We start from the raw sequence: 144179 nt of genomic DNA on the forward strand, positions 1-144179 counted from the left end.
ATCCATGTGTATAGCAGTTTTGTCCAATGAAAAATAACAATTGGAATTTTTTTAAATATAATTAGGGGAGTGGTAACGATGGCAAAAGAACAGACTGGGAGAAAGAGGCATCAAAGGATAGAGAGGCAGAGATACGAGGATGGCACGGTTGATTTGGGAAGGTGGGGTGGAATTGAACATTTCTTAGTAAGCGAATCAGTGAGGAGACAGAATTGGGAGGGTGCAAGGAGTGGGCACTGGGGGCCTCAGAGTGAGGTTTATAGTTGGTGCTTTTTCTGAGCCATACATCTAAGGAGTCCTATCATTTCCTGGAGAAAACTAAAGTGTGTGTGATTTCGGAAACAGAACTTATTAGCGCTTCCATAGAATTAGTGCCAGTTCCACCAGGAATTGGGAGAAATATTTGGAGAGATTTTCCACTCAGATAGGATCGCTTTTATGCCCAGAACCAACACGAGGTCGATAAGAGTGAGGCCAGCTTGGAGTGGGAGTGCTGCAAAGATGCGTAGGGCAATTAGGAGGTCAATTGTGAGATGGATTTTGAAGACCCTGTGAATGAAGTCATGTATTTGTTTGCATACAGAGGAAATGTGCTTGCAATTTTTATAATATGAAGTAACAGGGAAACTCTCATCTCTTCTATTTTGTTGCTTGTGTACATTTGCATAAATGTATATTTACTTTTAAAAAAAGTCTACAATGGACTGTATTCCTCAGTGATTGACTCTTCCAATGTTTCCGAAAAACGATATGTTTTTCCTTGGTCGCACTATATCTACTATACTGTACTGCAAAAAACTCTCACAATTGTGAACCGTTATAATAATGCATGCCAAAATCAATTTAAACAGAATGTAGAATTGATAAGTTAGTCAAACCCTTCACACGCCTGTTTCCTCAAGCGTCTTGAGAGGATGTGAGCATTTGCTCTGCCTTGGCAATCCACTTGAGGGCAAACTTCCCCTAATTTGCAAAATCCAGGAGAAATATAATAAATTATATATGTGGCTTACTTCCCTTTGAAAATAAGAGGAAGGACCTTGAAATGAATCCAGTTCACGCTGCAAAGAAATATCACCTTGGAAGCTGAAAAATAGATACATACACATTAATCACAGAATCATTCATATCGAGTATTAATACATGCAATTCCATAGCAAGTTAAAGCTTAAATCAAACACAGCGGCTGCTACATTATTTTAGCATTATAAAAAATGCATTCCATGCTGAGCAGATGCCTCATGACTTAATTAGATATATCACAGTCTATTGCTGATTTACTGAGAGTAAAACTTTAAATTCAAAACTTAATGTGTCAGCTGTTGACCCTGACTCATCAACTTTTGAAGTAAGAACATATATCCTTGATTGCACCAGCTGTACAGCGTTCCGAGAAATGCAGGACCATTGTCTCAGTTAAGGCTATGTTAAGAAAATATTTAATTGAGACTTCAAAGCAAAATATGTTTAACACATAGACATGTTACTGAATTTCACTTTTTGCAGGTTATATTTATTTTCCTGATGATATACATACATAGGATAAACAACAACGTCTTGAACAGTTGGATTAGCAAACCAATTTAGTACACAGTTTACTTGAAAATGCCTAAGAAGACTGATTTGCATATGGCTGGGTTCAAACTGGAATGGCATGGGGAGCAAAAAAAGATGGATTTAGGCCCAGATCTCTGTACTGGGGTGAATGTATGACATTGTTCTGCATTCTGTCCATCACCTGTTGTTTTTGCAAATGCCTAAAAAGGTACACGTGCTCCCCAACGATCTGAATTATGTGATTTGCTTATAAACACAACCAAGCATTCAATTCAAGAATTGCATTTGGTGGGCAGATGGGAAACGTTAGGAAACGTACCTCAAACGCAAAAACATTTAATGATGCACCGTGCAATTTCAGATCTATATATCACGCTTTCACCTTTATCAATATGGGAAGTTGAAGGGGCCATCCGGGGAACGATGTCACAATAGATCTCACAAAGCCATGTAGAAATAATTAAACAAACTTATGGAATGTATATTGCTGTTGATTTTTAGTGATTAAGACTAGATAGCTAGAACGTTTAGTTTCACTGGATGGCCCACCTGAAAGACAATCAAAGAAGAAGAGTTAAGAGTTATTTTGGAAAGAGGCCTGTCCATTGTTCTTATTTTCAAAAGGTGTATCATGCAAAAGAGATGCCATGACACTAATGTACCCTTATTTTAAACCAAAGTTTAATAACGCATGGTGAAGCAAGCAAGTAAGCCAACATCTTCCTAGAAAAAGTAACTTATGCACCCTTCTATATAATCATCTTCACAACTGTTTATACTTTTTTCCATTCATCCTTTCACATTTCCGTCCTTCCATCTTTTCATGCTTCCACCCATCCTTTCACCCCACCATTCAGTCTTTTTGCAATTCTATCCACATATCCATCCATATATCTATCCATCTTGTTACTCAACCATCTACCTTTCCATCATTCCATCTTTCGCTCATATCATATGTCCTTTATCCATTCCATCCAATCATTGAGCATTCCATTCACTCATTGATCTTCCCTTTCACCCATTCAGCCATCCACCAGCTCAACCATCCTTTCACTCTACCATTGATGCATCCTTTCTTCTTTCCTACCATCCTTTGACCAATTGGTCCATCTGGTTGCCATTAATCAATCCATCCTTATGATTGAACATGGTTTGTTAAATCTCAATCTCCTAGAGAAGTCATCAAAAAGGTTTTTCCACTGGTCATATGGACCTTTGTTTGTCAACTTCTAGTGTAATAACGGCGTTATCATTAGCAATACATTTCAATTACAGATAAACCAATATGGCTCTACAAGAGCTATAACGAAGATCATGTTATACCTTAAAGGGTTTATTAACGAATTTGATTCACATTAGGAGTTAAATCAGTCAGAAAAATTGATAGAAAATATTGTACCAGCATACATGTTTCAATGTTCATGCAGTCTGGATTTGTATATGATCGGAAAGAATATGCCAAATAGAATTACTTACAGCAAACAAAATATCACCCAAGCAGGTTCTATAAAGGAAATTCCCTATTTAAATTAAAGTATCGAAACGGTAAGGGAAATTCTATCAGGAAGGTGTCAGCATAAGTTAACCAGATTTTAGGTTCAATTGAAAAAGTCTGAGTATTCAAGCAGGAAGCTTAAAACTCTGGGTAGGGGAATAAGTAGAGATTAGAAGAAGTCTTTCATCAAAAGTTCCGAATGGGTCTGATCAGCTAATCTAAAGAATACACAATTAAAGCATTAAAGAGGTTTTTAAAAGTCTGCCCCTTATTGTTTTCCCCCAAACAAATCAATCTGTAGACTCTCTAGTTTCACAGCTTCCAACAAAGAAGCAATCATCTGGACAACCTTGGATGTAACATTAGCTCTGTCTGTCTGGTACCGGATGGTTTCTCCCACTGTCTCAGTCTCCATATCCATGGCCAAAATTAAATTAAATGATCAGTCCTCTCTAATCTAACAAACTGAACTACAAGGCTATTATAGTCCTCCCGAATGTAACAAACTGAACAATAAGGCTATTGTAAATTAACAAACACTTGGGTAGTGCACCTACATGGAAGAGAAAATAAGACACTTGCACTAGGTCATATTTACAGGTTACTCAACATTACATTAAACAGTTTCTAAATGAATGTGGTTAGCATCAAGGACTATATCAAGTCCAAATTTAAAAAAGATACATCATCTCTCACAGTGAATATATCTAAAATATTACAAATAAATGTGGCTCTAATAAGAATGCACAATGTACAAAGATTGCAGTTAATATGTCGCTTATAAAGTGTTGGACATAAAATCCCACTGCCATCCATCCATCCTTTTACCAATTGTATCCTTCTAGGTTCATTTGATAGAATATCCCCCCCCAAATAGATCCATACACAAATATCAAGTTATAAATATAAATATCAAAAATATCTACATCCTATATTTATAATGGTGAGTACAACAATTTTGAGAAAAAAATATTGGTGTAAAAAATATCGATTTTAATGTAATGTAATGCAATGATGATACTTGTGAAGAGCACTGTTACCCCATCTCGGGGTGTCCTGGCGCTGAAGACCGCTGGGGAACCCGTCCTGGCTTTCCCAGTGAGATGGTCCCTTCTGGGTATCTCCAAGGTGAAGCCAGGCATCCCCGGCGTCTGTGGGGGGCCGTTGTAGAGATGAGGCAAGCTTAAATGCCCAGAGTTGCCGAGTGTGATCCCTGGTTAGAGTAGGCACCGAGGCAAGAATTATCGAGTCCGTTGACCCTGGTCAACGACCCTGCCGTGTCAGGAATTGAACCCTGGTCCCGGGCTGTTCTCTGCTTCCGGGCCTGCCGCCTCTAACCAGTGAGCCACACCACTCCACAATTAATACATGTATAAACAATATTAAATATATTAAATAATACAATTGACTTGAAAAATTAAATTAGATTTAATATACATTTTAACAAATATAACAAATACATGTAATTTGCTAAATTTAAATATACTTATATAAAATGTACTATACATATATATATGAACACCTTTAATTGCAGACTTCAGCATACAGAGTGACAGTCTCCCACCAAATTTCATCAGTAGCCCAACGCGTTTCAAACACTCCTGTGCTTTTGTTCACGGGCGAAATGGAGAAGGGAAGCAGCAGTCCTTCGATAGGGAACACATGATAACTTCACCAAGTCCCGCCCCAGTGGGCGTGTGCATGCAAAGCATGCTGGTACTTGAAGTTCCCCTTGAGTTTAACCCTCGTGGGTGTCGCCGTCTCTCTCGTGATAATCCAAATTAAAAACCCCAGTAGGTTCAGAGGGAGCTGAAACACCCCGCCATGCTGACTCGTAAATTGTCTCACAACACGGCTGTCCCTGGTTCCAACGTGTTTGAGTGTGCAATCACAGGCTCTGCTCCTCGCAGCAGGGCGTCTTCGCGACCGAGCTAGCCACCACAAAATCCATACAAACAAGTTGCCCTTGTGAAGACGCCACAGACCAGGGAGTATGAACACCTTTAAAGGCTTCTGAACTTTTGTGGTGAAGACTCGGTTGCAGCGCTTTGTACCCCTCTCCTAAATAAACACGTATGGAACCAACCTGCTGGGCTTCTCTGTATTAGGGCAACTTTTGGATGGATATTAACGGCCTGCCCAGGTCGTAGAGAAGCCCGACCATGACTCCGTGGACCCAGGCTGCATTCCTTGAACCAGCTGTGAAAGGGCAGGCGGCCCGTGTGGAGAGGTATCACAATGCAGAGTAGTTTGAACTGAATTCTTCCCAACCCACTGGGGATATGTAAATAATTTTCTAAACCATTTCGCTGAAGAAAAACGAACTCACTGAAGCTGCCATTGAAAAAAACTACAGCGACCAGAATGCTCGGGGGTGGCCCACGCCCTCGTGTACGAGGTGGCTGTTATTAAAGAGACTGTGATCAGCTGCAATGACATTTCAAGCCTCTGAGGAAGTGCGCTTGTCGCACGAAACGCGTCAGGCTTCTGAACTTTTGTGGTGAAGACTCGGTTGCAGCGCTTTGTACCCCTCTCCTAAATAAACACGTATGGAACCAACCTGCTGGGCTTCTCTGTATTAGGGCAACTTTTGGATGGATATATATATATATATATATATATGTATATACTTTAAAACAATTAATAAACGAATAATTGTAATTTATTTTGTAATTGTATATATGAAAATTTACAAATATATACATACACAAATAACATACAATCTAATAAAAGAAGCTTATATTTTAATTGAACATTTTCCACTTCAGTGAGTGCAACAGTAGGTAAAGTGTTGGATAGTGGAGGGGTAAAAAATAATATTCCCACTCTAGTGAGTGCAACAGTAGGGTAAGTGTTGGATAGCGGAGGAGTAAAAAAATGTGTTCCCACTCCAGTGAGTGCAACAGTAGGGAAAGTGTTGGATAGCGGAGGGGTACAAATTACTATTTCCACTCCAAATAGTGCAACAGTTGGAAAAGTGCTGGATAGCGGAGGGGTAAAAATTACTATTCCAACTCCAGTGAGTGAAACAGTAGGGTAAGTGCTGGAAAGTGGAGAAAAAAAAATATTCACACTCAAACACTTTGAAAAAAAAACTATATATATTAAAACATTTAAATAAATGAATAAACATAATTAAAAAATGTAAATATTAAACATCTAAAAAGAACACATATTATAATAATTTTTTTTTACATTGAAAAGAAAACACGGATGACACAGAGAAAAAAGAAAACAGCAAAATGATTTAGACAATAAGCTACTGATAAATTATCGTTCATAGCAAGTATAGACAAGTATAAAATGCAATGTGTTATATTTTTCCCAGATATATTGTTCTTAATAGAGTCAATAATAACAGCTCCTTACCAGTTACAGTACGATTTCAGTGCAATTTGCCATTTAACATCCAAACATAAGAAATCAAAATTGATCTTTGTAGAAAATTTGCCCAAAGTGCAAGTGTAATACAATGCTAACAAACATATATAAGGTGCAAAATGCTGGTTTTCACGGATCCTACAAATTGGGACTAGTGCTTTATAGGTAAATTTCCGGCTAAAGTGCAAACTGCTGGTTGCCATTAAAATGCGATATTAAAAAGTGTCTTCTTCCGAGCGTATCTCCCTTTAAAATGCAATATAATAATTTGCCCTCTCAGCAAACTCTTACAAGAAGAATTCATCTACATCTTCCAAACATTCCTCGAGGTAACGTCAAACACAGTATTTTCCAAGATCGAATTTTACGAAAAGTGCAGTGCTTAAAGTGAAAAAGTGTTAAAGTGCAATAAGAGACAAAAACTATTTTTCTCTTGTTTTTTCTTTTGTTTACTTCCTTTCCTCCCTTTTCCCCTTTTCTCCTTTCTCTCCCCAACTTTTGTTTTAATACGACCCTACATCTCGGAAAAGATCCCCAGCCTCTCCATAAATCGCCATATGGTACTGAATCTTTTATTGGCACCTATTATCTTAGCGTATGCTTCTTCAAATCTCTTAGTACAAATTAGTTTATTGAACCATTCTGAAAAAGTGGGTATTTTTTGGGACCTCCAATTCTGCAACATCAGTGAACTTACCATGAGGGAAGCATTTGCCACAAATGTCTCCTCCCTTCTCGAATTCCGAGATTTCGTCTCTGGCTCGCCCAACCAAAAAGCGCAATCTTAGCGTCAGGATCCAACTTTTCTGGACTCCCCAGCTGAAAGCCAGGAGCAACTTTTCCCAGAAATGTCCTAGCTTCAGGCAGGTAAAAAAGGTATGGAGCCAGCCTCCCTTACCTGGAATCTGGCAACTAAAACAATTGTGCTCTAATTCAGGATATATCTTATGGAGAGCATTGGGGTATAGTATGCCATTCTGCGGGACAGAAACGCCATTCTTTTAAAATTAGAGGCTCGTAAGGCCTTACTGCTTAGCTGTGAGATTGCTTGCCAGCCCCAACACATATTATTATACTAATTATATATAACAAAAACCTACAAATATTATATAAATTAAAATAATAAATACATTTACAAAAAAAAGAATTCTTTTAGCCTTGAAAATATTTACAAAAAAAATCATTAAAACATCAATGTATTTATTTTATTTACTACCCTATAACACCATACCAATAACTAAACACTTTATTAAATGTAGCTATATAATTAACATAATTAATAATGAATTAAAACAAATATATATTATTAATTAAAACAACTATATTATCCACAAAAAAACAAATAAATTAAGCTATAACATAATAAAACACAATTAAAATGTATTTTTTAATTAAAAACTATTACTATTACAAACTAATAATTAAATAATTAAAATGCATTTAATACCCACCCTTTACCCCTTTAAAAGTAAAAAAACACACAAATAAATAAACAATTACCCAAAATAAATATGAAATATTTAACATTAATTAACAACTATATATAATTCATTAAGCACAAATTAATTCCCACCTTTTACTCTTATAAAAATCACAACGCACCCCTAAGATTGATTACACAATCACTATAATTAATTACCAATTAATTTATTAAAATTAATGAATAACCAATTATTATTAAAACAATCACAAATACATTAATTCCCACCTTTTACACCTATAAACACCATAAAACACACCTAAATAATTACACAATTACCATAATTATTTACACAATTACCATAATTAGTTACCAATTATTTAACTACAATAAATTAATAACCATGTATTCATTAATTAATAATAAATTATGTTACACATTTAACACTATAACATAACAATTAAAAATATTAATAAATACAAATGAATCAATACATTTAATATAATTCAATTACTTCCCACCCTATTCCCCTCTAAACCCACAACCCACTACGGGACTAAAAGCACAAAATGAAAATAAAATAATATTTATAACACATATATTAGAAATACAAACAGTTCTTATAAAAAATAACATACATCACAAACATATCAAATATATACTAACGTACATAACAATAGTATAAAAACGATATTTTTAACAACTATATTTTTGTAAACGATATCAAACATTTCAATATTTTTAAAATCAATATTACTTACTTGATTGGGAAGGTTGTGACTGCATCTCTATAATCTTTCATTTTTTGGCTAAACAATTGTAGCACATTTCTCTAGTTCACAAGGAACCACAGTAATGTTGAATTACGCTGCTTGGGCTTAGAAATCAAATGGATGTCAACAGGATTTATACCATCACTTTATGAAAACTCATGGAACCTAACTCATTATCATCCTTGGACAGTCACCACTCAAGGGTCCAGAGAAATAATGTACTATTTAGAAGATTTTTGATATTACCTTGTGCCTGTATATTCAAAACTGATTGATTCAATAAATCGAAATACCTATTATCAGCACATGATTTGACAAGTCTATCAACACAGACTATTGAGAAAGGCACATAAACACTCATGTTTTCAAGTCCAAGAGGAGCAACGCAACCCACAAATCACTCACATTTAGTGGGTGTCACCGCTTTGAATCCTCTGAGCAGCAAAACTAAAATAAAAACATCTTTTATCGTTGGCATAGTCATTCAGTCACTTAAGTACTTTTGAGAACCCACTTTTTTGCTTCCAATCCAAAAACATTATGGTTAAAGCATACTTTTCAGATCCTGAGATGAATTGATCAATTACAGATATTAGGTGACTACCACCAATTATTGGCCATTTTCAATGTGAGGCTGTTTCTTTACTTTTTATTTTTTAAATTTCAGCGTATCTTTAGTGACTGCTTGAATTTTAATATCAAGAAAGACATCTATGTCCCAACAATCTTATCTATGTGGGACATACCACACAAAAAAAACAACACTAGGTTAAAGCAACACAAGATGTAATCAGTGGACAATTTAAGAATGATTCCTTATTTAATCATTAGTTGATGAAGAAATATCTAGCAGAAGATAATTATTGGACAATCATTGAGCGAGTATTGCCAACTATAAGAGGAGGATATATTTTCAAACTCCTGATGTCCAAAGTACGCCATTCACATTTACAGACTCAATACATTAAAGAAAGGACCTAATAACACTTTTAAACAGCAATAATTTACAGTTTGAAATCAGTGAAAAAATTCTCAAGATCTATCCTCCCATTAACATCTATTCTATTGTGATATTATCCCCTAGATAACAAGTCAACATATGGTATCTATTTATATAAAAAAATATATCAGAGGTTTTCACACAATGCACATTGGGATCTATATAACTTCATATAATGTATCATTTAATACACATATTGTGTACGTTTATGGTTGTTTTGGAGTAGACAAACTGAGACTGTAGTTTACTGTACAGTATCGTTATGACTGCGAGTCTCCGCACATGTGATGGAGACACCGCATGAGGGGTGGAAGACTCTGTACTTTCATTTTTTTAACAACTAATACAATTGTTACTGACAAAGAATGTCACCACTATGAAATGCCACCTGTTCTACATTTTGATGTGCACAGTTTAGTTAGCCCACTGCAGAGTGAGTCCACATGTATGGCAGCTTAATAATAGTGAAAGAGTGAGTGCTGCGCATGATGTGGTTTAAAAAAATTCAAAGCAGTGTACTAAATGTGAGTTCAATAGGAAAAAATACTGGATGATTTTGGGAGGTGTTTCCAGGGGTCTTGAGAGGGACCTCAAACAACCACAAAACAGTAACATGGTTGTAATTTGGTCACTACACCTATATTCCCTGATTCACAACGTAATGTTAAAAATCTATTTTTCTGGTTGGCAGAATATACACCGTGTCCAAGCAGGAGCCATAATCCTAGTCAAGGTAAGTCAGATACACAACCTAAATGAACCTGTGCTCACCCTGTGGTAGCTTGGCACAGAGCAGTAAGGCTTAATTTAAGAGGCAATGTTTGAAGTATCTTTGCACACTTTAATTGCAGTAACACAGTGAAAACACCACAAAAAGACTTCACACCAGTTTAAGAAAAAAGATAATATTTATCTGGGTCAAACAAGATCAAAATGATAAAAATCCAATACATTGTACTTTAGAAATTAATTGTAAAAGTGAACTCAGTGCTTAGAAGTTACTACCATTCAAAAGGTTACTTGAGGCCACGTGGGACCGGTACCAATCCAAAGTTCATGGCAACCATGCTAGAGGGCAGGTCGGCTTCAGAACCCACACAGGGCTCAATAAGAAAGTTCCTTGTATGGAGCAAAGAGTTGACATCGAGAACACAACGCATCCGTATTGTCCCAGCAGTCTGATCATTGCATCAGAACCGAGCCTTGTAAATGGCATTGATTCAGCACTGTGTCATCATTGAGCTTCACAGACAGAGTTGACGAACAGGTGTTGTGTCATCGTCAATTCTGGCAATCAGGGCCTGCATCATCATCGATTCTGCACTGCATCTGCATTGGAGAGTGATGCATCGGATTTTCTTATGCAGTCAGGTCAATGATGCCGAGGCCTGGAGGATGCACCTCAGGCAGATGTAGAACTCACAGATGGCAGAGTCCAGCAGATCCAGCAGAGTTGCAAGAAGTCTTTTGTGTTCCTGAGACTTCAGAAAACAGGAGTCAAACAAGCAAGCTCTTGGAGAATCTTCAGTTCAAGGATGTTTTGAGCAGGTCCAGTCCTGTTTACAAATATGCAGCAGGCCAACACAGCAGAGCAAGTTGCAGTGTGGCAGTCCCTACTGTAGCACAGCAATCATCAGACAGCAGGCCAAAGCTGCAATGCAGGTAGAAAGTGGCAGCCCATGCGACTGCACAGTGGCTCTTCTTCCAGGCCGATTGTACAAGGGTCCAGGAAATTTCTCCTTTGGTTGTGTCGGGGGTCCAGTACATATACCCAAATCTGCCTTTGAAGATCACAAGGTCCTTACCTTTCCTGCCCTGACTCCAGACACCCTACGGGGATCATATGCAGCACTCTGTGTGTAGACAGGGACAGCCTATTCAGGTAAAAGTGTCAGCTCCTCCCTCCCAATCTACCTCAGGAAGGCTCTTAAGCCTGGTGATGGTCCATCAGGATGCTAATGTCACACCTCTTCTACCTTTGTGTGACTGTCTAGCTGGCAAGCACAAAGCCCAGTTGTTTCCCAACCTAGACATGTATTCATAGATAGGCAAAGAATGGTTAAAGTAAGAAAATGCCAAACTCCAATTTTCAAACTGCTCTCAATTGGAAATTATGCTTAAAATGTGTTTAAGGCAATCCCAATGTTAACCTATCGGCGAGAAATGCCTTGCAGTAGTGAAAAGCGAATTCACGGGTACTTCACTATCAAGACATATGAAACCTAAAAGTACATGTCCTACATTTTAATTGCACTGCACACTGCCCATGGGGATACCTGGGGCCTACCTTAGGGGTGATGTGCATGAAATAAAAAGGAAGTTCTCAGCCCGGCAAGTGGGTTAATTTGCCAGGTTGAAATGGCACTTTAAAACTCCACACTTAGGCTCTGCAAAGGCAGGCCTGAGCCATATTTGAATGGGCTACTTAGTGGGTGGCACTGTCATTGCTACAGGGCCACTAGTAGTGTTCAATTTACAAGCTCTGGTTACATATCATGAACTTTACTTGGGACTTATAAGTAAATTAAATATACCAATTGTGGATAAGCCGGTCTTATCATGTTTAAGTACAGAGCATATACAACTTTGCACTGGTTAGCAGTGCTAAAGTGCCTAGAATCAAAAAGCCAGCAGAAAGTAAGTCAGCAATACAGGTCAGAAGGCAAAATGTCGGGGGAACCACAACAAGGATGGCAGGTCTAGTAGGTAATTTTACACCTTTGAGTAAGTTAACTATTTTGCTTTTGTATTCACAAATAGGAGTTACTGCTAAGTTCACTAGTTGAGTGACGCAACAGTCGTAAACTTGCTAAAAACTTGTGGTCTGTGACAATTCACCTTTGTCAATGAGGCCCTAATACTGCGTACTACTCAATATTTAAACATGTATTAAGTGAAGTCCCTTTCATCATGGTATAGCTGCAGTGCAGCAACTATGTGTTGATAAATATTATAGATTTTTTTGGAAGGTATTGCACATACAACGCGAATAATAAACGTTGTGATTTGGTAACAATATTTAAACACATAAAATATCAAAAGTATTAGCGTGTTTTGTTTTGTACTTGTTTACAATGAGTTCAAATGTGTAAATTCTAACTTGAAGCCACAACTGTAACTCAATATATGCAACTTTGTTTATATCACATCCCACACACCTGGTGTATAAATTACACATTTTTTAAACCACTCACCGATCTCCATCTGAATCTCATTCTACCAATAACCAGTCACAGCCTGGCTCAATTAAAAAAAAAGGAGCAAAACAGAAAAGCACCTCTTTCTGTGGTTTCAGTATGTCACTGAATGTTTTTTCTATGTTTGCCCATTTTTTGACAGAGTAAGGATTTGAGAAGGAGTAGAAAGGAGAGAATTTTCAGGCACAGGGTTAATCTTTGGGATATACAGCCAAGATGTAGTTTCCAGATTCTGCTTTCTATCTGATGACATCTTGGACATGATTTCTGAGTGGGAGCAGTATCATGATTCAGATACCTGCCGTCCCCAGGATATCCCAACCTATGTAAGGATATTAATTGCTCAAAACATTCTTGACACTGGATCTTTCAAGAGGATGTCCTGTGCCATTAAAGGCATCTCATAGGCTATCAAGTCTCTATGTTTGCAGCAGGTCCTGAGATGAAGGACTCCCTCGCCATGAAGCATAATCAATTGCACTATTATTGAGATGTCACACAGTCCAGTGGATATCTCCTACATTGTTAGCAGCAACCGTCATGATGGTACATCCTAATGCATTGGTAGATTGAGAGAACATGATGGAAGTAGTGTGAAGTAGTGTGGCTCACCGGTTAGAGGCGGCAGACCCGAGAGCAGAGGACAGCCCGGGACCAGGGTTCGATTCCCGACGCGGCAGGTTTCTGGACCAGGGTCAGCGGACTCGATAATTCTCTCGCCTCGGTGCCCACTCTGATCGGCAATCACACTCGGCAACTCTGGGCATTAGCTTGCCTCATCTTCACTAACGGCCCCACCAGACCGCCGGGGATGCCTGGTCTCACCCTGGAGATACCCATTAAGGGACCATCTCTCAGGGAAGCCAGGAAGGGTTTCGCAGCGGTCGAAGCGCAGAGATACTCCTCCGGGAGTCGATCCTAGCGCTATATAAACCTGCAATTAATGGAGTGGTAGAGCTTTGATAGTAATGATTTTTTATTAACTAAAAATGATGAAAGTATTGTTTTTATGTAAATAAAATATAAGTGATACATTCATCATGGCATATTGTGGTTATGTTGTGTTCCTAATGTTCCAGTTTTCATGGACCCTTTCCCTCACATTTTACATGGGGGTGACACACGCTCAAAATTTCTCATTTGTGTACCAACTGTAATTTAGGGGTGACCAACAATGCTGCAAGCTCCGGTAATAGTGATCAATTCAGCCACTTGTGTTAGTACACTCCTTTTATCTACGATGCTTCCACCACAACGACCACAGTACAAATCACATTTGCAGGTCGCAAGATACCTCCAGAATCTTTCAAGCATGATCCATCCACAAACATTACATGGTCTGAATAAGGTAACAGTGAATCTTGTATGTCAGGACTTAGTTTGGGACACATCTAAGTTACATCAAGGCACTCATGATCAACTTCTTCCATCACAACGTTGTGTCCAGGTAATGACATCAAGGTAGCTGGATTCAAACTCGTACATCTAGTCATATTTACATTCTCTGCACCCAAGATCACCTGTTCATATTTTGTTAACCGATTAATCATGAGATGCTGTTAGAACTGAGGGTCTCTAGTTGGCTGGGGTAGCCCTGGCACACATAGTGCACGTTACTAGGGACTTTTACTAGTAAGGCTAACACACCAATCATGGACAACTAATTACAATTACACTTGCACATTGACACTGATCAGCAGTGACAGAGTGCCCAAAGCATCTAAGTTGGCAACACCATGTCAGAAAAAAGGTCTAGGGGGAAGGCAAACAGTTAAGGAAACTTTAGTCAAAAAGGGCCAATTCCAACAAAACAGTAGGTGGACATATCTTAAAGGATCTTCCTATAATTTTTGAAGATGCTGACATCTTACCTCACAGAAATTCTGACTTAGAAAGTAAGACTTTAAACCTGTATGTTGTGTTAGTGCCATATCAACACAGAGTACCAGTGACCAGCATTTGTTATATGCTTTAATACTTTTACATATTCCAAATCGCAAAATTCCATGAAGTCTGCTAATACAACCTTTCTTTTACAGCTTTTTTCAAACTAATAACAAAGGTCTAGCTTCAATGTAGCACACATGGAAGGCATCAGATTTTGGCACTTTCTCAGGATTAAGTAAATCTGGGGCAGCGTCAAAAACCATAGATGTTGCAGGGGAAAACCCACCGCAATGCTCAGTCAATGCCTCACTGGCTCAGAGTAAGGCAAGAAAACACTAAGGGCTAGATGTAGGTGGCTAAATACCGGTCGGTAATGCCGAAATTCGGTCAATTTCACTGTTACCGACCGGTATTTAGCCATCTACGATGTAGGTATTACCGATCGGCATCGGTAATAAGGAATCGGTAAAAATAAGGGAAAACAGTTACCGATTCCTCAATTACCGATTCAGAATCAAAAAATACTGAATCGGTAAATAAGGAATCGGTAAAAATTCGGTAATGCGATGTACCAAAAATCGGTAATACCGAATTTGCTAAAAATTGGTATTTAAGAATTGGTATTTAACACTAACTGAAAGCACGTGGTAATCAGGTGCACTGTATTAAAACATCCCCAAAATGCAACAGTGTGAACACAATGGCGAGCCTGTACATGATAGCAAGCTGGCTACGATTCCGCGCAGCAGGACTGATGATCTGGAGACAGGAGGAGCGCGTGTACAGAGTGCATATAACACTGCTCCAATTGACTGAGGCTGAAATCCATGAGCGGTACAGGCTGCACCCAAACATCATCCTGGACCTCATACGGGACCTGCACCCACGCCTGGAGCACCAGACACCAAGGGTTCACGCAATACTCACTCATGTACAGGTACTCTGTTGCCCGCACCTCCTGGCATCTGATAGTTACCAAGGGGTTAATAGCTGTGGCAGGTGGAGTCTTATAAAGTTTCCTGTCACGTTTTTTCTGCAAATTCCTGGATGCCATGTTGCAAAGGATGGCACACTACATCAAATTCCCCAGCACACAGGCAGAACTGCTGAAGACCGAGTTGGACTTTTATCAGAAGGCCCACTTCCCACACGTCATTGGTTGCATTGACGGGACACACATACCAATCTGCCCCCCTGTTAGACTGAGTACATCTAACACAATCGCAAGTCCACACATTCCATCAATATACAGGTCATATTTTTATTTATTTATTTATTTATTTTCGGAGTTTTACATAGCGCTAGCTGGACCCCAGGGTATCTAAGCGCTTTACAACATGTACAGTCAGATGCAATTATGCGGTACAGATATTATGATAGTCCATGGAGGATTGAGCCGCGTATAGTTCAGATAGGAGCGCCGGCAGGCGAGGGGCTGGTAGGGTGACGATCCTTCTGGCCGAGCGTCTAATTCGATTCTATACATAGCCAGGTCAGAGGGCCCGAGAGGTTTTCAGGGCCCAGGAGTTCACCGTCAGAAGAATATGGAGAGCTGGAGAGCCGTGACAGTTGCAACCTTGCAGCTTATCATTTCGCTCGGGAGAGGTCTAGGAAGAGGGCTTTGAGCAGGTTCTTGATTTTAGGGAATGAGGGGATCGTTCTCATGTGGGGGGGATGGAGTTCCAGATTTTAGGGGCGTTACCAGTGAAGGATTTGGCTGCGGTATACTGCTTGCGAGTTTTCAGGGGGATGAGCATTAGAGTGTTGGAACTCCTGAGGTTCCTGGACTGGGCGGCTCCTTTAAGTTTAGCGGCTAAGTATTCCGGTTTGCCTGTGTGTCGGGCTTTATGCGTGAGGCAAGCTGTTCTAAAGCTGGCTCGAAGATCCTATGGGAGCCATTTAAGTTCCTTGAGTGCAGGAGAAATGTGGTCAAATTTCTTAGTTCCTGTGACCATTCTTTCTGCAGCATTGAAGGTTGTTTTTAGGGGTGCTAGGTGAGATTTTGCTGTTCCGGTCAGAGCTGCGATGCAATATTCAATTCTGGAGAGCACCAGTGCTTGTGTGGCTTGTTGGACATCTTTAGGAGAAAGGAAGGGTTTTATTTGATATAGAAGTTTCAGGTTGAGAAAGGCATTTTTGGCAGATCTCGAAATGTGTTTTTTCAAGTTCAGTTTCGGGTCTAGGGTAAAACCTAGAGATGTTACCGAATCCGCAGGGGAGAGGGTACCATTCAGGACATCGATGGCTTTCAGCCATTCTTCAATTTGGGGGTTTTCATATGTTATGTTATGTTATGTTATGTTATGTTATCTGTTTTGTAAAGCGCAAACAGCTGCCCCAGCAACGGGGCGTCCCGGCGCTAGAACCATAACACAACCAACTGAGACGAGAGACGAGATCTACAGGGAGGGAAAGAGATGGGTTTTGGTCGCTCTGCGGAAAGCTAGCATATTGTCGATGCATCGGATGTGGAGGGGCAGGGAGTTCCATAACTTGGCCCCCAATAGTTTGAAGGAACGCCCTCCGAAGCAGCAGAACTTTGTGTGGGGTATCATGGCTAAATGTTGCCCCTTGGACCGGAGATTCCTTTTGGGATAATAGGGGGTCAACAGCGAACGGAGGAGCTCTGGACCTTCGTTCTTCAGTATTTTAAAGGCGAATATGAGGGCCTTGAATTGGATGCAGGCTTCGATGGGTAGCCAATGTAGTCTGTGAATGGTCGCTCTCGCCGAGCACCTTCTAGGGAGACCTACTATAGCCCTTGCAGCCGAATTCTGGATCCGTTGGAATCTCTTTATTTCAGATTTGTTTGCTCCTAACAGCAGGACACTCGCGTAGTCCAGCCTGGACAAGATGGTAGATTGTACGATGAGTTGTCGCGTTTTGGAGTCAAAGTAGCCTAAGATGGGGTTGAGGCTTCTCAGTAAACCAATGCAAGTTGCGGCAACTTTTTTGGTGTGCGCCTGGAAGCTAAGAGTAGAGTCCAGCCAAACTCCTAGATTTTTTGCTAGTGTTTTCGGGGGGGGTGCTGGGCCCAGTGATTGGGGCCACCAGAGGTCACTCCAGTTGTCACTGTTTTTCCCCATTATCAGCACCTCGGTTTTGCCACCGTTGAGTTGGAGGCAGTTTGCTGTCATCCATTTTGCGACGGCCGTCAGTCCATCCCTGAATCTAGTGGCCTCGGGAGAGGGGGCCTCATTAAGGCTGATAACCAACTGAGTGTCGTCGGCGTACGACACCATTGTGAGGCCCCATGTCTTTGCAACCTCCGCCAAGGGATGCATATATAGGTTAAACAAGGAGGGACTAAGGGCAGAGCCCTGTGGGACTCCTTGTCCTATGTCTTGGGGTTGGGAGATGAACGGAGGGGCAGATACCCTGAATGATCTGTTGGTTATAAATGAACGGAACCATTGAAGCGCTGAGTCTACAATTCCGATGTTTTCAAGGCGTTTTAGTAGGATGGCATGGGAGACCATGTCAAAGGCTGCGCTGAGATCGAGCAGTATCAGCGCGGCACTTTTACCGGTGTCCATGATTTCCCGTAAGTTTTCCGTGGAGGTGAGGAGCGCGGATTCCGTGCTATGGCCTGGCCTGAACCCATGTTGGGAGGGGTCCAGGATGTTGTTTTTTGCCAAATGATCACTTAGGATTTTGTTCGCGTGGGCTTCTGCTAGTTTCGCTACCCATGGGAGCAGTGAAACGGGCCGGTAGTTCTCCGGTTTAGAGGGGTCTAGGGAGGGTTTCTAGGGGTCTAGGGATATCTGTTGGTGATGAGGATTACTTCAGTTTTCTCTTGGTTGAGTTTCAGGTGGTAGATTGTGAGCCTGTGTTGGACCTCCCTGAGCGTGGTGTTTAATCCTCGGATGTCGTCGATGGAGGTGGTTTCCAGATAAAGTTGAGTATCATCTGCGTATAGGTGGAAAGGTATGTTGGAATTCCTGAGCAGTGTGGTGAGTGGTTCCATGTAGATATTGAAAAGCTGGGGGCAGAGCACTTACCCTTGGGGAACACCTCTCCTAACTGGTTGGAGGTCGGACTCGAAGTTTTTAATTTTTATTCTTTGTGAGCGGTTGTGAAGAAAAGAGGAGAACCAATGAAGGACTGTCTCTTCAAGACCGGCTCTTTCTTGGAGGACCTTAAGGAGCAGAGAGTGATTGACTGTATTGAACGCGGCCGATAAGTCTAGGAGGATGAGAAGGCAGCAATGATCTGAATCAAGTGACTTGTGGAGATTGTCTAGGACATTGAGGATTTCCGTTTCTGTGCTGCAGACTTTTCTGAAGCCAGATTGATGGGGATCTAGGAGATTGATGTTGTCCAGGTGAAGAGTCAGCTAAGGGAGTACACACCTTTCCAGGATTTTGGACACAAGGGGTGAGTTCCATACAGGTCTAAAGTTGTTCATATCTTCTGTGTCCAGTCCCATTTTTTTCAGTGGTGGCGTGACTTGGCCTACTTTGAGACAGTCTGGGACAGATCCAGAGCTCAGAGAACTGTTAATGATCTTGCACCATATCGGGGATAAGGTGTGCTTCAGGTCCTTGGCCATATGTGTGGGTAGCTAGTCTTGAGCATGGGAGGATGGTTTAGCCATGGAGATTAGATTGACTATTTCCGCTTCCTGAATAGGGATGAAGGAGGATCATTGTTTTGGAGAGTTCACGGCGGTGGCAACCTAAGTTTCGCATGCCTTGCTCTCGATAGCAGGGGGGAGATTCGTGCCTAGTGAGAGGTCGATCATGTCAAATTTGTCATCGAAGAAGACGGCGAAGTTATCGCATTGTTCTTTGGATGCAAGTATTGGGGAAGTCGGAGGCTTGGATGTTTGATTCCTGATGATATTGAAGAGTTCTTTGAGACGTTTTTTTGTGGTGTTTAGCGCGGAACAGAAGAAAGCTGACTTTTTGATCTTAATGTGCTTTTTGTTGTTCCTACAGGCTTCATTAAGTTGGTCACGAAGGAGGGTAGAGGGATTGTTCCTCCAGGATCTTTCTGAGGCTCTGAGCTGCCTTCTTTCTTCATTAATGTCAGTGGAGAACAATGATCTAGAAGGGGTGATCTTGTATTTTTTTTGTTTCAGGGGATGCGGAGAACAATATCACCGACATAGGTGCAAAGTTTCCAGGGAGCACCCATGATTCAAACATATTCAGGAACAGTGGGATATATACCCGTCGCCTTCCAGGTGAATTTGGTGAAGGCTACCTGCTAAGTAAGTACATGTAACACCCCCTGAATTTTGCGACTGTTGCTGCAATAGTACACTGGGTAATACTTACTTACTTCTCACACACAGGTGACAGTGCCTATGCAGTGCACTCTTTCATCCTGACTCCGTACTTGCACCCATCCACCCCAAGTGAAAGGAGATACAATGTTGCACATAGATTGACACGCAGTGTGATTGAGCGAACATTTGGACTCCTCAAAAGCCAGTTCCGCTGCCTGCACAAAAGTGGAGGTGCACAGCAGTACCAGCCCCTGGTGTGTTGCAAAATCATAGCTATATGTGCCATGCTACATAACCTTGCCACTAAGAAGGGTACATCTGTGAAAATGTGTGATTCTGAAGAGGAGGATGAGGATGAGGAAGGTACACAGCCACAGCCCAGTTCAGCAGCCGGTGCAGCTGCAGCAGGTGGTAGACGGAGATGGTCATAGATCACACATATTTATTTCTGAGTAAGTAATGAGACAAAGCCAGGTAATGCATTAATGTCAGGGTGTTTAATGTACCTTACATCAGGCAATTATCCAGCACACCATAACACCAGCTATGTGTTCAAAAGGGTTACTTCACCCACTACAGATTGCCATTGTGGGGCCGTGCCTATCTCCTGCGCCCCTGCACACCAGTGCTGTGTCCTGCATGCAGACCTTCCTCAGAAGCACTGTGTCCTGCAGCATGGCCTGTGTCTTGCAGCATGGCCATGCCTAACACTGCGCCTCCTGCTCTCTGGCAAGGGGGGGTTTCAGTGTTAAGACTTCTTTCCCCCTCACTTTCCTCCACGTCCCCAGAACCAGTGGCAGCAATCTAGTTTGTCTGCATGAGTTCTACGGCACTGGTGACTGTGACCAGGCCCTGGGTAACCTCACGACTGCACTTTGCCATCTCAAGTTGCATGGCCACAGATCTCCTACTCAGCACGTGGGTCGCATTACACAGTCTGTTCACAGACTTCGTGAAGCCTGCAATCACCTGCCTGTCTCTCCGCCTTGCAGTGTGCTCCCCCTCCATTCTGTCATTTAATATGCTCACTGCCTCACATACCTCCTTCAGTCCCTCTGCCATTGTATTGTTGAGGCAGTAAATGGCCTCTTTCATTTCATCCACCTTCCTGTTGTTTGCCACCATCTGTCTCTGAATGGTCCTCATTGTCTACCCCTGCAGGCGCTGGACTTTCAGCATTTGGCCCTCCAGACCTGCAAAGAGGCTTGATCCTTGAAATTCAGGACTCTGTGACCTCTGTCGCCATCTACCGGCACCTGTGATGCGTTTCAGCAGGGGTACTGTGCTCCAGATGGCTGTGTGTCTGCGCCCGGTGTTGTATGTTGGGCTTCCTGCCTGTTCTCCTCTGTGGCATCAATCTCCTGAAGTGGAGCAACTGTGTATCGCTTTGACCTTGGAGCTGGTGGTGGTGGAGTAGTTGGTGCAATGGGTGGAGGTGACAGGACTTCCTCCTCACTTCTGTTATCCTCCCTGGGAGCACCAGCAGTCTTCCCCTCTGCAGCCGGTGGCGCTGTTCCGCCTGTGGATACAGAATGTACTCTTAGTCACTTTTCTTGAGGCAGATGTGTGCAAATAAATTTCACAACTGACATCCTAGCTGTCTGTCCTCTGCTATCTCATCTATAGATGTGTGAAAATTCACTATGCTTAATGGGGAGTTGCAGCTTTGCTACCCATTGATAGGGAATACATTTCCCATGATGCATTGCACAGCTTACATTAAACATGGACTGGAGTGGGATTGCTGCAGGGGGATTGGGGTTAGGGAGGGGAAACAGCATGATGTCATTCAACTTACCTTGTGTGTTGGAAGGTCTAGCAGAGCTATCCACATCCCCGATGCCACTGGCGCTCTCTGGCTGGAGGGTGGATTCTACAAGTTGGTCCAGGGCGGTAGGAGCAGGCGCTGTGGAGCTTCCCCAACCTGTTTTCCCAGCTTGTTTCTGACGCTCAGCCATCCTCTTCTTGGCACGTGCTCTCAGGTCATGCCAACACTTTTTCAAGTCATAAATTGTCCGTGGTGTGACCCCAATTGCATTTATTTTTTCCTGGATTGCCTTCCAAATGCCCCTTTTCTGGGACTCAGGAATGTTCAGTGATCTCTTTCCAAAGAGCTGGCCGTGGTCTTTTACTACTTCCTCAATGATGACCTTCAACTCCTTTTCACTGAACTTGTGCTTTCTTTTCCTCCCAGCTGCAGAATCCTCGCTTTTCTCAGGTGTGGCCATGGTGCAGTTTGGCTGTGTAAACTGGGTGTTGGCTGTTCTGCTACTCTGCTGTTGCTGCTGTTCCCTGTATCTCCAACAGCTTTTGATTCAGTGCACCTGCATGGGTGTGGCCACTTCCTGGTTGGGAGTCGTGTTCTTGTTCTGGATTGGCTGATTCCACAAATCCAGTTTTTTTGAATTACCGATTTGGTATTTACCGAATCAGTATTTACCGAATCTGTAATAGGTTTTCGGTAATATTTTTACTGATTTCTATGAAATCGGTAAATATGAACGATTTTTACCGAATCGGTAATTTTTACAGATTTTTTTCCTACATCGCAAATACCGATGTATTATTACCGATTCGGTAAAAATCGGTAATAACGATTCGATATGTGTGGATTACCTACATCGAGCCCTAAGGTCCCTAATGAGAAAATTCGGATCATATGTTGTGTCAGTGGACTGTAGTGATGTAACCTTTATCATATAAACACACTTAACATCTTCACCCAAGAGTGATAACAATATTTCAGACAATAATAAAATTCAGATTCAAATGTATTCTAATTAAGTAAAAAAGTATCTTTGTCACAAATAAATCATCAATACATAATACAAATTTAAACACAGTTCATAAAATCCGACACGTTAGTTTTGACAGGTCTGTAAAATACAAATCTCAAGAAAACTACGATAAAAAAGTTGACGCGGCATTTCAATGTCACTTGATTAAACCACCTTTTTCAGGACAGAGGTTTCTGAAAACAATTTGAACATGTATTAGCTCCCATCCGCACCCCGTCAGGCCCAGGGTCCAGGAGCCTTGGCCATACTATTATTTATACCTCTAAGGCACTCAGAGCACTAGAACAACCACCATACAAGCTGGTACCTGAGGTCCTTGATCACGTCTCCGCTTACGGTATCCTGCAAAACCAAATGGGCCACCCTACTAATCATCTTTCTACCTCACTTCCCCCCCTCATTATTCACCCCACCACAACCCACTCGACCACTCTTCAGGCTTTGTACCTTACCACGCGCTCCATGGTGAAGCACCAATTAGACATATTTATGCTGCTAACATCAGAGAAACTGGACATACTACTAATCACTGAGACCTGGCTCACCAAGGACTCTACACCAGATATTTTAGCGGCTCTCCCCTTAGACTATTATATCCTCAATGTAAATCGGCCCCCGGGGCAGTCAGGCGGGGGGTAGCTGCTATCATACACAAAAATCATAAGTTCATCACCACGACTTCTCTAGTCTTACCTGATGTCGAGAATATTGTCATCAACCTCGAAACTACCTTGGGATCTTTGGCACTGGTGCTTATCTATGGCCCCCCCAGTCCATGCCCTCCTTCCCCCTCTCCCTCAGTGAACAGATGGCGAACCTCATTACCAATAACGCTAGAGTCCTACTTATCGGGTATGTCAACTATTGGTTCAAAGATGCATGCGGAGGGCCACATGCGGCAGAACTCTTTGAACTGCTCTCTAGCTTAAACATGACCCAGCTGGTATCTGCCCCTACCCACGCCAAGGGTCACACCCTTGATCAAGTTTGGTCTCACAATGTCACACTATCAACACCTCTAATCTCCCCCCACATTTGGTCGGATCATCATCTGATTGAATTTACAGTTACCATCAAAGGCAGGGCCAAGCCTCCCAAGGTGGCTGGGAGTCTGACCCGCAAATGGAGAACACTCGATTCGCACGGACTTCTCGATTTTTTTAGCCAGTACCCTTCCCACCTTCGATTTCAACTCTAACACTGACTCTATGGAATCAGACATTGCAAACTGGCTATTGGGGGCCAGTGACAAGCACTCCCCTCTCACCAAATAGTGCAGTGCAAGATACGGCAATGCCCACAAATGGTTCACTAGTGATCTAAAGGACCAAAAACTCAAACTTCGTCAACTTGAGAGGAAATGGAGGCGCGGTTACTCTAAGAAAGATAGACTGTTGTGCTTGTTAGCCCGTAAGGACTACAAAGCATCTAACTCCACCGCCAAAGCTGCGCATTTCTCAGAGAGAATAATCACTGCTCACAACAAATTGAGGGAAATTTTTAAGATTGTGATGATAGAATTCTACCTAGTCAGGCCCCCACTCTAGAGCTGTGCAACTCTTTGAACAATTTCTTTGTGGAAAAAAATCGCGGTTATCATGGCCAGCATTCCCCCTACCGCCCATAGGGAATCTCGTGACGATATACCCAGAAACTCAATTATTTTGACTCACTTTTTAGATATGTGTTACAACACTCTCTCAGAACTGATGACCCATGTCAAATCGGGTTCTCCTAATAACTGTTGCCCTCCCTTTGTCATTATGGACATATTCTCGGCCTTACCCCAAAGTATCCTCCCCTTCCCTAATGAATCCCTCAGCAGTGGCGTAGTACCTAGCGCCCTCAAGGACGCAACTTTAGTTCCTCTCTTAAAGAAACCTGGGGCAGATCGGTCAAACTCCTCCAACTACCGCCCTGTTTCCCTTTTGCCCTATCTGGCTAAAATCTTGGAGGCCCATGTGGCAAGGTGCCTCTCTAAGTTCATCAAAAACTCAAAGTTCTTAGAGCCTAACCCAGCTGGCTTTAGGCCAGCTCACTCGCCTGAGTCAGTTATCCTAGCAGTACTGGATACACTGAGAGCAAACGCAGACAGTGGGGTCCCTCAGGCCCTGAAGCTCCTGGATCTGTCGGCTGCGTTCAACACGGTAGACCACAACATCTTGTTGCACTGTGTCAAACAAGCAGGCATTCATGGCCCTGCCTATGAATGCCCGGTTACTCACCGGTAATAACCATTACTCCGAGTCCTGGTCTCCCCGTCCCATTCCTGATACATGAGCAGCTAGTCTGCTCTACAGAACCCCTACCTAGCTGAGCTGTTGGCACTTCCCCCTAGGATGACGTCACCATCACGTGACTACAAAAGGGGGAAGTGCCGGAAGAATCATCCTGAAAATACCAAAGACAACAGAACGAAACACATACAATCACCCACAGAAAACCCAATACAGGGAGGGAGGGAAGGGCTCAGGAATGGGACGGGGAGACCAGGACTCGGAGTAATGGTTATTACCGGTGAGTAACCGGGCATTACCTCCTCGTCCTGGTCTCCCCGTCCCATTCCTGATACATGAGCCCATACCCAAGCACATGGTGATTGTAAGAAGAAAACAGACCAGAAGTATGCCAGAAAAACAGGTCCATTTTAATCACATCAAACAGTACAAATCATAAATCAAGCACTGCAGACAGGACACTAGTCCCAAAGGCAGCGGAGGCCGCCATCCCCAACTCCAGACGATAATGGGCAACAAAAGTGTGGGGAGAAGCCCACGTAGCAGCATTGCAAATGTCTCGCAAAGAGGCACCCCTGAACATGGCCCAGGAGGACGAAACGCTCCGAGTCGACCGACCCTGAACAGTAGAAGGCAGGGGACATTGGACAGAATCATAAGCAGCAACCACTGCGCCCTTGACCCAACGAGACAAGGAGGACAAAGAAGGACGAAGCCCTAGACCCGACAGGCCGTAGGTGACGAACAGGGAGTCAACCTTACGGAAACCAGCCGTCCGCTCCAAGTAGATGTGGAGAGCCCTCAACACATCCAAAGAATGGAGGAGCTCCTCCTCAGGAGAGGCAGGAGCAGGAAAAAATACAGGGAGAACAATATCCTCCTGACAGTGAAAAGTGGAAATCACTTTAGGGAGAAAAAACTGACTCGGTCGGAGAACGACCTTGTCAGCGCAGAAGCGCAAGAAGGGGGGGGAAGCCATCAGCGCACCAATCTCACCAACCCTACGCCCAGAGGTAATGGCCACCAGGAAGATAACTTTGGCAGAAAGGAATTTCAGGGCCACGGAGTCCAAAGGCTCAAACGGGGGACCCGTCAAAGCCCGTAGAACCAAGGGCAGATCCCAAGGAGGCACAGGGGAAAGGGAGACAGGACGTTGTAGCAAGAAACTCCTCAGAAGGCGAGCCACCAACGGGGACACAGATGAAACAGAGGAACCCCGAAAGGCAAGAACGGCAGCCCACTGCGCCCGCAGGGAAGAAACAGCCAGTCCCAAGACAAAACCATCCCGTAAAAAGTCCAACACCCGCACTGCCTCACAGGATACAGGAGAGAGATCCCTCCCATGACACCAGGTGGAAAAATTCTTCCAGTGACGGGCATAAGACTTCAAGGTGGACGGACGCCGGGAAAGCTGAAGACACTGGGCAACCTCCAATGAGCAACCCAGACCCAGCAAACTCAACCTCTCAAGTGCCAAACCCCCAGCCGGAGGCGACGCAGGGAGGCAAGACTGAGAAGAGGAGCCCGCAGGGGGGAGGGAGACAGGGGAAACCTCCAATGAGGGCAAACGGCAAAAGTCAGCAGCAGGGGAAACCAAGACTGCCGAGACCACTCCGGAACCACCAGGAGAACCTCCGCCCGATCCAAACGAATCTTCCGGAGGACCCTCGGAATCAAGGCAAACGGAGGGAAGGCAAACAGCAGACCCCCCGACCAAGGAATCGAGAAAGCATCGGTCGCCCAAGCTAATGGAGACGGAATGATGCTGCAAAACAGAGGAAGCAGGGCGGAATCCTCCGAGGCAAAAAGATCCATCCAAGGAAGGTGGAACCGAAGGACAATCTGCCCGAACAGATCCGGGGACAGACAGAGGGACACCGAGGAGGGGAACACCCTGCTCAAAGTATCCGCAGGCCCATTCTCCTTCCCCGGAAGATAGACCGCTGTCAGAGACAACAGATTCGACTCGGCCCAAAGGCCGATCTCCCGGGACAGGAGAAAGAGAGAATGACACATGCCCCCCAGGTGATTCACATAGGAGCGAACCACCTGATTGTCTGTCTGCACCGAGACCGCCCGACCCCGAAGGAGAGGAGCGAACCAAAGGAGAGCAAGCCAGACCGCTCGCAACTCCTTCCAGTTCGAGGACTGCAGGGACTCGAATCGGGACCACCGACCCTGACCCTTGGAAGAACCAAGAACAGCCCCCCAACCCAATGCACTCGCATCCGTGGACAACACGACCACAGACTGAGGGGGAAGGAGATCGAACCCCCCGGAAAGGGAGAGAGGAGACAACCACCACTGTAGATCCGCCCGAATCCCCGGAGTGACCGGGATCAGAGTCTCGTAGTCCAAGGAGGCGGGATCCCAGTGAGACAGGACATGATGCAACAGGGGGTACAGATGAAGCCTGGCCCAAGGAAGGAGATGCAGAGTGGACGCCATCTCCCCCTGACTCCGCAACCAGAGATGGGCAGACACCCGCGACTGGGAAAGAAGCCAAGAAAGGTGGCGAAACAAAGTCAACTGGCGCTCCTGGGAGAGGAACACCATGCCCAGGTCCATCCGGAAGAAAGCCCCCAGGAACTTCAGGGACTGAGAGGGCACCAGGGAGGACTTCCGGTGGTTGATAAGGAAGCCAAAGGAACCCAGCAGATGGCACACCTGGGCCACATCCGACAGAGCCTGCAAAAAAGAGGGAGAGACAATCAACCAGTCATCCAGATATGGAAACACCAGCAGCCCCCTGGAATGAAGAATACCCACCAGAGGGGCCAGGAGCTTGGTGAACACCCTGGGCGCAGAGGACAGGCCGAAAGGCAGCACCCGGAACTGGTAGTGATGGGACTCCACAGCAAAGCGCAGAAAACGCTGGTCGGCAGAATGGATAGGAACATGCAGGTATGCATCCATCAAATCCAGGGACGCCAGGAAGCCACCCGGAAGGACCAGTGGTAGGATGGACTGGAGGGTCACCATCTTGAAAGGGCGATGGACTACGAAGCGGTTGACACGCTTCAGATCCAGAACAGGACGAAGATCCGAAGTGTCCTTCTTGGAAACCAGAAATAGGATCGAGTAGCAACCCTCGCCCCTTTCCAGAGGCGGAATCTCCACAATAGCATTTTTCTGCAACAGGAGTTGAACACCCGACAACAAAGCTACTCTTCGCAAAGGAAGACGGGGCAGCGGAGTCCGAACGAAACCCGGAGGAGGAGGAGAGGAAAACTCTATCCGGCAACCCTCCGAAACAGTCTGAACCGCCCAGGCATCCGGAACCGATGACCACTGGGCGCGGAAGCACTGGAGTCGACCACCAATGGGCAAAGGCAGACAGTCATTGTGAAGAGGAGGAAGCGGTAGTGGCAACACTGGCAGCGGCCCGGGGTTTGGCACTTCCAGGGGCCCCCCGGCCACGACCCCTGCCTCGAAAGGGCTGAGAAGCGCCACAAGCAGGAGGCCCAAAAGCGCGACGATAACCAAATCCGCGCCCCCGAGCAGGAGGACGGACCGGAGCCACCAGCTTGCGGTTCTCCGCGGACTGCTTGACCATGCCCTCCAGCTGAGGACCGAACACCTTAGAACCTTCAAAAGGTAACTTAAGCAGGACCGACTTCTGCGAAGAGTCCGCCTTCTAGGAACGCATCCAAATATGACGCCGGGCAGCAATGGAAGCACCAGAAGCGGCGGCCGCCGCCCCCAAATTGTCGAAGGAAATGTCCGACAGGTAACGCACCTGCATCTCCATCAAAGACAGAAGAGGAGTGGCATCCTCGCCGTCGTTCAGCAGAACAGACAGAGACTGGAAGTCCTTAAGGAGCGACTGAACCATATAGTTGGAATACGCAGTCGCCCGGACAGAGAAATTAGAAGCAGCATAGGAACGCTTCACAGCCCCTTCAACACGCTTATCCACAGCGTCCGCAGGAAGGGCGTCTTCAGAAACAACCAAACCCTGAGAGGAAAGGCCAGCCATCAAATTGTCCACTTTCACAGACTGAGGGAACTCATCCGCAAAACCCTCAAGAGGGTAACGTCTGGACAGGAAACGAGGGAAAGAAGACTTGTCCACCTCCTTCCACTCGTGAGACAGCACATTGCGCACTGCACCATGCAAAGGCAAAGTATCCGGAGCAGGCTGGACATACTGTGTAAAAAAGTCATCCTCAACAACAGCATCCGCAGGAGGAGAAAAACCCAAGTTGGACCTCACATGGGCAAACAGGTCAGCGAGCTCAGCACCCTGAACAAAACGACCACGGACACCCTCATCCTCACCAGGATCAACGTCATCCTCAGGAGCATCTTGTGGATCTAAAGACACACAAGGCACCTTGGGAGGAGGCCCAGCCGCGCCCCTAGCCAGGAAAGCAGCAGCCACAGCCTCATTAATAATGAGGCGCAGGGCATCAAGAGGAGCCGCAGAAGAAGAAGCATCCGAATCCATAGCAGAAGCCAAAATCCAAACAACACTCCCAACAGGCACAAACAAGGACAAAAAACATCCCAACTAGGACCCCAGATATAGCCGAGGACCTGAGCACCTGTGGGAGGAGACAAAAACCAGGCCGGCATAAAAAGCCCAGCCAGCCGCCAAAATCGCCCCTTAAGAGGATGCAGGACACCAAACTCCACAGAACAGCCCCTGCCCGCTATAGCAGGGCGAAAAAGGACCAGAGAAAGCCCAGGAACGGCCGCTGGAGCAGACCAACCCAAGTCAGGTGAGCATCACGAAGCACAAACACAAAAAACGGCCGCTAACGCGAGCCGCGTGTAAAGTAGTGCCCCCAAACAGAGCCCGCCGCTAACGCGAGCCGCGTGAAAGAAACAAGCCCCCAAAACGGAGCCAGCGTGGGGGAAAGGCAGCGCAACAAGCACAGTCGGCCGCTAGAGCAGGTCGCCGCAAAAACAAAGGAAAACAGCCAGGAGACTTACCAGGACACAGGAAGCCTCCAAACAGCACAGCCAGGAACGCGGTCGTAGACTGCAGAATAGAAAAAACAGGATGATTCTTCCGGCACTTCCCCCTTTTGTAGTCACGTGATGGTGACGTCATCCTAGGGGGAAGTGCCAACAGCTCATTTAGGTAGGGGTTCTGTAGAGCAGACTAGCTGCTCATGTATCAGGAATGGGATGGGGAGACCAGGACGAGGAGGTAATGGATCAAGTCATTTCTCACATGCAGAACCCAAGCAGTAAGTCTTGGTTCCTTCACTGCCCCTAAACTATCTACCTCATGTGGGGTTCCACAAGGCTTGGCTCTCTCCCCACTGTTGTTCAATCTCTATAAACGGCCACTGATTCACTCACTTATATCTTGGAGAATAACGGTATTTAATTACGCTGATGATCTCCAGATTGTCTTTCCCTTGGAATCCCCCAACGCAGCCGCAGAATTTCAATCTGTGATGCTCCATATCCAGCACTGAATGAATCTTAATCAGCTAAAACTCAATCCGGGAAAAACTGAACTGGTGCTGCCTAGGAACAGCGTTGCATATTGGGGACCACACTTCTGGCCGAGCGATTTAGGTTCCCTCTCTATCCCTTCCCTTTCAGTGAAAAGTTTAGGGGTGGTCATCGACTCTGATCTCTCATTTAGAGGACATGTGGGGACCGTGATTTCTGCTAGCCTCTTCCAACTGCGCAAAATCAGGAAGATTTCCCAACTGCTATCTCACGCAGCCTTGTACAGGTAGTGATTGCATTGGTGCTCTCCCGCATAGACTTCTCTAACTCCCTTTACATTGGACTACCCCATACCTTGCTTAACTGCTTGCAAATGATCCAGAACAAGGCGGCATAGCTAATTCATAAACAGCCGAGATGGCAATCGACTAGGCCCTCGTTGCAAAAACTCCACTGGCTGCCTGTAGCGCAAAGAGCTCCTTCAAGATAGGTTGCTTAGTTTTTAAAGCACTACATGTCAACAGCCCAAAATTTCTCAGTAGTCTGATCACAAAGCACGTCCCTACCCGCAATCTCCGTTCTGCCCACCTTCATTACTTATCATTCCCATAATCAAGTTGAAAAGACAGGGAGGTTGCATGTTCTCGCTCCTTGCACCCAGGCTCTGGAACTTCCTCCCCCTCTCAATCAAGACCTGCAGCAACTTGTTGGGTTTTAGAAAGGCCAAGCTGGGCCGAAGACGGCTGAAATGCCAAGCCCTGATCTTTGGACTGGTAAGAGTGGTCTGCTTAATTCAGACACTCTGTTCATCACCACCCCTTTTCTGATGCATAGATCCTAGCCACGAAGACCGAACTCCCTCCAAAAATATTTGTCGACACCGGCAGCAAAAAAAATAAATGAAAACAATATGTATATTATGTGAGTACTCATTCAGTCACTGCATTCCTTCTAGTAAGATTTCAGATTCGATGATGCCAAAATATAGAACGGGCGAGTTAAAAACAGATCTATCTTTGCTTTAGGGATTACTACCTATTGGAAGAAAATGTGTCAGTGGTATTGAACATGTTGGAAAATCTACTAGTAGTTTGTAGCTGCTGTCATGGTAAATAAATGTGCCTACTAGACGAGCATTTCAAGTTTAGTACTTTAAAATCAAACATACTACTGTCATTGAGTGAGACCTCTGCACTTCTGCTGCAGCTTAATACACGTTGCATAGGGTCACCAGGTGTCCCGGGTTTGCCCGGACAGTCCTGGGTTTTCACTGTTCTGGCAGACTTGGGATATTTCGGCTCATGTCCCGGTTTTTAGAGGGGGTCGACTGAAACCAGTGAGAGCCACTTATTGAGTGCTCTAAAGTTGTGCTAGTTGGCAGCTGTTATAAGTAAGCTATTTAATTAACAGATATAGTGCTGGTTTTAGACATTATATTTTATTTATTTTCGTAATGCTTCTTCTGTTTTCCTGTTGATAAGAGTTGTTATTCTGCGCAGCAACAGTTCTTCTTCTGTTTTTGAGAAATGACCTGGTTTTTGGTTCTCAAGATCTGGTCACAGTGAGTCTTCAATACAGCCAAGCCATACTCGCACTGTCATCGGTAGCGCTGCCTTGTGGACTTTATGCTGAGCAAAGACTCACCAAGGCTTTTTTTGGCACTGCAGGCCTAGGCTGGTGACAGGTGCTGATTTAAGTGTGTGTTATACACTGTATAATCCTGCCAGTTACCCGCTGACGCCAGTGGTGCTTTTTCACGCACAAATGAGAAAAAAGTCACCCATTTATGCAGGAAATCACCCAAGCTGGTAACACTGAGACTAGGGTATTGAATTACTGTGTGATTTCAGCTCTTCACTGGGAGACCATGTGAAGTGAGCCGATCTCATGTGACACACTGTGACACTGTGTGAGTTTCCAGTTATGCGACCGGATGTATGGTCAAATGGCTAACTTCCGACAACCCAAACACGTGGGGCATTGGACGAGGATGTGGGAGAAGGAGTTGGAGGTGGAGTTCGAGTAGGCATCATCCTCGACATACTGTCAGTCAACTCACCTCTAAATGTTGTGGGCTGGAGGTGTGTTTGGAGGAGAGGGTACTTGTTATAACTGGTGTTTCCCTGCTGCTCAGCTAGATTGCATGTCATGTGGAATGTTGGATGAATGGAACGTTGCTTGTGTGTGAATGTCAGTTGAGTGAGGGCTGAGCAGCAGGACAGCTGCTCCTGATGGGGTTTCCTTTCTATCTTAACTAATTAACTTAAATAAAGTAACTTGATCTATCCTACTTGAAGTATCTATCATCTTATTGATTACAACATTTTGGCGACATTTGGGGACTGTTCTGTAAAGAACCAGCGCGTGCAACTTAAAGGAAGAAGACTATATAATGGAAACTTCATTGGAACTAAGGAGAGATGAAAAAGGAATGAAAGAAACGGTAGCACAGAAGTACTGTTGAAGAGGAGAAAAGAAAACTAGAGGTAAAACACGTTAAGTTTGGATGCAAAGTGTGTGTGTAATGCTGGCTGGCAAACAAACCCCATCAGTGACCCCTACATCGGCCCTTTCTATCTTAACTAATTAACTTAAATAAAGTAACTTGATCTATCCTACTTGAAGTATCCATCATCTTATTGATTACAACAGTACTCCATCATTGTTGCTACAAAGTGCTCTCTCTGTAATAACCATAATCAGACCCAAAGTTGGTAGCACTTAAATTGTTATGTCTACGGAGTGAGAACATAACAATTTGGAGAAAACCTTTTTCTAGGCAAGTGTAAACAGGGAAACATAAACTTTGTGAAAGGTGAAAATAAGGAGCTTTGCACAATGCTTCCATTACAAACACAGCTCTAGTGAAAACTAGGCAACATTCCATTCCGTTAGCATGGATCTGTAAAAGAGAACGCCCAACTACTCGAATAGAAATGTCTTATTTGTATTTGGGATTACTAATGCAACATCATGCCTTTCCCGTTTAATTCTCAAACATTTACAGTGAAATCCCTTCCTCCTCAACTCACAAATTAATTAGGGTCTCATTTAAAAACAGGTATTCTACTCCTGGCCCCTTTTGGAATGATCACAATGATTTGCCCCTTTGATTGCCCGAGTAGTAAACATTCTACCGAAATGCTGATAGGAAAGGTAACAAAGCAAAATATATATTTAATGGAAATGGATGTTTTTAGTTCATTGTTTTGCATGTCATGTTTAGTGTGGAGGAGAAAGAGTCGAGATATTGGACTATCTAATAAGAGCCCTGGGAGCCCATTGTGCATGGTACAAAGCCCACTGACAAGATACATTGCTCGAGTCCCCTTTTATCTCTTGCTAGGACTAGTTACAGAAGGCTGCATTCACTCTTTTGAAACCTGCTGAGAATTATCATGAACTGTCAGAGCTTTTCGCTGAAAGGTGCGTCAGCAGAGCCCGAGGAGTACACAATGCCTTGACATAACCGGGCGAAGCATAAAAGAATCATTGCAATAGCGTCGTCATAGGCACAACTTTAATTTATTTTACTGAACAAATAATACAATTGGTATTGCATAAGAACTGCAAGGCGCTTTATGTAATACCTAATGCTTTGATGTCCATGGTGCGCTGAAACACCTATACACAGACAAGTTGTTTCTTTACACTACTGAGAACCATTAAGAAGAGATAACCTACCTGTGGTTCTGTCAACAAATCTTACTGAAAACCCACCACATAGTAACTCATAGGTAGTGGAAGGGCATGAAGTGCATGTGATGAGGAGCCGCGATTGGCACTAAGTGCCAAGAACAGGTGCTACACTTACACCTCGTGCAGACTCTGCAAAGTTGTGTGTGCAAAAACATGCCTTGGCATGATCTCAGTGACTTTTTCTCAGTCTTCTAAACCAGAGCTCCGGGACCACCAAAGAAGTTTAAAATACTTATCTGAACACGTGCTTGCGCGTTTTTGATAAATAAAACTAAATGCAATTACCACATAGAAATAATGTCTCAGCCTCAAACGAACAGCCCATTTTAAAAGCAAGTGAGAGCACTAGGCTTTCATAACTGTCCATTATGTTAGAAAGACTTTTGAAGGCATTATTTCCTTTTCCTTTTCCTGACCTCAGGTCAGTAATGAAGGATGGGAAACTTTCAATGATTCAAAAAGGCTCAACTGAACTAATATAAAATGTTGCAGTTTGACCTTCCCAAAGAGATATTTTCAAAGAATGCACTAATGTATTAAATTGTGTAGTTGAATTTCTGTGACATGTTTCTTCTTGAGTAAAATTCACAAGCTAGAATGTGTGAGAATTGCATGATGTCATCTGTGTGATGATGTGGAGACTTAACCATGAACTGTTTTGTCTTGTAGTAGAAATGAATAGTGGGAAACAAACCTTGGGCTGCACAATGTTTATGCCATTTTTGTTTTAGCACTTGCCTGAATCTATGCTGCTCTAAGACTCTACTGAAGTTTCGTAAACATCTCCTTTTGGGAAGTGGTAACTGAGGATATCTTAAAGCCCTTTGCTTCACCTCTCGATTTGGAACTCTGTATGAGTTCTGAAGATAATTTTTTCTCTCATTTCCTGGACTTAGAATGGAGATATATTTGTATGGAATGCGCTTCATGCAATTGTTCTGTACTGTATTACTAATGAATTGATTACCCATAATGAGAATAAAAATATACTTACTAAAATATTTTAATACAGCTTTGAAAACTCACACCAAATCTCATCATTGATTCCCAAGAAATTATATTTGAAATCTGATGTATAGAAAGTTAGAATTGTTGATTTGCAGCATCTGATTAGTTATCTTCTTACATTCAAGGTCTTTGAACCTGCCCAGCAATGATCAGGGACTTTTCTCCAATCAATCAATCAATCAGACAGTATTTCTAGAGCACAGTTTATCAGCCAGGAGTGAATGTAGGCACTCTGCTGCAGGCCTTAGTCAAAGAGCCAGGTCTTGAATTCCCTCCTGAAGTCCATTTGTGACGGTGACATGCAGAGGTTGAGGGGAAGGGTGTTCTAGGACTTGGCCGCAAGGTGGGAGAAGGAACATCCTCCAGTGCAGCAGCGGTGGATGCACGGTGTCTGTGCGAGGGTGAGGTGAGTGGAGTGGAGGTTTCTGGAAGGTAAGTGGAAATTCAGGATGTGGTTCACTTAGCCCCGGCTAGGTTGTGGAGTGCTTTGTAGGAGTGGATCAGTAGTTTGAATTGGCATCTTTTCTGGATGTGGAGCCAGTAAACCAAATATTTATTTAAAGTACCTGCTCCAGCACATGCTAAAGGAAGGGCCATATTTTAGACAATATTTTCTCTAACAGCACTAAAGTAGAAACACTATTACCTGTGCCTATAGTATTGTCTGACCATTTGATTCTCCCATTTAGGATTGTACATCTGAGAAAAGTCCCAGGCAATCTAGAAAAGCGACCAGAGCTTATAATGACCCGGAGATGGGCACTACTTACCCCAGACACTTTTAGGAACAGCCTGACCTCAAGCGCACCAGAATTAAGGGCTGATACCCAGATAGCAGAGAAACAAATCTCTGTGGATTAAGGAGATGGTGGACTCCTTAATACCTTTGAAACCCTGCAAGAATGCCTGTCAAACTCCATCAGTGGAATGGTTCCCAGAGGAACTGGCACTACTGAGAACTGAATGCAAATGCCTTGAATGCCGCTGAAGGGTGAATTATCAAAACGAAAATAGGCTGAAATATGTAGAAGCACTCAAGTTCTATCATCAACAATTTAGGAGAGCGCGGAGGGAGTTCTACATTGAGCAAATCAAATCAACTAAAAGCTCCTCGCCAGGAATGCGCATGCACAGGCTCCCGCGCATGCGCAGTTTCAAAGAAGAAGGCATGATAGACAGGAAGATATTAATATACACAAAAACTGTTCAGATAAAACAAAAACAGAAATAGCAAAGATTGCGTCCTCTTCAATCAAGGCCACTAAAAAGCGTCAGCTGCATTTTAACTGTATTCAATTTAAATGGTCATCATCAGGATAAACAAAATTTAACCCCTTGCCATCGTCGGACGGCCCCCGGTCGCCCGACGTCACAGTGGGCGTGTGACTCGGACTGCCGGGAGCTTTCCGATCTGCGCACACGTGGGATTTTCCCGCACCGCGGGGAAATTACGGCCGCGGTCAAGGGGTTAATGACAGAGGATCCAATAAATAAATCTGAAATAGATATGTACAAATGGAGGGGTATCAAAATTATAATTCTGTTTTTTGTTTCGTCTGAACAGTTTTTGTGTATATATATTTTCCCTCAGCCACTTTTTGTTTACACTGTCAATTGTCTTCATATTGCTTATTGTGTATTAGTAATGGGGGATTTTTGGTCGGCTAGGGCATGTGCCAAAGTCGGGCAAAAACCACCACTCTGGTCAGGATAAGGGAGTTACACTCCTAAAATAACCCCTGCTCACCCCCTTGGTAGATTGGCATGAACAGTCAGGCTTATTTTAGAGGCAGTGTGTAAAGCATTTGCACATAACCAACAGTAATACAGTGTAAGCACTACAAAAGGACACCACACCAATTTAGAAAAAGATCCAGTATTTTTATATACTTAAGACAAGACCAAAAATGATAGAAATCCACCATACAGTACTTAAAAATCTTCCCTTATCAAAATATGCTTGAAAAATAGTTCCTTGAGGTTGATAGCTCCGTCCGGGGCTATCACGAAGTCGCAAGCAAACAAATCCAAACAGTTCTGTCTAACTGCAGTGTCGGAAAGACCCGCAAACAATACCTTTTAGAAATGCAGGGCGTAAGTGACCTCTTGGTGCAGGAGTTATCGGGGCCCTTGAAGTCACACACGTTGCAGGTCAAACTCCCCTCTGTTTAAGTCAGGAGCGCTGGTGACCGCAGGCGCCGGTTGCTGCGGTGCGAAGTGCAGCGGTGCTGTAAGCAGTGCCCTCAGGTTGCGGTGTGAGCAGCGGCTCAGTGGTGGCATCAGATGGTGTCGCCGGTGAGACCAGGGTCACAGTGCGAGGTGAGGACAGTGCTTGTCGTGGTGCTGGCAGACCACAGTGCAAGCAGCGTTAACGTCATGGCTGAAGTGATGTCATCAACTGCCGAATTGGAATTGATGGTGCTGTCTTTGGTAGGCCAAAGCTGCGGTGCGGGATGAGGGCGGTGCATCGTGAAACTTTACGAGCAGTTACCTCAGTTACTGGTGCAAGCAGCGGCGTAGATTTTGGCATGGAGCGACGGCGTCGAGGACCAAGGCGTCATTGTGAAGCAAGGCGGTGTGGAGTGCGGTGCCCACAAGTCACGGTACGAGCAGCGGCTCGGTGGCGGCATTAGCAGGCATCATCAGTGAGACCAGGGTCACGGTGCGGAATTGCGGCGGTGCCCTTTGCGGTGCCTTCAGGACAAGTCAGCAGCGACTTCATTGACAGCATTGGGTTGCTTTTTCCTCAGTTGCAGCACAGAACACACAGTCCCCAGTGCTAAGGGCAGAAGAGCTTGAAGATTTGCTGTTCCTGAGACTTCTTGAACAGGGGGCAAGCTCTACCTCAAGCCCTTGGAGAAACTCACAAAAGTAGATTGCAGAAAGTTCAGCCCAGTTCATTCACTGCCCAAGACAGAAGCAGGTACTGCAGGGCAACATAGCAAAGCACACAGTAAAGTGGTAGTTAGTCCTCACAGCTTCTCCAGCTCTTCTTCTTGGCAGTCTTCTTTATCCCAAAGAGTTCTAAACGTCAGGGGTGTGGGCCACAATATTTATATCCCAAAATCCTCTGATCCCTTGGGCAGAGATTGTCTGTGCCCTGCCAGAACCAGTTCTGCCTTCTCTGGAGTGACTTCCTTGCAGGAGGTGGAGACGGCATTGTCAGAGGCAGACCAGACCCTTTGAAGTACAGGGAAATCTCCTCCCCCTTCCCCAATTGCATCCCAGGTCTATTCAGCCCTTTCCTGACCCACCTAGATAGACTAGCTGGAGCCACTACTGCTCCCCATCCTTCTGTCATCGAAAACCCAGACAGTCAATGCACATTCCAATGGAGGCACACAGGACGACTGAGCAAGAAAATACCTACTTTCTAAAAGTAGTGTTTTCAAACACAGAATGTAAAAGTCACTAAAAGATGCATCTTTAGATTCTCAGTTCAGGCATACTAAACTTTATTTCCCTTCCTAATTCCCCTGGCCAGTTATGTTTATAAGATGTTATAAACAAATTCCCCCTTTTGTCCTATGGGGAACAGGTAGCCTTGTAATAGTGAAAAACTAAATTGGACATAATTCACTATCAGGACATGCCACACACACCAGGCCAAGCCCTACCTTTCACATACACTGCACCCTGCCCACAGAGGTACCTTGGCCTACCTTAGGGGTGCCTGACATGTAAGAGAAGGGAAGGTTAGGGGCTAGTAAGTATGTGCACTGGCCAAGTCGACATGGCAGTTACAAACTGCACGCAGAGTCTGCAATGGCAGTTATGAGTTACCTTTTCAGGGCTTCTAACATGGGTGACACAATCAGTGTTGCAGGCCCACTAGTAGCATGTGATTTACAGGCCTGGCACACGCAGGCCACTTTACTAGGGACTAACAAGTAAATCAAATTTCCAATCATGGAAACACCAATCCATAACACAATTTACACAGAGAGCATATGCACTTTAGCACTGGTTAGCAGTGGTAAAGTGCCCAGAGTCCTGAAACCAACAAAAACAGGACAGGACACAATAGGAGGAAGAAGCAAAAAGTTTGGGTATAACCCTGCAAAAAGGGCAATTTCCAACATTGTGTAACAAAGTGAGCACAATTTCATCCGATGGTATACTATTTTCTTCTTACAAATCTTGTACATGTTTTAGTTTGTTGAAGGGGTATCATTTGATAACATCATTATTTTTGGTATACTCTGTTGTGTTTGATTTGATATATTCTTAATATATTTTGAGTTTTTTTCTATGTAACATGTTACTTGAGACCTTGTTAGGAATCTAGCATTTATATTGCCCCTGGTTCAGGTAATAGGGCTGCCCCTGTTGGTGGTAACTACAACTTTAAGAAAGTGAGCATTTCTCTGATATCACTGTTCTATGTGCTTTGCAGCCTGTTCCAACGAATGTCTGGACTGGGTGACAGTTACACTTTGTGCATTCCCTCCAGACAGCCACAAATACAGGAAAGCTAGATGTGGCTGAGTACCCATCTACATACATCTGCATTCTGAAGGCCATTCCTCAGCAGGAAGGGAGGAAGGTACTCACACTTACACTTTCAAAGGGTAGTGGCCTGACCCCACACAAAGGAATGATTACCCCCACTGATAGCCTGACTGACACATTTTGGTTGAGCGGGATACCAGTGTACTTCAAAGTCATTCTTTGACGTCTACTCCACTTCCAATGCTTATTTGGATATAAATATTGGGTCTTCTTACCGTAGCAAATCAAACACTAATGGACTTGTAACTGAAGCTTTAACAGAAGAACTGCTGTACAGTTTAAAGGACTCAACTGGACTGCAGGTCAGGAAGGCCTACGTTTCTGTTTGTTGGCCGTCTGCCTGCTGTTCCCTGAGTTTGATGAATGAGAGCTGGACTCTGCCTTCACTGCAAGTGTGATCCAAGGGTGTTGGCTTGATTGTTGTTGCTTGAGACTCAGGGATATCAAAGTCTCTACCCTTGTTGCTGTGCCTGGTTCATTGGAAGTGGACCCAGATACTTGAATCAACGGAACCGATGCATCAACGGACCGCTGCGAAACAACGCAAAGCCCCTTATAGCCTTGCACTACAACTGACACCTCCTCGGAACTGAAGCCAGGAGATGTGAAGCCTCGCAAGGCATTGCCTCACAGCCTCTGGAAAATGATGCAAAGCATTGCCAAGCCTTGCTGCAGTGCTTCTTAGAACAGACAACATAAAGCCTTGTAAACCCTAGTCATGCAGACTGCACCCCAGGATTCAAGGTACTGGGTTCAGTGGGTCAAAGTGGGTCTGTGTAGCCGGCCCATGATCTATCGCTTTTGGCCTGAACTTGTGACTTTGTCCCGGTTTGGCACAATCAGATAACCCCATTGGTGCTTTTTGCGTCTATACGCTATAACTTTTTTTATTTTTCAAAAATGTATATCTTGACATCTCTACATTAGATTTATGTTGATTTGGTCCTTTTTTTCATAATATAACACTCTATTCTTCCAACCTGGTGTCTTTTTGTGGTATCCTTACTGTGTTGTTGTATGAGGAATTGCTCAAATATTACCATATTACCTTCAAGCTAAGCCTGCCTGTTCCGTTTCAAGCTTCCAGAGAGTAAGCACAGCATAATTTAGGCTGTTTAGTCACTTACCTTGACTAGGATTTTGGTCCCTACTTTGACAGTTTTCATACCTCCGCCAACTAGAGACCCAATTTTTAACAATAAGTTAGGATTATAAATTAGGATTCTAGTTCAGCAAACATGAACCAGTTATCTCTTCCCATTCAGAAATTATGCTTGGAAAATGTAATAATGTAATTCCAATGATCGCCTGTTAAAGAGATCGGCCATGCAGGACTGAAAACGCTAATTCAAGAGTTTTTTACTGCACCCTCCCACTGGGAATGTCCGCGGCCTACCTTAGGGGTGACTTATATGTATTAAAAAGGAAGGTTTTGATCTTGCAATAGGTTTATTTGCCCAGTTTGAAATGGCAGTTCAAACTGCACCTACAGGCTCGGCAATGGCAGGCCTGTGACATGTTCAAGGAGCTACTTAAGCGAGTGGCATAATCAGTGCAGCAGGCTTCCTAGTAGCATTTAATTTACAGGTCCTAGTCACATGTAGTGCACTTTACTGTGGGCTTACAAGTACATTAAATATGACAATTGGTTATAAGCCAATGTTACCTTATTTTGAGCAGGGAGCACACGCACTTTAGCACTGGCTAACAGTGGTAAAGTGTGCAGAGTCCTAAGGCCACCAAAAACGAAGTCAATAAAAACAGGAGGTCTGAAGGCAAAAAGTAAGGGGAAACCACACCAAGGGTACCAATTCTAACAGTACACCTTACACAATAGAGGGGTCTATACTTTTTCAAATTTGGGATACATACTAACACTAAGTAGCCGACACGCACATTCTGTCTTAACAGTATAGAATGACCCACTGCTTAATCACTGTTAATAAAATCCCATGTAAAATACCCAAGTATAAATTAAGTTGCCTAAATGCATTCTATCCTTATTCAAAACTGCTTACTTACACACCATGTACTACTCAAAATCACTGATACAGTGAACTTCCTCAAGCATTTACATGAATCATATTCGTAATTTAACAACACCCAGTTTATGCATCCATGAAAATCATAGCTCAAAAGACAAACTGCACATAGAATGACACATACATTCTAACTTGCCATTATATTTATCGCCCGTCACACCTAACACCTAGCACAAAATTCTACATTAAACATAACTGTATTCTGATTTACATACTGATCTAGTAACAATGAGGTTTCACTGGCACTCAGACACTAAATATCAGATACTACTAACATGAAGTAACTACATCAAGTTTGACAGCGGACCAGACTCATCCAAACAAAGTTTAATGAACCCATTGACTGAAATTTCCTGTGCTGTCTCTGTTTGAATTACTTGGGGCAAGAAGCAAGATACAATTGCCACCCATCAGATTGGTCAGACATTAACTAGATGGCTAACTTGTGACACTTCATGCAGAAATTTTCCTGTTGCCATTGACACTTAACAGACACTTTGGAGAACATCCACTTCATAATATTTCGTAACTAAAAAAAAGAACATAATGATTTCAGGGCAGCTCTTTGCTGCCATTGTTGGCTTGCCTCATCTATTTCCACTATTGCCCATTAATGTCAATTCAATTGCTCTTTTTCTTTCTCTCTCTCTCTCCATGTAGCTCTGCTCCAAAATCCCAGATCTTTTCTGAATTAAGCTCCTTTTTGTATTTGTATTTGTATTTAATTTATTTATAGAGCGCTAACAATCATCCTGAGTAGAATATCACGGCGCTGAGGTTGGATGCTGAGAGGTACGATAACCACACTGAGTAATGATTTATTCTGATTTAGGGAAGAGTAATGTCTTTAATTGTTTCCTAAAAGACAGAAGATCGTCTGTCAGTCTAAGACTGGGAGGTAGTTCATTCCACTTAGTAGCCGCCAGATGCGAGAAGGCCCGCTCTCCCATCCTGACAGTCTTCACCCGAGTGGTGGTAGCTCTTCCTAAAGTACTGGATCGAAGGTTCCTCGGTGGTCTGTGGAATTCAACTTTATTATGTAGAATGGTAGGGCCTGCGTTGTAGAGCACCTTGTGTGTGATACACAGTAATTTAAAATTGTCTCTTTGTCGCATCGGGAGCCAATGAAGCTCTTGTATGCAGCTTTTAGCCGAATCAAATCTCTTTTTATTACAGACAGCCTTTGCGGCGGCATTTTGCACTATCTGCAGTTTAGAAAAGAGATAGTCTGCCATTCCGACAAACAGTGAGTTGCCATAGTCCAATCTGCTCATCAGCAATGACTGAACCAGGGTTTTCCTACATTCAGTCGGGATCCAAGGGAAGACTCGTCTGAGCATTTTCAGCAATGCAAAGCCTCTGCCGCAGACAATGGAGACATGTGATTTCATGGACAGAGCACTGTCCAATACCACTCCCAGGTTTTTTGCTTTTGGGGTGGGATTCGGAGGCAACCCCAGGTTGCTTGGCCACCAGCTATTATCCAAGAGCTGGGGATTTTTGCCAAACAAGAAGATTTCTGACTTGTCTGCATTTAATCTCAGACAATGCTCTTGCATCCAGTTGGCCAGTTCAGTCAGACAATTTATCAGTCGGGTTTTAGGATCATCCTTTTCATCAATGGTAACCATTAACTGGGTGTCGTCAGCATAAGAACACATTTCAACACCCCACCTTCTTCCAATGGCTGCCAATGAGGACACGAAAACATTAAACAAAGTTGGACTGAGTGAGGCCCCCTGGGGAACCCCATATTTAATGTTTCGCGGGGGAGAGATAAAATCACCCAAACACACTGATTGTGTTCGTTCCTCCAGAAAAGATTTTAGCCATCCCAATGCCTTGTCTCGTATACCTTTCCCTTCCAGGGCTTTCAGTAGTTGGTCGTGTGGAACGGTATCAAAAGCCGCAAAGCGGCACGAGCTATGTTCTTCCAAAGAAGCTCTAAACTACTTCCCTTGCTTTAGAAACCTTAACTACCAGCCCTGCTATTGCTCTGGTTAGACATGGGAGGTCTTTCTTAGGAGTAAAACACATTTGCAGTACTATGCAGTAGCAGCATAACATTTTTTCTATCACTTCCTTCTACCTTTGACCTACAAGCACTGCTTTCATTTTTCAAGAAGGCACTGGATTGCTGTGTCGTTGGGTCGGAGCTCCTCTGTGGCAATATCTCCATATAGAAGAAGCTTCAAAGCTTCCTTGCACCTTCTTTCATCCTGTTACAAATTTCAGACCATGTTTCTGTGATATGCTAGCTCCATAAGGAAAAATGTGCTGGTGACTTGCGCACCTTTTATGTGTTTCTTCTTGCTGAGCGTTTGTTTTTTAAAGTTTAAAAAAGCTTTATTTAGCAAAACATAATACAATTAACAAGCAACAAAACAATGAAATAGCAAGATAATTTAGCCAGTACATTTGGAACAAATAATATAATGAGCAATTTCTAGGCTAAACAGATTAAGCCAATATCAGTATGAAAGTAAAAAGAAAGAAAAGATAGAGGAGAAGAGGGGTATAGGAATGTCATAATGTGTAGCTGTACTTCTTGTATCGAGTAATTAAAACAATACACTAGACCATAAAATAATAAAAAGACAAATGATTAAATAGGAAAAAGTTATGAATCATAAAATAAAAAAGAGAAGAATGAGACTAGAATTACAGTTTTAACCATTTGTTTGTAGAAATTCTAGAAGTATCATGGACGTTTTTATGTAGCTAAAACATCGTTCTACAATTAATTGCGACAGGAACCATGAAGGCACAATCTAATCTCTGATTGTAGCAAACTTAATACCACTAAACTTTCAAAGGTGAAGTCTTCCAGTCAGCAGTTGAAACACAATAGCTAAGAATTAATCAACATTCCTAGTATTAAAGATAGGACATAATCACATGTCAGATAAAGTGCCTAGGAATATATAAACAATTTCAAAAGACTAAGAACTAATCTGATTAATTTAACGCCAAACCTGTTTCCAATATGGTATAATATTTGGGTAGAAAAATAACATATATATAAGATCATATTTTTTAACATAACAAGACCAATAATATGAGCCATGAGTTTTGCAAATATTTTTATATAGACGCTGGAGTCATAAGGTACTGGATATATATAAAATATAATATTTTTTGCAAATTAGACCAAATTTGATTCCATAAGGAGAAAGGTCAGAATACGCTGAGATCTCTTTCAAAGGACAGTCCAGTATTAGATTCAGGATTGGATAATAATATTGGTAGGAGATTTTTCTCAGAGCAATCGTGTGTAATCATACTGTCCAATGAGAAGAAATCATTATTTAGTTCACTTGCAAGAGATTCAAATTTAGGGGTCTATATATATAGAATGTCGGGCGGATCGCCATTGCCTGCATGGCAGTGGCGACATTCTCCTCCGCCCGCATGCCATTTACCCCTGCCATATTAGTATTAGTATTTCTGTAAAATGAAGATTGTATCTTTTGAATGCCACGTTGAATATTGAAATTGTTGCATTATATGTCTTAAATAATACAAAGTATTAAAGTAGGGTTCAGTGACTGGATGTACTGTTCCTCAGTCTGGTGAAATAAATAGCAGCCTCAGAATCAGAAACAGGTGGCCAGGTAATTTCTTTTTTATAAACTTTGAGATAGTTGGTATATTCCTGCTACCAGACCTTTGAGCCTGCAGACTGTTTTAGGTCACATGACTGGGTTTAGCTTAAGGTTAAACTTTGTGAATTCCTCTCAGACAGTCACACACCACAGGGAATATGTGCACCTCAATGGGCTGTCTGCTGGCAAGATGTGGGTGCAGAGCTTAGCACAGCCCCACTTGCACCTGAATAGATTTTCTCTGCCATCACACAAAGGGCCTAACAACCCTGCATTACCCCTGCAGCCAGCTTGAAGACAGGACAAGGGATTCAGAAAAATTGCATGTACTTCAAAGAACCATTCCAGACGGTTCCTCAATCTACCGGGGTATAAAAATAGGGTCTTCAGACCTACTATTCAGTTCACTACTGGACCAGCGGAAGGACATTCAGAGGACTGCCTGCTGCTGTGACTTGCCATGCACTCTGCCAAACTGCCGCTGTACCTAAAAGGACTGCATTGCTGTCCAGTGCCTGCCCTGAACCCTCATAGGACAGCCCGTTTGTTGAGGCCTACGTCTTCATCTTAACCGAAGACTACCAGAGTGTCCCCAATGATCACTTTGCTCACTTCCTGTTCAAAGCCACAAGGACACAAAATACCCTCACCATCTTGAACCCACAACTGGACCCAGCCTTGGAAGCCCTGAGCCCCCAAGTGCCTCTCACCAGTCCTGGCCCCTTGGTTGTGGTGCTAAAAGTGCACAGATGACCAAATCCCAAAAAGGAGAACTTAGAAACATTTTGGTTAAAAACTGCTCTGAGAACCGGGAGGTGATTGGGAACAACAATGGTTGGCTATTGGCCAGAGTCATTGCTGGTCGGATTGACTTCATGGCTTCTCCCTCTACGTTCTTCTTTGCAGAAGAAAATCCTTTTCTGAGTTCCTTTGCCAAATGGGTATCCAACCTCGTGGAACTGTCTTTGGCTACAGCCCTCGGCCTCATCACTCTGGAGAATTTCATCAGCAATTATGACAACTAATTCTGAATGTAGAAATCTTTACTACGGATTCAACCCTAGCCATGCAAACAAGACGCTCCCGCCTAGGAGTTTGAAGGAAAGCTCTGACTTGACCCATCCACACTTTGAATCCCTACCACAATGCATCGGTGTCAGACATATTTTTTTCACTTTGCCCGGTCTCATGCGATTAGATGTCACCGGTTGGCGTGGACATCTTGTTTTCACAAAAAACTGTATTACTCTGGTTCTACTGATTGCATTTTTACCATTTTAAGTGTCAAATTATTTAGTTAAATGTACTCTTGTTCTTAATTGGTTGGGGATTTTTCATTTGTTGTGAATTCACATTATTACTGTTTCTGTGCTGCACAAATACTTTACACATTACCTCTAAGCTACTTAAGGTTAAGTACAGGTTAATTTAGTGATATTTGTGGTTTACATTGAAATGGATTGTGGCTGTTGCTTGACAAGGGCTCACAACTCAGTCAACCAACAACTTGATTATTTATTTTGCAGTTGGTAGAAAAAGAGATAAGAAAATAAACGATTCATCCACAAAGCAATATTAATCAAATACATAATAAATGTGTATTGATTATCATAAATTACAAAATTTACATTCCAATATTTCGAAAATATAAGCAACATATTCCTAATTCCAACCCCATATTTGATAAAACTTCAATAAGGTTCCTACTCTTTGGGAGTACAATTTCTCCTTCGCCTCAATTCAAGACATCTTGAATAACCATTGGGCAAATGTTGGAGAGTCAACCTCTCTCCATCTTTGCAATATTAGAGATCTGGCAGCAAGTGATGCAATGAAAATATACTGTTGCTGAGAGATAGATAAGCCCCATATATCAGACATACCAAAAAGAACCATACTTTGTTCGGGCAATAGATTTATATCAAACTTGTTGCCAAGCCACCAACAAATTTGGTTCCAAAATTTGTTTAGAGCTGCACAACAAAACTAAATATGGAACCAAATACCCACTGGAGTGGTTGCATCTAAAACATGCACCTGAAACAGAGGAGTACATTTTGGAGAGTCGAGATTGAGTATAATATAGTTGCCATTTAGAAAAGAAAGCCATGCATTTAAAATTGGCACCCCGTATGGCTTTATGTGACCAGGTATTATATACTCTCCATTTTTGGATATCTATCCGACACCCTGTAGAGTTTAAAATCTTTTTAAGAGCTTGCGGAACAATTTTAGCCTGAGGCTGACTATGAAGGATTTTATAGCAGTTACCAATCCCTTGACTCTCCTTTACATAATAATTGTAGCTAATCAGAATCGCTTGGGGATCAATGGAGACTTGTAGACTGCTTAAAAAAATTCTTACATTGAAAAAAGGAAAATATTAATGAAGATGGAAGCAGCGGATTGGACTGTTTACTTTGAATCCAGGATTTTAGTTGATCTCCTAAAAAGAAATCCCTAAAACGTAGAACTCCAAATCTTCCCCAATGGTTATCGTTGAATAACTTATTTCGAGACCTATCTCCCTACCATGGGATATAAACATGGAGTGGAAGGTGGTAAAATGTTATTCCTGCTTCAGTTGACGAAACCTATCAAAAATGATTTGGGGTGTCTTGTATTTGCCTCGCTTGGGGAGCCTCAGAATTTTAAGAAAAGTGACAAGGTGGGAACCAGATTCCAAAAGCATTTGCTTCAAGTAGTAATTGCTACCTAGATCACGTCTAGTTAGAGACCTTGTGCACCAATGAAAAAAAGCTGCATGATAATATTTTTTGAAATGAGGGAGTGCAAGGCCCCCATTGAAAGTTGGTAATGGTAGAGTCTCTAGTTTAGTACGAGGTTTCTTACCAGTCCAAGCAAATAACCGAAGCATTTGATTTATCTCGGTAAAAAAAATTTAAGGGGCTTTCATTAAAAATTTTAAAAAATTTTAAAAAATGAAAATAAATAAGGATAAGATCATAATTTTGATAACTGCAATTCTCCTTTTCAAAAAAGTGGTAGGTTTTTCCACTGCTTTAACAAACTTCTAGCCCTAAAAAGCGTAGTCTTATAATTTAGCTGGTAACACTGAGAAGGATTGTGCAATACATAAATCCCTAAGTCATCATCAAACTCTTTATTTCGGTACTAAAATACCATAAAAGAAACAAAGCTTTGAGGGGTGAATTTCATACATATCCTGCTAAAACATGCACATCAAAGATGAGAAGAGTACAAATTAAAGTATCATTACGTTAAAAGTTGAACTAACAACGTTAAAATCATCAAGTTAAAAGCTACAAGTACTGTGTGAGTCTTGATTTTCATTGCAGGCTCGAGACAACTGAGAAGATTAACATGCAAGGAAAGCAAGATCCCGTTTCTAAAATGAAAGTATATTAGATGGTAACAAATACGTTCTCCAGTGAAGCGGATCTTGGTTTTCGTCCCAGGTTCCTTCCAACGAGGGGAGTTAAAGTGCAAATTTGTACAATGTCCTGTTACTAAGGTGCTAGAAAACTTAACTGTGCATACTTGGCAAGGACCCAATTGTAATACAGATACCTTGGGTACTAATAAATAAATTCATCAGTTAGACGGGTCATTAAGTTCTTCACATGTTCTTACAACCATCCAACATGGGTGTGCAGAATTTGGCAAACATATTGTTATTAAAAGGCAAATGCAAAAGGTTTCAGTTACCTTTCGATATTGTAAAAACTTTAAAAACATTTTGTATTTACTTGTAAACAAGACTGAAAAGTATTACTTGCATTTATAGAATTACTGACCTATAGGCTGGTGTACTTTATGGGGAGTTATTCATGTGCACTGCACACAGGGTTTGGCCGGGGTGGAGTCAGCGTCTGCCTTCTGATTGCCCATGCAATTCCCAAGTATTTTACATTTGCGCACACAAATAGTGGTCTTGCGTCCGGTTTCATTATGCGCAAGGCACTCTAAAGTCTGGGTAAGAGAAAGTATCTAATTGCGCCTGTCGAGCGAACCTGGTTCCGCAAATCGGATGGAAGAGCCTGATCGGAGCAATTGAAGAACAACATTTCCGATTAGTAGTGAGTGATCTTATATCCCCCCAGATTGGAAAACAATTTATTTTTTTAAAACACTTTCAAAATATTGTGTTCCTCTATGATATAAAGAAAAATCTGGGCATGTAACTCCTCTGAGTAAATGATCTCCATAAAGCTTAGTCAGAGAAGTTCTAGTTTTCTATTATTCCATAGTAATTTGATAGAAAAAAAAATATGTTTTTTTAAATAGGAAGAGGGAATGTTATCCGGCATCATAGAGGTGAGGAGAAAGCATTATTTTAATCGAGACATTTCTACCCCACCAATGAAAGCTTAAGGGATTCCATTTATTAGTGAAGAAAACACATTGTTTTAAATGTTCTTTGAAATTAATGTTCATAGTTTCCTTAACAGAATTACTAAACCATATACCTAAATATTTGATGCTTAACGGGGACCTGCAAATGTGTGAGGTGCTAAACATACCTTAGGTGCAAAATGTATTCATTGAAGAAACCTCAGTTTTATCAGACTTACGTTTATTTGCTGAGACCAATGAACATTGTTGAATTTGTTGTAAAATGTGAGGTAAGGAGTATTGAAGACCTGAAATAAATAAAAGAATATCTTCATCATATGCTGCCAATTTCAACTGTTTAGATGCATATTTAAAACCAGAAATGTGTAGGCTAGCTCTAATTCTAGATATGAAAGGGTTCTAATACCAGGATTAATAATAATGGGGATAAGGGGCATCCTTGATTAACTCCTCAATGCAAGGAAAGTAGTTAGAGATCATTCCATTAATGTGAATATGTCCTCTCTGGGAGTTAAACAGTAAAGAAATCATCATGAAGATGAAGTTAGGGTCAAAGCTTTACCATTTTAAAGTTTCAAAAATAATTGTCCAATCATCTCTATCAAAAGTCTTTTTTGGCATCTGTAGTATTGACTTAAGGATTGTGGAGAGATTTGATTCAGTTAAAACATCATAAAATAATTGTGTGCTGTCAGAGAAAATCCTTCCTTTAATAAAATCTTATTCGAAATGGCATTTCTGGTTATCAGAGTATGCACCCTGTACAAGCTGGAACCACAATCCTAGTCAGGGTAAGGTAGATACATACTAAAGGAAAACCTGTGCTCACCTTCTTGTAGCTTGGCACAGAACAGTCATGCTTATCTAAAGAGGCAATGTATACAGTATTTGTGCAACACACTCGCAGAGTAACACAATAAAAACACCACAAAAAACCTCCACACAGGTGTACAAAAATAGAATATTATATTCTGAGCAAAATTTGATCATAACAACAAAATCCAATAAGTACAAATCGAAATATGAATTTTAAAAGAATAAGTATAAAAATAGAGCTTAGAAGCAATACCACTTTAGAAGTTACTTGAGGTCGCACTAGACGGGGCCAAAATCACCAATTTAGACTAATGGCGATAGAGCGCAGGACCGGTAAACAGAGTACCTTGATCTTGGTTGCAACAGCAAGATACAGGGTGTTGATGAGCGATGTGTCAATGTCAGCACTGCAGTCGAGGTGATGCGTCGATTTTCTTAATGCAGTCGGGGTGATGTGTTGGGGTCTGTTGAGCACAGCGCCGGTTCTGGGTGTGATGGTTCTGAAAACAATGCAACAGATTAATCCACACTGGAGGGATGATGTGTCGAACTTCTCCACTCAGTGGAGGCGATGCATTAGTTTTAAGTGTTGGCTCCGGATGTGATCCATTGGTTCCTAGGTAATTAACTGGGTTCCACTCCCACAACAGGGTCAACGTGCAGGTTGCTCAGGTCTGTGTCGCAATATTGGAACTGGCCCTGAATCTCTGTCAGTTTTTCTCAGGGGCCAGTTCAAACGTGTTGACCAGTATTGTCTTCAAAGCAGTGTAGCAAGTCTGATCCCCCACCTCCATTGTGAGAAGTATTTTCCTTCCCACTGTGGGCATGTAACTCTATAGGCTTCCACCCCAGGACTCCTCTAGGACCTTGTGAACTCTTAGAGCCACTTCATTGCCTGCAAATCATGTGTCAATGTCGTCCCACACCACATAACTGGGCACCATATCCTTGGGTATCCAGACTCTGGACTCACGTTAGGACACTGCAAGTATGATGCCACCATTGGTGCCGGACCCTATTTCCAAACTAAGCTCATGGGCCATTTTATTCTCCTCAAGAGCAAGATACAACTCCCTGCTCTGGCAACCACCACTGCTCCCAGCAAGACATTACACCCCTCCACAGGCAGTTCCGAAGCCACATTAAAACCCTAGAAACATGTCATTGTCCTCCTCATGAATTTCCTGCTCCTCCTCTGGACTGTCCTCCCCTGCAAACTGGGTCTCTGTCCAGGCCCTCAACGCTTTCTGCAGTTCCACCTTCCAGATGTAGCCTCTTGTAGAAACTTGAAAATCCTTGCAAAAAAATCTCCTAGCTGGGGCACACTGTAAGACTCTAACCTAGCCAGCTCAAACTCAATGACTGAAGGTTCTGATTCTCCAGAGTGAAACATAATCTAGCAGAAATATCAAAAGGTTCAGATTGGTCTTAGTACAAAGTTGTAGGGAACAATGAGTTACTATATGATATTAAACAAACATACGTGCTATTCTCACCGCTAATCACCAATGATACAATAGGCATTTCTGACACTCCGAGTATGCACCCTTTCCAAGCAGGAATCACAATCCTAGCCAGGGTAAGTTGGATACACACTAAAAGATATCCTATGCTCACCCTATGGTAGCTTGGCACAGAGCAGTTAGGACTATATAAAGAGGCAATGTGTGAAGTATTTGTGTAACACACACACAGTAACACAATGAAAACACCACAAAAAGACTCCACCCAGGTTTAGAAAAATTGATTATTGTATTCTGAACAAAACAAGACCAAAATGACAAAATTCCAATAAGTACAAGTAGAGATATGAATTTAAAAAAAATAAGAGTAAAAATAGTACTTAGTAGCAAAAACGCTTTAAGGGTTAATTGAGGTATTTGCTGGATGGGGGCAACGTCAACAGTTCAGGCTGAGCACAATGGAGTGCAAGCCAGGGACAAGAGCTGTGAGCAGAGTAGCCTGATCCTGTTTGAAATAGCGAGGGGTGCAGATGAGCAATGTGTCAGGGCCGCAGTTGAGGTCATGCATCAATTTTCTTCACATAGTATCAGCGATGCGTCCATGTCTGTTGAGTGAAGTACTGGTTCTGAGCACAATGGTTCTGAAGAAGATGTGCCAGACTAGTTCACGCTGGAGGAACAATGCATTGGTTCCAAAGCGGTGGTTCCAGACGCAATGTGGCAGTTCCGAGTGCAATGTGGAGTGGTGTGGCTCACTGGTTAGAGGCGGCAAACCCGGAAGCAGAGGACGGCCCGGGACCAGGGTTCAATTCCCGACGCGGCAGGGTCGTGGACCAGGGTCAGCGGTCTCGATAATTCTCACCTCGGTGCCTACTCTAACCAGGGATCACACTCGGCAACTCTGGGCATTGGCTTGCCTCATCTCCACAACGGCCCCCCACATACGCCAGGGATGCCTGGTTTCACCTTGGAGATACCGAGTAGGGACCATCTCACAGGGAAAGCCAGGATGGGTTCTCCAGCAGTCTACAGCGCGGAGATATCCCATGTGGGGTGATTCAGGCACTTTACAAGACATCATTACATTATGTTACATTACATGTGGCATGTTCTATTCCTATAACAGGGGCGATTCGCTAGTTCTGCTAGATGGAGACTGGAGATACTTTCATGTCTCTGGAATGAGTATCTAGGTCTGCTTCTTATGAACCAAGCAAAGGACACTGGTTCACTTTGATAGCCCTGAGTCTTGAGCAACTGAAGGCAATCCAACAAGCCCTTGGAGATAACTTCAGGGAAAGGCAGAGTCTAGTTCTCGTCAGCAGAGCCATGGGGTAGTAGGTAGCAGGAGCTATACCCAAATGTGCCTTTGGAGAAGGGGTGACTTCAAAGAAGGGTATTTAAAGTGCACACAGGTCCTTTTACCCCGGACTTGGATCCAGACTATCAGTAGGGGGTAATCACCCCTTTGTGTGGGAAACAGGACACTGCCTATTCAGGTATAAGTGCCAGCTCCCCCTAACCTTCCTGCTCAAGAAGAGCTGAATAGCTATCACCTTCACCAGAAGTGTATTGGAGATGGGCTGCTGGCCCACTTTTTAACCACATGACTGCTAAGCTGGTTCCTCTCCTTTGCTGGAAGTTGTTATATTCCATGATTCATGACGAGCTCAGCTCGTCATGAGCACACGGCCAGTGTACTGCATGACGAGCTGTGCTTGTCATGAGCAGCGAAGGGGTTAAAAGTACCATCCTAAAATAGTAATGTTAAGTCCAACTTTACCAGAAAAGAGGGTTTATCAATATCATTCCAAAGATATACAACATGATACACGCACTCCTTTCTAATCAGGAATTACAACTTAAAAATGTATTAAGGAATTTCCAATGTTCACCTAGGAGAGGAAAATGCCTAAGGTAGTGAAAAGAGAATGTGAATGTTTGTTGCTACCAGGACATGCAAAACCATAAATGTTCTACATTTTGCCTTAACTGCACCATGCCCAATGAGCTACCCTGTGCCAACCCTAGGGATTTTGTAATAAAAGGGGAGTTAAGGCTTGGCAAAGATTTTAAAGATTTTAAATGCCAAGTTGAAGTGGCGGTAAACTACACACACAGGTCCTGCAATGGCATGCCTGTGACAGGTTTGAAAGGTTACTTGGGTGGATGGCACAACCAGTGCTGCAGACCCACTATTAGCATTTAGATTACAGGCTCTCAGTATATGGTACACAACTTTACCACTTTACAAGGAACTTATAAGTAAACTAATTAGGTACATTTTGTATTCACCAATGTTACCATGTTTAGAGGGGAGAGCACACATACTATATCACTGGCTAGGAGTGGTAAAGTGATCAGAGTCCTAAAGCCAACAAAAAGAATGTCAGAAAAAGAGGAGAAAGGTAAATCATGTGGGACGACCATTCAGCGAGGCCCATTTTCCAACAGTTTTTCTCTGTTGAGTTTAGGTAAAAAAGGATCAAGTTATAATGACAACGATTGTGTAAAAAGTCCATAGTGTATACTGACAAGCAAATAGGTCTATAATATTTACACAGTAAGGTATCTATACTGTCTTTGGGAATACAACTATTGCCTCTTGAAATGTAACATTAGCAGAGCCATTATAAATAAAACGGGGGCATAAAGACTGTCCCATTTTGTATTTGGGGTGGGTGCACTGGCGTGCCTGTTTTGGGCGGATCCCACCTTTACATATAAAAAAAAATAATGATCCTGGGTGCCTAATGAGCATTCTCCTCCCCTGGGGGGCGGGTCATGGGGTAGTGCCCCCTTCCCACCGCGGGGGGTAGATCACGTTTCGTAATCCCATTTGCCCCTAGGGGTTCAAAAAGGCTGTCCATTTTGTGTTTGGGGATGGGGTCATAGTCATGCTCATTTTGGGCCACCCTATGTATTAAACAAAAAATCCCTGGTGTGCTTTTTGCCCCGAGGTGGGCAGATCAGGGCTGTTTCCCTCCTTTGCCCCCCTGGAGGGCATAAAGATTGAACATGCCAATAAAATGTTTGAGAAGAGCAAAGGCCCTTGCCGAATGGGTTGCCCCCTCATGGTGTCTAGAGGTGGATCTCTGTTTGTGAATCAACCCTCCTGCAGTGCTCCCCATCAGGGATCCACTAGGTTCCATTAGAAAGGGGTGATATCCAATGATACTTCTCCTGTGTGTGTTTTGGTGTTTGGGAGGACTAATCTTCCATCCGAGGGAACAGCCAAGTTTTCAGCTCTTTTCTGAATTAGGGCAGCCTATGGGCCTGTCTAATGATCTGGGGTAGATCGTTCAATTGTCGTGTGGCTGCTATGCCAAACGCTCTGCCCCCCATTCTGGATTTCTTAAATCTGGTGGTCTTGATCAGATTTACATAAGAAGAATGGAGCTGCCTTTTTGGATTATATCGTACAAATCTCTCCTGTAGTGGAATAGTGCCCACATTGTGTACTGCTTTATACACAATGCACAGGGATTTGAAGCAGACTCTCTCATTGATGGGCAGCCAATGTAGGTCTCTAAGGGCTAAGGAAGTAGAAGCCCTACGTTGCCTAATCAATGCCAGTTTTGCTGCCATAGCCTGGACTCTCTGCAAGCTCTGTAAGATGTACTGTGGAACTTCCAGATACAGAGCATTTCAGTAGTCCAGTCTACTAAGGATTACACTCACTACCAGCGGCCGAGTATCTTTAGGCAAAAGCGGGAAAATCTGTCGCAGCATCCACATCAGGGAGAAGCAGACACTAGCAGTTTTGTTTACTTGAGCTTCCATTTTAAGACTACAATCCATTTGTACCCCGAAATTACGCACTGTTTTGGCGGGGGACAGGGGATCATCTTCCGGTGTAAGCCTAAACTCCATTTTAGGATGTAGCTGCATACTAATGGGTGGGTAGAATATCACTTCTGTTTTCCCCCCATTAAATTGTAAGGAGTTGTGTCTAAGCCAGCCTACTGTCTGGCGCATACATTCCTGAAAGGTGTCCATGGATACTGTCTGTTTCCCTTTCAGGGAAAACACCAATTGGGTATCGTCCGTGATTAACTAAATTAAGTCCGTAAGACTTAATTAGGGAAAGAAGAGGACGCAGGTATATGTTGAAAAGGATGAGGCTTATCGCTGACCCTTGTGGAACCCCATGATGTACTATAGATTTACTGGACTCAAAGGATGACATAGTCACAGCCTGTTGCCTCCCTGATAGATAAGATTGCTACCTCTGCAGGGCACACCCGTTTATATGTAATTCACAAAGGAGCCAAGAGGGAAATAAGGGGACCTACGGGATAGCCCTCCACTCAACAGACGTCAATATAAAAAAAAATCCCTGTACCCTGGACATTAGCATTCATCTAATAGGCATCCAATTACTATTTTCTGGAAAAAATTATACTATTTATATCTAGTCTTGCACCCTCTCTATATGTAGTTGGGTATATTCTATCTCTGTCTAGCTGTCCAAATCAAACAATTGTTTGTAGGTAAAAAGGGAGATTCCGAAAGGAATTCAACTTGACACATCCCCAGATGTCTGCTCAACTATGACAGTACATCCACCCACACTTGAAAATAAATAGAGTGAAAAATGTGTGGTGAAAAAGAATGACACCTCACCACGGGCGAATAACCCTCGGGGCACTTGGCAGATGTTACCAGTTTACAGCCCCTTTCTCATCATCGGTTGCCATTCCTTTTCAAAGTAAGATGAAGGAAAAGAGTGTCCAAAACAAAACCATACGTGTTGTGAAAAAGAACAGGTGCAAAACAAAGGGCTCAAGGAATCGCTCCCTGATGTGACATCAAAAGTGAATAAAATCAGCAGACACACCAATAGTACACCTTTATTAATAGATCTGGTGTGCACTGATGAAATAAAAAGGCTGGTAGCTTAACGCCGCATACCAATACCTGTAGCCAACATGTTTCACTGCCTTATGCACTTTATGGCAGATACATCAGAGCTCACCACTCGGTCACTGCACCAGTGTTGGACATCATCATTATGGGAACTGTCGAGTTGAAAACACAGCCTTAGTTAAAACCACTTACGGACCACACTCCTAGCATTCATCATATGTTTGCATACTATTCGTATAGAAAAAGACCAATTACCCTTGTACAGCCACGTCCTCTCGTACCAGCTGGCAAGGGATAGGTCTCTACCCTACTGTCAATTGTCGCATCAATCTAGAAGTAATAAACACGTTGTCACATATGTTGAGCGTTGATATACTGCAAACGCATTCACAGGACAACCCCTCTTGCTGCGTTGCTACTATTCATTGTAAAATCAACCATGTCTCTCTTACATGCTGGGTCATGTTGCGTTGTTCAGAAACCATGTTAATTGCCAGCCTAACAAACAAACATTCACTCCATAAGTACGGACCCATAGTGAATGGAACAAACGCATGCCGCACATAGCTCACAGCAGCTTATGGTCTCATGCTGTAGCCTGTCTTTACCCCTGTACCCATAAGATGCACTCATCAGGGTTCCGACACGCAGCCGTTGTTGTTATTAATGCCGAGTTTAAAACGCGTGTCAGCCTCAGCACGCCAAGCACAAATCACGACACAAACTATCATTCTTCATGCCCCCAACTCCTCACCGTATGGGTACTAAACCAGGACCTTGTCTCATCCCAGGAACGCCGAGGCTCCTGTCTGTCCGCTTTTGAAAAAAAACATGTTTCCCGGACTCAGGCTGCCCCCGGTCACGTGGTGGAGACATCAAGTGACCCTGGAGATTACTGCGGTGCCATCTTTGAACGGAATCACAAACGTGCAAATCACTGCCATTCCTCATTATAATAAACGAGTCCTCAATTTTAACGCATAGCGAAAAGGAGTTCAAGCCATGCAAATAACAAACCTCATGTTTAATTATATTATCAAGATATTTCATGCAATAACATATATAAACCGGACTCACATCCATGTCCAGTGTGACCGTAGTGCCTTCACTATATGCTTACATTGCCCGTGGGGAGGCAACCAGTATAATTCTTAGCAATGACTTTCTTAATGTTCATAGGCAACCGCAATTTCTTTTTTTATTAAAAAAACTTTATTGAGAATACCTCTATTCAACAAACTTGGACACAGACCTATAGATACACAATATACACAAAAGTGTCTAGCAATCCCGTATGCTCTTACAAAATAGCGCCCTTTCCAAACGGACACCAGGGTGCCAACAAGTAGACACCCAAAAGTAAACACTAGTGTCTTGCGGCTGGACGGCGTTAGTAAGGGTGAGACTAATCTCCACTTGCCATCCTCTGATGTTTGTTGTGTGGCCTAAACACTCAGGGGATCCATAAATCGATCCCATCGTTGCAGTCAGCGACTGAGTTGGACACGTTCAGCCAGTCGCTCTGGAGGACGCAAAGGGCTCGGATTACTGGATGTTGAGCAATGACCATAGTTCTACCCCACTAACCCACTAAGGGGGGCAAAGGCATGTTCAAAATACCGGAAGTGGAACACAGTGGAATACTGCAGGTTAATTTACTTCACTCTGTTCCATTCAATAATTTCATTCAGACCCTGCGTGTCACTTCTTTCTCTGAAAATCCATCTAGCATCCTTAGCTAGTAACACAGCCTCAATGTTGTTGGGGTTACCCTTGACTCTCTCAAGCACCGTCCATGTGAAGATTTGTTTCTCCTGAAAACAGTGCTGGACCAATTTGTTTGTTAATTTGCCTGCCTTTATAGTGCTAAGATGTTCCTGAAAACGGACTTTTATTTTTCTAGAGGTGAGGCCAATGTATTGGAGGCCACAACTGCACAGTAGTCTATAGACCACATTGGTGGTATTACAGTTACTGAAGTGGTTTAAAAACCACTCCTTGCCCGCTGCCAACGTAACACTGCTGCATTTCTTCGTGAGTGGGCACACGGAGCACGTCCCGCAGGGGTAATGTCCATTGGGAATGGTTGTAAATTCATTTTTGGGGGCACCCGTTCACGGGTATGGACAAGCCTGTCCTTTAAATTGCCTGACCGTTTAAAGGCAAATCTCGGTGGCGGCATAGAGAAAACTTTATTGGATAGAAGTGTCCAATGTTTCCTTATAGATTGCCTAATCTTGGTTGCCATAGGGTCAAACGTCATTACTACTGGCAAGCTGTCCTGTCTTTCTTTGATATTCTGTTCCAGTAGGGCACTTCTATGGGTGTTGAGTGCCCTCTTCCTGGCATTCCTAACCACCTTCCGGGGATAGTTACGGTGTTCAAGTTTCTCGGTCAGGTCACGGGACTGTTCAAGGAACACGTCCGTTGAGGAACAATTCCTTCTGTACATGAGAAACTGGCCCACCGGGAGATTATCCCGGAGGGCCCTAGGATGGTATGAATTATATAGAAGGAGTGAGTTCCTGTCGCTCAGTTTCTGATGTACCCGGGTACTCAAACCCCCTTCTTTCTCTGCCTCAATTTCAAGGTCTAAATAGGTAGCGTTGGTATGGCTGTAAGTCCAAGTGAATTTCAGACTATGGTCCTGCAAATTCAGCCAAGTCAGGAACTCTTGCAAGGAGTCCTCAGACCCTGACCATATGCAGAGCACGTTGTCAATGTATCTTTTCTAAAGGCAAATGTTCCTCTGGAAGGGGTTGGTGGCTGGGTAGACGAAGTGCTCTTCAAATTGGCCCACGTATATACATGCCAAACTGGGGGCCATAGTGGCCCCCATGGAAGTGCCTGAAGTCTGCAGGTACAATTAGTCCTTGTAACTAAAGTCGTTTCTGGTAAGAGCGAGCTCCACACATTCCATAACAAATGATTGCGGAGTGTCATAGAACCATTGGAGATCACCCAGGGTGCGCGCTGCTGCCACCAGCGTCGAGTCTTGGGGAATGCTCGTATAAAGAGACTCGATGTCAATTGTCACAAGGAAGTCTTTCACTGGGTCATATGAGACATTCTCCAGGATGTTCAAGACATCGGTGGTGTCCTTAACAAAGGACTGCTGGTTAACCACAGACTCGCAGAGAAAATAGTCCGCGGATTGAGAAAGGGGTTGGAGGACCGACCGGATCCCCAACACTATGGGCCTGCCAGGCGGTGGACGGGTGGGTTTGTGTATCTTTGGCAAGATATAGAAAGCAGGAGTCCTAGGTGTATCATTCACTAGGAACTCCGCTTCCTTGATGGAAATCCATTTGTTCATCTTGGCTTTACTCACCATCTCACAAATGGTTTTCAACAGGTCCTCAACTGGATCCCTGCTGAGGGGTCTGTAATTAGTACGTACACTGAGCAGACGTTGTATTTCTGCATCATAGTCCAGTGTATTAAGGACCACCACCGCGCCCCCTTTGTCAGCCGACTTGATAGTGAGCAATGCATTCTCCTCCAGTCCCTTAATTGCAACCCAGTCATTTTTGGTCATATTAGTATATTTACATTGTTCCTGGGATTTTTCAAATGCTTCAATGTCCTGTAGGACCTTTTGATCGGACCCTGCCATAAAAAAAAACGTAAAAGGGCCCCTAGGTCTTCGTTCTGACGGCCCTGCTGGTTGAACCTCACCCTATTGCTTTGCTGGGTTTCTTCTTCTTCCACGCTTGATGCATTTTCAAAAGTCCAGTTGTTGGGTGTGCGCCTTGACTGTTGTCTACCATCCCTCCCTCTCGGGCGTGATCCTGCACTCTGTTGCTCTGGCTCTTGTTGATAATACTCCTCCCTTACGTAAGGGAAAGCCCACTCATGTGAGTACTTTTCCAAATTGCGAGTCAACCCCTTGATCTTTTGATTAACCACCCTTTTACACCCTTTCCTTCAGTATAGTATGGCTCACCGTGTTGAATGCGGCTGACATGTCTATTAACACTAAGACAGAAGAATCTCCTTTATCGGCACGCATCCGAAGGTTGTCCATTACGGTGACCATAGTAGTCTCCGTGCTGTGGCCCGGACGAAAGCCAAACTGATCTCTGTCTAGTAGGTGATTGTCTTCTAAGTAGCAGGACAAAGTCCTGCTAATTAACTTCTCAAGGATTTTAATTGGATATGGTAATAGAGAGATGGGTCTGAAATTAGCTGGAAGCCATAGGGTCTAAGGAGGGTTTTTTGAGCAGGGGTGTGACCACTGCTTGTTTCCTGGCCTCCGGAACTACTCCTTCTTCCAAAGATCAGTTAAAAATTAGTTGGAGCCACGGAAGGCATTCCTGCCCAGGTGTTTTCCACAATCTATGTGGGAGAGGGTCCTGTGGAGAGCCTGAGGTAGTACTGTGAGCTAGAGTGTTGAAGAGATCCTCCGCGGGAGCTTGAAAGCGTTCAAGGCAGGTATCTATTCCGGAGCCTTCCCCATACCTCTCAGATAGATCACTCAAACTATCTATGTTATTAAGACAGAAATTGCCAACGATTTTCATGATTTTATCTTCAAAATGTATGGCAATTGCGTCGCAGATTTTCTGTGATGCAACCACCTTGCTACTAGCGCAGGTAGGGTGGTCGAGGTCCCTGACGATATTAAAGAGTGCCTTTGTGCTGTTAGGGGCAAGCAGGATGGAATTAGCATAGAAATCCGCCTTTGCTCTGACTATCGCCTCCTTATATCTTGTCTTGGCCAATTTCAACTCATTTTTGTCCCTTTCCAGGTAGGCCCTCCTCCATTTCCACTCTGCCTTCTTACAAATCATTCGTAATGACTTTAATTCTTCACTGTACCACGGGGCAGAAGCTTTTTTCCTGTCTATAATTTTCTTAATTGGGATTTGTTTGTCCAGTGAGCTAGTTATGTAGTCACAGAAAACCTGATAGTTTTCATCCACAGAACTTGCAGGTACAAAGAGACTATGTTTCGGGGTGGGTAAAATGATCTTACTTTTTACTAGCTTAGACCATTCTCTACCCTTTTGGTAAGTAGTCTTAATACTGTTATTGTCTTTCGGCCGTGTAATAGTTATGTCGAAATGGATTAGAGAGTGGTCTGACCAACTTTGAGGCAAAATGTCCACTATCTTAGTCTCTGCCTGATTGGCAAATATAAGATCTAAAGCGTGCCCTCCTTGGTGTGTGGTTTTTGTACCAGTTGGAAAAAATTGAGATTTTCACATGTTTGCGTTCAATCTCCCAGGTGGGTATCTAAAGTCCCATTGCCCCATAAGTTGAAATCTCCAAGTAGGATCATCCTCAAGTGGGTCAGGGTCAGGTCGGTGATGGTGTCAAGCAGTACTTGGTACTGGCTATCAGAACCTGGGGGTCTATAACAAACCAGCCCTGTGATTAATCTCCCTTTGGCCTCCTGTAGTGGGAAACCCAGAAGTTCTATCCCAGCAACTGCCTCAATCTCGAGGGGAACAAAATTCCACTTTGCTTATATAACACCCCTACTCCTCCTCCTCTCCCAGCCACCTGTGGTTTATGGAAGACTTTATAGCCTTCTGGTCACGCAAAGACCAGTTCCACAGAAGAGCCTGTGCGTGTCCAGGTCTCTGTGAGGAATACGACATCTAGATTCAAATCCTGTACCATATTAGAGACCTCGAAGTGATGTTTAATCAGTGACCTACAATTCATCAGCCCGCAATTTAAGTTTTTGTTAGTTTGTCTATCCCTGATCAAATCAGCTGTATATTGTTGGTTCTCCTCCTCTCCCCTCTTACCAATGGTGAGCAGCCTCTCTCTCGAGTACTCCATCCTGGCCTGAGCTTGATCCGGTCAGGCAGCGTGACAGGCGCGAGGCGCGGCCGGTGCGCGGACATGCGCAGAAAGGCCTGCTGCGCGCTTGCATATCCAGCTTTAAATTGGCCGGCAGAAGCTGTTCTTCAACACTGTAGCGCTACCCAAAATGGTGCTACTGAACGTGCCACCGGCCCCTGCTCCCTCACCCAAGATGGCGTTCGGGGAACAAGAGTGCCCTACTTTCTCGCTAAAAGCGCGAGATGTGTGATCAACAATTTTTAGTGCAAGGTATGCGGACTAGAAACAAAGCATTTGAGCCACAGAAAGCAAATTAAAAAATAGTTTAAGAAACTTTTTTTAAAAAGCATACGAGGTAGTACGAATTTAATGCAGCCTTTAAGGAGATCTTCTCTCCCAGTCAGCGCGCTATTAATGTCGGTCTATGTGGCTGCAAGCTTGCATGTCCAGCTTTAAATAGACCGGCAGAAGCTGTTCTTCAACTCTGTAGCGTGACCCAAAATAGCACAACCGAACGTGCCACCGATCCTGCTCCCTCACCCAAGATGGCGTTCGGGGAACAAGAGTGACATACTTTATCACTAAAAGTGCGAGATTATTATTATTATTATCATTGACATTTGTTGAGCGCACGGCTACCCCCAACGTGGGTGTCCCGGTGCGAGATGTGTGATCAACCATTTTATGTGCAAGGTATGCGGACTAGAAAGAAAGCATTTGAGCCACAGAAAGCAAATAAAAGAACAGTTAAAGAAACGTTTTTTAAAAAGCATACGAGGTAGTACGAATTGAATGCAGCCTTTCAGGAGATCTTCTCTCCCAGTCAGAGTGCTGTTAACGTCGGTCTGTGCTTTAGGCTTTATATTTTAAATGCATTCCACATGACATATATGGGCAAATTTGAGGATTTATGCATTTTATAAATGAAAGAGTAAACTGGGATTTCTCAAGTAAAACATTATTTAATCTCCAACAATTGGAACTTTTGTGATGGGGATTAGATCAACATCTGTAAATACAGGAAAATTATCTGAAATCAGTATGGATCCAATCTTAGAACCGGTTAAATGTTGCAGTAAACATTTGCATAAAAAATGCAGTCTATTATGAAGTCAGAATTATGGACCAGTGAGTAGAATGAATATTCCCTTAATAGGGGTTACTAAGTTTCAACGAGTCAATTAGAGATAGTAGTGAATTGTAATTGAGTTCACATTCTTAAACACTATAATATTCACAACACACACCTAAAATTAATTACACAATTACTATAATTAATTACTAATTAATTTAAATCAATTAACAACTAATTAATAATTAATCCCCCAAAAAATTATTTCCACTGTTTCCACCTATAAATACCACAACCCACACGTAACATTAATTACGCAATTACCATCAATATTTACTAATTAAACAATTAAAATTCATTAACAACTCATTATTAATTCATCAGTTAAAAATAAATGACTTCCCATCCTTCTCACCATTTCAACCCATAAACACCAAAACACGCACCAATTACCATGATTAATTGCCAATTAATTAATTAAAATTTATTAACAACTATTAAATAATAATAACATTAATTTACACATTTAACACTGATATCTCAAATGAAAAAAATATTAATAAATACAAATTATTAAATAAATGCAATATAATTAAATTACTTCCCACTCTTTTCCCCTATAAACCCACAACCCACCACAGAACTAAAAACGCAAAACTCAAATAAAAAAAAGAACTACTAAAATAATCAATACATTTTACATAATTAAATTACTTCCCACCTTATTCCCCTATGAACCTACAATCCACTACAGAACTAAAAAATCTAAATTCAAATAAAAATACATTTAATAACTGCTAACTTTTTAACACATAATAAACTTACAAACAATTCTTATACAACAAAACATACATCACACACATATAAAATATATTCTAAAATACATAACATTAATAAACAAGCATTTACAATGCAATGGTTTCGAATTTGGAAAAGTTTGAGCTATTAGAATGTAAATGACAACATTTTTATTTATGTGTTGGTTTTGAAAATAGATAAATAAATGGCATTGTCATTTACAATGCCAATAGCTTAATCTCTTGCAAATGCGAGACCTATTGCATTTGCACCCACACAGAGCAACACACAGAGCCACATGCACCCACACAGACAGAACCACACACACACAGACGGACGCAGACAGAAAAGCAAACACAGAAAGGGCACACCACACAGACTCTCACTAGCAGGCAGGCACGGGCAACAGAAAAGTACAGGGATAGAGACAGATGGATACACGAACAACCAGCGCCAGAACACACCGTGCCGGAAATGGAAGGTCTACTCTCCCCCCTGACCAAGAACAGACTGTGTGGGTCACACTTCACTGGAGACCTCTTTGCCAATATGTGACTGGGTTCGCCCCACCTCTACTAACCATTCAGAGGCATGTGGCGTACGGTCCGTGGGGATGGAGGGGGGGGAGTCAGGGAAGGGTGGCAGTCATGCTTAAAATAATGATTAGCAACACAAGTCAAGTCAAGTACGTAAATGTATAGATTACTAAAACTATACACGTGCACACCTTCTAACACTGCCTTTCAAGCTGGATCATTAATCAAGTGATTTAATTCCTTCTCAGCACTTCAAAAATAGATGCATAAAGACGAGGTCCGAGTCAGATCACTACAACTGGCTCTCAAGGATTCCAGGAATTTCTGCAAGATCACAGACATAATGCGAAAATATTTTGCTAGCCACTTGAGTCAAGTAAAGCGATCAAACCGGCTTAAGCTTCAGTAACTCTTCCTTACATTGCGTAGACTTGAGGAGATATTCTGTTGCCTGAGAAACTAAGACCATGGAGTGGCTACGTACAATGCAGAATGCTTTTTTGAACAACACTGGGTTTAAAAAAAGAAAGTGTTTGCTGAGACATCGACTTCATTTATTTATAACCCTGTCTGTCTACAGTTTCCATTTTCCAAACATAATCCTTGCATTTGTTTATCAAAAAGTAATGTTTGTGCTTTAAAAATAAGAAAAAGGACCAGCCCTTCTGCGATGCTGGAAAGATTGCCCTCTGGAGGAGTGAGGGTAGTGTGATCTGTTTCTCTGTTTATATTTAATTTGACAAAATGTAGTAAAAAATCCCTGTACTTGGATAAATGCCCAAATGTGTTGTTTTAATTAGATCCTTTATAATGTCACCCATTGACTTCTATTTTGGGATTCCTCTTTTGGTGTTCGGGCGTAGTGCCAGTTAAGTTTTTGGTTGGGGAAATAAAACTTGCACTGGCTTTCAACAAGACCCGCTTTTAGTCTGCTCGCTAGAGAGGGAGAGGAGAAAAAGTTGAGGGAACATTACAGGAGGAGTTGAGAGAATGGAATAGAATATGGATAGCGAACAAAGCGAGAAGATAATGTTCTGGCTTGTTGTAGGTATTATGTTACTTGTTGTATCATATCTGGACGCAATGACAGAAACAGGAAAATGCAAGTCGGGCGGCGCTCTGTGCCAAGCACAGATTTGCACCCTATATGTTGTTAAGCCACGCCCCTAATTATATAGGCCACGCCCCTTTGAGAGACCCCTTAGTTTTTTCATCCCACTGAAAGCCCTGGACCTAGTGCGTCACAAGTCGGCGATTCTAAAGAAATTAGTGACTGCAGTTTATACAGGGATCTCAGAATCCCATGTATTATAAATAAATGTTTGATGTAATGAAATGATAAATGAATGAATGAAATGAAATGAAAATGTATTTATACAGCTCATGGCTGCCCTAGAGCGTCCCAGCGCTAAAATGAAACACAAAACCACAGCTGTGTGCACCAGGAAAATTAGGTGTCAAGAGGGAAGAGGTGGGTTTTCAAGGCCTTGCAGAATTTCCCAAGGCTAGGCTCCTTGCGGAGCTCAACAGGAAGGGCATTCCACAACTGCCCAGCGTTTATGGAGAACCGACGGCCGCCGGACCTTGCTTTCTTCGCTCTGGGAATTGCCACCAAATTACCGTGATCAGAGCGAAGAGAGCGTGGCGGCTTGTAGGGGTGGATCAGGTCCTTCAAGATGGGTGGGTCTGAGCCCTGAAGTGATAACACACATGTACAAGTGTGTTTTGCGTGCGACAAGACATGCATGCATATATTCTGTTTCCACCTATTACTTCTTCTATTATTCCTGACAACTTTCCTTTTACTTTGTCTCACAGTATAAAATCTCTTTTGAGATGGTCGGGGTTTTCCGGCACATCTAATACAGCACGGTTATTCCCCCTCCCATGCAATACACACTTCGGTTGGAAAGGGCCTGATATCAAACTAAGGATCAAGACTTTTCTCCAAAGAATTGAGCGCTTGTCATGTCAACAGCTGCAAACAGGTGTGTAAAGTCGTGCTCTCGCAGCATGTGGGGGCCTGGGCTTGACATCCTGCCACTGGAGTGGTGATGCCCTCTCCGTGCCACACTATCTGGACGGGCAGTCTTGTGTGGGCGACAAGACTTCCCTGGCAGGCGGAAGCAGAGAACAGCATCGCGGTGACTGCTCCGGCACCCCCGAGCGCGCTGAGGCACGACCACATCCACTGCAGCCCAGGGAGACTTCCGCCTCAGTGACAGCTGTCAGCAGGGGGCGGGAGGGAGTCTCCGTTCTGTAGTGCCACGGACGCCCCAGCATGCTCCTCTGGGACACCCGGAGAGGGCAGACTAGGAGGCACATGCGCCGCCCTGTGCCAGCACACATGTCAGGGGGAAGATGGAAGCCCTTTGGGGACTAAAAAGATTCACACGTGAAACAACACCGCTAAAACACGCATCGGGCTCGGTAATGCATTGAGTTGTCATCACTGTCACAAGAACTCCCTCTAGCTTCTTCTCTGGGCTCCGCACTGATGTTTTTCATACCTTGTATTGGTGGCGGAGGGGCCTGCACAGAGGGTATAGGGTGAGAGGGATGTAGGCAGGTGATTGCTCAGCAGACACATCTCACTAGGAAGACGCGATAGGGTAGAGCGCCAAAAGCTGCTCCGATGCTCGCTTTATTACGTCTTCTCAGCATTTTAAACACCGGAGAAGATTTTAAGTACTTAGAGTAATAAAGACAAGGTTTTTACGAGCGACATTACGAGCCCAGAGCTGCGACCGGGTATCAGTCGGGGTTATTATTGGCATCTATACGGTGATCATATTTGGTCAACGAGTTTAAGCACGGACCCCTTCTCCGACCCCCGCAGCGATGGGAACCCGAGCATATGGCGCCTGATGTGCCGACGCTGTCAAGCTCGTAGTTAACAGATTAGAGTACATATGGTGCTCGCCTCGACCATAAATCACTCCTTAACGTAAAAAACAAGTCTGGAACAGAGCAACAGGTCGTTTCGGGATTCGGGGGCGTGTTTGCGTGCTCTCCCCTTCCCATTGGCTGGACGGGAAAAAATCCAGCCAATGGGAAGAGGAGAGGGTGGGACTTGAAAAAAGACTTAGAAACGCCCCCGAATCGCTTTCTGAGTGGGAAAGACTGATTGACAACGATGTCTTCCAATGGCTAGCCTCCATTTATGGAGCTAGCCAATGGAAGAAGGGGCGGATTCAAGTCCCCCATACTGTAAACAAAAGTTTTCGCCTGGGCGGAGCACTGCTTCGCAGTGCTACGGCCAGGTCAAAACCTAAAAATCATTATTTTTAACAACGATATTTTTGCAAACGATATTAAACACTGCAATATTTTTTTTTACCAATATTACTTGCCTAATATTGATATTATTGACCATGAGAATTTGTCGATATTCCTGACTGACAATATTTTTGACACAATATTTGTGCAATTCGATATTCTTTACTCGATATTCTGTCTCTGTACCCAACACCAATTGAAGGAGGTGGCTCAGGGAAGGTCATGTTTCGAGGCCTTACTACACCAGGATTGCATGAGTCGCACAGATGCACCAAGAGACCAAGCAAAGTAGGTCTCAATTGGCGCATGTTACTCCGCCAGAGCACAGAACTCCATGGAATTTCACTGCATTTTCCAGTAACTCTGAAATTCCGCAGAGTACAACTCCACATGTGACCGTTTATTATAAGGAATAAAATACCCTCTGAATTCCCCTGTGATGCACATTGATAGGATGTTAAAAGTGACCTCAGATTTCCATGACTTTATAAATGAACTCTTTTTTATTTTGCTATATGCTTACAATATACAACACCATCCAATGTATCTTTGAAATAAACTGGATGATCAATGTTTTCATTATTCCCTGTTTGTTAGTATGCATGCTGTTTATAAAATTATTTAAACTTTCTTAAATATATTTGTTCATTGACCTATAGAAAGCAGCCACGGCCCGTAGAGGGAGATCTGGTGGGGCAGAAAGGCGGGGCGGGGAGGTGCACTGTAGAGGTAAGTTAACAATTTAATAAATAAAATAAATTTCGTAGCACGCCCTGCTTCGCAAAATGCGATGCAGCGCGCACTACGAAATTTGTAGTTTTAATTAAATTGTTTACTTACCTCCAATTATCTATATTCCGGTTTTTAGCACCCCCCACCCTGCCGCTCCCCTGCCCCGCCTTTCTGCTCCACCCGTACTCCCTCCACGGGCCACGGCTGATTGAAAGCTAATTCCCCTCATCCTTCTGGACCTGTAGACCGCATTTGACATGGTCTGCCATCGCACGCTAAAAACATGCCTCCTAGAAGCCAGAATCCAAGAGAAGGCCCTCGACTGGACCATGTCTTTCCTCTCCGGCAGAACCCAGAGCGTCTGCCTCCCACCCTTCTGATCCAAAGTCACCGACATTATCTGCGGTGTCCCCCAAGGCTCATCCCTCAGCCCGACAATGTTCAACGCCTACATGGCCCCCCTCGCACAAGTAGCCCGCCATCACAACCTCAACTTCAACTTCTTCGCCGACGACACCCAGCTCATCCTCTCCCTCACCTATGACCCACACACCGCCAAAAGCAACCTCCACGAGGGAATGAAGGCCGTCGCCGACTGGATGAGGAGCAGCTGGCTGAAGCTGAACTCGGACAAAACGGAGTTCCTCATCCTCGAACCCACCTCCTCAGCCTGGGACGACTCCTGGTGGCCTAACACACTGGGAACAGAACCGACACCCATCGACCATGCACGCAACCTTGGATTCATCCTCGACTCCTCCCTCTCCATGTCTAAACAGATCAACGCCATTTCCTCCTCCTGCTACAACACCCTCCGCATGCTCTGCAGCTCTACAAGTGGATCCCGACCGAAACAAGAAGAACAGGGACACAGGCCCTCGTCAGCAGCAGACCGGACTACGTCAATGCGCTCTATGCAGGTATCCCAGGCAAACACCTACGGCGACTACAAGATATCCAAAACGACTCCGCCTGACTGATCGTCAATGCCCCCCCCAACGCACCCCCCTCCTGAGAGACCTACACTGGCTGCCCGTAGACAAGAGGATCACCTTCATGCTCCTCACCCACGCTCACAAAGCACTCCACAATGCCAGACCAGCCTACCTGAACAGCAGACTCAACCTCCACACCCCGACCCGCCTGCTCCGCTCCGCCAGCCTCGCCCTCGTCGCTGTCCCCCACATCCAACGAACGACCTCCGGTGGCAGATCCTTCTCCTACCTCACCGCCAAGACCTGGAACACCCTCCCTACCCACCAACGGCAGACCCAAGAACTACTCGCCTTCAGAACACTCCTCAAGACCTGGCTCTTCGAGCAGTAGTGGCACCCCCCTCCTCTCAGCGCCTTGAGACCCTCATGAGTAGTGATTGATTGAATTTTATTTTCCTTCAAATACAATCTGTTTCACTGCTCTGGTGGCATTTTGGAAATTATTATCATGAGACTGGTCAACTATTTATTTTTTTGACTATATGAAACCTACCAAAAAATGACAGTGAAAAAGTAGTCCAATGTTACTTTTTCTATGTAATTATTATCACACCTACTGCACCCTCACATAGAGAATGCTCTGTGGTGCAAGGATGATATATTAAATGAAAGCAACAAGGACATGATGATATCACAACGTACATCGTTATGTCTGTTAATTAATTAATTTTGTTTATATAGCATGTATGACATTATTGTCACTTAACACAAATCAGTGATCCATTTAGTAGCAATGAAACAGCACAGCTTATGTGATTAGCTCGACAACATACAGTGCTCTTAATGACCAGCCTATTGTCTCCCCTTTCACATACTAAATTATACGCCAATCAAGGAACACCCCATTGCTAGACTTTATTAATGTAAACCCGTAGGCGTTTATGAAGGATTTACTAAACTTTCTTTACCGTACATATACAATTTGTACAAAACGCAAATGTAATGTAGGAAGCTAAGCACATATCCTTCCATGGTGCTTTCTCTGCATGTATATTATGACTCAAATATCTATTCTGCAATTGGAAAGTGCCACATTATTATTATTAAGCATGAGGTTAGAAATAATTGTTGCACCATATTTGGGCATTCAGTAAACAAAATGCTTTAAATAGTATTATTCTTTACTAGTATTTGTAAAAATGTATGTTCAATGGTGAATCATGGAAGCATGTACAATGCATTCTATGCCACCTTGGATCCCTCCCATGGTCCAACCACAACCACAGAGAGACCTACCCTACATCGCTTTGGCTAGGCTGGTGTGTCTCAAGAACCAGATAACTTGGAAAAGTTACATTTTCCTTAGAGATGTATGTCATATGTAGTAATTGATAGATTAAAAGTCGTGATATTACTGTACAGGATAAAAAGCAAAGATACAGTGAAATGCTATTCTAGGGCTATCTGGGTTCGTAATTGAAGACTGACTGTTAATCATTGAATTGTAGCGCACTTAAAGAGGCGTGCCTTCAGCTCTTTCCTAAATTGAACAAGAGTTTAGGTGGCGCTGATGAATACAGAAATATCATTTCAGCTCCTCGTTCCTTGAATGGAGAAGGCATGCAGCCCTTTTTATATGTTTTGCTTTTCTGTGTCTGCAGTCTGATGGGTCTTATTTGCTGTCGGTGGTCAGCTTGTCAGCCAAGTAGGTGGGGCTGTCAATCATAATGACGTGTATATGATACACCTGGTTTGGAAAGACGTTTTGTCAGCAAATATAGCCATTGCAGTGGTGCAAGGTGATCAGATATATTTGGGCCCTTACCGTCCTTGAAGAGACAAAATGCAAAATGCAAGATGCCTCAAGTCGGATCAGTCTGTAGATTGGGAGACCTTGCTTCATGGCATTGCCACCATCCAGATAAATATGAGGCCATGAACTGCATTTATGAATTCACTTTCTAGGAGGAACAGTTTCAATGTTCTTAATAATAGCGAATCTGGTACCAGCTCCTCTTTTTTCTAAGCAATGTATTATTTGAGGATGGTGTTTTTGGGGTGATTCTTATTGACGTGGCATTGGTTGAAAGTAGGGGCTTGATTTCCTGAAGAGTCATGATTTTTAGCCAAGTTTGGATCAATAGCTGCTTGTTGTTCTTGGTGAATAGTAGAATAAAACAGCATTAAGTGGAAGGACATGGGAGCTGTTAACCATTAAAAGAAAACTACATTTAAAAACATACGCACTGCTGGCCTGGTCTGCATTTCAGAGTCTACGAGCAGTTGCAATAGGCAAATCGGTGAATTGTAAGGTATAAACACATGGAGCACAGTGAAACAAAGAACAAGAAAACACAGATGAATACTGAAGTGAATTTTTTTTATTGCACCCCAATTAAATCTCGAATGACATCTTGTATTTTAGCAAGTCATCTATGTAGTATTACAGGCGACTACAAATAAAGGTAAACAGGTAACTGGTTTAGATCTCAAATACTTTCAATCAGAATGTCCCCATTTACATAGCCTTCAACAGAACAAGTCCCATGAACTTATAAGTGTAGTCTCGGCAACAGTATTAGGTGTTTCGTTTGTGTTCTTTGCTAAATTCAAAATAAGTTAAAAGGAGTCATATGGCCTGTAAACGTAATACATTAAACACAGTAAATATAAATATGATAATATAAATATATGAATATTCTTTGCAAGGCTTACATACAATACAGCCAACATAACATTAAAAACAAATCGACCGTACCCATAAGTTATAAATATGGAATAATGGGTAGACAACATGCACATATCACATATTATGCAACAACAATTTTGATACACGAGTTTGAGTACAGCTTATACAGTTTCATTAATCTAAATTCGATGCAAAAAAAGTCTCTAAAGATAGAAACGAAAAAGAGAGTCTGAATTACATTTAATAAGGAGCAATAGAAATCTAAAGGCACCCTATTTTTTAAGTACCTTAATTGATTAAACAACAATTGCAGAAACACAATAGAAAGGTATCACAGTCACCTACTCTTACTAATATAGCTAGACGTGTATCCTATTGGTTTCACAAAGCAAATTAGGTTTGCCACTATTAACTCCACCTCCAAAAGATTTCATTCAGGATCAGAGTGTGTAGGTACCTAAACAGTCAAGGACAATTAGTGTCAACTCAACACTTACAATTTGGTGATACTTTAAAAAAAAATGATATGTAATTGAGTGCATCTTGATTAAATGTGGGGGTTGGCGGTGACGTTTAGCAAAACGAGACTCACAGGAATAGTCTTTCTCTGGGATGGAAGGCGGGTGACTGACTGTCTTGAGGGCCGGGAGAGTTAGGTGAAGAAACAAAAAATGTACTGACAGTGAGTCAACTCTACCATGTTGATTATTATCCAGTGTCACCACCCGTACTTTCCAAGTCCCCATTCCCAAAACTTGCAGTTGTATTCGGGGTAATAGGCACTCCCGAGCCTGTCCTCTTCGTCCGAGGTGGACATGGTGCTGGTTCTTGTCCAGGTAGATCGCCTCTCCTGGGCAGACAGTAACTTGGGAGGAAGGTAGAGTGTGTTCCTAGTTGGAGCATCTCGGCAGTTTGTTTCTCCTCGCCCTGTGATTAAGATTAACCCTTCAAGGAAATGCACTGCTCTGTCTGCGTTATCGTGTGCCATCTTCCTCTCTCCCGTTATCTCCTGAGCGCCGCCTAAGCTGAGGGAAATCTGCATAAGGGTTTAATTGTGCAAACCTTGGCTGATTCTGTCGCAGATGTCTATCTCCTCTAGGACTTGTTCACCTTTGTTCTGTCTTAACGACAATACAGAAATAACTAGGGATCATATTACTAAGGGCCTTATCGCCGCGTTATCGCCGCTTTAGCAGGAATTTTTCCCGTTAAAGCGGCGATAATTTTATCGCCCTATTACCTAGCTGTCGCTAACACCAGTTAGCGACAGCTAGTCGGAGATAGCGATCATCTTGGGGCCCGCTTTGCATGTCAGCGATATTTATCACTAATGACATGCAAAGCGGGCGTGCCAAGATGTTAGCGACTGGAAACAGTCGCTAACATCGCTATCTCCTATTACCTACTTTTGGAAATATTTGCGCTAAGCACGAATATCTCCAAAAGCTAACGCCTGCCCAGAACAGTTCTTAGCCATGTTATCCAATGGTAGGTGGATAACATGGCTAAGAACATTAGCTCGGTAATGCATGAATATCACTGACCTTTCAGCGATATTCATGCATTTCGGCCGATTTTTATCGCTTTTGATATAAACCTTGATAATAGCAAGGTTTATCTGCGATAAAAATCGGCGGAGCTCGGCAATAATATTATTGCCGCTAAGCCAACATAGCGATAAATATCGCTAGCTGTTGGTAATATGCTCCCAGCAACCTTCGTGACTGAAGCTTCCCGCAGTGCTGTTACTCCCAAAGGCGCCCTGCAATCCCATTCAGGGGCCTTCTCTGCCTTTTCACAGAGCTACCTCTTGTGCTGTTTGTTAGTAGGGGAGGCTGTGATGCGCTTTTGAGACTTCCCTTGCTGCTTTTTAGTAGTGCTGATTAATTTCACTGGCAGAGTGGAGCAGCGGAATTTATTACCAATTCCTCATTGCAAGAGTAACGCAGAATTACTGAATTCCTCCAATTCTGCCAGCGAAATAAAACATTCATCAAGCCCCCCCTGTCTACTGCAGACATAACCAAGTCAGGCATCAAATAAAGTACCCACATTCCCTAAATAATGAAACCACAAATTGCTTTATTATCAGTTCCCCATTATCTCCGCAGGGAGAAACTGGGGATGGAATTTACGTTAGCGACCGGCAACTCCCCTGAAATAATGAGGATGACATGTTTTTCCTCTCAAATAAGGGAATAACACACAGACCCAGTAGTAGTGGAACCATGCTTGCATGTCCCCTCTCTTCCCAGTTAACATAACAGACCCAAATCTGCAAATATTTACCACTTGCATGTAGCAGGTGATAAATGTTTTTTTAATTTGGCCAGTGGTGTTAAAGGGGTGCAGGAGTAGAGAGAGGGCACATTTCATTTAACTTCAGTTGCAGGAATAATTTTCTCCTACGCTCATACTGAAATGAAGTAAAAAAGGAGATGGGGACAGAGGGGCAGGTCCAACAACTGCACATAGCTACTAAGATATCTCTGGGTCTGGTGTTTTAGGGTCAAGAATCATAATGTCCAGAGTTTGAGAAATCGATAATTCCAGGTTCGGAGATTCTGAAAACGTATAGTTGAGAATGAGGGTTTAAGTGTCCCTTTATCATGTGTGTTATTCTTCAATAGTTCTGGCTTTTTAGTCAATAGCACTTAGTATGCTAATAAAATACTTTTTTTCCCTAATATGAAAAAATAAAGCACATAGGGCCAGAAGTAGGTAAATTAGATTTACCGATTTTTAATTACCGAATTTTACCGATTCGGTAATTAAAAATCGGTAAATCTAAAGTGTGGATATGTAGGTATATCCAGATGTTGAAATACCGAATCTTTAACCCCTTCGATGCTGATGACGAGCTCAGCTCGTCATCAGCCACGGGTGGCGTGTGCTGATGACGAGCTGAGCTCGTCATGTAACATTGCTTTTTAAATGGTGCAGCAGAGCACAAAAATCACCGCAGCATCGATGCGGTTAACAATCGGTATTTACCAATTCTGTAAATACAGATTCGGTATTTCCGATTGATTCCTATGGGCTTTGAAGCCCATAGGAATCAATGGGATTTACCGATTCTGTATTTACAGAATCGGTAAATAACGAATTTTGCAAGGGTGCAGGGGGTGTCACTTTGACACCCTCTGGCACCCCACAAATAGGCATGTGCGCCATGTGGCACACAGACATGCCCTAAGGGCATGTCTGTCTGTCACATGGCTAGGTGTGCATGCACACATGTGCACGCACACCTGAATTCGGTATTTTACCACACTATAGGATTGTGTAGTAAAATACCGAATTTGTAGGGCCTTTGGGACTCAGAAGAGTCCCACCTACATCGGAGATTTACCGAATCGGTAACAATACCGATTCGGTATTTTACAGAATAGGTAAATTTACCGATTCAGTAAATTTACCGATTCTGTAAAATTGTGCCCCTACATGTCAAATCATGTATACTGGTCGGTAACGGCCGAAAATACCGATTTTCGGCCGTTACCGACCGACCTACATCGGGCCCCTAATGTTTACACCAGTATCAAATGGCAACTTTCTCTCCATTCCTGGTTATGTTGTAATAAAGACAAACATTGTTTATATTGTAGCTTTTTATCCTCACACCACCAAGAAGCGGAAGCTCCAAAGAAAAGGTGCGAGTGTCCCAGGGCCACTTCTCATAACATTTTTATATGGACGTGGCAGTATACAAACTGCTTTTGGATAATAGATAGAGTGGTATGGGACAGAGTGGTATGATCATTGCCATCAGTTACCACAATAATGGTTGTAATGCTGTCACACAGAATAAATCATACTCACAGTTGCAAATCTTAACGGGGTCATGGTCGGTCTCCCATTAATAAATATTTTGCACAAATGCTGAGGCACATCAAAAAATGTGTCCAAATCTGTGTCACAGGTATTGACCACCATAGTAGAAAAGAGGAAGTCCATAAATCGATTTCAATTTCCTTCTGTATAGCCTTTATTCCATATCAACAATTCCAACACAAGAGCAACCGGCAGCCGACACGTGTTTTGTCCGAAAGGACTATCTAAAGGCTAGAAACTCTAGCAGTGAATATCGTATTTTCAGAGTCCAATTTTCCCCCAAAAAACGATCACAGTTGCCTGAGCAGTAAAAGCCTAGTGGATGCGAAGACTTAAGTGTCCAAAAGAATGGGCCATCTGTTTATTGGGAATCAGTATGTAGCCGCTCCCGCTGTCTCGATTTTGTGTACTCAAGCCTTGATAAGCCTGTACTGGTAATCAACTCAAACTGTGTTCTCCTCCTCTTTGATGTGGCGTGTCGTGGTATGTCGAGGATCAGTCATGCTGAGGTGTTTTGGATGCGTTGGTGCCGTTTGATGAGCTTGGTCGGGGCTCCCACATAGAGGGTGTTTCCGTAGTCGAGTCTGCTGCTGACAAGGGCCTGGGTGAATGTCTTTCATGTATCTGTCAGGATCCATCTGTAAATCTTGTGGAGCATGCAGAGGTGTTGACTTGCTTGGTCATTGAGAGCGTTGAGTCGAGGATGATTCCCAGGTTGTGTGCGTGGTTGGTGGGTGTCGGGGCTGCCCCCAGTGCCGTAGGCCACCAGGAGTCGTCCCAGGCTGAATGGTTGGAGCAGAGGATGAGGACCTCTGTCTTGTCGAGTGCACCTTCAGACGGCTGATCTTCATCCAGTCGGCGATGGCCTTCATTCCTTCTTGGAGGGTGGCTTTGGTGGTGATCGGTCCTTGGTGAGGGAGAGGATCAGTTGAGTGTCATCAGCGTAGGAGATTATGTTGAGGTCGGGCTGTCGGGCGACGTGTGCGAGCTGGGCCATGTAAATGTTGAATGTGTTGGGCTGGGGGAGGATACCTGATCTTGGAGGCTTTGAAATGGAATAGGGGAGGCGGATGCTCTGGGTTCTGCTGGAGAGGAAGGAGTTGGTCCATTCCATAGAACTTGTCTCGGATCCCTGCAGCGTGGAGGCGTGCGCATAGAGTGTAGTGGCAGATCGTGTCGAAGGCGACAGATAGGTCTAGAGGGATGAGTGCTGCGGTCTCACTGTTGTCCAGCAGGGTCCTGATGTCGTTGGTGGCGGCGATGAGGGGAGTCTCAGTGCTGTGGTTGTTGCGGAACCCTGAGTGGGAAGGGTCCAGAATTCTGTTTTCTTCGAGGTATTGGGTTAGCTGTCTGTTGACGATTGTCTCAATGACCTTGGCCGGGAAGGGGAGCAGAGAGATGGTCCGGAAGTTGTGGAGGTCTCTTGGGTCTGCCTTAGGTTTTTTGAGAAGGGCGTTGATCTCAGTGTGCTTCCAGCTCTCTGGGAAGGTCGCGGTCTCGAGGCAGAGATTGATGACGTTGTCCAGGTGGGGTGCGATGGAGTTGCTTGCTTTGTTGAAGATGTGGTGCGGGAATGGGTCTGACAGGGAGCCGGAGTGGATTGTGCTCATGGTCTTGATGGTGTCATCGATGCTCACACTGGCCCAGGCTAGCAGGGTGTCATGGTCGCTGGTGTGTGGAGGGTCTGTTGTGTTGCTGTCTGTTGGGGCTGTCTGGGTGTTGAAGCTGGATGTCTGCTATCTTGCGGTGGAATAAGGTGGCGAGGGAGTCACACAGGGCTTGCGATGGTGGGATGTCGTTGGTGTTGAAGCTGGGGTTGGAGAGTTCCTTCATGATGTTGAAGAGCTCCTTGCTATTGTGTGTGTTGTTGTTGAGGCGGTCTTTGAAGGAGGTCTTCTTGGCTGCCGTGATGAGGTGGTGGTGGTTGCTGATGGCGTCCTTGTGTGCTGCATGGCTGTTCGGAGTTTGTTTAGTGTGCCATTCCTTCTCTTGTTTCTGGAAGGCTTGCTTGGAGGCAAGGAGTTCTGGGGGGAACCAGCTGGCATTCTTGCTGGTGTCTCTGTGAGGAGTTTCTTCAGCGGGGCGAGGGTGATGGCGCAGTCCTCGATCCAGCGTCTGAGGCTGTGGGCAGCGTTATCGGTAATGGAGGGTTTGGTGGCTGGGCTGAGAGCGAGGTTTGCGTCTAGTTGGTCTTCAGTGATTTTGCTCCAGCAGTGGCGGGGGATCTGTTGGGTGCAGTGGTGTGTGGTGGTTTTCTGGAAGGCAAAGAGGATGCAGAGGTGTTCGGTCCAAAGGAGTTAGGTGGTGTGGCTGACGGAGACGTGCGGGCTTGAAGAGAAGATGGGGTCGAGCGTGTGGCCGGTGGAGTGGGTGGACGTTGTGACGAGTTGCTTCAGTCAGAGGTTGGCGAGGTTATCGATCAGGGTTGTGGAGTTGTTGTTGTTCTCAAGGTAAAAGTTCAGGTCTCCGAGGAGGATGTTGTTGGTGGAGGTCAGGGCGTGCGTGCTCATGAAGTCAGCGATGGAGTCACTGAACTGGGGACGTGGTCCGGGGGGTCGGTAGACGAGGGTGCCTCTAGGGGGAAAGTAAGGGTCTGTGTGGATCTGGAAGTGCATGTGTTGGTTAGTGCTGAGTGTGTCGTCGGTGCTGAGGCTGTTCTTGTGGACGATGGCGATTTCTCCTCCAACTCCATTGGTGCGGTCTCTGCTGGTGATCTTGTAGCCATCTGGGATGGCTATGGCGATGTCGGGTGCGGAGGAGTTGTTCAACCAGGTCTCTGTCAGGAAGGAGACATCCGGGGTTGTTGTGTCGAGCTGTTCCCAGGACTCGACGGTGTGTTTGCGTGCGGAGCTGGTGTTCAGTAGTATGCATCGGAGGTGGTTGAGGTCTTTCTTGGCGGGTGGTTCGTTGGCACTGAGGCTGGTGTAGCAGCAGTTCCGGCAGGTGAAGAGACCGTGTGTTAGTTTTGGGGATGTCTTGAAGCAGGTGTGGGCCCTTCCGGAGATGAGAGCATGCAGAGTTCTGGCATAGTAGTGGCGGCGGTCGTAGTGGCGGGTGCAGGGGCCAAGGGTTCTTAAGAAAAACAAAGGTCCTCAGAAAAATGGAGTGACAAACTAGTATCATATAGACCACAATAGGCTGCTATATATTTTCCTTTCCCAGCCGGACAGGGAATTTATTATAAATGAATTCAAGTGTTTGAGAGTTGAAATACATTTAGCAACAAACAAGTTCTTGCAGTAAGGCACAGTCCTGTACCGTACTGGAGAGGTAAGAATAGAGAGGAAAGGAAATGAAAAATGAAAGGAAAGGTTCTTCAGGCAAAAAGGAATGAGCGATCTGGGCACTGTTTAGAATCAATATGAACAGTGTTTCCCAGAGTAGCACATACAGACAACAATGTACAATGGTCAACAGTATGTCTACGAAAAGGAGTCGACTTTTCGATCCAGTGCTCAAATTAAAATGGGATCATCTTCAGGACTTAACAGTATGATTGCCTGGTTAAACAATATATACGCCTCCTAAGGGGATAAGTGGGGCCTCATGGCGTACGAGAACACGGTGTGTTCTGAAGGGGCTGGGGAGCCCAGGCGGTGATGCTCCTGGAAGTAGTGCGTATGATAACGCTGGTGGCACCAAGGCTCATAGGGGATAAGGACTATCTGTGTGTCCAGGGTGGACAGTCCTGGCAATGCGGGCTTGGATGCTTTCTTGCTTTGAATGCGGTCGGAAGGTTCAACACGATCCGCAGTTTTGAACAATGTCTAAATGGTAGCTGGCCACGATGGGGCTTCACTCTTGGTTCCGCGCTGAATAGGGGCCAGGGGTTCTGGCACTGGGGGCACTCCATGTGCGGACGGGTGCAGACAGCCTTGCCTTAGGCGCGCCTTTGGCGCGCCAGCGGTGCGCCCACTGTGCGTGTCTGCTGCACGGCCGCAAATAGTCCAACATATATGGGGAGGTGGGATGGAGGAGCAGCTAGGAGGTGGGAGGCGGGGCAGCGAGTGAGCAGTCAGGGTGGCGAGGCCGCAGGGGATGCAGCAGCGGGGGCGGTGAGGGACGATGAAGGGAACAGAAGGCAAAAGGGCACAAAAACAAAGGAAAACGAGTGTCACAGAAGGCAAGACTGCTGTTGTGAAGGGAATGAATTCAGAGGCTTACGCGCTCCTGCCGTGTTGTTTACAGGACACAGTGCATCAATTGCAGTTGCACTTAAGACGGCGGCAGACTAAAGGAGATGCCCCGAATTACTGTGAGCCCAGGTCAAGCTAGGCCCTCGCCAATATCGGGTAGGTGGCTCAAATTATAAGTAGTGAAATGGATGTGTATTATGTTCCACTTAGATAGTGATGATACCAACCGCATTGCCATCCCTCTTCTCTTTCAGGCACTCCAAGCATATCATAATGCTTGAGAGGTGAGTCCTATATGAATACAATTGACCCGTTATGAAGTTTTTTTGATAATTAGGCACAGCATGTCATGTGGTTTGTCCTTTTTCGTGTTTTAATGTTTAGTTAACAACACCCACATCAGCCCGTGTGACACTCTCTAGTGGAGTTTTAGGGTATGGAGGCTTGAGCCGGCAGGTGGCTGCTCTTTATTAGTAAACACTTCACTTTGAGAAACTAAGGAGTCTTCTTTGGCACATATGTCTCTTTGTTTCTTTAATAATTCTTGTTGATCCTGAAGAGAACTTATAAACAACAAACTTACCCCTAAGTTTGTTGTTTATAAGTTTAGTCCTAGCGGGGGATATTACTTAGGCCTGGTCTTTAAACATCCCTCTAGCCCTACAATAGTGTTTGGTTTCTTATGTTATAGATCCTGAAGAGAACCCCGCAATAGGGGGTTCGAAACGCGTCGATCCTCAGTGGTCAATTGTCAACAATTTGAAAAGATCTAAAGGACTGGATTAGGACATGACATCATATGGCCCTAATAGTTTAGATTGTTTGAAAATAAAAAATGTAGGATCCATCAAACTATTCTACCTTGTTTGAAAAATAGCATTTTTGTTGAAATTTGACATATACCTCATAGGTATTTTTCTTGTTTGAGTGTGAATGTCTTTTGAATGCATGCAGTGAGAAAGGTTGGTATGGATGTGTTGTTTAGTCATGATGGTTCTGTAAATTTTGTATAAATCTGTATATTTTTTGTATATTTGTATATGCACAAGAAATGTTCTTTGAAAAAATGAAAAAGTTCTCTAACCTAGAAAAAATGACTAAAATAAACTAGTGACGAAATTGAAAATAGACTTATGTTTTATTCATAACAGCTTCTTGACTAAAAATGAAATAAGTCAGCTCAGTATTGGCAGTTGTGTTGTTACTTTAGAAAGAAGGCAGAAGGCAAGGAAATACAGGGAAAACTGGTGTCACAAAAGGCAAGATGGCATAGAAATACAGGGAAAAAACAAGTGGCAAAAAGGGCACGAGAATACAGGGGCAGCTGAGAAACAGAAGGCAAACACGGTCAGAGAGGCACGGGGCAGTGAAGGGAACAGAAGGGAAAAGCAGTCTGAGAGACACAGGGGTAGTGAGGGGTACAGAAGGAAAAAACGGGCAGAGACACGGGGGCAGCGAGGAGTACAGAAGGAAAAACCAGGCAGAGAGACAAGGGGACAGCGAGGGGAACAGAGGGAGGAAAACGGGCATGGACCACGAACAGGCAGCGGGGGAAGACAGAACAGCAGCAGTCACAGACACAACAATGAAATACATGTAATACAATAAAACAATAATGGGGAAGATGAATAAACCTATGGCCTACCACTGGTTACCAGGGATGAGGCGCAGGTTGTAGCCTGTGGGTGGTGGAGGGCATCGAACTTCCTCAGCAGCGGCAGATGGGGCAGGGACACACAGGCGGTGCTGTGCAGAGGGGTAGCGACCTACCTGGTGGGGTCAAGGGTCAATCTCCTCACCTCGCAGCAGCCGGGCTATATGGGGAGGAGGGAGGGAGGAGCGGCTGGGAGGCGGGAGGCGGGGGCATCGAATGGGCAGTGGGTAGTGAGGGGGATGGGCCGTAGGGGACGCAGCAGCGGGACGGTGAGGGACGATGAAGGGAACAGAAGGCAAAAGGGCATAAAATACAGGGGAAAACGAGTGGCACAGAGACAGAAAGGGCACCAAATCAAGGGAAAACGAGTGTCACAGAAATACATGGGGAAAACAAGTGGCACAGAAGGCAAAAAGGGCACAGAAATACAGGAAAAACGAGTGTCACAGAAGGCAAGAGGGCACAGAAATACAGGGAAAAAACGAGTGGCACAGAAGGCAAAAGCGGCACAAGAATACAGGGGCAGCTGAGAAACAGAAGGCAAAAACGGGCAGAGAGACACTGGGGCAGCAAGGGGTACAGAAGGAAAAACCAGGCAGAGACACAGGGCCAATGAGGAGTACCCCTTTGTCACTCCTGAGTGGGCTTTTCAGGTCAATTTTTAAAAACCTGTATCTAATGTATGCCATTAAGGTTTCCCTTGTTTTGCTTTTGGGTAGACTAGCAAATGCATTTACTGTGGCAACACTACAATCCAGTGCATTTGTTCAGATGTCTCTTCTGCTGCTGAAACACAAACAAGAACTGTAACCCTTGCTCTGGCTAGGATGGTAGGAAAGTGCACAGGTACACCTATGTTTGACACTACTTCATTTCACTTCATGCATACGCCTAGCAACATGAGGAAGGCTTTCAATCACTCACAGCACCAACACACTTCTGGCCATGGCCACACTCAATCCAAACACTTTAGAACAGCTGGAGCTATAAATTAATTAAAATCACTTGTGTACCATCCCTTAGTTTTCTCCCTTCCTCTATGTATTTAGACCCCCTAAGTCAAATTGAGAGCACTAATTTGTCAATCAAGCTCAAGACAATAGTGCTTCCCGCATAAGTGAAACTGCAGTTCAACACATTTCCAACGAAGCACTTCCTAATCATGCAGCGTGCTGTCTATTTGTAAAAGTGTTTTGGCACCTCATCAATGGTGTTAAGCAGTATATAAAAGCAATGGCAATACAGTATCAGCATATATTTGCCATGGTGGGTGCCCTTGTGGGTCTCCTACTAATATTTTAAAAAAAAACTCTCTGGAGGGGACTGAGCCCGGCGGGCTGCTAAGTTGCAGCTGTTGTTTGCATCATTCCCATTGTTTGGCTGCAAGGACCCTGACAGTGATAACAGTTGCCACATGAAGTGGTGGGCTCTAGACTACTAAATCGCAAGCACTGGAACATGGCAGGAATGATTAGATAGAACCTGGGAGGAGTGAACCATGTGGGGGCGCCAGTAGCACATGTGAGGGAGAAGGACTAGTGCAGCCTCAGATGTGGATGCACTGCTGGCAGCCAATGCCAATCTCTTTAACGATGCGATGCGAGGCGTGCTGTAAACTGGTACGAAGTCATTGAAACATGCACTAGTGCATCCGAAAACGGACGCTAAAGCGGCGAAAATTGTATTGCCAGCCCTTGATAATATGCCCCCTAGAATGCTGCTATTGTGAAAAGGTTCTCCACCCTCCTGGGTCAGTTTAAATAGGTTTCTGATGTGTTGGACCTGTGTGAATTTTATTTGTCCTGATTACCACCTGATTGTGATTCCCCTTAATCTGCACTTGCTAAATTGCGATTTTCGTGCAAATTGCTATTTGCAATTTTACATGCATTGATTTGCAAACTATTTTTAGCGTATCGCTAATGGCTATTGCTATTTAGAAATTGCAAGTAAGGAAGGATTAACAGGATGAGTTTACCATTATTTAGCGATTCCTTTTTTTTGCGAGCACATTTTAGCTTGATGCATGTGCCTGAGAGCCCCTTATTACTGGAAAGGGGCGACCATTCGGTCCCCCCAAACGTATGGTGGAGTACCACGATCCCCCCGGGAAGCCATCTTGGGCGGGAGGTGTGTCTCGGCTGGTATGCCCGAAGCGGCGTAGCCGGGGCGCGCCTTTTTCCCGCCCTAGAGTGGGCTGGCCTAGACACCAACGCGGCCGGCCACGCCCTCGGAGGCTGGCGGGGGCGGGTTTACGCCCACCCTGAAGACGGATAAAAGGAGCAGAAGCCAAGAAAGCATCCTCTTGTTCCTGTGCTCCGAAGCTGCACCTCCCCGCTGCATGTGAGCTCGAGACGGAACGAAGAGCCAATTTTGAGCGTTGTAATCTCTCTTTTTGTCTTACAGATATCCCGTCTAAGAATGCCCAGGAAGGTCGGAAAGCGGGTCGGTACCGAGGAGATGCTCCGCATACTCATGAAGGAGATAGCCGATCTGAAGAGAAAGGTTGAGGCTAAGGACGGGGAGGGAGGACCGAAACGGCCTTCACAAGGAGCAATTCCCAGTGGAAAAGGCAAGAGGCCTAGAAGGGGAGCACTTGGGGGGGAGACCCCGGTTCCCGAAGCTCTACGAGAGGAGCCAACCCCGGCGCCGAAGGAGGGGAATCCAATCCCTGTGGTGGTCACCCCTGCGAACAGGGAGGATATGCCCCCCGAGTTAGCGGCACAATTGGCAGCGTGGTTGGGAAACGATAGCGAGGGCGCCACGGCTGACGACGCCCGGGCAGTTATGAGGCAATTGCGGGACTCTAGGGAGGCTGCGAAGACGCCATCTTCTGTTCCCCCACAGGTCCCGGCGGTTGGAAGTACAGCAGGCCCAAGTTCGGCGACAAGCGTGGGGCCTACTTCAGGTAAGCGGCCATTGCCGATTGCGGGGGGGGACTCTGCACCTTCTCGAAAGGAGAAGATTGCTCAGCACGTCCCACTAGAAATCAAGGAATTGATTTGGGCGGATAAATATGTAAACATGTTTTCATTGCTTACCGACCATTACGAGATCGAGCATGTAAAGAGTCAAAAGGAGCTCATGCATCCGAGTGTTTGGCGCGCAAAAATGGCCGCCTTTAAGGTCGACGAGACCATTGGGACTTGGGGCAGAGCGTGGGGAATTTTTACTTCCATCATGGGGGAGCGCAGGCCTGAGTTGTTGACTGAGTTATCCATTTATCAGTCACGTATTATGGAGTATTCTGTGGCATATGGGGGCAATCAGTGGTTCTGCTATGATAATCTGTTTAGAAAAGCCAAAGAACACAACCCGTTGTTGTCTTGGGATTGTTACGACTCTGTGTCTTGGCAAAAAATGGAGAGTACAGGGATGTTGAAGGTGCCATTAGTAGGGAATAACGGGGGGGAATCCTCCCGCCAAAACTCTGGGACGCCCTTTCGGACGGGTGCAGGTAACGAGTTCCACTCGAAGCCGAGTGGCAACACGGGTAAGAGGGGGATCTGTTGGAATTTTAACAGAGGCAAATGTACCAGGCCCCAGGGGTCATGCAAATTCAGACATGAGTGTGGGGGGTGCGGGCAGCCATCCCATCCTGAGTCCATGTGCAGAGCCAAAACGGGTGATAACGGGGGTAAGGGAGGCGCCAAACAGGTCTAACATAGTCCGAGGGGCGCTTTTACCAACCCCGATTGATACCATGGCAATGATTCCTTGGCTCAGCGAATACCCAGATCATGCTTCCGCTGGGGTGTTACGGAACGGATTTTCATATGGTTTCCGCATCCCAGTGGGGGATTTTCGGGGGGTACCGGACTGTAAGAATCAAATGTCGATCTTACAGCACACGGCGGTGGTGCAGGTCAACATTGGGAAAGAGGTGACTCGAGGTCGTGTTGCCGGTCCATTCGATTTGCCACCAGTTCCTAATTTTGTGTGTTCACCACTAGGGGTGGTCCCCAAGAAGGACCCGGGTGAGTTTCGGCTGATACATAATTTGTCAGCCCCACGTGGTCTTTCCGTGAACGACGCGATAGACCCGGAAGTATGTTCGGTGCGGAACGCATCTTTCGATGAGGCCGTTGCCATGTTGAATCGCCTGGGGCCCGGGACGCTGATGGCCAAATCGGATATCGAGTCAGCGTTCCGGTTGCTCCCGGTACACCCAGACGATCAGCGTCTCCTTGGTTTTCAGTTCCAGGGTCGCTATTACATGGATAGATGTATGCCAATGGGATGCTCGATTTCATGTGCCTATTTTGAGAAATTCAGTTGTTTTCTGCAGTGGGTATTCACGAGGAATACAGGTTTTCAACATATTATGCACTATCTCGATGACTTTCTGTTTCTGGGGGCAGCCGGGGATTCTGAGTGTGGACAGGCCTTACATGAATTCTGTGTCCTAATGAATCAATTCGGTGTGCCATTGGCGCCAGGTAAGACGGTGGGTCCCTCGACCTTGATTGAGTTTCTGGGGATCGAGCTCGACTCGGTGGAAGGTTGTTTTCGATTACCTAAGGAAAAAGTGTTGAAATTCAGGTTATCCCTTGAGACATGTATTCGTGCAACGAAAATGAACCTGCATCAATTACAACAGGCGGTGGGTCAGTTGAATTTTGCCCTAAGAGTAATGCCGATGGCGCGCCCCTTTTCCCGCTCAATTGCACAGTCCATGGTCGGCTTGAAGGAAGGACATCATCGTACGAGACTCTCGGCAGAGGTTCGCCAGGACATGCGCATTTGGATTGCATTCCTGGTGGATTTCAATGGTCGAATTGTCTGGAATAAACCAGCAGTGTCTTCCGAGGGGTTGGGGCTATGGACGGACTCGGCGGGGAGTGTGGGTTTTGGCGCCATATTGGGTACACAATGGTCGGCTCAAAAATGGCCGTCATGGTGGCATGAGTGCGGGTTGACGAGTAACATTGCTTTTCTCGAACTGTTCCCTATTCTAGTGGCTTTGAAAACATGGCCAGAAGGGTTTAGGGATCACTCTGTGGTGTTCTGGTCTGATAACATGACCGTGGTTGAGTGTATCAATAGTCAGGCAGCACGTTGCAAATTGGTTTTGAGACTGCTAAAAGAAATTGTGTTGTTGTGCATGCAGCTGAATGTACTGTTTAGGGCGCGACACGTGCCGGGGGTGATGAACCAAGCGGCTGATGCACTCTCTCGTTTCCGTATGCAGGCCTTCTGGGGTTTTCTGCCCACAGCGGACCTGGTGGCAGCACCCTTTCCCGAAGCTCTTTGGTCTCTCGGTGCCCCGAACTACAAGACCTCGTGGGAGAGAGTTTAGCACCCAGGACGAGGAAGGCATATGAAGGGGCGTTCCGTTCCTATTGGGCCTTTTTGGGTACTGCCGGGAGGGAGCTTTGGGGTCTGGAAGAGTGTGTAGTGAGATTCCTGCTCTCTTTACGTCACGCAGGCAAGTCAGTAGCTACGGCTCAGAGGCATCGGGCCACCATTTCCTTCATGGCAAGGGCTCATGGGATCCAGGACCCGACAGCGTCTTTCGTTGTGCAGAAAGCGCTACGTGGGTGGCAACGCCTTGAGGGTCGCAGAGTAGACGATAGGCACCCGATAGGTCTGGATAGGTTGGCCCTGTTATTATCCGTGCTACCGGTAACATGTTCATCCCAGTACGAAGCAGTGTTGTTCCGAGCCGCATTTGCATTAGCATTCCATGGGGCTATGCGGGTAAGCGAATTAGTGGCAAAGAACAAGCGGGATACGATGGGGGGACTGTGCCGAGAACACATTCAGGTCAGGGAGGAGACAATGGCGGTCTCGTTTGTCAGGTCCAAATCCGATCAGGATGCAATCGGGGACTGCGTAATCATACAGAGGATTCCCGGGTCTGCTATGTGCCCTGTTAGGTGCGTAGAGGAATTTTTAGCGCAGAGGGTGGCAGCATGGGGGGGGACCTTGTTAAGACACGCTGACGCCACCCCACTGACGAGGTTTCAGTTTCAGCGGGTGCTTGCGATGTCGATTTCTGCCGCGGGCTTGAACCCCGGCGACTTTGGGACCCATTCCTTTCGGATAGGGGCTGCTACGGAAGCTACAGCCAGGGGTCTGAATGTCGAACAAGTAAAACGTGTGGGGCGTTGGTCCTCGAACTGTTATAAGAGGTATGTGCGGTTGCACATGTTGTGAAGCTGTAATGATGTACTCACGCTTCTTGTTTTTGTTTGGTTTTCAGTTGCGCAAGCCTACGAGGCGGGGCGGACTGTGCAGTCGACCCGACACCGGGGGGCCAGCGGTCAGACATTGCCGGCTGTGAAAAAGGAGGTGTGGGTCGTGGGCCACTCATACGTGAGGCGTGCCGCGGACGTATTCAAAGCAGGTGATATGAGTCACGTGGCTGGGGAATACGGGTACAGGGTGTCCTTCTACGGTAAGGGCGGGCTCTGTATTGACCAGTTTCAATTCTTTTTTGAGGGTTTGTTAGAGCGGACGAGGTCACCGCCGTCTATAATCATAGTCCATCTTGGGGGTAACGATCTCGTGGCCACTGGTAGACGACTTCTTCTTGAGGCGATGCTTTCCACGGTAAGTTGGTTGGCAAGAAGAGTTCCAGGGTCCACAATTGCATGGTCCCATATGATCCCACGGAAAGTGTGGCGGGGGGCTATTTCAGTTACTGCCTTGAATCATTCAGTAAGGAAGATAAATAACAAAGTGAGTAGATTGTTTCGTTCAAATACACTGCATTCTGTTTCGCATGGTTGTATCAAAGGGGACAATATGTATTTGGGGGACGGTGTTCATTTGTCCCGGGTGGGGAACGAGTTACTCATAGGAGACTTCTTAGCCTGGTTAAAGGGTTTGCAGTATGACCTTTAGGTAGGAGTGTTGTGGGGGGTCCGGATAGCCGGTCAACTATCCGGCCTGTGGCGGTAAGGTCATGATCGGTGAGCAGTAATTCGAAGATCCCTATGAGGGGGCGTCAACCATTACGGATGGGAGCGCGCGGGGGAGGTGGCCAATTGGCCCCTCAACGGGGAGGCGGTCCTGTCTAAGGAGAGGCCGCCGGAAGGAAAGGAAAGGTGGTCAAGGCCCCTTCCTGGATAGGAGGGGCTACGGCCCCTCCTGGGGAATTTCCCGGGGCCAGGACATCTGCGACGGCAGATGGGTAAGTTGTGTGGGGTGCGGGAGGGGGTTTACGCTACCTTTTAGACACCTCACACGAGTCCTCGAACGACCGTTAAATGGCGTCGAGTTTATTGGGGCCCCCGTCAAGTACAAAGGGAAATTGGTAGATGCACTTGAGGTACGCCTCTGTGCGGTCGCTCCTCTCACAAGTGAGGGGGGTATGTCTGGTTTAGGGATCTGACACCGGTTACGACCTTGCCGTTGGCCCTTAACGTTAGGATGTACAATTTCAAGTCAAATGTTTTGTAGGATGTTAGTTCGGCTAGGAGAACCTCTGTATTAGAGATCTGTTAAGGTTAGCCAAACATCGTAATGTGGAAATGAAATTGTACATAATATGAAACTGTTATTTTAATGTTTTAATTTTGTTTCATATTTTAATAAATACGGCCGGGAAGGGTGACTCCCTTCCCGCCTTCCAAAAGTTCAAGAACTGTTTCCGGTTTCCCAATTCTTGGGGATTGTGTTGAGAGGGGGTGGCGGGTATCTCAGCCATATGACGTTGTGCCATAATGTCTGTCACTTACTGCAACAGGTACACACACTTGCATGACGCCCTCTCTGAAGAGAATCAAGCTACGTCAAGCCTCACAGTGAATTTTTAACCATAAACACATCATCCGGACATGAAAAGCATATTTTTGTTTTTTAACAATTCACTGAGGATTGTTATTGCTATTCGGTCCGAATATGTTCTAATTCATTAAACTGTGAGTTCATTTTATACTACTTTAGTTAGCCAAATATTCGTCACTCACATTCCTTAATTACGAATTGAGTTATGCTTCAATGACACCAAAGTAGTTTAAATGATAGGTTCTGCATTATTTAAGTCATCAAGTGGCCTCGTCCGCAGCATTGCTTATCCACCCCTTGTAGAGTCGATATTCTTAAACACTGAATCGTTGTTGCCCACGTTCTGCTGTTTAGTAGGTTACTATCCTAATTTTTAGGACATGCTCGCAAACGGAACCAGATATTAAGCATTGTTTAGACATGGACATACCGCAGTAATAACATGATAAATAAATCAAGACAGTAAAACCGCGGTCTTGAACCAGCTCGCAGAATAAACCAGTGTTAACAACACCACTATACCAGGTCTTGGAGAGAAATACATTTCTGTTATAAAAAATAATATCCCCACATTGCCTAATTTAAACTAATTGCCTGCATGGTTTATGCTCCAAAAGGGATGCTAAAGCTTAAACAAGTGCTGACTTATTGAAAACATCTTTAATCATATTGTTTTACACATAACAGCAAGTCTGTTTGTGCAGCACCATTCGCTTAAAGGAGAGCTGTGCTGAGAATCCAGGATGCCCGTGCTTTTCAAATACCTTTTCAGCCTCGCTTGCTAATTAGCCTCATGGAAATAATTGGGCGGTGAAAAGTATTACCCCCGACGATTTTGTTTGAAGCTCATCCCAAAGCGCAAAATAATTACACATTTTATTTCATAGCAAACTGGTGGTTAGCAGGTCGGTGGCTTCTATATATTGCCAAGAGGATTGAAAAACTCTTTCAACCTTGGTCAGAAGGGATGATGCTTTGTAAAATGACACGTTGGGTTGTATTTCAGTAAAAAGCCATTAAGGCTACCATTGTAAACCTGTCTGACCATGGGTTAGAGGTTCTTTCCAAAACATAGTACTAAGTTTCAGTTAGAAAAAATAGCCACTGCATGCTGTTTTAAATTATCAAGACAGACCGAAAAAGTTCCTTATAAATGACAAATTACCACTTCACAAATAAGCACATAAGTGAATAAAATAACGTATGCTATTTAGTTGCCCCTTTCCTGAATTTTTGCAGGCACTCAATTGTAGACCACGACCCAAAAGGTGTCAGAGCACTTTCCAGAGAGTGTCGGAGATTTCTGAGTGCAAACATAGCATTGTAAAAAATATTTAGGAAAAACGTACAAGAACACAGCACACAACACTTAGCTTCAGTTACAAGGGAACGCTTTGAGTCGAGGGACATCATCACAGATTGCAATCTAAGTATGCGTAGCAGCATTCAAAAGAAATGCATTAGTTTTAAGAGTCAAAATAATTTTAGGATATGAGTTACATAAAAATATCAGATCATAACAACATAATATAACATAAGAAAACATAACGTAGCATAACAACATAACATGACATAACATAACTGTAAGAAATTGGAGTATTAGTTGAGGGGTGTAGGCACCCTCTTCAAGTAATACTTACAAACTTTGTCAAGGTGAACCACAAAAGCCAGTAAATAAACATAAGCACAGTCCCCTGTTTGCTAGGGCTTAGGCGAGACAGGCTTAATTTAGAGGCAAGGTATACAGTATTTATGCGGTACTAAAAATTTAATGAAGTCAAATCACAACACAAGAAAAATCCCCAATCAATTTAGAAAAATAGAGAATGTTAATGACAGCATAACAACACAAACCTAATAACCATAGATATGAATTTTAAATCAAAAATACCACCAAAAAGTTTTAAGCACCAAGCAGTCATCGGATTGTGCTTGACTGGGACCTTGATGTGATTTAAGGCTAATCTTCGTGATGGACCCGGGTCAGATATAGAAACAGTTTCAACCTTGTTGGTAGTTTTACCTTCGGATTTAGCCTCTGAAATGGAAATCAAAAACCCTCCTTTGGGCAGGGCAGCAGGCTGCGGCGGAGGTGTACTCCATAGCTTTGGATAGCTGTTGGAAGAAGTTCAGGTGAAGCTTTGACTTTTGGCAGGAATGATCCAAGCAGGAGAAATGTGTAATTTAGCACCCAGAACAGGTCCTTCACCAGCCAAACCTTTGGTCCCATCATCCGGCAAATATTTTTATATTGGACTAAGTCACTTTTTGGAGCTTTGATCTCTCCAGCTGCAAAAGGCTGCAGGCTGTAGCTGAAGAGGACTCTGCAACGCTGAATACCTTCTCTGCATAGTGCTGCTGAACTGGATTTGCGGCTGTAGAAAGGCTCCAGGTGGGGAAAACTTGAATCTTCAGCCCAGAGGCAACAACCCTTCCTTAGATGCACAATGAAAGTTATCATTGTCCTCCAGCTGTTACAGGGATTACATTTAGTCTCCATTTTAGTTTCCCTTCTTAGCTTAGCCTTTTTTCAAGATGGTGGTTTGAACATATTTTTTTCTAATACCAGAAAATGCTACGCAATACATTTATTTTGGGTAGACGTTTTTCTGTGGTCTGTACTGTCAGATCCAGGGACACACACACTAGAGCGCAATGTCCTTGCTTTATTATGTCCTCGTACGAAATGACCTTTTCACCCCTGGCTAAGTAAAGATGTTATTCTGCATCTCTATCAGAATGCAAAAAGGCTGGTGTTTTATTATTTAAACAGTGTCTGTTTTGAATTCAGTGAGAGGCACTTCACACTTGCGTTATCATGCAAGCTGCAGGGAGCAGTGACTGTGATTCAGCTATGCAGACCCCAACATTCATTCTAAGAAGGAATGTAGCTGCACAAGTAGAGATGTGTGCAGTCTTGTACACTGGAGAACAAACGAGTTGCTGACCCTCACATTGATTTTTTCTCTCAGAGTATTGAGAATACAAACAAAGGTGAATCTTCTGTTTGATTGGGTTACTTTATTTCAACCCTTTGGAAATTTTGAATTATTTTTAGATATATTTTCATGGGTGAGAAAAACACTTTACACAAACATTTACAAATATTTACAACTATTATACAACTAACATATATACAAATAAATGAACATTTATACACAAACTTCTTTTACACAGAAAAATAGCGATTGTATATCCACAAATAATTATTCTTTGCGAAATTTCAAACCACTATAGTGCCCAAAAGGTCAAAAAAGAGAGGCAACAAGAATTACAATTTTCTTTTTTAGATAATTTAGAATGATGAATAATCAAGTCAAGGACTAGTAATTTTTGATGCCTGTTTGCCGTTTGCCGACGCGTTTCGAATCTGGGAAAGATCGCAGATTCTCCTCATGGCTCTTTCATCAAATACATTAACATAGCAAGAGCTGCTTGCCATCTTAAACCAATTAGTTGGACTATATTGATAGCTGATGTAGTTCATAATGTGCTCCTTAAATAATGCACCAGCAAGGGATCCTCAAGCTGGACAGGCACAGCTAGCTGTGCCGGCAATTAGTCCAATGACCATTAATGCTTTTATAGGTAAGATCTCCCCAAACGTGATGAGATTGTGTATTGGATTGCACAAAAAAGAATCAGGTTGAGGCAGTTTTTCCACACACGGGACCTCAAGTAATTTTAGAATTGTCATTGTGTGTCTTTGACCATACACCAGCTTTAGTTCCAGCCATAGATCAGGAATGCAACCTACCTAAAATATTCTCGAAAACCTATACTTACATAGGTCGAGATAGTTTGCGAACTAGGCCTAATAAGCCACAATTTAAAGTCAGAAGCCAAAAATAACACGGACTGGATCTCCACAATTGGAGTCTTCTGGGAAACATTATAATTTTAGTGACCATGATACAATTAAACATCCTTATAGATATCAGTTTTTTGATACACGTCCTTCTCATTCCTTGCAGGATTCTCCAGGCAAGAGGTCAGAGAGGGGGAGTTGCAGCGATGGTGGACAGGAGGAATACGTGAAAGCAAAGATGGAATCAAAGTGCTGATCTGTTGTCATCATGAAAAATGCAAAAAGAACAGATGATGGACGGAATTTCTGAACAAATCAAACATTCACCCCCAAGTCACAGATCTGGGTTAAATCAAACGGTTTTCTGATCAGCACACCACCCCGGTTTGGAACCAGCCATATGCAAATCAGTCTTGACAGTGCACCCTGTTGTCACTATTAATGATTTTTCAGACTCTTCACATACCTCCTTTCATGATGTGCGTGGATTATGCCTTTGGCTGAAGCAGATGTTTTTGATTCCTTCTTGGTTCTACTGGTGGGTTTTTCTTTCATTATCCTACTTCCGCCTTTGGATTGGTTTTCTTGCAGTATTTTTTCTACTGCTAAATATACACTGTCTCACTGTACGATCAGGGATACTTCTCCAGAACTGGTAGCTGAGTTGCTTACTCCCCATTCCTCATCACACAGGTATGGAGAGACATTTCCCTTGCGAATATTACTGCATTTCCTATCCATGATGGTACTGTGTGGGATAAAGTCCCTGATGATATTTTTGACCCTATATGAACATTGCAAAATCTGTATGTATTTAAAGTTGCTATGGATGACATTTTTATCCCAAGTTCCATTTCAGATGAATGTGATGTGGATACCGTTACTAATATACTATCTGAACTAGAATCATACACTGTATTTGAAGATGAGGATTTGATGGAATGTTTTGTACCATCATTATGCCCATCATGTTCTACAAAGAGCTAGTACTCTATGTGCTGTTTTAAGTCTACGCAGTGGGAAACCTGTTTTGGCTTTAACCCCTTCCACACTCATGACGAGCTGGGCTCGTCATGGTGTAGCCTCCTCGTACACTGATGACGAGCCCAGCTCGTCATGAAATAAAGTAAAACAGCGATTCCCAGCACAGGAGGGGAAAACGCATAGCAGCCATGTGGTTAAAAGCCAAGAAAGCGGAGATAAAATTATCTCCCTATTACCTACCTGTCACTAACACCAGTTAGCGACAGCTAGTAGGAGATAGCGACCATCTTGGGCCCCGCTTTGCATGTCAGTGATATTTATCACTAATGACATGTAAAGTGGGCGTGCCAAGATGTTAGCGACTGGAAACAGTCGCTAACATCGCTATCTCCTATTACCAACTTTTGGAGATATTTGCGCTAAGCGCGAATATCTCCAAAAGCTAACACCTGCCCCTGAGCAGTTCTTAGCCATGTGGATAACTTGGCTAAGAGCATTAGCTCGGTAATGCATGAATATCGCTGACTTTTCAGCGATATTCATGCATTTCGGCCAATTTTTATTGCGTAGGAGATAAACCTTGATAATAGCAAGGTTCCTAAGCGATAAAAAGCACCGCAGCTCGGCGATAAAAATATTGCCACTAAACCAACATAGCGATAATTATCGCTAGTTGTTGGTAATATGCCCCCTGGTTTTATATTTGTATAAGCTTACAACTTCCCCACCAAAAAACATGCTCACCAAACAAAGTTTATTTATTCTGATTCATTTATTTTAAAACTCTCACTACTAGTCTATTTGTATTGGAAAAGCAATGTCAGGCCCAAGTCGGTTTGGGGAACACACAATTGGCAGATCCAGGCCACTGACACTTTATTTAGAGCATGTCTGATCCATCCGCAAATGATCTTTTTAAATAAAACAGTACAACAGACTACAGAACTTGGGTTTGGCACGGTAAAAATGTAAATACACCAAATATTCCCTCTATTGCATGGTTTCATAAAGGTTGGTTAATTTCACAGAAGAACAGCTTAATTAAATGGCGCAGAATGGACCATACAATCCTTCCATTTCTTGTTCAGGTGGGTAGTTATCATGCTGCCCAATTGATACCAATGCTCTTTTCTTAACTCTTCCACAGGGTTTAGGATGAGTAGGCCAAACTCACGGTATATTCAGTTGCTACACACTGGGATTGTCACTACTTATATTGTGGGGAACCTGTGCCAGCAATGATTAGAACGCTCAATATTCTCGACAGTTAAAAAACACTTATCCGTCCTTTTAGATAGTATGAATTTGCAGGATTTTATGTTGGCTCTGAGATTTTCTCATTTTAAATGTTATATGTATGCCAGTTATAATGTAATTTGGAAAATCTCTCAACAAGAAGCAGCTGAATATTTAGGACATATCGATAAGGAAAATGTGGAAAAAGCTTTGGCTGTTGTCGATAATGGAATTTCCACATTGTCAACTCATATTTATTCATTGATTAATATTGTTTTGATATCATACAAAATGATATGTCTTTGCTTCAACTTGACCAGAGTCAGTTAAGGTCGACTTTGCAACTGAGTCGCAGGTTTTAAAATTGAATAAAGTGCAATGGAATTATTTAAAGATACCTGAATTATTTTGGACTTATAATTGAACATGTATGCAAAAGATAATGGCTTGAAAAGAAGCTACTTACACTATGCTCAATATCGAACATTTGGAAAAAGCACAGGAATGTGTTGTAGTAACAACAATACGACACATACATGTGCTTTCCCCAGTGCTGGTGCATAAATGGCTGCCATGTACCAGTGCAGGCACCTTTGTGTCATGTTAAAAGGGTGCCTGCATTGCAGAGAATTTTTTTTTGCACAGGGAGGGACATCTGCACAAAGAAATCATTGATGGCATTTTGCCCGGGGTTGCTCCACCGTTAGGGTGGAGGAGCGCTGCCCGACTGCGTTCTCGCCGTGAGAGAACCAGAAAATAAAATGGTATTTTAAATACCGTTTTATTTTCTGCTGCTCACGCTGCGAGAAAGCAGAAGGCAGAGGTATACTTGGTTAGGGGCGGGTGGGAGGATATGCCTGATTCGGGATAGGCAGGTGGGTGGGTCAGGGAGGAGTGGCTTGCACCACTCTGAGTACCCTGACTGTTTGGTCAAGCAGTCCTGCACACTCTACATTTTCTCTATGTAGGCTGCATGTGGCATACGTCAGCTCTCATCGAATGGCCACAGGTGGCCACCCCATCCTTTATTTGGACCGTCGGGGCGCACCCGGCCCTCTTACTGAGGATGTGAAAGCCATACAAAGTATAGTAGAGGCCGGGTGGCACTCTTCGAGGGCACGATGCTGACCTATGGCTGTTGCTGTATCATGTGACAGATAAGAGGGTGTGATTCAACGATAGCCATGGCAAGCGGAAGCCAGGAATCCGATGTTGAACTAGTCAGAATGCATCAGGGATTTCTATAGGTATCACACTTCACATATGTCACCTGCACCACTGGAAACGCTATTACTAAAAGGTCCTGAACAAGAACAGTTAGTTTTCACCATCCACACTACTAGGTAAGCCCCCACCTTTCCCCGTGCCTCCTATCTGCAAGGAATTCCTTCACCTGCAAAGACGAAATGAAAAATACAAGACAGAAATACGGGGAGTTATAAATGGTTGACATTTATGTGTCAAGCTTCACTGTGCTGTGCACTTAGTGACACAGTGAGCTCCTGAGTGAGCAGATGTCAGGCACAAGGCCTGGGAAACATCCAGTGGCAGCCCTTCCCTCTTTCATTTTGGAAGGTTCTGGATGACTCTGATTCAACTGCTCTCTTGACCCAATCTATTATAAAAAGATGACATTCACATTTTATTTAAAAGCGCCGTCATATGCAATGTACTTGAAATATTTGCTGCAAGGCAAAATATTCATTTCTAAAAAAAATCTCAAAGGAGTATGAAGGCTATTGATTTTTTTCTGAACCATGTCCACCCAACCATGAGGGAATTACAGACTGCCGCGGCCGACATGCTGGGTGGGGTGATCGTGGCAGTTTCCAGGTGGGGAATAAAAAAAAACCCTTTACCTACCCTGCCCCCAGGTCCCGCATGGCTCCTATACGATGTAATGCTGCAGCCAGATCCTGAGTGTTACAGCAGGAACAGGAAGCACCGTAGCAGCAAACTGGCAGCCTCCCACCCCTACCGTAAGCCACAGCATTGTGATTGGTGAGGAGCAGATGAGAGGTCCCCAGCTGGGCCATTTTCTCTATGTAGGCTGCATACAGCAGCCTACATAGAGAAAAAGGGGAAGTGCGCATGACTGAGTTGGTCGACCCAGGGGCTGCCCAAACAGTCATTACCCACAACAGTGGGTAAGCCACTTCCCCCCTGCCCTCAAGCAGGACTGCAAACCCGCCTCCCCGCCCCCAACCAGGCACTCCACTTTCTCGCAGTGTGAGAAGCAGAAAGAGAAAATGGTAGTTTTACCATTTTATGTTTCAGCTTTCTCGCGGTGCGAGAAAGCAGTGGGGCCACACCACCACACCCCAATGGGGGAGCCGCTACTGTTGATAGCAGTTGGTGCAAGGCAAACAAAACTTACCTTGGACAAGATGCCCTAGTCTCTCTTCTGTTTTCAAAATGAATAACAATACAGTTAGTGTATTTGCCCTTTGGAGTATTACCCACCCTGGGAACTCTGCTCACAAGATTAATATGGTTATGTCATAGCACGAAATCACTGAGTCAGGTGTTAGCCCAGTGGACGACCTTGTTGACCAACTGCTCTTGATCCTCCCATGAATCCCTGCCTAATGGGAGTACATTTCTTATAATCACAACAAAGGGGTATGCTGACAGGGCACATGCAACATGTGGCCCCTAGAGTGACGAATGCGGTGGGCAGGGCCAAGGCTCATGCTTCCAGAGTCACACAATCTAGCTTGCTGAGCCTGGTCCTCACTAGTGCTTCCAGAGGAATTTTTCAGACATGCCCATGCTACATGAATATGCCTGACTGGACTAGAACTAAAGGTGGTACCCTTGATAGCCCTGTAGGAATCTGGCCTATCACTAGAAACTGAGGGGTGTGATGAGTGGGCCAAGTCAGTAGTACAGCCTAATGGGCCAAATAGGAAGGATCTTGCGGAATGTGGTCTCAGTAGAGAGTCCCTCAAAGTAGCTATAGCATCCTCAACCTTACCTAATCTGTCTATAATAAGGCCAAGTGATGCAGTAAGAGAAGATATTACACTTTTACGCATTTCCCTGGCTAGAAATGACAAAGAATCCTGCGTACAGCTCATTAATCAAGGGCTAATATCACAGTTTGGTTCTGGAGCTGGGGTAGGTGACACCGTAGATAGGTCTGGATTTAGTCTTTTTAATTTTGCATTCCTGTCCAATCTATTCTTCTTTCCCCCTGTGCTTTTCATTGCCTCAGAATTAGTCAAATTAGTTGGGCACACAGATGGGCACATAAATGGTTGGTTTCGACCCATGGTATCATTACGCTCCTCAATAGTAACTACAGTAGTAATAGCAGGCAAAGCTTTAGTACCGGTGGGGATGGCCAGTTGTTCAGAGCCAAGACTTGCAAAGGAGGATTTGTGCTGGGGAAGTCAAACCATCGTACACATGTGGCGGCTCAGGCAGAGCCTGTGATAGCTCGGAACATTTCTTGGCAGAAAAGAGAAAGACAGATGCCATTCCCCAAGGTCAATTTCCCTACTGATGACCCCCCCCCGCACATAACAGAAAGCCATCTAGGGTGGAACTTATGGTAGGTGTGGCAGGAGCAGCCCTCCATTTCCCCATTATTGTTGAGAGTGTTGACAAGGGTGGTGCTCTGGAAAGTCAAATATGTAAATCAAGGTGCTATTTCTCAGGGAGGCAACAGTTGATAAAACGGGAGATAACAACATAAAACCATTAACTTTAGATGCAAGTTTAAGGGGTGGCACTGCCCTGGCTCCTCCTGATGCTAATGGGCTCAGTGGGGCTCATTCTTGGCCGGGTCTTCCCCCGGATCAAGACCAGGTGCGACACGCGCACATCCCACACTGCGGTACGCCATCTGGTACTTTATGGCGCTCAGCCACCTACCAGGTGTTGCAGCCCTCCTCTTATGGGCCAAGGCAGCTGGGGAATGGAGTCCCCTTAGGCAAAGCAGTAGGACACGGCGTTGGTGTTGGCAGTTTTTATGTGCTTTGAGTTTGCTAATGCTATTAAAGTGTTCTTATGAATCGCAAGGACTTTTACAGAAAGTTAGTGTAACTGCTATTGTTTATATAGTCGTTTTCTCCAACCACAGGGAGACTGTTACAGGGATTATATTTCATCTCCATTTTACTTTTTGTTTTCAACTTCACATCTTTTTAAAATAATGGCTTGAACATGTTTTTCTCTTATACGAGAAAATGCAATTCACGCATTTATTTTTCTGTAGTCTGCACTGTTAGTTCCAGGGACACACATCTAAGAATGTGCTGGCCTAGCTTTATTATGTGGTCATAAGAGATTTCTTGCTTTCCCCATTCTAAGTAAAGATGTTATTCTGTATATCTAGCAGAATGCAATAAGTATTTTCTTATTTGAACAGTGTCTGTTTTGAATTCGGTGAGAGGCACTTCACACTGGAGTTATCATGAAGGTGCTGAAAGCTGTGAATGAGATACAGCTCTAAAGGCCCAGCATTCATCCTAAGAAGGAAGATAGCTGCATACTGAGATAGAGTTAATGCACTGAGGCCGGCTTGATGAGGAATAACACAAAGGCATGGGTTATATCATTGGTCTGAAAGAAGAGTCTCCCATCATGCTCTCGATAGAGATGGGGATTTGGTCATAGATAGGAGTAACAATAGGAACAATTAACACTGTAGAATTGTTTGTGTTTTATTACCATTCTAATAATGCTTATAACAATGATGTCTCATCTGTCTAATAATTGCATTTATTGTTTTACATACAAGTATGTTATTTTGTTCAATAAACATCCGAAAATGTATTATTCTCTCTTCTTTTTGTAACACCTTGGACATGCAAAAGTGACAAACAAAAAGGTTTTGATATGATTCCATGAATTTATTGGAAACAAGAGTGGTCATGTTTGAGGTCACAAGCAGCATCTATAACTCTAGAGATTAAGGAGTTTAGATGATGTACTGTGAGCTAGCCAAACCAATATTTGGTGATGATATAAGAAAACTCAGTCTCTATTTTATGATGGTTTGTTGATCTAATACACACTTCTATTAAACTGGTGAGAACCATATAACACAGCAGTCTTTGGGATAAACAAATGTAAAAATACCAGGATTTCAGGTGATGGATGTAGTACACTTTGACATGATTCAAGGGTCCAGGACCTTTGGGATTGCACTTTGGGGTAAATACTCAACCCAGCAGACACCAACAGCATGGTCCAGGCCAGGCCCAGTTGGAAAAGGCCTCTTGTAGCTTTCTGTTTACCTGTAGCTTGAACAGCAGATTAGCCAACTGACCCTTGAAGTTACTTCTTGGTCCTGGATACAAAAGAGAGCAGTGCCAGTCACTCTGGGCTTTTCACTGGTCACAGAAACAGGTTCAGTCCTCGTCTGACATTTTCATAGGTCCAGTTATTATCTAAGGTAGCTATTGGGGATGCCATATGTATGCCTGCCACCAGCTTATGGGTGTGGTGACTCCTGGCCCTTCCCTAACCAATAGGGTAAATGTTCCCAGGGATAATCCTACCCACTGTTGTGGCACTTCCTGTATGCCCTATAAAAAACAATTACACAGTGCCCCTCACTGCCTAAATCCATGATGGCGAAAACCTCCTCACCTTGTGCGGAGCCTGTGTGCCCACACAGAGGTGTGGCCAGGGATATGAGCAATCACCTCCCTGTAGTCACTTCCAAACTGGACTAGGGTAGCTCCCTTCCTTCATTGTTTGTAGCCTGGTTGAGTGGGTGAAGAAACACCTCATCACACCCTGGACTTTCTCTCTTGCTGTGGCATAAATCTGCATACCTCATTCAGGGTTAGGCACTGAGAAGGAAATGTGATTTTACTAGTGATTTGGGCTTTTAGTAAATATTTCAAAGAGTCCACAAATGTTTCCTAGCTAGAGATAGCATTAGTTCATTTACTATGGAATAACTAGCCTTTCTACTTTAAAATTGCTTTTGGGGCCTGTTTACTGTCAGGACATTTTTAACATTACAATTGGACATGTCCTACTTTTAAATATCATGTACCCTGTTTATGGGCAGTAAGGCTTTCTAAAGGGTGACTTATTCATATTTAAACGGAAGGCTTAGGCCCACCAAAAGGGTTTATTTTGAGAGGTTAAATTGCAATTTAAAAACTGCTTTAGTTATTCTATACTGTCACTCGTGCACAGGTAGCAAAAATAATTAAGGCAAAAATCTGATGGGACAGCATGCAAAAGATAGACATTTCTGTCTGCCTCTCTGCTTGTGCCCGTTTTTGTACACTGTGGCTATTATTTCTGTGCCCTGTTATTGTGCCATTTCATTTGTGCCTCTTTGTCTGTTATTTTGCCTCTTGGCCTGTTTTCTTCTTCCTGTTTTTCCCGCTGTGTCCTCCATGCCCTGCTTTTCCCACCGCTGCTGCCCCTTGGCCCCTCCTGATGGTCTCCCGCTCCTGCCTTCCACCTGCGCTTCCCTACCCCTTCCCTATTTAATGGCGGCTGCTGTGAGAGACAACGAGCAAGACCTCTGAACTCCTGACCAGGGACCTGTTCTCTCCCACAGCAGCTCTGCTGTTGTGCCACTGCCACTGACCCTGCGTCACCTCTGCCAGTAGGTTCGATGCCTCTGTCTGCCTCTCTGATTGTGCCTGTTTTTGTGCTGTCAGTGTCTGTTGTTTCTGTGCCCTGTTATTGTGTCATTTGATTTGTGCCTCTTTGCCTGTGGTTTTGCCATTTGATTTGTGCCTGTTTGCCTGTTATTGTGCCATTTGATTTGTGCCTCTTTGCCTGGTATTGTGCTTTTCAATTTGTGCAGCTTAGCCTGTTTTTTTCTTCCTGTCTTTCTTGTTGTGTCCTTTGTGCCTGACTTTTCCCACCTCGGGTGCCCTCACGGCCCCTCCCCATGCCGGTCTCCCGCTCCAGCCTCCCACCTGCGCTTCCCTCCCCCATCCCTGTTTAATGGCTGCTGCTGTAAGGGAGCACAACCAAGACCCCTAGCCAGGGACCTGCTTTCTCCCCCAGCAGCTCCGTTGTTGTGCTGCCGCCACTGACCCTGCATCACCCCTGCCTGCCTCTCTGCTTGTGCCTGTTTTTGTGTTTTCTGTGTCTGTTATTTCTATTATTTCTGTGCCCTGTTATTGTGTCATTGGATTTGTGCCTCTTTGCTTGTTATTTTGCCATTTAATTTTTGCCTCTCTGCCTGTTATTGTGCCATCATTTAATTTGTGTCTCTTAGCCTGTTTTTTTCTTCCTGTGTTTCCTGTTGTGTCCACTGTGCCTGACTTTTCCCGCCGCTGCTGCCCCCACAGCCCATACCCCTGCTGGTTTCCTGCTTCCGCCTCCCAGCTGCTCTTCCCTCCCCTATCCCTATTTAATGGTGGCATCTACATCACTGGCAAGATTTGGAATGAGCTGCCGATCAAAATCAGGCTCACCCCCAGCCTGCACATCTTCAGGAAGACCCTCAAGACCTGAATCTTGAAATGACCTGAGCTGCTTCCCTCCTTCCCCAGCGCTGTGAGACCCTAACGGGTAAGAAGTGTGCTTATAATCTCCCTGAAAAATTGATGGTTCTTGTTTGTATCATCAATTAGCTTAATGTTTTTCTGTTCATCTGAGTACCATTCAAATAACAATAAACTGTTTTGTTGCCATCTATTCGGTGGAAAACAGGCTTCCCTTTCGTTTTGTTGGACAGAAACCTGGGGCAACAGAGAAGGACAAAATACCCCTAAGGTATACAACTGTTTCAACGCAACTTTTACAACGGACTACTTTTACAACGCAACTACTACAACGCAGGATCCTTTACAACGAATGCCTTTACAACGCATGACATTACATAGCAGATGCTATTACAACGCATGCCATTACAACGTAAGTATAGGTAAGTATATCATTTTATTAAAACAGTTATTTAATTCCAAAAAATTATTCATTAAAGTAATTTTGGGCTAGGTTTGGGTTATGGGGTACAGGGGTAATTTTTGAGTTCAGGGCAAGGTTTGGGTTATGGGGTACAGGGGTATTTTTTGGGTTCAGGGCTAGGTTTGGGGTATGGGGTACAGGGGTATTTTTAGGGTTCAGGGCTAGGTTTGGGTTTTGGGGTACAGGGGTATTTTTAGGGTTCAGGGCTAGGTTTGGGTTGGGGGAACAGGGGTATTTTTAGGGTTCAGGGCTAGGTTTGAGTTATGGGGTACAGGGGTATTTTTAGGGTTCAGGGCTAGGTTCGGGTTATGGGGTACAGAGGTATTTTTAGGGTTCAGAGCTAGGTTTGGGTTTTGGGGTACAGGGGTATTTTTAGGGTTCAGGGCTAGGTTTGGGTTTTGGGGTACAGGGGTATTTTTACGGTTCAGGGCTAGGTTTGGGTTTTGGGGTATAGGGGTATTTTTAGGGTTCAGGGCTAGGTTTGGGTTATGGGGTACAGGGGTATTTTTAGGGTTCAGGGCAAGGTTTGGGTTTTGGGGTACCGGGGTATTTTTAGGGTTCAGGGCTAGGTTCGGGTTTTGGGGTACAGGGGTTTTTTTAGGGTTGAGGGCTAGGTTTGGGTTATGGGGTACAGGTAACTCCCCCTGGAGTTAGAATATTATTTTAAAACACCTACACAATTTTTACACTAACTGGATTTAGAATATTATTTTAAAACACCTACACTATTTAAAAAAATATACATATATATATTTACAAATATATTAATAAAAAATTAATGTAATAATTAAAATTTAGTAAATATTTATTAATTACATTAAAAAAATATATATATACTTATCTACACTTACATTGTAATGGCATGCGTTGTAATAGCATCTGCTATGTAATGTCATGCGTTGTAAAGGCATTCGTTGTAAAGGATCCTGCGTTGTAAAATTTGCGTTGTAATGGTGTGCGTTGTTAAAGTATGCGTTGTCACGTCATACATCCTTTACCTAATATTGTCTTTTTCTCTCAATCCCTTCTGCTTTTCCGGCATCTTGTTACCAGGACTGTCCACCTCTACCTTCTGCTGACCTTTTCCTCTCCACTGCTACATCCCTGATTATCAGACTAGTGGTCATTGACAGTGACATATAAACGTTACCTAGACAGAAAGAAATATGTAAATAATTTGATCAAGGAGAGTCTTTGAACTTTGTATGTTCAGCAGCAGCTACACAAAAAGCTCCTTAGAGAAAGTGGCGTTAATTGGGCAATTTAGAGGGATTATTCAAAGAAAGATAATATTTTAGTAACATCCCTAAGTTAACTAGGCAGGAGTAGGTCATTTACTTTGGTATGTATATTCAATTGTACTGGTTTTTCCAAAGAGCTTAGCTAAACTTAGCTTCAGACAGATTTTTAAGAGCAAGAGACCTCATCTCCAATTGTGCATCTAAGCAAAGAAATCAAGCAGATTCTACAATTAATGGAAACAAAGCACTGGGGATGAATTTCACTTGTTCTTTATGCAACAGGGCAGCAATAACTTGGTGTTCCTGATTCTAGATATCATCTCACTTAGCTGATTTTGTTAGAGCGAGATCAATCAATCAATCAATCACCAAATGTTTAAAGCACGCTACTCAGCCGTAGGGGTCTTAAGGCGCTGAGGGGGGGAAGGGGGTGCTACTGTGCGAACAGCCAGGTCTTGAGTTGTTTCCTGAAGGAGGGATGGTCCTGGGTCATCCGTAGGTGGGTGGGGAGGGAGTTCCATTTCTTGGCTGCCAGGAAGGAGAAGAATCTTCCTCTGACGGTAGATTTCCGAAATTGTGGGACGGAGGCGAGGGCGAGGCTGGCGGATCGGAGCTGGCGGATGGGTGTGCAGAATGTGAGGCGGCTGTTGAGGTACTTCGGGCCCATGTCGTGGAGAGCCTTGTGTGCGTGGGTGAGGATTCTGAACGTGATCCTTTTGTTGACGGGGAGCCAGTGAAGGTCTTTCAGGTGGGCAGAGATGTGGTTGCGGCGAGGGATGTCCAGGATGAGTCGTGCTGAGGCGTTCTGAATGCGCTGGAGTCTTTTCTGGAGTTTGGCTGTGGTTCCAGTGTAGAGGGTGTTCCCGTAGTCCAGGTGTCTGGTCACAAGGGCCTTGGTGACTGTCTTCCTGGTTTCGGTGGGGATCCATCGGAAGATCTTTTGGAGCATGCGCAGGGTGTTGAAACAGGATGATGAGACGGCGTTCACTTGCTTGGTCATCGTGAGGGAGGAGTCCAGGATGAAGCCCAGGTTGCGTGCGTGGTCCATTGGCTTGGGTGCGCTGCCCAGGGCAGGGGGCCACCAGGAGTCATCCCAGGCGGAGGGAGATGGTCCGAGGGTGAGGACTTCCGTCTTTTCTTAGTTCAGTTTCAGACGGCTGCTCTTCATCCATTCTGCAACATCTCTCATTTCTTTCTGGAGGTTGGCTGTGGAGGTGACGGGGTCGTTGGTGAGGGAGAGGATCAGCTGGGTGTCGTCGGCATAGGAGATGATGTTGAGGTTGTGTTGGCGGGCGATGGCTGTGAGAGGGCTCATGTAGATGTTGAAGAGGGTGGGGCTGAGTGAGGATCCTTGCGGGACGCGGCAGATGACTTCGGTGGCCGCGGATCGGAACGGGGGGAGACGGACTCTCTGGGTTCTTCCGGCAAAGAACGAGATGATCCACTGCAGTGCCGCTCTTTGGATTCCGGTGCTGCTGAGGCGTTGTGTCAGGGTGTGGAGGCATACGATGCCAAAGGCTGCTGAGAGGTCCAGGAGGATGAGGGCGGCCGTTTCCCCGTTGTCGAGAAGGGACCTGATGTCGTCAGTGGCTGCGATGAGGGCGGTCTTGGTGCTGTGATTTGCTCGGAAGCCGGACTGTGAGGGGTCAAGGGGACCGTTGGTCTCGAGAAAGGCGGAGAGTTGTCTGTTGACGGTCTTCTCAATGACTTTGGCTGGAAAGGGGAGGAGTGAGATGGGGCGGAATTCTTGAGGTCCGTGGGTCCGCGGTGGGTTTATTCAGGAGGGCGCTCAGCTCGACATGTTTAAAGCTCTCCGGGAAGGTGGCGGATGCGAAGGAGCTGTTGATGATGCGAAGGAGTTGGGGTGCGATGATGGAGTCGGCTTTGTTGAAGATGTGGTGTGGGCAGGGGTCGGTAAGGGAGCCTGAGTGGGTGGTGTTCATCATGCGGGTGGTGTCTTCGGTGCTGACAGGGGTCCAGTGGTGCGAGTTCATCGGCGCAGTCGGTGAGCCACTGTGTGAGGCTTCGGCAGTGTCCGTCTTGATGGTGGGAGAGTTCTGGCTGAGGAAGGTGGTGAGCTGGTCGGCGGTGATCGTGCTCCAGCTTCTGCAGGGAACCTTTTGCCGGTGGTGGTGGGTCGTGGTTCTCCTGAAGTTGAAGTGGACGCAGCTGTGGTCTGTCCAGTGTAGTCCGGTGGAGTGGCTGAAGGAGATGTGCTTGTTGGAGGAGAAGACGGGGTAAAGCGTGTGGCCGGCGTAGTGGGTGGGCGTGTTCACCAGTCTTCACTGATATGGTCTTCACTGGTTCTTTCTTTTTCTCAGTGATCAGAGCAAGACCTGAATGGTTGGTTTGCTAAATGGGGAGGTGACCCCTGTTCAAGCAACAGCCATGATCCCTGTCAGGGTAAACCACCAACAATACTAAATTAATCTGTGCTTAACCCTGTTGTAGTTGTGCACTAAAGCGAACAGGCGTAATGTCAGTGATAAAATGAAATCATACCACAAGAAAAATCCCACACTGAGTTAGAAAAAATAGGGAACATTTTTATACATTATTTGTCACCAATATGACAGAAAACCAATCAGTAGAACCAGAGTGTTTTTTAAGGTTTAAAGTAAAAACTAACACCTAAAAGATCAAGGTGCCGATTGTGGACATCTAGTCAGGTGAGCCCAGGTCCAAAGGAGAAATATGGCTGACCCCGACAAAGTGGATTGGGGCTGGTCATTGCTTACCTTCAGACTTAGAATAAATTCTTAACAAAATGTTCTGAATTGGTAAAGTTAAGCGGCACAAGACTATAGGTGGTGTTCAATGAGGAGGCTTAATTATCAGGGAGCAACTGGATGAAGTTGCAGTGAAGATTTTTATTTTTGGAAACTGAAAAACTCCAGCACGACGAGTAAGGAGGTACTATCCAAAAAGAGTTCCATGAGGCTGGATACTCTTTTGGTGAGGGACCACTGAAAACTATTTGCTGCTGTGTAGAAAAATGGAGCGGAGCTGCTGGGAAGTCAGGCAAACCAGCCAAGTACCTTGGGTGGATAGATGAGCAGGTTGGTCCAAATTTTCACTCGGTTCATAGAGCCATTTAGCAAGATAATTTCTATGTCCGAAGTTTGGGTTTTGGCTATTTGGGCACCTTCATTACTACCACCCAGGGTTTATGACTGGAGGGGTATCACTTGGGTGGTTAGGACTTATTCAGGTTGGCTCCAGGTGCAATTTAAAAAGGGTTGGCGCATATTGTGTTCCTGAGGCACTGATCAAGAGGCCAGCCAACTGGCCCTCAGAGTCTCTCTGGTAGTCCTTGGTTCAAGTGATTAATTATGACTCAAATAACAGGGCAGGTCTCTGAGTGTTCAAGGCAGTCTCCAGGCAGTAAGTCAATCCATTCAGGTGCAGCAAAGCAGTCTTGTGGAGTACACAGCAGACAGCAGGAAGTCCTCTGAGAGTCCTTCTATAGGTCCAAAAATGGAACTGAGGAGTCGGCCTGAGGATTCAATTTTTATACCCAATTGTTTCTTTTAAGTCGAAATTTTCCCTTTGAAATGCTTTAAATTTCGTGACTTCCATGCCCTGGCTCCAACTTGGCTGCATGAACAATGCAGGGGTGACAAGTCCTTTTTGTGAAGGCAGAGCACAGCCTATTCAGTTGAAAGTGTGACTGTACCACACTCTGCCCCCGCATTCTGCTTGTTGATGGCCCAGCCACGCACAACTAATCCCTCTATTGTGTGGCTGTCTGGGTGGAATACCCAAAGGCTAACTGCCAACTACACCCAGTCATGCGACCCAGGAACAGACTACAGGACCAAATAGCTATACGCTTAATAGTTTTGAAAAATTGCATTTTTGAGATTGTTGCTTAAAATCAGACCATACCATTAAAGAGGATTTTTAATTATGATTTCTTAGTCACCAAACATGAAATGCTTACCTGTTCTAAATCAAAAGTTAGCACTTATTACACTGAGGCACAACTACTGTTGGCACATTACCTCCTCCAAAAACTGCTTTTATACTATGTTAGTAATAGGCCTCTGCACCAAGTATCAACATACTCCAGGATCCTGATCAAGGATGTGCTGGCTTGAGAGGTCTACTTTTGACTACATCATATAATTTTATCAACTTTTGTACAGCTTGGCTGTATCCTTGATTAAAATGTACAATACGTGTCATACACAATATAATACACTCTAACCCAGGAGAGTTGTAACTCTATTGTTACCAATTGTAGCAGGAGAAACAGGAGGCACTAGAAATGACCCCTGCTTTATTGAGAGAAGAGAAGCTTGAGGCAGGTATGATGCTATGAAAGGAGTTGGGCAGATGAGAGAAAACTACAAAGAGTAAATTGAAACTTGCAGAAATCAAAGCCCTCCTCAAGAAGCTCACATCTGACCACGATCAACTGAGCAACTTTCAACTGATCTTCCTGCTCCCATATACAGCTGAAGTCATTAAGAAGGCCATCACCAAGCAACTTACAAATCACCTCAAACTTCATCATCTTCTAGACAACACTGATTCAGGATTCAGAAAGAATCACAGCATTAAAGAGGATTTTTAATTATGATTTCTTAGTCACCAAACAAGAAATTCTTACTAGTTCTCAATCAAACGTTAGCACTTATTAAATGTAATAAAGTAATCTAATGTTATCATATGAAAGAGGCAGGTTTAACATTATTGGAAATCGAATTTTCGAGTTTTCCTTTACCACAACATGTTATTCCTGTTAATTACAATGCACCTTGCCCCTTTGGCTACCTAGGACCTACCGTAGGGGTGACTTATAAAAGCAGAAATTAACGCTTGTGAAGGGGGTTATATTATATAATTTTATCAAATATTGTACAGTTTGACTGTAGCCTTGATTAAAATGTACAATTCATCTCATACACAATATAATCTACTCTAATCCAGAAGAGCTGAAACTCTATCATTACTAATTGTAGCAGGAGATACAGGAGGCACTAGAAATGACCCCTGCTTTATTGAGAGAAGAGAAGCTAGAGGCAGGTAAGAAGTTATGAAAGGAGTTGGGCAGATGAGAGACAATGACAAGGAGCAAATGGAAACTTACAGAAATCAAAGCCCTCCTCAAGAAGCCCAGAATCAACTTAGCAACTTTTGACTAATCTCCCTGCTTCCACAAACAGCTGAAGTCATTAAGAATGCCATCACCAAGCAACTCACGACTCTCCTCGAACTTCACCACCTTCTGACAATACTAAATCTGGATTCAGAAAGAATCACAGCATTAAAGAGGATTTTTAATTATGATTTCTTAGTCACCAAACAAGAAATTCTTACTAGTTCTCAATCAAACGTTAGCACTTAATAAATGTAATAAAGTAATCTAATGTTATCATATGAAAGAGGCAGGTTTAACATTATTGGAAATCGAATTTTCGAGTTTTCCTTTACCACAACATGTTATTCCTGTTAATTACAATGCACCTTGCCCCTTTGGCTACCTAAGACCTACCGTAGGGGTGACTTATAAAAGCAGAAATTAACGCTTGTGAAGGGGGTTATATTTCCAAGTCAATTTGCAGTTTAATACTACATTCAGGCTGCAAAGGCAGGTCTTGGACATGTTTAAGGGGGCTATGTAAGTGGGTGGCACAATACGTGCTGCAGGCCCACTAGTGGTATTTAATTTACAAGCCCTGGACCTTTGGTATACCACTCTACAAGGGACATATAAGTAATTTAAATATGCACATAAGGTGTGAGCCAATTTACCAAGTTTAAGGGAGATAACACAAGCACTTTCTCACTGATTAGCAGTGATAAAGTACAACAAAAATAGTTTTTAGCTAAATGTGTCGGGCAAAGATAAAAACGTTTGGGGGAAGACCACCTTGAGACTGACAGGTCTAACAAGTTGCATTGTAAAAGGTTCACTGGTGAACCTGTGATTTGGGTTCTAGATTCTTAATGGGATTCACTCAACTTGCTTGTGATTACAATATTTTACAGATTGTGCATAGACTGTTCATTCATGGTTCTATTTTTGTGTGTTTCTGTCCCCCGGCTAATATTTACAAGCATGTGCTATAGATATTTAACTAATTACTACTTTGAAGACTTTCTTTCCCATCACAAACATCTTACATTATCTGAGTTTTTTTTAGAGATAATCCATAACTGCTTCACAGAGTATCTCCCTTTATGCAAAATTGTGTTAAGTTTAAACACTGAGGCACAACTCCTCTTTGAAACATTACCTGCTCCAAAAACTGTTTTTATACTATGTTTTTAGTCGGTATTTGCACCAAGTAACAACATACTCTAGGATCCTGATTAAGGATGTGCTAGCTGGAAAGGTCTACTTTTGACTACGTCATATAATTTTATCAAATATTGTACAGTTTGACTGTAGCCTTGATTAAAATGTACAATTCATCTCATACACAATATAATCTACTCTAATCCAGAAGAGCTGAAACTCTATCATTACTAATTGTAGCAGGAGATACAGGAGGCACTAGAAATGACCCCTGCTTTATTGAGAGAAGAGAAGCTAGAGGCAGGTAAGAAGTTATGAAAGGAGTTGGGCAGATGAGAGACAACGACAAGGAGCAAATGGAAACTTACAGAAATCAAAGCCCTCCTCAAGAAGCCCAGAATCAACTTAGCAACTTTTGACTAATCTCCCTGCTTCCACAAACAGCTGAAGTCATTAAGAATGCCATCACCAAGCAACTCACGACTCTCCTCGAACTTCACCACCTTCTGACAATACTAAATCTGGATTCAGAAAGAACCACAGCACCAAAACAGCACTCAACGCAGCCACCAATGACATTTGAATCATCCTGGACTGAGGAGAAATAGCAAATCTCATCCTTCTCAACCTCTCTGTGGCCTTCAACACTGTCTCCCATAACATCCTCATCAGAAGATTCCACATTATTGGCATGCTAGCATTCATTACCAAATGGATCTGCTCCATCCTCACAGGAAGATCCCAAAACTTCAGGAAACCACCCTTAAAATCAGAGACCAAGTAAACGATGTGGAGAGTCCCACAAGGATCATCCGTCAGCCCCACCCTTTTCAACATTTATATGGCACCGTTCGCCAACATCATCTGATCAGAAGACATCACCGTCATCTCCTACAATAATGACACTCAATTCATTCTCATCCTGACGAACAACATAACCATTACCAGAACCAACTTCACCGACTGCCTGACCATGGTATTTGACTGGATAAGAACCAAATGCCTGAATATCAACCCGACAACTTAAGTACTGGTCTTTGGCATCGAGGCTTCCCCATGGACTTCACCTGGTGGGTGTCAGAGCTGCGACGAGCACCCACATCCACAGACCATGCAACAAATCTAGGGATCACCCTAGCTGACAAGCTCAACAAGTCAACGCAGTGTGAACCTCCTGCTCCAACCTTCTAAGCATGCTGTGAAAGTTCTTCAAATGGTTGTCTTAGAACACCAGATGGACCATCACACAAGCACTCATCACCAGCAGGCATCAGCAGGCTGGACTGCAGCAACACTCGCTACATTGGAATTTCCAAACAACTCCTACACAGACTCCAGACCATCAAAAACACCACTGCAAGGCTCAGACTGGTTGTATGACATGACAACGTGTGGTACAACGACTTTCACTGGAGGGCGCTGGATAGTGGAATAGTTTAATTTTCTATTCCAACTCCAGCCCACGTTAACAGTAGGGAAGGAGTTGGATAGAAAATTAAACTATTCCCTATCCAGCGAAAGTTGTTGTAATGACTTTCGTTGTAATTCCTGCGTTGTAATGGCAGTGCGGGGTAATCCCCTCGTTGTCATGACTGTTCACCTTCAGACTTAACCTCCCATGCCAAACCCACATCCTACTGCACCTCAGGAAGCTTCACTGGCTCCCCATTCACAAACACTGTCAATTCAAGCTTCTCACATGCGCAAACAAGACCCTACACATCAAGAGATCAGAATACCGGAACATTCGCATACACATTTAACAACCCACCAAACACCTATGTTCTGCCTCACTCTCACACATTCACTACATCTGCAAAAGCAAAACTGGAAGTATCTCATTCTGCTACATCACATCCAAGACATGGAAAACCCTCCCTCAATGCATCAAAGCCTCCTCCTCACTTATTGAGTTCTGAAAGAAGCTGAAGACCTAGCTCTTCATATAAGCACCTTGCGGACCACACATCTACACATCTGCCCAAGTGCCTGGATGCCCTCTCAGGTGATTATTGCACTATGGAAATAAACATAACATAACAGTAATGGATGACTGATTAGATTTAGGAATAGGTGACATGAGACAATATATGCAAATTTTAATTGCAATGAATAAAGAGTTTAAAATGAAATCAATACGATCTTTTGGAAAGTATTAGAAATCATTTGTTTAATGAACAAGCTAGATTTCTTCTAAAAATATTTTGAAAAGCCAGCTAACACAAACTAAGCAACAGGTCACCAACAGAGACAAAGCAGAATCATTCATGCCCAAAACGTTCCTAGCTCTTAATACTTTGTGGGCACTGATACAAAATATACCTAGCCTTACTAGGCATTAGTTCAGGTTGAGTTGGATACTCAATATAATTTTCCCAGCATGTGTGCTTGTCCAGAAGCTTTGGATGCAGCTTCTCGTGTGGTACAATGCTTCATACTGGCAGGAAGCACCCCTTCATAGCCCTTCTACATTAGTGTACGAACATCTAAATTATTTTACATCTTGTAGTGTGTCACTATTGGGCCTTTCCACAAAGCTGCATTAGTAATTTATTTACGTTTATCAAACAACATGATTCTTCACTTATATGGTATTTGGCTTCCTCTGGTTTGTATTTTTTGTCACATGTGTACATCAAAAACAAATTCAGCAGTCACAGAAAAATCAGCAAACGTATGGGATGATCTGACATTACAAGACCTAGAATAACTTATTGGGAAGTAACACTACTAGCGATGTTAAAAGTTGCTGTCTACAATAGGTGGCATATTTCTTAGTGAATACTGTGTACATGTTTAGCCTCAGCCATACTTCTATCATGATTTCAAAAGAATTATTACATTGCAAAAGCAGCACACATATTCCGGGGCTTTTTGTGATAGCCCTTTATCATTTATGCACCACGTAAAGTGGTACATGCATGACACAGGCCTCTAATAAAGCAAAGCCACCCGGCTTATTTGCCCCTATAGTAGCCTCCTTCAATTAAGGGCGACTATTAGTGATCCGCGGTCCATATGATAACATGGGCTGGTAACCAGCCACCCCCAAGGTTGTCAGTTCCACTATGGTAAAACTGAAAGGTGTCATGTTTGGTATCAAACAACGTGCCTAGTCCCAATGACATGATTGCAATGACAGAGACAATGTGGCATGCGCCCAGGTGGCTACTTTAGAGGTTGTCCAATTGGTTGCCCAGCTTTTTCTTTTCCCTGGCTGAGAGCCCACAGCTTCTGCCATCAAGAAAGGAATCTGACCCCTTTCCAGGAGGTGTGATCTCTCCCAGGAATTAGGAACAAAGGCCTAGACTGGAAGGAGGTGACACCTCCCTCCCTGACAGGATGGCTAGTGCAGTATCACATCATGGTTGTGAGCTTCAAAGCATGCACATCTTCTGATATGCAAACAGGCTGATTCCCAAAGGAGTAAACAGTCCCGCCTTGAACCCAGGCACATTTTGACCTAGGCAGGAATATTATGTAGTTAGGAGCCCCCCAGAAGGCTAGCCACATCTGTAGTGTGCATTACCTGGTCTGTACAGCCAAAGAGTGGCAGAATTAAAGCTTTTGGGCAGCAAAGATGATACACCTCCCCGCCTGGATGGGGTCACCACAGGGGAAGATTAGCCACTGGGTCTAGTAGCCCATTTGGCTACTTGCCGCCACACCCCTAACACGCCTAAATCTTTGTTTTAAGTGGCACCCGTGGGACCAGAATCTCTTCTCTGATTTGAATTGCCACAGAGGACAAAGAAGAGACTTGAGTATGTGGCTACAAGATCTGCCCAAAACAAAGGCACTATGCATCTGTGGCAACCACCCTGCACAAGCATGACTTCTCCCAGACCAAAGACCGGTTCCCCCAGACAGAGGGACCACTTTGAGAGCTAAAGGCAACTCCGGAATCCATTGTGTCTCTAGTCCCCTGCAGTCCACAGGTAAAAAATGGAAGGTGAAAGTGACTACAATTTTCCCTGGCCCTCCGGACGTCGCAACAACTTCCCACTGCCAAGGATTGTTGGTGGCCAGTCTTGCAACCGCTACTTTCACTAGATGCTCTAACTCGAAGGAACTCTATAGCAACTTCAACCAAACTACATCGAGGGCCCCTTTATTGACCTTTTCCATCCTTTTCCTCACCAGAACCATGGTTGCACTAAAACCAGCTCCCCTTCAGCTCCTGCTTTGGCATCAGGGACAGCCAGAGCAGCTCTGCAGCTGGGCCCTACAAGCCAAGTAAAATTGAACTGACTGGCATGACCTGGTCCTTGGACCCATATCGCCTTATCCCCCATGGGTTCCTGTCAAAGGTATGAGCAGAAATAGAAACTAAGACGCATTATGTGTTACGCAATTTTGTCTTTTATTCACTGATCAGAGGTAGTACAGGATCTGTATTATGATTACTTTTCTCTCTCTCTCCCTCTCTCTCTATATCTGCCTTCCTCTCTCTCCCTATATCTCCCTATATCTCTCTTTCTCTCTCTCTCTCCCTCTCTCTTTCTCTGGGTTCCGGGATTTTTCAGCGTGTTCACTTTTTCTTCATTTGCCTTGTTCACAGGTTCCTTCTTCCAGGTGGGGAACCTCAGGATGCTCGGGAGAAGAGGACAGAAGGACAGTGAGTAGCACAGCTTTTTAATTTTAGATCTTCACCACACCCAAGAAGGTTTCACACATCAGTTTCACACCATCTGGAAGGAGGAGTGATTGGTGTGTAGCATTGAAGGGGGTGGTTTTCTCCCTCTCCCTCTCATTCGCACAGTGAAAAAGTGGGCAGCACAAATGAAATAGTAGGTAGCACAATAAAATAGGAGGTAGTACAACAAAAATAAATAGCAGGCAGCACAATTAGCGGTAGACAATTCCCCCCCAAACGGGACCCAGATATGGTCATACAATGTCAAGTACAAGAGCCCAACGTAAAGAGAAAAAAAACACAACTTTGCTTAAGTAAACCAGTCAGGCTCCCTAGGAATCTGCCCTCTGCCTCTGGGTTCTCCTTGAGTCCAACGGGAGAGACACCCTAAGTATATTTTACTGTGCCCAGATGTCCTTTTGTGTCAACTATGTACCTGTTTGTGTCCAGGTGGGTTCTTTAGCCTGGTTATGCTCAGGCATGTACAGCTGTGCTCAGTGCATAAGTCTGCTCGACTTCCTTTTCTCCCCCCAACAGTGTTCCCCCAGGTCCCGCTCCCTTCCTTTCCGGCATTTAGTGTGAGGACTCTCCGGGTCACTCACCATCCCTCCAACAACTCTGAGGTGTTGCAGCGGCTGTTGCCCTCCATCTCGGGGAGAACCACAAGTCCTGGCTCCACACCTCAATCAGCTCCTCTCCTGTTCTGACTCTTTTTCCTGTTCAGCTTATCCCTTCATTAGCATCCCCTGAGGGCCCTCTCCTAAGGCATTCTCCGGTGCTCCCTGGTCCCGCATCTCAACCTCTGGCTCTGACGCAACCTGTCCTTGGGCGAGGTCTTCTTCTCTTCCTCGCAAGTTTGCGAATTGGTGCTCTCTCAACCAAGACCCTCCTTGTTCCTGCATGGGAGAGGTTGGGAAGGTTTTAACTCTTTCATCCCCTCTCCAGGTTCAGGACGTTCTCCGGGCCATCGTCAGTGAATCTATTCCTCCAGTTATCATGCGGACAGTATCAGGCTCTCCCTCACAGTTTCACTCAACTGAACTGCAAGTGACCGATTGTCACTAATGCTTTTTACAATTGACCACAATGGTAAACTTTTAGTTGTTGTTATATGTTTAAGTTTTGCAGTATTGATTTGTGTTGATTTATTAATCATTCTAATATCCTAAACTACAGTTATACTTATTTGATTGTCTTTGTTTTAGTGTTAATATAAAAATCGGCATTATTTTTTATAAATTAGTGTCAGATTTCTAATGGGCTGTATTAATTATTTATCATCCATGTTGGTACTCTGAAAAGCTTAACACATGTTCGGCTAGTAAGACCTGACTGCTCTTTGCCACACTACCAGAACTGAGGTAAGGATTTATTATTGTGCATCCAAGGACCATCTTTGGGGTATTGTAAGAGTATTACACATTGAAGCCATAACCAGCATCACTTCATAATACTCCACTTTCCTACAAGTAGGTACTCTCAATCACTATCAGTTTCATTTTTGTGGGGTACGGTAGGGAATATGTGATGGACAGTCTGTGTAGGTGTTGGTTGACTCCATTGAAAGTTTTCCACTGCTTCTGGACCGTTGTGGTCGCTCGCTACCTTCTGCTCTCCAGGGGCCATGTGTTCATACCCTCTGCAGTACTCTGTCCCTGTTTAAGAGTTTAGGAGCCTTGCCAACATCGTGGGTGGTGGTAACCCTGATCATGGTGGACTACCAGGTAAACTGTGAGCTGTGTGCACATGTCACCATGAACCAATAGGATGTTTTCCCCTCTAGGACCACTGATGCAAACCATTCCTACGAAAGAATGCTTACCAACCCCTTTGGGAGACTCAGCAGCTGGAAACTGTTGTGGAAGAAACATGCCTCTACGTCGTCGATTATATTCCATGGGGTGCCCAGCTTTATTTCTAAGGATAGTATGTGCCAGTTGGTAGTGTTTGTGCTATTCACTCTCCATTACCCTCCCTGCCAGCTTCTTTTGGTCCATCCGTAGTGATGCTACGTTCGGAACCACATCTTAATTTTGAGTTCCAGGGCCTTTTTGGTCTCTTCTATGGCTGCCATTATCAGTGATGTGTGTTTTCTGATATCCTGTGTCTTGGGTAGTCCCGTTGATGAAGTCTTGTCTTCCTGCAGGTGAGAAGCCTCCAACCATTGAGGGAGTCTGGTCATTTTCAGTCTCACCATTGTTGTCACTTGGGGACCCCACTATAATTGTGTTACAACTACTGCATATTCGGCTGCGCCCCTAGATAGGTTCAGTCCCTGCTCAGTCTTTATGGTCACCTCTGACAGGTGCAACAAAGCAAACCACAGGAAACCACAAGGTTGATATATAAGGCCAGGGTGACTTATCTTCCTCGACAAGTCAACACTGCTACTGCAAGTTAGGCAAGAGTACCCCTCACCTGCAGTTGTCGTTTGCTTGCTCATCTCATTGTCCCTAGGCTCCTGCTGTCACTAAGTGGGTTTGCGGTGCTTAATCTTCATGGAGGGCCCTCCTCTACCTCTGCCTAGTTCTCTCAAATTGCGGTAGGAACTAGGGGAGGGGAGGATATTTGGAAGAGGTTACCCGAGGGTCTCTTCCAGTCTATCCGCACCCAAGCATGTTCCTGTCCCGGGCCCTGTGTGCTTCGGAGGTTGCACCTCCTCCTGCTTCCGATTACCCTTGTAGGTCTTCCTTTATTTAGTTCTGGTGGAGAAGGGAAGCTCGCTGCACCACAAGGATTCTCACAGGCCCACTAGGGCCAGGACTAGGTCCAGTTTTGCACCCCAAGTCCGCCACACACTTCACCTCTGGGCTCTACCTCTTCATGTGTGTTGCCTTCCCTGTCATCACCACCTCTCACTGCAGCTCACAGGAGGTGGAACTGTAGGAGTATCAGTTGTTCCTCTGGCACTTTGCTCCTGGGATGGGAGACCACAGAGTCTACCATCTCTCCCCTCCCTGGTGGTAGTCATCAGTGCTGTACTGGGGGTGCTATCTTGTGTGTCACATGTGCTGGGCTCACTCACTCCTCTTGCCACCTAGTGGTGGGGCTCTGACTCCGTGGTAACCTCCTGCCTGGGTCCCTTAATCCTCAGGTAGTGGGACCCCTTGTGCATAGCATCAGGGGCCCCTGTGTTTACTGGTTGATTACAATTGAGGGCCTATGACTCCAGAGCTGAACTCTCCTGCTGCCAGATATGTGCACCTTGAGTCACCCCCATAGAGTTGTGCATATTTTAATTGATCTTATAAAGTAAATAACCATTGGCGGTGAACGCTGCTCCTTTCGCAGATTTTTCCACACTTCGCGCTCCAGGGAGCAATTGGAGTTCCCAAAAACTCCACTCCGCGGAGTTTTTTTTCTCGATTGTGTTTGTCAACATCAGGTTGGCAAGTAGGAGCGAGGAAAATCCACCTCCCAGTAAGATTTTTCCTTGCTTGCACTTGCCAAGGTCTAGATGGTGAGCGAGTAAAATCCACCTCCTGCCAACATTTCTCAACATGGGTGGTCAGATTTCTCAATGTGAGTGGTCGCGGCAGGTCACAACCACTCAACTTTAGAAATCTTCCAATCGCCTTGAGAAAACTGCTGCTCAAGAGGAAAATCTACTCAAGCAGCAGAAAGTAAGCTGTGTCCTCTTGCACTGTACCTGGTGGCATTCGTGATGATTTTACAGTGCGGATAAGTAGCCGGTGCTCAAAAATCACTGCGAACAGCATGACCCTAACACACTCCGCTGCTCACAGAACTCCACGTAACACAACAGAGTTTTTCCGTCGCCTTGCAGAGTTCCACTAAGCGGGACTCAACGAACTACGCCCAGGCTTAAAAATTATAATGCATTATATTTACTACAGTTGACTAATCACCACTGTTGGAAAGTAAGTTTCTTTTGCAGTAAACCCCCCCCCCACGTTTTACCAGATTTCTGATGCACTTTAACTGAGTGTGCACTGCGTCCCTGTCAGGTTTCCAGTGCCTTTGTTGTTTCCATGAACTATACCATTGTTTCCCCAATTGGTACATCCCTGGCACACTTATAAGTCCCTTGTAAAAGGTACCAGTGGTGCCAAGGGTCTTGTGACCAGATAGGTTCCCTTAGGGCTCACCATGTACCCCACACCTAATACATACACACTGCCACGCCTACACGCCACTACCTGTGGAATAGGTAAGTCACCCCTTTGGCAGGCCTTGCAGCCCGAAGGCAGGGTGCACTATGCCACAGGTGAGGGCACAACTGCATGAGCAGTATGTACATACATTGTCTGTGTCCATGCTTGGACACAGTAAGTGCAGTGATGCCATTTTTAGTACATGGGCTGAAAGTTTCGTATCAAAATGCTTAGCATAGTAAACCCACACTGAAGCCACTGATGGATTTTTTATAAAATGCACTCAAAGAGCATCTTAGAGATGCTCCTTTAAAAACAACCAACCTTTAGTGTATTGGCTGACTGGTCCCTGCCAGCCAGCCACCACCAGACAGGTTTATGACCTCATGTGGGAAGAGCCTTTCTGCTCTCTGAGGTCAGAAACTAAGCTTTCTCTGGTTAAAGTGCTTCTCACCTCCCCTGTGCCGGAACAGAAACACTTAGCAGTGAGCCTCAAAGGCTCTCACCTTGTGGTTTTATGATTTGGGCAGCTCCAACTAATGGAGATGCCTGCCCCCCTGTCTCAGTGCCACTTTTTTGGTGGCAGGACAGGTGGGAAAATTAGTAAGCAGAGTAGGAGTGACCTTGGCCGTGCGCAGCCCCTGAGGTGGCCAGGAGTTGAGGTGAACCTCTCGCTTAGAAATTCTCCATCTTGTATTGTAGAATTAGGTCCAAAAGGAACAGGGATGTGCCTGTCTCCCCAAAGGGATGGGGCACCCAAGGGTAGTTACCCTTAGGGGCAGTAGCCTTTAGCTATTGCCCCTTGACCACAGTAACACTCCTAAAAAGTGTTTAAGGGCTTCCCAAACCTCATTCCTCAGATTCAATGACCTACAAAGAAGAAGGAGAAAATAGCTGTGCAGCAGTGGAAAAGAAGACAACAACTGACATGGCCCCAGCCCTACCGGCCTGTCTCCTCCTCCAGTGACCCTGCTCTAAGAAATTGGTGTGGTCCGCAGCTCGCAACCTCATGAACCCCAGAGGGCACAACTGCATGAGCAGTATGTACCTACATTGTCTGTGTCCATTTATGACCTCATGTGGGGAGAGCCTTTCTGCTCTCGGAGGTCCGAAACAAAGCTTTCTCTGGGTAAAGTGCTTCTCACCTCCCCCGTGCCGGAACGGAAACACTTAGCAGTGAGCCTCAAAGGCTCTCACCTTGTGGTGTTATGATTTGGGCAGTTCCAACTAGTGGAGATGCCTGCCCCCTGTCTCAGCACCACTTTTTGGTGACAGAACAGGTGGGAAAATTAGTAAGCAGAGTAGGAGTGACCTTGGCCTGGCGCAGCCCCTGGGGTGGCCAGGAGCTGAGGTGAAACTCTCTCTTAAAAATTCTCCATCTTCAGCTCTCCATTTATTTCAGCTGTGATTGTTGCTTACTCCAGACCAGACCTTGCTTGCAGGGCTTTGCCACCACCACTGGGGAGGGGGTGGGGAGTAAACGGGGGGTACGGAGAGGGTTTCTAGTTCTTGTTCCTGTGGCGTCCCATGACTTTGATGAGGCGGCGATATTGCTACCGTGGGGTGTAGGATGGACCTTGTCCCATTGACTCAGTGGTTAGCAATGGTACCAGCCTCTGCTCGTGGCATGAACTCTGTTGCTTACCCTATTGGGGGAATGCCTGTGCTGAGCTTCCAATGCTTCCTCTTCGCTCAAGGCCTGCTTAAGGTCTGGATCCACTGTACCACTCTGGGGTCATAGGCTCCGTATTGCTTTGATTTCATATCTGCCCCCTGCATGGGAAGTTGTGCGGGACTGTCACATGTTTTTGTTCTTAAATGCCAATAAAAACACTTTTGACAAAAAAATTCTCCATCTTGTATTGTAGAATTTAGTACAAAAGGAACAGGGATGAGCCCGTCTCCCCAAAGGGAAGGGGCACCCAAGGGGTGTAGTTACCGTTGAGGGCTGTAGCCTTTAGCTATTGCCCCCTGACCACAGTAAGACACCTAAATTCAGTATTTAAGGGCTCCCTAATGAAAAAAGCAATGACATTCTGCAGATTCAAAAAATTATTTGAGCGTAGTACTGTATTATATTTACTATAATAGCTAGATCCCCCCCAGACATATGTGATGATTGCTAATGGGGAATATTACATTTTGTGAGAAAAGCTGGTCCTCGGTTTATAATATCAAAATGCTCAAATAAGTGGGTATACTACTTGTACCTGCCATACGTGCAAATGTTCTCTATGATCACATTGCTAGCTGCATATATAGCTATCACGTGTTATCCTTGTTTCCTAGATAGTTTACATGAAAATGTTTTGCAACAATAGCTTCAAGGGACTGACTCAAATTATGTGGCTTGTTGAGGCGTAAACACACTCAACATTAAACAACTCCTACTGTAACACTAAATAAATGCATTATCTGCAGCCTGAGCATTTATTTAGAGCAGACCCTCATCAATTACCTAATTTAAGTGTTAAACACATGCCAGTGGAGCATAATCTTTGCAATAAATGTCTTCTATATCCAGGTAGCAGTTCAGTTCCTTTAAAAAGATTGCTGTTTTAAATGCAAATTAAAAAGAAAGAGGTAATGTCTGGAATAACAATGATTTGCGTTAAGGACACATCCCGGGAAGGTACAAAGTATCTATTTATTTAATGTGCTGGTCTGCAAACAACTCAATCAGGGGCGGCGCACACATTTCTAAACTGCCAAGCACTGCACCACGCACGCGGCAGCATACAGGAAGGAAGAGTAGATTATGTTTGGCATAAACATATTTAAATCAGACTCTCAACAAAAGTATATCTAAAGACGAAACTTTTTCAAGCGCATTAAAGGTTTACTGAAGCACAAATGTAAATACGGAGATGTGTCAATCAAGGTTCATTAATGTAAAGCACTTGTGCTCCATATTTTTACATTTTATTTTAATAGAGCAGAGAAAATTCAGTAGAGCTCTCTGAAAGCGCCCACTGTGGGAAGCGATGATGTGGCACATAGTGCAGCAAATGCAATTGTCTTGATCCAAAACTAAGCTGAAAAATGGAAATATCAGATGGGACAAAGTCAGGGCAGAACTGAAATGAATACACAGGCAAGAGTAGACAGATCTGTTTTGCTATGGAAGGTAGGTCTGGGCGGTGAAGATCAGGTACACCCTTCTCATGAAGCTGGGCCCTACATCTTAGCAGGTGGCGTAGTGAGATGCAGTTCACATTGATTCAGTCCGCTATCTCATGATTAATGCAGGTTGCACTCACAAATAAATGTATAGAAAACCCAGAATAAGATAAGTGCCAACTTGAAGGACTACTCTACCAAGCAGTTAAAAAACTTCTGGAGGACTTCTACTTCCCATCCTACAATTACACTCCTGGATCAGAGTGGTATGAGCATTACAATATCAAGTTTTTATTATTTCCACTTAGTTTCGTTAAATGCACATTTTGATCTGTCTTTTGATATATATATATATTCATTGAAAAAACCACAGGTTTCAGGAACGTTATTATTAGTCGGACATTTCACTCATACAAAACCAGAGAAATTCAGCTGTTACAGTTAGTTCAGCTAACTATAACTCAGGCCCGCAATGCACTGCTGATGACGTCACATATTACATCATTCATGACATGGTTAGTGACATCATTGATGACATCTCACATGACATCACTAATGACATCACTGATGACATCATCTAGTGCAAGGATCCCCAACCGGTCAATCGCGAGCTACTGGTAGCTCGCCGACCCTCTGGGAGTAGCTCGCGCTACTTTCTAATTATAGAGAGGTCATTAAACATTCAATTTTTTATCCCTTCATTGTCTTTGCCAGCTTTAAGACCTTGCCCGCCGCACACAAACCAGCTGCTCTGATTAGCTGAAGTGCGCTTAGGTGGGGCGGGGCGAGGCAAAGAATGTGACGTTCTTCCTGAAGTCACGCGCCACCTGCCTTTTCCAGGCAGGCACCGCAGTTCATAATTGCCATCTGGCCCATCTCATTCTCCTGGGAAGCTGCATAGGACTGGTAAGTGTTCCCCCCTCATTATTAGAAGCATACAGGCAGATGCATCAAAGAAAATACCGGGAGCAAACGGCCAGATTCTCAGAATCTGGCCTTTTGCTCCCGGTATTTTTGCATTTGGGATGCATCATCCCAAATGCAAAAATCGCAATTTAAGGAATCTCTAAATAGCGATTCCTTAAATTGCTCTTGCATTTAAGGAATCCCAAAATGAGATTCCTTAAATGCAATGCATGAAACTCAAAAACAATAGCGAATTCGCTAATAAGGGGAGCAAATTACCATGAAGTTGAACTTCATGGTAATTTGCTAAAACTTTGAATAATGCACTTTTGTGCATTATTCAAAGTTACATGTTGCGCACACACATGCCCTTAGGGCATGTGTGTGTGTAACATTTGTGCACAGGTCCATTTCAGGGGTGCAACAGGGTGTCCTTTGGACACCCTGGCACCCTTGAAATAGCGGAACATTGGCGATTCGGTAATAGCTAATCGCTAATAAGGAATGGCTTTCCCATTCATTCCTATAGGCCTTTAGGCCCATAGGAATGAATGGGAAAGCCATTCCTTATTAGCGATTAGCTATTACCGAATCGCTAATAAAGAATCTTAAGGAATCGCAATATAACATTGCGATTCCTACATGCATCCCGTTTTGTGAGTCTTTAATAGCGATTCCTTAAAATTCGCTATTAAGGACTCGCAAAACATAACTTTGATGCATCTGCCAGTTTGTTGGTAAAACTGGTTAAGTGCATTGTTAGGCCTTTGATTTTAACATCGGCTGCCAAAGTGCTTTACATCTGCCTTCAGTAACAAAGCGCGGTGGCAGCCGATATTAAAATCCAAGATCCTGCAGGCACTGAGCAGCTACCACGCTTGCAGCTGAATTAAAAATACAAAGTCCTTGCCTGCACCAACTACTTTCACTGACTACCAAGCTAAGTCAAATTTAAAGCGTGCTGTAGTCAGTGAAAGCTGCTCAGTGAATGCAAGGACCTCTGATTTTAATGTCGGCTGCCACCGCCCTTTACATCTGCCTTCGATAATGAAGTGCAGTGGCAGCCAAACTGTAAAATCCAAGATCCTGCAGGCACTGAGCTGCTACAACATTGGAGGCCAATGTTAAAAATCAAAAGTCCTTGCCTGCCCTGAACTGCTTTTACTGACTTCAACACGCTTTAAATGTGCCTTTGTGTGGAAGTCAGTGAAAGCAGCTTTACAGTTTGGTGCTAGTGATGTCTCTGGACAGATGAATGTGAGCAGGCCAGCTGCCGTTCCTCTTATGGTAAATGGTGTCTAGTCTCACAAGGACAGTCGGAAGATGTCATGCTCTTCAAAGAGGGAAGCGTTTGGATGAGAGGGGCCATATTTTGGACTTGGAAGCTGGTCCTTAATCTTGGATATGTTAGCGGAGAAAACATGTTGTTAGCAAAGTTTTTCTCCATTGTGCTAAAATATCCAGCAATAGCGGTGAAATGCGTGAATATCGTTGAGAATACAGCAATATTCACGCATTAGAGATGAAATGGTCTTAGCCATGTTATTCCACTCCCATTGATAAAATGGCTAAGAACTGGTCTGGGCAGGTGTTAGTATTTGGAGATATTCTTGCTTTGCACGAATATTTCCAACGCTACACCTGCCTTGCTAATAGGCGATAGCGACGTTAGCGACTGCTTTCAGTCGCTAACTGGTTGGGTACGCCCACTTTGCACGTCATTAGCGATAAACATCGCTTACATGCAAAGTGGGTCCCAAACTGCTCGCTATCGTCTAAAAAGCTGTCGCTAACATCAGTGAGCGGCAGGTTGCTAATAGCGCGATTGAATTATCGCCGCTTAGCGGCTGTAAACGGACGTTAAATCGGTGATAATTGGCTATCGCCCCCCTTGGTAATATGCCCCTTGGATCATTGCAGGTAAGTTAACAATTAAATTAATAAAATTGATTTCGAGACATATTATGAACAAAAGTCGATAGATTATTGTTGTTTTTATCGGCAGGAAAATGCCAATAAAGCGACGATAATGAGCTTGATAATATGGTCTTGAGAATTCCTATACCAGCCCAGGTTAACACTAGAACTTGGGCTTCTATAGCAATTTACAAGAAGCTATTATTAAGCCCATTTTTGCAGTTTTATCAGCAGTTTCTTGTCCATAAAACGTCGATAATTTTAACACTGGTCCTTAATAATCTGCCCTTCAGTGCCATATTATTAGTAAAAGGCGATACATTATCGCCGCTTTTACCGGCAGGAGACTGCCTCTAAAGCAGCGATAATGGTCTCGATAATATATGCTTGTGAATTTTTTATAGAAGACCAGGTTAACACCATAACCTGGGTTTCTATAGGAATTCATAAGGATATATTATCGAGAGCATTATCACTGGTTTACCGGCAGTTTCCTGTCGATAAAAGCGGCGATAATGTATCATCCTTTATTGATAATATGGGCCATAATCCCTTAGTGTACAGAGGCACAAAATGATATTAAAGAAAAAAACATACCAGCATGCAATATAGCAAACCACATTTACTACTATATCATGTTTAACAACGGATGAATATAGGAGCATATTATCAATACAGGCGATAACATTATCAACACTTTATCAGCAGTTTCCTGCCGATAAAGTGGCGATAATTTTATCGCTGAGTGTTGATAATATACCACATAATTTGTTAATGTACAAAGATACACCGCACAGATGCACTGCCATACATTTTTTCAACTCACCTTACAAATTGAATTCCAGATTAACAAGAATACCACTCACACAGTGGATATTCTTCTACAAAATCTCTAGAGTACAGTGTTTGCAGCACAACTGTCAAAGTGAACATTTTCCCTCTCATTTTACACATACATACATATAAATAACCAATTAAAATCCTGTTCACATTAATTCAAAAGAAAACACACATTTCTATTGGTTTAACATTCCAAAGCTTTAGAACTAATACAACTTTCAACCCTTCCCCGTTCCAGAATCTGGCAGTTACTATAGAAACACTTCAGGGAACACCTAACTCAGCACACAGGTGAAAAGTTCATCATACATTGTTGCAAATTAAAACAGAAAGTGTGCTTGACTGGAGAATATACCAGCTTATTTTATGTAACGTTCTTTTTTATCACTTTTTCTTAACCAATAAAAATAAGTCTTTTAAAAAACAGAAACATGGAACCTAGTTTTTGGTAAAATGTTGTCAAACGATCAATGATTTCTTTTGTTTCTTTGAAAACTGCATGTTGTCCACCATTTTAGAAAATCTTACTTTTGAAACTAGCATTTCATTTACAGACACCATCAGAGTGCCCCCAGACCTCTCTTCAAAATGCTTACAGTGTGGATTGTGGGACACAGCTATATTTTCTTGAGTCAAAGGTTCTCACAACAGAAAATAATTCACAAGGAAGGACCTAGGTTTACCAAATGTACACATTAAATGGATTAGACAGAGAGGATTAAATCCTTTATGCATCTCCAACACCCTGACCTCATAATTGTGCACTGTGGTGACAATGACCTAGGCACTTTGACTGGGGTAGCTCTGGAAATGCTCATGAAGGACAACTTTGCCCAATTGATGACACTGTTTCTGAAAACTTTCTTTGTATATTCTAATATATGCCAAAGGCAGAGATGGAAGCAGTCCAACCACTATAGTCCACAGTTTGAAAATGCTAGGAAACATGTGAATAAATCTGTTTCTGCCTTTCTCCGAGACTACCGAATGGGGTCCATTTACAGCAATAATCTGCGTTTCAATATACATGGCAACTATAGGAGAGATGGTGTACATTTTACAGATGAGGGGAACAGAGTGTTCCTCATAAACGTAAGACTCTGCATCTGTACTGACTTGCAGGTGCTAAAATCTCGCAATAAACACAACAGCTTTTTTTAGAGCCACACAACATATAAACAAATACACTTCATAAATATCTAAAATTATTTTTAGTTTTCTTCCTTTCGTACACTTACGTGCCGACTTTCAACATTACAGCTGTACCTTGTCGTTACGCGTACAATAAATGTACCACCCCCTGAGCAACACTATAGGTTCAGAATGTTTCTATCGTGCCCCCTTTCCATATTTGTCAACTTTGTTTTACTCTTTCCTTGTGACTCGGTTTCTGTGACAAATAAGATGGCTTGCAACACTTCCTGGTTTGGAGTATTGACACTTAGCATGCATGTCCTGCTCGTAATTGTATATATTTCTGAACGCTTGCGCTGCGATTTTTCTTTAAAATAAAATGGAGCCTAAACATGCATGTACGACCCCCTAATCACGTGTGATCATCACCACAAAGCCATTAGCATGCATTTTGGGTCATTTTATCAACAAAACGAGATGGATTATCGCCGCTTTACCGGCCCTTTCCTGCTGATAAAAGCGGGGATAATGTTTCGCCTTTTGTTGATATCGTGTTTTGTTGAGAATATGGCCCGAAATTCATTTTATTATTGTAATTGTTTAGTTACCTGCAATTATGCAGATTCCGTTGTTTATCACCCCTCACCCTGCCCCTCCCACGCCCGTCCTGCCTGCCTTATCGCAAGTCCCTGCACGGGCCACAGCTGAAAGACGCGGTTGGGATCTAGTCATTTACCACAGAGTTTTGTGGAATCGTTGGTGAGGCGCGCGCTTACTAACCAGTGCGCATTTCACCTAAGACGTTCTAGAGTTCAGACCCGTTTTCAATTGGTCTTTAGACATTCCTGAAGAGAAATTGGAAATATTTCTGTGAGATTTAAAGAACATTGGGGCATATTATCAAGGGGGTTTATCTCCACTTTTTTGGCTTTAAAATCCAAGAAAGCGGAGATAAAATTATCTCCCTATTACCTAGCTGTCGCTAACACCAGTTAGCGACAGCTAGTAGGAGATAGCGACCATCTTGGGCCCCACTTTGCATGTCAGTGATATTTATCACTAATGACATGCAAAGTGGGCGTACCAAGATGTTAGCAACTGAAAACAGTCGCTAACATCGCTATCTCCTATTACCAACTTTTGGAGATATTCGCGCTAAGCGCGTATATCTCCAAAAGCTAACACCTGCCCTGAGCAGTTCTTAGCCATGTTATCCAATGGGAGGTGGATAACATGGCTAAGAGCATTAGCTCGGTAATGCATGAATATCGCTGACTTTTCAGCGATATTCATGCATTGCGGCGATTTTTATCGCATTTGCGATAAACCTTGGTAATACCAAGGTTCATTTGCGGTAAAAATCGCCGCAGCTCAGCAGTAAATTTTTGTCTCTAACTAAGCAATAGCGATAATTATCGCAATTGCTTGGTAATATGCCCCGTTATTTGACAAGTTAGTGAGTAAGTAAACTTACCTGACATTATAGACAATATTGAATGTACTCAGTCAATGTATTTTCTCTAACTTATGAGAAGAAAAGATAACATTTGTGTAAGGAAGGTCTTAATGGAAAATTACACATTGAGTTAGGAATAGTAGGAAGACTTTTGAATTAAGAAGGAACATTAATGAAAAACATAAGATATTGAAGGATTGAGAGAATAGATAACGAGCAACTGCATAAAGAAAAGTTAGTAGAACACGAGCAAATTAATAACATAAAAATTAGACAAAGAAATGAGAGGCCTAGGTTAATGAATGTTACGTAATTATAGTTGTATAATTTTGCAAAGGGTAAAACTCTACTAATAGAATGTTATTAGATAATAGTATTTATACAGTTTTTTTTGTATGCCAAAATAGGTGAAAACTGTAGTTTTGTATTATATATTGCGAAAAGTTTTAAAATTAACTGTTTATATTTTTATACAAGGAGCAAGAACATAAAGGAAAAATTATGGAAAGTGAACAGCCTCATAGGAGATTTTGGATATTACTTTGAGTATAATTGAAGAACTAATTGTATCTGTCACAGGCAATGAGAGTGAAGAAGGAGAAATCAGTGCAGCAGACATGAATTGTGATTTTGAAGATGAAAGCTTTGATGGAGATTTTCTGGGGGTTGTAAATTATGTTGACATTTTAGTACAAATGAAATCAGAACCTGCTGACGAGGAAAATGATCTAAATGACAAATCTGATGTTACAAGAATACATTTAGGGGACGATTATGATTGCGGTTTTTCCGCATCCTCGGGGCCGGCGGAAGCAACCACCGGCCCAGAGGATGCGGAAAAACCGCAGCGAACTGACCAAGGACCCACCGCCACATTAGGATGGCTGGTGGGTCCTGGTTTCCGTCCGCAGCTTTTCCGCCGCGGTCGGCTTACAACCGCGGCGGAAAAGCTCTGATATGGTGACGGTGTCTCTCAGACACCGTCCGCCAGATCAGGATGGGCTTTAAAAAGTGCTTTTCCACGGCGGGTTTTTCCGCCGTGGAAAAGCATACGGATCTTCACTGCGGGGGCCCGTTGCGGGCCCCCTAGGTGAAGGGGGGGTGGGGGGTGCACATGGGGGGTACCTATGGTACCCCCCTGCACTTGCATGCAGAAAGCGGCAGGCACCGCGCGGTGCCTGCCTCTTTCTGCATGCAAATGCAATGCGTGCATCTTTAACATTGCCGCGGGTGCAGCTTGAAGCTGCACCCGCTGCAATGTTAACAATAGAGGATGTGACCGCCAGGGTGGCGGTCACATCCTAATTGCACAGGAGGGAACTCCGCATGCCATGCGGAGGTTCCCTCCTGCTCTGGCGTCCGTCCGCGATCCTAATCGACCCCTTATTGTTGAAAAATAATAAAAGTTTGAGCACTATCTACTAATGTATTTATTGTACTAAAAGTGGAGCAGTTATAGATTCAGTTATATATTCTTTAAATGTTTGTATTAATTTAAAATATGCAAAGTGGGTTTGAGGGTATTGATTGCTTAAAATCCGTATGGAGTATAGATGCAGTCTTGTATGCAGCTGCAAACTTGTGTTCTATGCTTTCAATTGCCCAGCCTGTAACCTTAGACTTCCTGCAAACACTGTGACACTGCTGTTTTAGTATTGTAGTGAGCCAGTCAGCAGTATGTTCTTTTTCATTGTACCATGGTAAAACTGAAGCTGTAATAAATTTAGTGAGGATTTTTTTGAAGAAGTGTAATGATCTAGTCAGTATTTAGATACTTATGGATTAAAAGAGGTCTTAATGCGTAGGCTGTTTCAAAGATTTATAGACTGTGCATGCACTGTTCTATGCACCAGCAAACTTATGTTTTATACGTTCAATTCCTCAATGTGTATCCTAATACTTCTAGCAAACATTCTCACACTAATGTTTCAACATTGTAGTGAGCCATTCAGCAGTATGTGTTTATCTGTATACTGTGGTACAACTGAGGCTGTTATAAATTCAATCCGGTTCTTTCCTTGCAGTCTTGTAATCATCAACTCACTATCTAAGTACTCATGCATTAAAATAGGCTTTAGGGCATAGACTGCTTCAAATCCCTTATAGACGATTTATGCAGTCTTCTATGTACTTGCAAATTTGTGTTTTATACTTTCAATTTACTAGTTTGTATTGTTACACTTCCAGCAAACACTCTGTCACTGTTGTTTTAGTTTTAGCCTCATTCTCAGACTGCTGTGTCAATCCTTACACCTGTTTCAAGGTAGTTTAGGGTTTTGACACAGCATGACCCCAAAAATGACAAAGTGAAATCTTTTAGATTTCAGTCAGCCACTTTTAGAAGGTGTTCCTGTGCCGGAACGCCCCCCCCCCCCCCTATGTAGGAATGTCTCTTTCTGGTACCAGGATTTACAATGTGATGTACCTTCCAGATAAGTCACATTCTAAATACCACAAACACAAAGTGAGACACTGATACAGATATTTATATATATTTAAACATTACTCGCTAATACATATATTCAGTAAGATACACTTAATAAGTCAGTTATACAATCAATTTTACAAAAAAACATCCATTTAGACACTTATTTACCCATTTATGCTTCCATCAACCTTTAGATATACATATGTAAAAAATATGTATTTTTCAGAAAGACACACATTCACTGGCTGATGTCATCAGTGATGCCATTTGAGATGTCATCAGTGATGTCATGAGTGATGTCACTGACCGTGTCATGAGTGATGTAATATTTGACATCATCAGTAGTGCATTGCAGGCGGACAAGTTATAGTTAGCTGAACTAACTATAACGGAGGAATTCCAATGGTTTTGTATGAGAGAAATGTCCAGCTAACTATAACATAGGTGAAACCTATGGTTTTTCAGTGAATTTCAAAGGTTTTTTAAATGCTAAGTCCTAACTATAACATGCCTGAAACCTATGGTATTTAGTGAATATATATATATATATATATATATATATATATATATATATATATATATATATATATATATATATATTACCTACTGGCGGTCGCCAGTAGGTATATATAGTTAGGATTTTTTCCCTATGGGATTTCTGAAAATTCTATGCCTAATAACTTTTGCGTTTGTGGACGGAATTGGCTGAAATTTTCAGGAAAATGGCACATTTTGTTTCTGAGCAGCCCTTGAAAATTTGGGGGGGTTTTGTGGAGGGGGGGCCGAGAAAAAAGGGGGGTCCCAAAACGCGTTTTTCCCATGTTAATTTCCATAGGGCGGTTGGACTCACTTTTAGCCCAAACGGCTGAATGGATTTTCACGAAACTTGGCAAAATTGTAGGGACTGTTAGCCCGATGTGCCTTTGCTAGGTCTTAATATATGTGCTTCAGTGGATTTTGAGAAATTAACGTTTAAATCAAGATATATATCTGTAACAGCGCTCCGGGCAGCGATCCGGTTAGCGAACCTTTCGCGTATCGGAACTTTGCGATGCGAAGCTGATTGGCCCTCCGGTGTCTGTCAACATTCTAAACAGTCCGGAGCGGCCGCCATCTTGTCTCTCGGTAGGATCGAGAGACAAGAGGAGGCCAAAACAAAGGGGGAAATTACCATAAGGGGGCATAGTAGATCCTCGTTGACCCCCTAGGTTTTATGTGGAGGTTTTAAAAGGGCCTAGGAGGGTCCAAAAAAAAAAATGAAAACATTTTTTTTTTGCGTGGTAAGCGCCAAGTTCGCGAACCGGAAAGCGTTCTGGGCAGCGAACTTTATGGATAAAAGAATGAAAGACTTTTCTAATACTGTATGTTAATTGTTTGTTGTTTTTCTTGTTTTTTTTTGTTTTCTTTTTTTTAAAGTGTTTTTTTTATTTTGATTCTTTTTCATAATTTATTAAACTTTCTAACATTTCAGTGTCTGAAATGTCATTATTTTCTTGAAATATTGTTTGCAATCGGTGAGGTGGTTGCAAAATGTCCTCATTTGCTATGAGGACATCTACTGCTTGGACACATTGCAGCAGTTCATTATCCAAGCTTTCATCCATAAATTCCAGGTCAATTTGTTCATTTAATTCCTGGCTGCTCTCTTGCAGGTCCATCTCAAAAGAAACTTGCTGCTCGCCTTCCATTTTGCCTGAAATTTGGATTAAAAAAAATATATATTAGTAGAGATAGGGCACTGTTGGGATTAATTTTAGATAGGCAGTTTTTATCAGTGAATTTATCTTTTGGTAGTGTATAGTATGAGAGTGGAAATAGGACTATAAAAAAGTGTATGTGATTTAACCAAGACAAGCCTTACTCCATTCATAACTATAACAGAGAAGTCTATCTAAATACATTACTACTACAGAGGGATAGTGTATATTTAGCAGAAAAAGCCTACTATATTAAGTTATACTGCACAATATATTAAATTATAACTTACCTTCACAAAGAAGTTGAAGTTTTTTGAAGCTATTGAAATAGGAGGTACAACAAGAAGTAGTAGTCAAAATGGCTGTGTTTCCTTCTCTCCCTTTATATATATACAGGTATATAACCAATCAAATGTCAGGTAATAAAAGTAGAAAATGAAAGTAACATTTTCATTGGTTGTCAATTCCAACAATTCAGATGTGTTTTGTGAAGTAATTTACCTCACGGTACTTGGAGAGGTCTACAGGCTAAATGGCTAAATGAAATTTCAATGAAATTTGTGAGAATGGAAGGGATTGTTATGTAGTATGAGCTAATCTATATTTGGTGAGAGTGTCTCTAGTCGTTTTTCTGTAAATTACTTTCCCACCTTTTTTTTGGACCGCTTTCCGGGAAGCGGCCCGGGTAGCGAACCTTAAGCGTCACGGGAGTCCACCATTTTGTGTTTCGGTCGCATTAAGATACAAGATGGAGGGCAAATAATGTTTAGAATGGGTAGAAGGGGTCATGGTAGACTTATCTTGACCCCCTAGGTTTTCTGAGCGTGGCTGAGGAGGCTTATATGTGCGGAAAAAAAAACTTTTTTTTAAAAAATTCCGCGAGGTTAGCTTTCGGTTAGCGAACCGGGTAGCGCTCCGGGGAGCGAATTTTGTGGAAAATTAGTGAAAAAAGTTAGAGAAAAATAATAATTGTGAGTGATCAGATGTAGGGTAGCTCTGAGAAGAGCTTTTGGGTTTATGGTACATTTAGGTACTTATAAGTAGGTACCAATGCACAGTCTTAAATTCAGAATGAAAATTCTGTTGCCCTCATCTGAGAAGTGAACTCCATCTCCTCTGTAGATATCTTGCATGTAGTAACGCAAGTTATTGTTGTACAGAGAGCCCATTCCATGGTCTCTCATGTAAGCTGAAACAGATTTGTTTACATGCTTCCTCGCTTTCTCAATTTGTGGACAAAATTGGTTGGACCACCTCCATTTCTGTCTTTGGCATATATTGGAATATACCAAGGCAGTTTGAGGAAAAAGTGCCATTAATTGCTCAAAGGTGTCCTTTAAAAGCATTTCCAGACCTACCCCTGTCAAAGTGCCCAAATCATTACCTCCACAGTGCACTAATAACAGGTCAGGTTTTGGCAAATGCATAAAGGTTTTCACCAATGGTATCAATTGGTGACATTTTAATCCTCTTTGGCCCAACCACTTAATTTCCACATCTTGTAAATTGAGGTTAGGTAAATTTCTGCTCTCAGCATACCTTTGAGCCCAGTGGATGTAACTATGTCCAACAATCCAGACCTTAAACATGGTGGGAGAAGGTTGTTCTGCAGTCAGATGAAGTGTGGTAATGAAAGGGCAGTTGAAAGAGTAGGAGTTTCTAAAGAAAAAAAACTGTGGATTTCCAATGCTAATGATTCATTAGCAGTGATTGGTGCATTTCCATTTCTGAAAACAGAAAGTTAGGGTGCATGGATGTGTTCTTTGAAAGATGTAATTTGAATGGTCAAGAAAGAAACATTTAATGAAAGATTGCACTGGATACGCAGGTGCACTGAGAGTTCAGAGTTCAATTGAAACATTGTTGTGTGAATTTGCAAACATGAGAGGTCTTCCAGGAGGTGGTTGCTATGGAAACAAGGCAGACAGGGCAGAGGGGGGAAGGGTTTAGATTTGAAAAAAGTGAGGGAAGAGGTATGATTGGCTAATATGAGAGATATGTGAAAAGAATATCTGTATTTCTGTGCTTTCAATAGCTGCAGCCTTTGGAGTGCATCCTTTTTCTTCTGCTGAAGACAATTTGGTGTATTTCTTAGACTGTTTTCAAAACTCAAAAAATATTTGCTAAGGTGAGAAAAGATTTATTTAATTTAGATACAGAATAGTATGATTTAAGGAGAAAATGATGAAGAAAGCTGTGTTTTAAAAACGATTTAAGAAATCAATTTCATTTCTGGATATGTACTGCTAGAGCTTCATAGGTTGTTTTGAGCCATATTTATAAGGTATTTGAGTGTCTAAGATGTTATGTTTTCCTTTTAAAATGTAAAGTGTTCCTCATGGGGCAAGTGTCTTGTAAATATGCTCCCACTTGTGCTTGGCAAATTTAGATTTTGATTATGGGAGTTACCTAGCCATGTTAATAGTGTCCCAAAAATGGTGCTAGGGAATTGCAGAAAACACTTTCATGTGTCTCGAGGACATTTTTAGTCATTTCTTCATGAATGCAGGTATACAATTGGTTTATATGCTGTGTTTAAAAACGAATTTTGAAATCAATTACATTTCAGGATATGTAGTGTTAGAGCTTCATAGGTTGTTTAGGGTCATATTTAGAAGGCATTTTAGTGTGTTTGATGTTATTTTTCCCTTTTTAAATGGAAAGCGTTCCTCATGGGGCCCTTAGCAGTTCTTAGCCATGTTATTTAATAGGAAGTGGATAACATGGCTAAGAGCATTTGCTGGAAAGTGCATGAATATTGCTGACTTTTCTGCGATGTTATTTTTCCCTTTTTAAATGGAAAGTGTTCCTCTTGGGGCAAGTGTCTTGTAAATACGCTCCCACTTGCGCTTGGCAAATTAAGATTTTGATTATGGGAGTTACGTAGCCATGTTAATAGTGTCCCAAAAATGGTGCTAGGGCATTCCAGAAAACACTTTCATGTGTCTCAAGGACATTTTCAGTCATTTCTCCATGAATGCAGGTATACAATTGATTTATATGCTGTGTTTAAAAACGAATTTTGAAATCAATTACATTTCAGGATATGTACTGTTAGAGCTTCATAGGTTGTTTGGGGTCATATTTAGAAGGCATTTTAGTGTCTTTGATGTTATTTTTCCCTTTTTAAATGGAAAGCGTTCCTCATGGGGCCCTGAGCAGTTCTTAGCCATGTTATTTAATAGGAAGTGGATAACATGGCTAAGAGCATGTGCTGGAAAATGCATGAATATCGCTGACTTTTCTGATATATTCATGCATTGCGGCCGTTTTTTTTCACATTTGCAAGCACTTCTTAGACATGTTATCCAATGGGAGGTGGATAACATGGCTAAGAGCATTTGCTTCAAAGGTTGTTTGGGGTTATACACCATTTTTGGGAAATTATTAACATGCCTATCTAACTCCCATAATCAAAATCTAAATTTGCCAACCGCAGGTGGGAGCATATTTACAATAAATTTGCACCAGGAAGAACGTAAAATAGCATACTAGATACTCAAATGCCTTATAAATATGACCCAAAACATCTTATGAAGCACTAGTAGTGCATATTTCCAGAAATGTATTGGTTTTCATTTAATGATTTACTTCATTGGTAGGCCTTCACATGTTTTTTTATTTTGGTATTTTTCAGTGAAAATCTTATCTGCAACCATGTGTTGGCCTCACCTCAAATAAACAAAACAGGTGATGGACTGAATGTGGATGAATGACAAACATTTACCCCAGTCTAAAGATCAGGGCCTAAACAAATCTTTAGATAGGCTACATCTTATCGTCATCCATACTTAATGATTTAAAATATTAGGGAGTGATTTATGAGTGTTGTATGCCTTTTTTGTACCATTGAGTGTCATTTTTGTGATGCAGTGCTGGTGGAAAACATTTGCTATGTTAAATAATTAGTACGGCATTAAGTTTTAGATGACTGTTATTTATTTACTGTTTGCTAATAGTGGTTAATAACATTTTATATTATATTTTTCCACAGATTCAACTGCAGATTCTTTCATAGTTTGGAAAATGCCTTCCAAATGTCGAATACGAAAGGCTAGAAAACGTCAAAGACAGCAGGATGATGTTTTATTGCAGCAGTCCTCTTCCCCAAATACTTCTCAAAACACCAAGAAAGGTCCGGGTAAGAGCACGAAATCATTCTTAAGAAATATTTGTAGTAAAAAAAGTTTTGCTCAAAAAAATGTTTCAGTTCACAAAAAGAAAAGTAATTTAAATGGAAAGGAGAGACCCATCACAAATGTTACTGGTAGAGGAAGAGATAACTCTGTGCATAATAGTAGAAGGAAACAACAGTTTAGGGACATTCGAAGTCGAATGTTCCGTAATAGGATATTAGTTAATTTATTGAAAAGTATTAAAAAGAAAGGCCAACAGAAAGCGGCATTTTATAAGAAGAAGAAAAATGTAGAGAAAATTATTGATCATGCTTTTGAAATTAAGCGAAAGTTGTTTATTTTGGTAATCAATAGAATTAGGAAACTAAGCAAGGTAATTTCTGATTTCAAAACAAAAAGTAGATGGAAGAGAGTAGTAAATCGTACTAACTTTTGTGAAGTTTTTTCCGGAGAATGGATGCATAGTTCAAGTTCTGAGGCATTTTTTAATGAGGAGACTTATTTTCAGGATAATGATTTGGTGCATGCAGTTGACATCAGTGGTCGAGCTTATGAAGTGAAGGATGGTTGTCCAGTTGAAAAAGAACAACTTGTGACAACAGAGACAGAAGAGGCGCTAAGTGATGAGGTTTTAGGAAGACGTCCTAAGGGTCCTGTGTACATTTGGAAGTGTAGTTCTATTTGCAGTGTGCGACAGGTTTCCATCAATTTGCTTTGTGATTTTATACGGACATTTAATAAGAAAAGTTTGAAGCAGAAAATGAAGTTGTTGCAAGATTTAGATCCTTGCAGAGTGAGACAAATGACAGGTTTGCGTGGTCATTCACTGGCTTGTCTTTCCAGGAGAGTATGCCAGAGTGTTTTTCATCATTTCAGGATGCTAGCAGTGCATCATAATAAAGTGAGAAAATTAGTGAGAATGTTGTATTATGCTAAGAGTCCAGCAATTATGCTTAAACAATTATGTGCTGCTCTTTTGCATGGTTCTGAAATAGATGTCAAGAATATTTGTGAAGAAATTGAGTTTTGTTACTTTGGTAGTAAAGATGAGAATGTTCAAATTGACCCAGAAGTAGAAGGTAATGTTGAAGATAATGTACAGGTTTCCAGTACAGATAATTTTCAGAAGGAAATTGCCACGTTTCAGATGAAATCAAGTGAGAGGCCTAATTTCACTTGTGTATGTTGTCGACGCACTTATTATAAGAATCAGACTAAGGTAGTGGATTTATATGCAAAAAGTGAAAGGGAAAATAATAGTGAATGGAAGGATTTTGCCACATACTTGATGGTAGAAAATTGTTTTGATTTGGGAGTGGACCAACGTGTGTGTACTTATTGTTGTAACAAATTAAACCAAAACCAGATGCCTGCTAGGGCAGTTCATAATAATCTGGAATTGGTTGAGATTCCTTCTGAATTGAAGGATTTAAATACTTATGAATCTATTTTGATTCAAAGTATCCATCCCTTTCAGGCTATTGTAAGAATGGAGCCTAAGACAGGGAAGTTGCCTCCAGCAGATTTACAGAGAGGATTAAAGGGAAGAGTTGTTTATTTGCCTCTAGATTTGAAGAAAAACATTAACACAATTGGAATAGAAAAAGTGGAAGAGGAACCTCTAGTTATCTTGGTTAACGGGGTTCCGACAAAGAATAAGAAAATATGGCAAGATTTAGTGGATGTTAGGAAAGTCAAAAAGGCAACAGTGTATTTGAAGAAAAATAATAAGTACTATAAGAATGTATATGTTGCAGAAGAGGAAGTAAGTGATGAAGAGGATAGCGATTTGTGTGCTGGCCAAATTGAGAAAGTAGAGGCCTCTAAAAGTGAAGAAATATATGAACATTATAGTGTTCATCCTTTGCATTCCAAGGAAGTCATGGGGAATGCTATTGAGTTGTTTCAAATGAAACAAGCCAAAGGGAGTCCCATTAGTGTTTGGGAGGAAAGTTTGGAAGCTCGGTGTTTCCCACAGCTATTTCCCACAGGTCAAGGAGGAAGATATGATGAGCGACCTCATCAAATCCCTGCGTCTGAATACCGGACTTTACGATTGTATGCAGAAGATGCTAGGTTTCGGCAATGCATTCCCTATTTGTTTCATCTCCTGTTTGAAAGCGATCTGTCTGGACTGTCATATGCAGTGAACCACATCTTAAAAAGTGGTATACAGATGCAAAACATCTCGGCAAGTGACTTTATGCATAAAGTCAATGTCCAAGACAGTATTTTGGATTCTCACTTAATTAATCTCATGGCGTGTCAGCGTGGTACTAATGAGTACTGGTACCGTCGTCATGGTGATTTAAAATGTATGCTGAGGAACTTAGGAACTCCAACATGGTTCCTCACTCTGAGCTGTGCCGAGTATGGCTGGGAAGACTTACTTGAATTTCTACGAGAGGCAAATGGAAATATTGAAAACATTGAATTCAAGACACCTGGAGAACTGTGTTCTTTGGATCCAGTGAATGTATGCAGGTACTTCAATCATAGATTTGAAGCTATGATGTCTTTCATCACAAATAAAAAGAATCCACCTCTTGGAGAGGTGTTGGATTTCTTCTGGAGAAAGGAGTACCAAGCAAGAGGTGCCCCTCATATACATATGTTGTTGTGGATCAAGGATGCACCTAAATTTGGAACAGATCCGGATGACTTAGTGATGAATTTCATAGAACAGTATTCTACGTGTGCTGTTCCAAACGCAACGGAGAAGAAAAGTCTAAGAGAACAAGTTCTACGTTTCCAAAGCCATCGTTGTGGAAAGTACTGTCGTCGTAAATTCAGAAACAACGACAAGTTCTACACCAAATGTCGTTTCAACTTTCCACGACCGGTGATTTCTAAAGGAAGAGTGAACAGTTTGATGTCTTCTCTGCGACATAATGTGACGAGGAAATCACCCAAGAATACATACAATTTGAAAAGGAATGAAGAGTCCAAGTACATCAATGACTACAACCCAGTGATTTTGTCCATGTGGAATGCCAACATGGATATACAGTTTGTGGCTGACAACTGTATGGCTGTGGCTCGGTATGTGACATCTTACATCACCAAAAAAGAAAAGACCGAACTGAAGGATATGTGGGAGGACATTTCCCATGAAAAGAGCCTCAGCAAGAAGTTGTACAGTTTCAGTCTGAAGATGTTGTCGCATCGAGAAATCGGAGCTTACGAATGTTCTGATCGATTGTCTTCAGCAAGTCTCTATGCCAAATCCAGGAGTCTCGTTTGGGCGAGTCTTGGTCTTGCTGCAACGCGAAATCGAGTTCTAAAACCTGTTCGGGAAATTGAGTATTTGGCAGAAAAGGAACCAAACAGTACCGACATTTTGAAGACCAACATGTTGGATACATATTATCCAAATCGAAGCAGTCACCTTGAGAATGTTTGTTTATATGAGGTTCTCCAAAATTATATATTCAAGAGGAACATCAAAGAAGATATTGAGAAAGGAGTGTATGCTGTAATTGGAAGTGAGGGATGCCTGGTCAAGCAAAGAAAATGCCAATTAGTAAACCATCGAAAATTGAGTGGTGAATCTCCAGGAAAAAAGGAGTTTTTCTATTTAGCACTTTTGCAACTTTTTAAGCCTTGGCGTGCAGAAGAGGAACTGCTTGGAGATTTCCTCTGTTACGAAGACTCCTTCAATGCAGCCAAGGAGTCCATAGAATGTCCTGCTTTTTCTAAATATCAAGAAATGCTAACTTTGGAAATTGAGCAGGAAGCAACGATTGCAGCCGAGATTGCCAGAGAGAGTTCTCAGGACAGTCAGAGTTCTGTTTCATTGAGTCAAGATCCACTTGGAGGACCTATTATCGAAAATGAAGCTGCCACTGCTATGAATGAAGTAGAAAGAGCCATGGCACATGCTCAGGAGGATTCAGTTAACTTAGAAGACTTGGAAAAACAACTCAACGTTGAGCAGAGGAAAATATATGATGAAGTTACCAAGGAAATTGAGCACGGATTAAGTCATGAGAAGAACAAGTGCTCATGTACATCGTTGAAGCCTGTCCGACTGTACGTGAGTGGAGAAGCGGGAACTGGAAAAAGTTTCCTCATTAAAGCAATCTCTTGTTATTTGCAGGAAAGGACTGAGTCATCGCTGTCTTGTGTTGTCACCGCTCCTACTGGACTGGCAGCACATAACATTAAAGGTATTACTTTGCATCGTCTACCGATGCTGCCGGTGGAGCATGACAACAAATTACAATACAACAAGTTATCTGGAGATGCATGCTGTGAAGTTTCAAGAGTCTTGAGGAAAATGAAACTACTTATCATTGACGAAGTAAGCATGGTTTCCAATGTCATGCTTGCCTTTGTGCATTTGAGAATGCAAGAAGTACTTAAAACTGAATATGATGTGTTATTTGGTGGGAAACACATCATTGTTTTCGGAGATCTTCTGCAGCTGACACCAGTAAAAGGTCAACCTGTGTTCAAAATACTCACGCATGAAGATACCAGGAAGTGCCTAGGGAGCATTGGCAACGTCAATATATGGTTAAACTTCAATTATGCTGAACTGCATCAAAATATGCGTCAGGCAAAGGATGAAGATTACAAGAATATTCTACAAGATATTAGAATTGGAAAAGTGACCGAGCATGGAAAAGAAGCTTTAAATGCACGTTTACTGTCAAATTTATATCCCAAACAAGAGATTGAGCCTGAGAATATTTTTCAGAAAATTACTGAGAAGAAATCTGGGATATGTCTCATGCCAACTCTTGCAGAATGTGCCATCTTCAACAACAAAATGTTGAATTTAGAAAAGCAAGAGATTGTGAAACTTGAAGCTATCGACAAATTAGAGCATATGGGATCAACAATTATTTTGTCAGACAATTTGAAATCAAAATTGGATTCATTAGAGAAGACTATATCTAAGACAGCGGGTTTTGAAAAGACTTTGAATGTGTGTTTAAATTGCCGAATTATTTTGAGAAGGAATTTACATGTAGAAAGAGGTCTGGTAAATGGATCAATGGGTAATGTTGTTGATTTTGAGAAATACAAAAATAGAGATGAAATAGAATTTTTAAGAATTAAATTTGATGGCATTGAGGAAGTACAGCAAATTGGTCGTTGTTCTGCTAGGTTTTTGCTTGTTAAAGACTTATATGTTCGCCGTAAACAGTTTCCTGTTTGCTTGGCATATGCGGTGACAATCCATAAATCGCAAGGTTTAAGTGTAGACTGTGCATTGGTGAATATTGGCAGTTCTGTGTTCAAGGAGGGTATGGCATATGTGGCATTGTCACGAGTTAGAACTTTATCGGGATTGTACTTGATTGACTGTGATGTCACAAACATTTGTGCGGATCTAGATTGTGTTAAGGAATACAATAGGTTAAGAAGAGAGTATGCGCCACATTTGCCTCAATATCCTTTGTTTGAGAAACGTGTGGTAGGCCGGAAACGTAGAAATATCAGTAACAGTAGGGAGGTTGTTGCAAAAAGACTAAAAGTCAATGAACCGAAAGTTGTTAGCAGAAAGAAAGTGGATACTGTTGAAGAGATTGTTGGTTTTCAATTTGAAAACAGTTCTGGTGTCAACTGCTATGCAAATGTAGTTGTTAATGTTCTCTTTTCACTAGAGAGTTTAAAAGAACAGATTGTGTTCAATTCAGAACAAAGTTTATGCTGCTTGTTGAATTCTGTGTTAGAGAAATGTAGCACTGATGGAACAAAAGTAGAAAGTGTGTCTGAAGTTCGTTATCTGTTAGATGAATGTTCAGGTCAAACAGACTTCTCTGAAAATAATCAGCAAGATTGTCAGGAGTTTTTAATGTATATGCTTGATGTATTGCAAGATGAGGGTGTAGATGTAGATCACCTGTTTGGGCTTTCTTATCAATGGCAGCATGACTGCGAGAACTGTATGGTATCAAGTACTACTAGTGTAGACTCAGAAAGATTTATATATTTAACTTTGCCAGACAGTAAATCAGTGTCCTTTAATAAGCTAGTAAAAGCAGCGGATCACAACATGGAGTGTAGCCAATGTAAATGTCATATGATGTCAACATTATTTATACGTAGATATGGCCAGTATGTCATTTTAATGATTCAACGTTGTAGGCCTGATGGATCAAAATTGTCAACTTTAATAAAAAATGTTGTGGCTTCTCAGCTGTCAATATCAGGGAGGACTTTTGTTACTGTAGCAATTATCTATCACGATGGTCCATCAACAACATCAGGACATTATACAGCTTACTTAAAGTCTGGAAACGGCTGGTCATTCTGTAATGATTCCGTTGTAACTTTCAAAAAAAAATTGCCGTTTGACCTTAAAAATTCTTACCTGGTGTTTTTAAAACCAAAATTTTAAGTAGAGGGAATGTAAGTCTGCAATGCTGTCTAGATTAAAAATCCAACTATATAAATCTGATGCAAGTAAGTCTGCTTCATAGTAAGCAGT

This window comes from Lissotriton vulgaris, chromosome 1_1 (genome assembly GCF_964263255.1).
Source record: "Lissotriton vulgaris chromosome 1_1, aLisVul1.2, whole genome shotgun sequence".
Classification (NCBI taxonomy): Eukaryota; Metazoa; Chordata; class Amphibia; order Caudata; family Salamandridae; genus Lissotriton; species Lissotriton vulgaris.